Raw genomic sequence first — 127,252 nt, forward strand, 5'->3', positions numbered from 1 at the left:
ACTTCCAAAAAGTGATCCGGTAAGCGGAGTGACGTGTTAACCGGGTGACGTACTAACGAGGTTTGACTGTATTCATAATTTTGTAGGTATTTTTGTTTTGGCATTCCTTTTACTTGTTCTCATACCGGAAGAGGTTCAAAGAGAGGTCCAAAAAGAAATAAAATTCTACGGAGGATTTTAGAGTTAAAGTGACATGAAAAATTATCAACTTTAATTCGGTTTCAATAGTCTTTCCTCTATAAAATTTGATTTTCACGTTCCATTTAGTTATAATTTCATGGAGGTAAGACTAATGAAACTGAATTGAAGTTAATAATTTTCCATAAGCGTGTCACTTTAACTCTAAAATGCTCCGTAGAATTTGAGCAATTTTCAGTTCCGTGAATAGCATAAAATCGTTGACTTTCACGTTCCTTCTAATTATAAGATTTTATGCGATTTACAGTCAAAAAATGCAAGTTGGTTAAATTTGAGAAACCTGTTGATTTTATACCGACCGAAAAGAAATTCACAACGTGACATTTAAATGGAATTTCCCGATACATCGATGGTTGAGGGAAGTAGCAGTTGTTACAGATGGTGTTAAACGTCAACAATTTTGATGTTAGTGTACACAATCTGAGTAAGCTTCATATAAAGTATATTATCATCTCGTATCGAATTCTACAGATTTAAACTGTAATTTGATCAAAACCCATTTATTTTGTTTAGACCAGGGAAAAAAAGTTCAAGAATTTTCCATCAGGTGGCATTTTAGTTATTATTATCGTGTACCGCATGTCCGTTTTAGCATACTTTTAGACACTTCTTCCATCGCTCTATCTTCATTCATTGCAAAGTTATGATCACTTGAAGATCTCATATACAATGACATGCGCAACCTCTTTAAATCATTTTAACACCTGAGAATCGTTTTGGGATGCATGGAAGCAAAAAGGATAAATATTGGAAGAAATAAAGAGCATTTATTTTTGGAAATTTCACATAATTTCGAATAACTCCTAAAATATGGCAGATATAACCATGAAAGTAGCGTAGTGGTATAGCAATACGAATACACAACAAATGATAAGTAGAGTTAGAACGCTACCTAGTGGAAAATTTAGGAACTTTTCATATTATCTTGAAATCTGAGCAAGATAGTCAAAAATTTTTTGACTACAACCAGATCGTAGAAAGGCATTCAGGAAATGAAAAACATATTTAGTTATGAATAATGAATATGAAACACTGAAAAAAGTTGTTACCTAAGTCAAGTGTGGTCAATACTCGGCATTTTGCTGGTTGCGCATGAGTCATTAAGCCGTGCAAGTTATTGTTATGTATGTGCAGTATCATGTTGTAGGTCTGCTTGCTTTCCGCGGAGAGAGGAGTTCGTGGAAATCAAAAATCTCCAACCTCCTAAAAATCGTATAAAACTGCAAAACAAATGATTACCAGTGGCGGATTAAAGTCGGTAGAGACCCCGGGAACAAAAGAAAATATTTGGGCCCTCCCCCTCAAACTAGAAAATAATATAAACTTTAGGTATTCTTTATAAAGTTAGGGTGAGCTTCCGGTACACCACGCCTTTAAACCCATCTCTGATGATTATACCACACCAAAAAAAAAGCTTGCGAGGTCTATTTTTTTTACAATGTGACAAAATCAGACCCTACTTTTCCCTGCAAACTTTTTTCATTTTTACCAAATCAAGAGAGGCCTTCATGGCGAGAGATTTATAGACGCAGAGAGTTTCGTATGGGATAAATGACATTGGGAACAGTATATTAGTTGAAGAACTCCAAAATGCCTGCAAGAAGTGGTTAAGAAAAGTGCATTGATTCTAGTAGGGTGAAATGCTTTAAAAAATGTGATATTTCTCTGAGTACACACATACAAAAATTGAACGAGAAGAAATTAAAGGTCGTCTGTGTTCGAGAAGAACCAACGAGTGTTTCACGTGAATAATAATTTCGTATTTTCCCTGTACTTTATTCGAACATATTGAGGTTTAAAAAAAGTTCTACCATTTAAGTGTCAATATCTTCAAAGAATACCAAGAAATCTTTGACGGAGCACATTTTGGGAACCACTGGTATAAGGTAATGGAAAGGTCGGACGTGCAGCGCCACAAGTGTTGCTGACCTTCGTAGAGCGGCCGTCTCCACATTGCATTTACTCTAATTCGGATGTGACGTCAAATATATTCTTCCGCATTTTTGCATTGAGCAGTGCATCATGGAGGGCAGAGGCACTGCAATAAAGGAAGAGTTGGGGATCGGGGGCTGAAAGTTTCGAGTTGTCCCTTATACACGGAACTCTATCGCTTACGCAGGAGGAGGCAGGGGCGGTGCTTTGCATTGCTTATTCATCAATTTTTGGAGAGGGATTCTGCTGCCTCACAAAACTTATTATAGAGGCTACTACCAAACCAGACATACACCTCGTTCCTATTCCTCTGCGGAACTTCTAACGAATTGGTACATGTTGGAATGTGTGAGTACGTATGGGGAATCTTCCGCGAAGTTTGATTCTGTGTAATGCTTGTTATGCGTAGTGCTGCCATCTGCAATCAATTTTTTATGCACTCCAAATCAAGACTCTAGGCCTGCAGAATTTATGCGGCCTTTTTTGGATGTTCTGTTATGCTTGGAATTTTGTATTTTTAGTTTTAGCAAAGGGATCAGTCCTAAGAGTGTTTACTACAGTATCCACGTGCTGAAAATACGGACCAATGCAAGCAGACGCTGACAAATCCAGATTTAGACTCATTTCACGGGTTTAAGTGCGAACCTAACACAAATCCTAGAAGGAGGTAGCTAAAAAAAATGCGAGACCGGCAATAATCAACAATGCTTAACGAGCAACGCAGAGTACTCCTTTCACTCTATGGGCAATCGATGTCAAAGCTCGTCATTGGAATGAGTTCTGGATAGATCTCAGTGATTTAAAGTCAAGCCAGCTCTGCAAAATACCACTGGCAGGTGAAAAAAAAAGGAGGGGAGGGGGGGGGGGGCTTTGAAAGGGGGCTTGAAGGAAACACAGAAGAGAAGGGGTTCGTTCTACAAAAATGTGGCAGTTGAAAATTCCTAAGGAGACCGCTCGTTTAAGACGAGTGAAGTTGCGGTCAGGGGTGACTGGCACAATCTCAAACCAGTAAAAGAGGAAGGCTTGATGGGGTTTTATTATGATCGTTAAATCAAAGGTGGAAAAACACAAACACGCGCGCATAAACAACGATCCTGCTGAGATTGTCTTCATGCTCTGGCCCGTTCCCTCACTTTCTTACTTACTATTTCCTCTCAGAAAGAGAGGAGTGATAGGAGAATGAGCAGACTCGAGACTCTTCTCCAAACATATTCATGGGTAGATTGAGAGTCTGTTCCTTAAGAACTCCCAACATCTTTTGCTGCTGCAGAGTAGAGATGTGCCAACCGGCACTTCACCGAGTCCCCGTGTGTTCTCTATATAGCTGCCGCTGAGTGGTAGTGACGTCGGTTAATTTGTTTAGGTCACGGGCTTCACGCACACACACACAGAAGATTCCAAGTACAGTGAGAGAGGGTGTGTAAAAAAATAAAATAAAAAATAAAATAATCATCACACGGGGATATTCCAAAAAGGATTCCGACTGACGCGCCGGGGCCAACAAGATGGCTGCTGGGAGACTGCGGATATCGGTGGTTACCTCGTCCAAGATGGTCCGGGCTCTCGTCCTGATTGTCCTGTTGGTCGGATTGCCTTTCAGAGGTGAGGATTTTGTTACTTAATTATTCCCCCCCCCCCCCACACCTGTTCCGTGTGCCAAGTTGGGATTGAATGTTTGTGGAGTTTTCTTGAAGAAGGCTTTCTGCCCTTCCTTACAGCGACCTGAAGGTCACCTTCGTTGAAAAAGCGTGTGTAAAGCAATGTGTTAAATTAAATATAAAATTCAGTTTGTAATTTTAGTGTGCTTAGAATTCGATGGTAGTTTTTTGAGAATGATGGCGAGGAATGGGTCGCACATATCATGTAACCTGTTATCTTTCTGCAGCGTTCGACAATACGCATCTAGATGCGTGATTCATGCATCAAAATTCAATTTGACTCTTTCAAATTTCCTTCATTCGTGCAAATACTCCTTCAAATTTTAGGGTTTTTTTTAAAGTAATTTTTCTATTTATCATTTAAATAAAAATACGCCATCTTTTTACAAAGTTATCTCTCAAAATTTTGGAGTGGAGAGAAATTAGTCTTCAAAATTATTTTTTCGGATAACACTGTCTTTTAAAAATCAGCTGAGTCTGATATGACCGGAGCAATGCCCGTAAAAAATTATACAATTGAAAGAGAAAATTATCATTAATGGAAAAATAATTGTTTTTTTTCCATAGAGACAAATGTGTCTAAAAATGTTTTTATTAATCATTTTTTTCGCTCATTTACGCAAAAAACTCAACTCTAGTATCAAAAATTGGACTTAAAATTTTTTTTTCTTCTTTCTAATAATCATATATTTCACATTCATGAATATTTAAGACGACTTCACCATGTTTCTATCAAATCTCGGCTTTTTTCCATATTAAAATACGCCAAGAACAAAATACAGCGGTCTAATTATGAATGTAATAGTAAATCTATAGGTGCATGCATATATAGCGAATAACTCGAAACAACAAAATTTTTTGACTTAATTTACAAAAATGCTAAAAAATATCTAAATGAAGGAAATAATTTCATAATTATCGAAATAAATAATTTCATAATTGTTGAAAATTAATAGTTATTAAGAAATAATTGCAGAACTACTGACAGAAATAATTTAAGGATTATTTAGAATAATTGTAGAAGTATTAACCATTAAATTTAAGGAGAGAAATACAAAAAAATAATTACATGAATGGAGATTATTAAAATTTTCACTGACTTAAGGTGCTAAACATTTTTGACTTGTAGGAGAAATATTATACCTATTTGATTTAATAATTATTACCAAGACATATCTCACTCATAACTAAATTTGTAATACATATTTTGCCCTGGATTGATTACATTTTCGGACTTCATTTCACCCGGGGCTATATTTAGGGACACACTTCATCTAGAATTACATTTGCCAGCCAGTGGAGTTCTCCGGGGTGGTAGTACGGGACCTGGTCAAACAGAGCCTCTATCTATTGAAGACTTTCATCACAATTTTGGAATTATATTTTCATTTATATATTCTCTGAATTATAATAAACCATTTATTTCATTGACTCTTAATTATCACCAATTTTTAAATTATTCATTTTTTATTGATTTTAATTCATTTTTTTAAATTTCCATCAATTTTTAAATTATTTATTTCATTGATTCTAGATTTTCATAAATTTCTGAAAGCATTCATTTCATCGAGATTTCGAATTTTTCTGCTGCTCCTGATATTATTTATCTCATTGATTCTGGATTTCTAATAGTTCTGATATTATTTCTTTCATCAATTTTTAATTTTTATTCAGTTTTATTCATGTTAATTTTTGTATTTTGGTACTTTTTTCAACGTTTCTTTTTATTAAGTATGTCTTTTTTCGATCCCCACACTCCCATGACTTTTTTTTTCATTCATTTAAATAGGAGCCGCAAGAAATCCACAAAAAATTATATAATACGCAAAATTAATACATCCTCAAAAATACCAAAAAATCGGGCTTCGTCGCTTGCACTCGTTGAGACAGTCCTGTTGTCAGTCATTTTCCGTCCAGGAATCATACGCCAGCTATATTTGACCAACGATTACGTTTTTGGAGAGGGTGGGGACGAGATGCATAAGAGCTGAATAACTTCTTCGATGTCGAAATATGGATGTGAAAACCCCTTATTAAAGTAATTCAAGCATTTATTTATAATATAATGCAATACCGATACACTGCAGTGAAAATACGATGCCCTCTATAACTATAATCACCTATACCAGCGGTTCTTAACCTTTTTTAACTCGCGGAGCCCTTTTTAGTAAAAAAATTCTATGGTGGAGCCCCGTAGGCCCATTTCTTAATTATTCATCAAAGTTGCTGATTTATTTTTACTATTTAAAAATATTTATAATTATTTTTTTTTAATTTTATTGTTTTTTTTAAATTTTTCTCAAGCCGCCGCGGAGCCCGTGGAGAGCGCACAGGAACCCCCAAGGGCTCCGCGGAGCACCGGTTGAGAACCGCTGACCTATACAGTCTGTTCCAAACTGTTTGCGCAGTAGATATCTCGGCAACCGTTGACGTTACGTATATGCTTTCAATTGTAAGAAATTTTCAAATGACGTGCAGTTACTTAAAATCTCAGAATTTGTTTGAAGGGCAATATATAGATAAAAAAAGCATGCCCGAGTGGGTGGTGATAAGATGCTCGTCTCCCATGTGCTAAAACTTCCAGTTATTGAAATATAGATCCTGCTCTCTCAAAAGTCATTTACGAAAAGTTTCATATTTTTAAATGCAATTTATACAAAAATTGCCACGTTTTCAAGACAAATAAATTCAATTGGTCGAATGGTCGACGCGTTTCGGTTCTTCAATGGAGAGCCGTCATCAGGACCTCGTGGACAGAATTCACACGAATGAGTCGTGGAGGGGTGACGTTTACGTCTGGTCGTCCGAAGAGTTCGCCTTTGTATTTGCTGCGTCCGAGTGGTCTTTGGATGCGAATTGGGGAGCCATCTGTTGCAAAGTGTTGAAAGTTTTGTCACGACTGAGGTTAATAAAGCCTGTCCAAGCTGACGAAATAGGTGGCGTGTTTCTTCCATCATTAACGAGGAAATTTTGGCATGTTCTGATGAAGTATCCCTGTTGCTTTTTTAAAAACAAACGCTTTATCAAAATCAATCTTGAAAACGTGGCAATTTTTGTATAAATTAAAACCAGGCAAAGTTTCTCATTTTTGTGATAATATTTAAATGCAATGTTTATCAAGATTTTAAATATATAAAATCACTATATTTTGGCAACTTATCACTGCGTTGGCAAGCTTTCATTGGCTCAGATTTGTTGCATTTTTAGGGATCGTGCGAAAATATAGAATGAACACTCGACGATTTTATTTTTTTTATTCACAATAAATAAAAATCAAATTTTGTAACTATTTCAGGATTTTTACAAATTTGAATTTAATGTACGCTTTGGAATTTGTGATCCACACCCTCAATCATTGGTGATAAATGCTGAAAACTTCAAAGTCAAATATCTACGTTAATATTGCATTTAAAAATATGAAATTTTTCGTGACTTCTAAAAGTCGATATTTCACTAATTGGAACTTTTCGCACACAAGGTCCACGTAAGATAATTTCTCTATTTTTTATGTATACGACCCCCTTGCAAAATTGAAGACCCGAGTAATCGCACGTCATTTGAAAACGTTTGAAAGTATGTTTCTAAAGTCAACGGATACACAGATACGTTGTGTAAAGAATTTGGAACATCCTGTATAACAATCTTAATCCCGTAGTCCCAGTCCACTCTTCATAGTGTTAATATGTTCCATTGGGGCTCGGTCGATTGTAGTCAAACTGCAGAAGAGGCTATGAATTTTTAACTTTTTCCCCCACAAGGGCGATTGCCTTCAGTCTGATTTTCACTATCGTAGGTGTTGGGAGAAAAGGGGGAGATTTGAAAATTTTTAAACATGGTTACTTAAGTAATCAGTTTTCATATGTGAAAATTATGTGCAGTTCGATCGAAAAATCAGAACTATAAAAATGTGTTCACGCGCGTGACGAAAAGAAATGTTTTTACTGACGTCATCTGCCGTTGATATAAAACATTAATTTTTTAAATGATGCATATTGTAAGAATGTGTTTGTTTCTTCTCTTTTTCAAAAATGTTGGGTCATAAAATATTATTTTAATTAAATTTATGATAACTAAAGCTTAATTATAATGAAATTTAATACAATTAAATATCTGTAAATATAATTAAAGGATATTTTGTTATTTGATTTTAGTGAACTAAAATTTATGGTTCACTGAAGAAAATGAATATCATCGCTCTGGAGAGATTTCAGAACAAGACTCTGAGGAGATACACCGGACTACCTTGGTACGTTAGAAACGTTAATATCAGACGTGATTCCGGAGTGGCTGATGTAACGTCATATGCAAAGAAACTGGCAAAGAACTTATTTGATAAATTGAACGATTCTGAATTTCCACACCTTGCGGAGATTTCATCATACGACAGTAGACACAAAGCACGATTAAAAAGACCAAAAAATTTTCTACACATGCCTCGACCTGTGTTGCCAGGTCTATGAACATTTGAAAACTTTTGAAAGAAAAAAAAAACCCCCCTTGGGTCTCAGGTGAACCTACGTCTTCACCCACCTTATTAGAATCTAACTATCATTGCAAAGCGCACTACTGCACAGGAATTGGCAGAGTCATGATGAAGGGGGTTTGATGGATTATAACTATCCATTGGAACCCCGTTTCACCAATTACGGTTTTCGGTTTTCGGTTATGGTTCACTGAGCTGATAATATCAACTAGCAACGGCATTTATGGTTCGCGTGCTGACACGACCGTATTGCACTATTAAAGTTTCGAAGTACTTTTACAAAACTTGAAAAATGACACTAATAAGATCAACAAGGATCCAAATAAATAAATAAAAAAAAAATAAGATCAACAGTTGCAATTGCTCGAACGTAACCAATGTACTTATTGGTTGGATTTTTCAAGTTTTGCAAAAGAGCTTTTGTCAAACTTTTATAGTGTAATCCCGGGCGGTATTACACTATAACAGTTACACAAAATCCCTTTTATAAAACTCAAAAAATCCAACCAATAAAGCCCATAGGTTACATTCGAGCAAATGCAACCGATGCCCTTATTGGTTGCATTTTTCAAGTTTTATTAATGAAGTTTTATGAAACTTTTATAGTGTAATCCCAGCCTAAAAGAGATTGTAAACTTATGTTGCAAAAGATTGGTAAATTTTGCATCTTGTGTCAAAGTAAGTCACGTGAAATTATATTTAATATTGTAGATATATATATATATTGGGAGTGTTTGCGATGTTAGGAATTTATTTTTGAAAATATGTATGATCTGAGAGTAGTAGTAGTATAAAAGATGTTTTAACTTCTGCAAATTGTCGAGAATGTAAATCAATATACTCATATTGTAGTGTAGAAGTGGGAATATTTTAAGTATAAAGGGTTCTATATACGTATATAATATTTAAAAAAAAATAAAACATCACCGATGGTTGTTTTTAAGCAACCATTTTTCCGCTGACTGACCAATATCTCTACCTAAAAGACGAGAGCTCAGTGCTCCGTACTTCGCATCAATGACTACAATTACAACTTTCGTGGTAGTTTCGGTTTCGTTAATTTTGCGTGACAAAGAAAATAGTTTGGTTTTAGTGTCATTTATATCTTCGGCTTTAAATACTACGCTTTAATTTGACTCGTACGAATGTCATTTGTTTCACTTTCTATGGTTTTGTTTATTCGAGAACTCAATTTCTCAATAACTTGCAAAAGAGTTGACTATTTTGAAAAGCTGTGCCCACCTGTAAAGAAGTCGAATGAAATATCGATTAATACGATGCGCCTTCAAGAGCCTAAACCAGTGGTTCCCAACGTGGGCGTTAACGCCCTCTGGGGGGGGGGGTGATGGAATGTTCCAGGGGGTCGGTAGAAGCTATCGAAATAGCATGGGATTCTATGGGTGAGACTGCGTTGGGGGGCGCTGGAAGAAAAAAATTTCTGAATAAGGGGGCGATGGGACATAAACGGTTGGGAAACTATGGTCTAAACCAGTGGTTCACAACCGGGGCCATATGGCCCCCTAGTGGTACTGGGATACTTCAAGGGGGCCACGGAAGAAAATGGAGAAAGGGGCCATGATAGGTGTTTTGGAGGGCTGTGCAGAGAGCTGAGAATAAAAATTAAGGTGTGAAGAAATAAAAAGCTTTTATATTAGTGGCTATGCACTTACAGAATCCAACAAAACCGAGGAGGCCAATCTTCTTTGCAAAACTTTCGTTCAGTATAAATTCACTGAAAAAATCAATTGACTAAGTATAAAGGGATCTTGCTTCCAGATGAGAGTCGAAGACTCCGGTTAAGACAGGGGAGCCACGAGAAAAAAAATATCGTTCAAAGGGGGCCACGGGCAAAAAAAGGTTAAGAAACACTGGTCTAAAACCATTAAAATAAAGTTAAAATGCTATATATTCCATTGCAAATATATTTAGTAATGTTTATTTTTTTATATTTTGAATGTAATAACCTTTTGGACAAATCTTTGCCCGGAAAGCCCGCAGCATGTAGAAATTTTGAGAAAGCATTACTAATTTCTTGTTGATTTTCAAAAAAAGACTTCCCATCACTTTTATTTTCAACGTCATTGCATTTTGTCTGTTGACATTATTTTCCCTGCTCATAGTTTTGAGCTAATTGGAAATATTTTTATGCCATTTCCATTGCCGTGGACGTTCTATTTGTACATCTCTATTTAATGTATTAATTCATTTTGCGATATTTATAAATTTATAATTAAAATAGAGCATCATTTCTTTTCCTCGCACTTACTGGACACGTACTCCATATCCTCAGAAATGAAGATGAATGAAAACATAGCAGGCTATTTTCTTTGTCAGGGGTGGCCACACTTTCTCTGTTCGACCGAGGGGGGGGGGGGGGCAATATAATGGTCAGCTGCAGTGTCGCGGACCACACCAGCGGTGACACTTCGATGTATAAACCGAACCAGTGAAATGACCTGGAAAAAACTAGCAGAAATTTCTCCTCTCCATCATAAGTAATGCGGGGAAACGGGTGATCCCCAGTCACCAAATTTTTACACCTGGGATTTGTATTCCACCACTTCATAAAACTGGCACACATGAATTATTTAACCGGTCGCGTTCCCAGCTGGATGCAATGCAGCAAAAACAAGATGCAAAACAAGAAGCTTACACAGCTTCTTCTGTGTAAATTATTTCATCTAATACATTTATATTTTGAATTTTACAAACACAAAGCTTTCTTTCCCCAATTTTCTGAAAATAACCGCTGTCCTGGTACCCCCTCTACAATAGTAGCTCCACGGCCTGAACTGACGCTCAAGAAATTGATCCAAGCACCGGTAGACTTCAAGAAGTGTTTCATTATTGGGATGAAAAGTTTGCCAAATGCTTGGCTGGGATCGCATTGAATGCTTCTCCGTTTTTTTCACAAATAATCATCTTGTTCGGGAGTGCCTTTTGCAATTATTAGTGTCTGCGTAGCTTATATATACAGTGGACTGTAAAAGTTTTGACGTGCCATGTGAGTTGGCATCCACTCCGAAAACATTTTGTCACAGTGGGCAAGCAGAACACCAAATATGCATTGAGATACAAATACAGAGGCCACGGCAAACAAATTTCCAACTAAAAAAAAAAAATTCCCATAAAAAACTTTATAAGCAATTTGTATGTTCAAAAAGGCAGGTGAGAACATTGTAAATTAATTTCATCCTAGATATAATGAATGTGCCAAGTCAAATTTCACGTCTAGATGTAATGAATGTCAAATGTCAAGTTCAGGAAGTCTGCAGTTAGAACCAAAAAAAATGGCTCAAAATAATAATCACAAATTCAATTTAATACACAGAAAAATTAATTTTTTCCTACTCGGGAAGGGAAGACACACACAAAATCAACTCACGGCCAGCTGTTAGACACTCTTGCTCTGTGTTATGAACAGAACTCCGAGGACATGACTAAAAAACATTTCGGATGAAACTTGTTCAGGGTCTCTTTGTAAGTTCATCAGTTGTCGCATATCATAATAGGAAAAAGGGAGATGTGTGCGGAACACACGACGCTTCGCTTGTTGTTTGAGTGAGGATAATCTGTCTAATAATATTTTAGATCAGGGACTCCTAACCTATGGGTCGCAAGAGCTCGTGAGATGGGTCGTATAAATCCACTTTTAATCTGGTTGTAAATTCATTTGTTGCACCAGTAGTTTCATGTGGCGTCTTAACGGTTTTGGCAGCCAGGGCCCAGACATTTTTGGAGACCTTCTTGAGATAGGATGTTATATGCTTTGTGTTTGGGAAGAAGTCGACGTGATATGATTACACAATGCACAGGAATGCTGAAAATTATCTATACAAAAATAGGAACATATTTAGAAAGCTCAACATGATTCCAGAATTAATGAAAACATTTCCATGATGAATGAAAAATTATTCGAGAATTGATGAGAAAAATTATTCGAGAATTGATGTGAAAAATTATTCGAGAATTGATGAGAAAAATTATTCGAGAATTGATGAGAATAATTATTCAAGAATTGATGGAAAATTATTATAAAATCAATGAAAAATAATTCTAAAATTAATAAAAATAATTCTAAAGTTAATTAAAAATAATTCTAAAATTAATTAAAAATAGGCCCTAGATCACTAGACTACAAACGCAACGAATATCTCAATCTTTCCTTGGAGCTCTTGTGCCCTGAACGACATGGACGGTCTCTTTCCTAAATATATCTTCGCATCAGCCAGCTGTTAAAAACCTTTGTATGGATAGCGGAGGGTGACATCATCCTCGAATTCCAAAAACTGTTGAAAAATAATTTCGAAACCAATGAAAAAAATAATTGCAAATTATAACGACAGAAATAATTCCAGAATTAACGAAAATTAGTTCTAAAACGACTGAAGAATAATCATAAAACTGAATTCATAATAAATGAAAAAATAATTCCAAAATTAGTGGAAATACAGTCTTTGAAAAGGAAATATATTTCCAGAATTACTGCTTTAAATGACCTTACCTTAAAATTATCTGCCCCCCCCCCCCCGCTTCATTCGGGACCCAACGTTCAAGCCTCTTTGGTCCATCTGTTAAGACGCCATAGGAATTTAACTTTCCTGACTGACTGAGATAGATACATTTTCTCAGGGCGTACCGAGTCTATAGACTCCCCTAAGCTTCCCTGTTCGATGCTGCTCCGTACGAGCTGGATGATTTCACTTTTCGTTATTAAGAAATATTCAATATAAGAATTTTTAGATTATTAATAGACTGGTGGTTCGCGAAGTTAATAATGCTGCTGATTTTGGGTTGATCTCGTGGCTGAAAGAATGGTAAAGAACCTGTCATTTTCAAATGAAGGGTTTACCTGCCATCTTAAGAAATCGGGGGGGGGGGGATGAGGTCAAATGACCGATCTTTATGAAATCGCGGTGAGGGAAATCGATTAATTTTCGTTGAAAAACGGTTCGCGTGAGGAGAATCGATCTACACACACATCTGTTCCGTCTATAACGATACGTTTTTACGGTTCCTCGAGTATCGTTATATACTTTAATTATTTAATTATACTGTAATAAGGAGTTTCACTGTGTAATGCGTCTTAAAAAATACTTATAAAAACATTAATAATAAAAAAAGAAAACTGGATTTCAACTACATATAGAAATGTAAATAATGAGGGGGGTGAGTAAAAGTCTATTGCGCGTCTAAAAAACTAATACAGGGTAATTCATGATTCTTTCTGGGGTTTCAGAATGCTATAGTGGGGAAAGTATGACGAGCGTAGCCGTGGGGAGCCTTGCATTGAACATAGAAACAATTCCAGTTTATCGCTCCCCTTTCGGAGGCTTACAAGTTCTGCATGTTTATGTCGTACAGTATAGCCGAACTTGAATACAATAATAAGTGATCGCCTTCCCCTGAGAATAATGCTAATGAACCCCACTTTTAACGACAAGAGAATACAACGACCTCGGATATAACGGTATATTTTGCACCCATTGTTTTTGGTATTTTCGCAAGAAATTCAAAGAATTCAAGCTCGATACATTTCTGACTTTTTTGGCCTGCTCTTCCCTTTAGCTATGGCAACATAAACACAATTTGTTATAGAATTCTCGAACATTCTTTCAGTCTCCATCCTTTGCACAAGTGAACACTGACACAGCTCCTAGAAATGTCGAATTCAATCCAAATGCTTCGCTCACATTTTAGTAGCTACAGCATACTGGAAATATCTCCGGCAATAGCGATCCATACCGTTGCTCAATCCATGCATTTGCCACCTGTTTAAGCTTGTTCTTTTGTTTGGAAGGATTTCTGTAATTCTCTTCAGAACCTCGTTCATAGAATAAGTTACGACCCGCTCTTTGGGAACCTTTGCTCTAAGATTTGAGAATAATAGTTAATAGTTATGCATCAGTAGTACTAGTTATACATCCTTATTATGCACCATCTAAAAAGAATCTTTTGTGGTGGCAGAAGTTTTGTTTTTTTGTTCATTTTTACAGCATGCAGTTGTGAAATAACAATTGGCCCTTTGTAATAGTATCTGATTACACCGTATTTCTCGGAATAAGTGCCGCAGGAGCGTGTATGTGCCGCATTGAGTAAAAAAACAAGAATGGGTGTTTGTGAGCTTTGGAAAGAGCTGCATTTCTTGAGAAGGATAAAATTAAAATTTTATTTAAATACTGTTACTTGCATTCGACAGATATTAAAGAAATGCTCGCTAAGCACCGGAAACTACAACTACAAATACAAATACAAATACAACGCCACAACAGGCAAAATGCCCAACGAGGTGGCTGATAAAAAGATGCCCATAAAAATATGGATGTCATATGTTTCAAAAATACAGCAACCCCATTAAAAATGCAATTAATACAAATTATAAACAATATATACACATGATAAAATATTATACAACGCCCATAAAGAATACTTATGGTTGTCTTATTCTAAGAATGGATAGCTTCTCGATTTACCCCAACATGTTTATCGTATTTCTTTTTAAACGTGTCAATTGTGTTACAATTTACTACCTCCGGGGGTAAGCTATTCCATTTATTAACAACCCTATTAGAGAAAAATTCCCTGCGACACCACAACCTTGCATTGTCCCTCACCAATCGATATTGGTGTCCCCTTGTAAAAGCAGTTGATTGGCGGTGTACTAAAAGTTCATGGTCCATCCTATCACAACAGAATAGAATAAACAAATTCTAAAAAGTAGAAATAATACGAATAATTCAAATTTGAATACTACATGGTGATTTTCATAGTCAATTGGCCCTTGGCAAGGTATAGGGGGATCCGTGGGTTTGTTAAAAAAAAAAAAATTAACTTACTCTTTTTTTCATTATTACGTGCAGAATATTAGTTTATAAAGGGAGTCCGTGGTCTTCATCTTATTGGGAAAGGGGCCCTTCGCATTATTGTCGCGAAGGAAATGCAAAACAGAAAAGGTTAAGAACCCGTCACATAGAGAAGAATGATCAACCTTTCGGTGAGAGCGGGTTGCTGAAATGTCTTTGAAATTGATCACGATAAACTTGATTAATTTGCTAAATATTCGCAAGAAATAATAAAATTATAGATGACAAATTTTTCAATTGAAATTTCAAATCACGAAAATTTTTGGAAAATAAAGATCAGTTGAAGTTTTTGTTGAGACGATGAATTGAGTTGTTAGTGAGCAACTGATCGGTTGTAAAGATATAAACAAGCGGGCCAACGGGGCCTAACAGTCAAACAGAGGCACTTTAATTGTTAGTTTTTTTTGTCGTTCCAAATTTTTATTGCTCTCTTCAACGTCTAATTTAATTTCGTTATTGGTAATTATATATTCTATCACTGAAAGTCAGTTTTTACGGAATGAAAAAAAATTGAAAACGAGGTGCCCAAAATTATTTGTGGCTCGAGCACATGAACTCGCCAAGGTAGTACCGATTAGGATCACAATTTTTCCGGTGAAATTCTCCCCCACCCTATTAGATATTGACTATATTAACTCATAAAGATTCCGAAAGTTTCGATGTTGGAAAGTTCAAATTTTTTATCAAGGTCTGGTAATCATTCAAGTTTACATCATGCTACGTACATGTATTTATTTCCGCGGATCCATCCGTCACGATGGCCGCTATGTGTACCATAGCGGCTGTAAACGGTTAATAAACGATTCAATGTTCATCAAAATTATCTGCATGACATGCACATTCAAAGAGAGCGTAGTCAATTTTTAATTTTATTCATCACATCAACAAAGAAAATCCATCCAAGGGATCGTTGTCGATCCATACCGGTGGATCCAATTACTGTTGAGTTAATTTTCAAACACGAAAAAGTAAAAATAATAATAATAAAATAAATCATAATTAAAAAATAAATAAATAACAAGCAAACAAAAGAAAAGACGCAAGGAAAAGAAATCATCTATGATTATGACAGATACATAGACACAATGTGTTACATTGATTTAAATTAAGATGAGTGATTTTTTGTTCATATAAATAAAGCAAATAATGAATTAAGCAAATAATTAGTGTTAAAATAAATAATGTGTGGCACCAACGGAAGGTGAGATTCAGAAATTTTTGAGTGATGGAGGTAGTGGTTTCCCTTTTTTTTTTTCGGAAGCTCAATTGAAATAGGGGAAAGAAAATATTGAATATACAAATACAAATACAACGCCACAACAGATAAATTGCCCAACGAGGTGGCTGACTTAAGAACATCATGGATCCCCGAGCCATTTTTTGGAGGCCCTACCTACTACTGCTACACCATACCCCCCCCCCCCCCCCCCCCGCGGAACCCCCAACGAATCGGTACATGTGGGAATGTGCGTGTACGTGTAGTGAAACCTGACATGAAGTTTTTTTTGCTTCCCTGTAATGCTTGTTATGTGTAGTGCTGCCATCTCCCACCAGTTTTTCAAACTATGAGTGAAGTGTTATGATTGAATGATTTATCGTTGTAGGACTGTTGCTCTCTGTGGCGAGACTTTTTAACAGGGAGATCGGCTCGCATTTGCGCCTTGAAGTTGGGAACCACAGAAAACCAACTTCAGCCGACCACCACTGTGGGGTTCGAACCCGGATCCTATATTAAAAATATCTTTCAATATCATTTATGGAGAGCAAATATTTTGTTTGAGACTTTTTCAATACAGATAATGAAGTGCAGTCAAGAATGTCAGATGGCTAATATATTTTCCATTGTGGTCTAATGTTTTTCCCAAGTGATGTATGATGAAAGGTTTTATACATCAATTGGACGTGAATATGTTTTATAAATCGGGATGAATTTTGAACGTCGCGACAATATGTCAGACTTTGAATAATTGCTAGGCAACACGTGTGAAGACAATATTCCGTTTCTCTTAAAAACATAATTTCGGAGTTTTTAACGATAGGAAATTGATTTCTATAACGTCAACGAATGGTACAATAGTGTCGCAAACATGAGGTACTAATGAAGTCTTTTCCCACCTTGGAAAATCGAAGTAACTTCGATCTACGGTGTTCTATCACCTTATGCGAGGCGTCATTTGGTTTGTTAACCTGTAGACAACACGAGCAAAGACATTTTCCAATATCTCATTGCGAAGAAGAGAAATTCAATGTATCTAAACAGAATTGGATCTCCATACAACGTCATCGGATGGCATCATACATGCTGTCCCAAATTGTTTGCACTGCAGATATCTCTGCAACTGTTGAATTTGAAAACATACCTTCAATCATTAAAAAAAAACTTAAACGGCCTGCAATTACTTAAAATCTCAAAATTTGTTTGTGGGTTCATATACAAATGAAATAAATTAACTTTTCCCCGTTTAATAAATTAACATACAGTCCCCGTGAGCTAAAATTTCGATCTATTGAAGTGCAGATCCCACTCTGAAAAGTCATTTGCAAATTTTTCATATTTTCACGTGCAATATTTATTGAGATATTGGATATATAAAATCACTATGTTTTGGCAGTTTATCACTGTATTAGAGAGGAAGTTGTCATTGCTCAAAAGTTGACGTTTTTAGGGACTGCGCACAAACAGAATGAACTCGAGCATTTGATTTTTTTACTCAGAATGAATAGCTGTTACATTTTTTTGGCAAATATTTTGACAAATCGAGAATTTTTACAAATTTGAATTTAATTTACTATCATCTTTCGCAGTTTGTGAACCACGCCTTCAATCGTTGGTGAGAAATGCCGAAAACCTCAAAGTCAAATACCCCTGTTAATTTTGCATTTAAAACTGCCGAATTTTTTTTAAATTACTTCTCAGAGCAGTAATTACACTTCAATAATTGGTAGTTTTGGCACTCGGGTTCATTTTTATATTTTTAATGAATGCAACCCTCTCGGGAAATTTAATACGTTTTGACTGACTACATACCATTCGAACACTTTTTGTGACTGAAAGTACGCTTCTGAAGTCAACGATTGCAGAAATATCATCTGCGCAAACTTGGGACCGCCTGTAATGCCTCAAACATTAAGTTGCCAAGTACTAAAATTGACTTACCATGCGGAGGAAATCAATATTCCTCGTCCTCGAGACCCCTACGTGCTATCATCTCATGTTGTGCTGTGTTGTTAGATTTGCTTTAGTGAGTTCTATAAGAATGCAGTGAAAAATAAAAATAAAAGCATGTGAGAAAATTATGATGCAAAAACATGCGCAAATTTTGATTTCTTTCAGTTAACACGACGTACTCACGCTAAAACCTTGTGGCCTTGTCCAGACCATGTGCGTGAAATTTTCATCGCACCCAAACCACAATTTACCGCCACGAAATTTATTGACACGACAGTTCACAGCTAGGAAAATTCACTGACAAAATGACGTAGTGAGTGAATGAGCAGGTGAGTGAGTAAGCAAGCGAGTGATTGATCAAGTGAGCAGTCAGGGAGTTAGTGACTGAGTAAGAGCGAGGATGAATGAGAAAGTGAGTAAAAATGAATGAGCAAGTGAGTAAATGAATGAGCAAGTGAGTAAATGAATGAGCAAGTGAGTAAATGAATGAGCAAGTGAGTAAATGAATGAGCAAGTGAGTAAATGAATGAGCAAGTGAATAAATGACTAAGCAAGTGAGTAAGCAGGTGAGAAAGTGAAGGAGTTAGTGACTAAGCAAAGTAAATGGGTAAGCAGGTGAACAAATGAGTAAGTGATTGAGCAGGTGAATAAGTGATTGAGCAGGTTAATAAGTGAGTGAGCAAGTGAGTTGGTGAATGAGCAACTTAGTAGGTGAATTAACAAGTGAGTGAACAGATGAGCAAGTGAGTGAACAGATGAGCAAGTGAGTGAACAGATGAGCAAATGAGCGAGTGAGTGAGCGAATGAGCAAGCCACTCATATGGTTACTCACTCAGTGAGTGAATGTGTGAACGAGTGAGTGACCGAATGAGATGGTGAATGATCCAGCGAATAAGCTAGTGAGTGAGTGAGTAACCATATAAGTGACCAATGAGACCCTCTAAGGAGAATGTTTCGGTTGTGAATTTTTGCAGCGGTTAATTTTTCTAGATGTTAATTAGTGGTGGATTGTTGTCAGCAAATTTTCCATGAATCTGTCCATATACTGACTACCTTGATCGTTCTAGGTTTTATAACTGGACATTGTTATTATTGCTGCAACAATCAGCTATTGTCAAAATGTTCCTTTCATTGTCTTTGCCAGGGTTGTAAAACCGTGTCGTGTCTTATAACGCACAACAACAACAACAACAAACGCACCTGACAAATAAGATTCCTCTGAACGCAGTCTAGGTTAGATTTCTTTCCTTCACAACTCTTAGCGAAATAATCTCGAGATGGCAAGTTCCTGTTTTAAGATGGGAAAAAAGAGCAAATACACACACACACACACAATGACTCGCAAATATCCAGGCTAAAAGCTAATTATAGAAAATAAGACCAATGCTTCCGCTTACCTTGCTTGCATTTCTATTTATAACACAGACCCGCGTGTGATTGCTCTTCTTGTTCATCCTTCAAAGTACTCGTCTTTTCGGCATTTTGCTCGTTAGCAGCGTTCACGTTTTATGTGGGTAAAGCCCCAGCCCCGTTTATACGCGTTATGTCTTCGTACTACTTAATAGTAGATTGCCCCTTTACAACACCATGATTCGTTATTTGTTTTTGTTCTGTAGGCTATTTATTTCGGCACTCGTTATTTATCCTCGTTGCTCTTGAAGCAGCCATTGAGGTTCACACGATATCTTCATCGCTCACTTCCTGTGTGAAGATGCAAGTGCATTGTTTACTTGCTCTTGTGTTTCATCGCATTTATAAAGAGTCGATCTAATGTAACCCTCGTTACAGCGAATTTATTAAGACGGACCACCGTGAAAGGAGGTTATATCGGATGGTGTGTGTGGTTGGAACAATGTATGCGTTACGATAAATGCGATAAATCGGTTATTATACATAATTACTCGTTGTTATTCATACTTACCAATTGTCTTGGTAAGTTTGATAAATTTATCACTTTTACCGGTGAATACAAATAATACACAAGCGTAGTTGGTAAATTTGATAAATACTAAAAACATTATTGCTTTTACCAGCGATTATGCATAATTAAACAAGAGTCGATTATAAATTTGATAAATACTTGAAATTTATCGCCTTTATCTGTGATTATGTATAATACCCTATTGTAATTGGTGGATTTGATAAATATAAGAAAAATTCCGAATGAGTCTTGTATATGGGATGAATATAGTCGGATCCCAATACAATAAATTTTACGATCGTACCCCCGATATAATGTCGTGACGCAATACATTGTATATAAATTATCATGTACAGTATATCTTATAATACAATTTATCGCATTTACCAACGACGCGACGCTTGGGTTTTATTCATAATCGCCGATAAAAGTGATACAGGAAAATTTATAAAGCTTTCCAAAATTCTTAGTAAGTATGCATAGTAACTGGTTATTATGTATAATTATCACCTTAGCAGTGGGGGAAATTTCCACCATTGCCCGACCTACCTTGATTGGGTGTCCCTGCAAACGAACACAAACAATTTCATATATTACGGTAATTGTAATAAAGTTGGTTATTATGCATACTTACCAAGCATTTTGGAAATTTTTATAAATTTCCATAAATTAATCACTTTTACTCGTGATTATATATAGTACCCAAGATTCGCGTCGTTGGTAAACATGATGAATTGTACTATATGATATACATGATATTTCATACACATGTATTGTATCATTATATCGGGGGTACGGTCGTAAAAAACTATTATATCGGGATCCGCATTATACAGTGCATAATGACAGATAAAGGCGATAGATTTCAAGTATTTATCAAATTTACCAACGACACTTGGTTATTATTCATAATCTCCGGTAATGTTAAATTTATCCAAGATGATTGACAAGTATGCATATAATAACTGATTCATCACATTTACCGTAAGATATATATTGGCGCCCATTAGTAGGGTCGTCCAATCAGGAGGGGGGGGGGCAGCAATGGTAAAAATGACCCATACCGCATTGTCCAAAGAGTAGGGGGGGGGGACCTGCTCTTGTTGCTTCTACTATCTGTCATCGACCTTATTAAGTCCGAGTTGTTCTGAAATATATGTTATGAAATACATCATCATCATCATCATCAACCATTTTCAATCCACTGCTGGATGAAGGTCTTCTCTAAATTTATCCATTGTGCTCTGTCTGATGCTTTAGCCATCCAGTTGACGCCGGCCACTTTTCTGATCTCGTCAATCCATTTTACGTGGGGACGCCTTCTTGGACGTTTAACACCATAACACTACGGGAGTACCAATCTAGAATACTTGTGGTCCATCTGTTGTCCTGTCTTCTTGCAATATGTCCAGTCCATTTAGACATTTTAGACATTTAATTCTTTCCATGATACCATATACCTTTGTATGGTTCCTTATCCAAGTGATTTGTTTTCATTCTGTCCTTGTGATGCCTAGCATACATCTTTCCATGATCCTTTGCGATTGTAGCCTTTGCATCGTCTTTCCATCTTTCACATCTTCCCATGCCTCTTGTGTTTCTGTAGCCTTTGTATCGTCTTGCTTGTGAGTGTCCATGTTTCAGTTCCACAAGTCAGTATTGGTAGCACACACTGGTTAAACACTTTTCTTTTCAGGCATAGTGGCATGTGACTTCAGAATTACACAGTTTTTGCCAAAAGTGCTCCATCAAATCCTGATCCTTCTGTTTATTTCATTAATGATTCGGTTGTCCATGGTAATTTCTTGTCCCAGGTATACATAACTTACTAGTTCTTCTATCTCTGTGTTGCTGAGCAAAATCGTCTTCTTCAACGTGAAGGAGTAGAACATAACTTTTGTCTTTTGCGGATTAATTTTCAAACCAACCCGAATAATTGCATTCGCAAGTTCTTGTATCATTTTTTCTAGTTCGCCTGGATTACTACTGGTAGTAACAATGTCGTCGACTAAACGCAAATGGTCGGGAAATTCCCCCATTTATTTTAATTCCTTTCTCATCCCAATCCAGTTTTCTGAATACTTCTTCTAAAACAGCGGTAAAGAGTTTTGGTGACATAGTATCATCCTTAATCTTTGTTTTTCCTTTATCCAAACGAATCGTTGCAGTTGCTTTGTCATATATTTTCTTGATGCTATTGATGCAAATCTTATCTACCCCTATTACATCTAGAGCTTTAACAACAACAGATGTGAAGACAGTGTCAAACGCTTTCTCAAAACCAATGAAGCCCATACACAATGGTAATTCGTACTTCTTGTATCTCTCTATGAGTTTGGATGTGATCTATTGTACTAAATCCACTTCTAAAGCCTGCTTATTCTTTTGATTGGGCTTCGTCCAATTTGGATGCAAGCCTATAAGTCAGCATTTTGGTGAAGATTTTATAAATTACTGATAAGAGAGTCATTGGTCGATAATTCATTTTCATGATATCCTCTTTTCATCCTTTTTGTAAAGAAGAACCATCATTGCGTTATTCCAATCTTCAGGAACATCCGATTTTGTGAGACAATTTGTGAACAAAGCAGCTAGCATATTAGCAAATTCTTCTCCCGCTTCTTTAATAATGCCTATTTAAATCCCATCTTTACCTGGGCATTTCCATTTTTTTCATATATCTTATAGCCTTGTAGACTTTTCCTTTCAGCACAGGTGCTACTTGCACAAATTCTGCTCCATTTTCTTTTTTTCCTGCTCCCTTTCCTCTGTCCCGATCCTGTTCCTATTTGTATGGAGTATTATAAAAATTCCTCAACAATACTAATAATTTCATTTTCATCTTTTGTGATGGTTCCATCTTTCCTTTATAGTGAAAAAATTTTCTTTCTCCCAACACAGAGTTTTCGTTATACTGATTTTAAGCTCTTATCTTCCAGTGTTTTCTTTACAATATCGCAATTAAACTTCCTGACATCTTCTGTAATCCGCTTTCGTACTGTCTTAGAAAGTTCTGCATATTCCACTTTTGATTTAGGATCATTCTTCTTAATCTGAAATTCTTTCCTGTCTTTCATCAGTTTTTTTTTTGTTTCTTCTGTTATTTTCTTCACCTGTTTGATTTCTTTTTCTCCAGCAACTTCTTTTAGGGTAGTGGTTAAAGTTGTGTTCATGGTGACATCTTGTCCATCTTCAGTGGCGTTATATAGCAAATCAAATCGGTTCTTCAGCTCTAACTGGAATTTATATCGATGTTCTTGAAGCTTTGCCATATTGAGGACCAGTTTTGTATTTTTTTTAATATAAGTTTCGCTCTTTTCATTCTACATCTCACTAGTCGATGACCGCTTCCTCTATTGAATTTGTTGAGAACACCGTCTTGGATCATATGCTTCTTATTAGATAGAATTTAGTCGATCTCGCTTGTTGTTCCAGTTGGGCTTCTCTAGGTCCACTTTCTTTGGGGTTTCTTCTTAAAGAACGAATTCATGATGCATAATTGTTCGCTCTCTGCAAATTCATTGAAGTCCCCATTACTATTTTGATCATAGGCGAAATACGGGGGGGGGGAGGAGGGGCAACGAGAAAGTTGTTGTCCCGTCTCTCCTGATGTCAACAAAAATTCAACGTTTCTAAATGATATTCGAATTCGCAAACGGAGGAAAGTTGGGGAAAAATCAGAGCTAAATGCGAAAAAACCCGTTTTAGCCGCATTTAACGCTGGTTTTTCCCCTAATTTCCTCCATTTTTGCGAATTCGAATATCTTAGTGAATATTGCACTTAGAAACATAGAACATTTTGTGTTGGCATCAGGAGGGACAGAGCAACAACTTTATAATTGGGTTTTGGGGAGCACGGGGACTATATAGAAAATTATTTTTTTTATTTTGATAACGTTATACGCACACCTTGAAACATGAATGACATATCTGAGTTCTGCACGTTATTTGGATACTTTTTATAATTGAAAGTATACCTCTAGGATCCAACGTTTGTCAGTAAAAAAAAATGTCATTACACCCCTTCTTTTTCCCTAATAGGTTGTCAATAAAAATGAAAAATGGAGGTTTGTGAATTCCAACCTAATTTACACGTTTAACAAAATGTACGATAGATATAGTGGGATAAATCGAGCAGCTATCCATACTTATATACTATCCATGCCATATATATAGATAAACACTACGAAATGTATTGCAATAGCCATCTAGTAGTCACATTTTATTTTCGACCATGCATTACCAGACGCAGGCTCAGGTAGATGTGTCAAAGATGCAACAAAGTGGGAATAAAAGTTGCACAGTGACCTTAGATCCCGTATTTTATCAGACAGAATCCTTGTTTTCCATATTATTTTGGCTCATCTTATATATAAATGTGAAAGTATGTATGTATGTATGTATGCTCTTTATACAAATCTACAGTTTTAGGCCGATCGTCGCCAGATTTTGCATATATACCAAACAGAACCGGGATTGAGCCGTAGGCTACTTTAAAAGTTCGTCAGAGCTGGGCAAATGCCCGAAATGGGCGAAAAACTGTCGGGCAACAATGGTTTTGGGGGCCTCAACAATCACTTTCGGAACGTTTACTTTGGTTACCGTGGTTCCCAACAATGTGTTTCAGACGTGTACAATGGTTTGTCACATCTTTAACGCTGCCATCATCACAGTTTATTCCTTTATAATGGTTTGGCTCTTTTCCAATACTCCCAGTAATTCAAGAAAACCCTGGAAGCGCCAGATATTTTTGCTTGCATGTATACAGGGTGTCCTGTAAGTGCTAATGTGGCCTTTATCTCATCAACCACCCATCGTTGAGGTATAGTTTCAATTTAAAAAGTGCTTAAAAGGAGTTTGAATAATATTCGCTGCAGAAGCTGGACATCTGACGTCACTAACAACAGAGAACAACAACTACGACGATAAAACAGGGAATAAAAATGTTCTACGCCAGCTGATGAACTCAATGCTTGCCTCAAATCATCAGCACTCTACTTCACCAAACACCAACTCTGGCCATATCGCTACATTGCAATTTACTGCCATTAGTGAGATGGGTTGGAAGTGAAGGTTCTGTCTATCGGTGGTCGCCTCGAGTTTGTTAGGACATCAACACTCTGGCACGAAGCTAAAAAATTATCATTATCCACCAACATGCGAGTTCAACTGCAAAATGACTCAGCACTGCTATCATTTTCACATCAGTTGATCAAACTTGGCAATGGAAGAATTCCCGTAGACCCAAGCACTGGACTGATAACGTTCCCAAATGGATTTTGCCAGTTATTATATATATAAACTCAGTTCAAGAACTTGCAGACAAAGTCTTCCCAAACATTCAACAAAATCACCGAAACCATGAGTGGCTTTGTGAGAGTGCGATTCTGGTACCCAAAAATGAGTGTGAACAAGATCAACGGAAAAATCCTAAAAATTATTCCGGGAGACTCCACATCTTACAACTCGGTTGACACTGTCACAGACACAGCGCAGACAGTTCTGGATCCTGCAGAATTTCTGAACTCTTTGGATATTCCGGGTGTGCCACCACACAATTTGACCCTCAAAGTCGGAGCACCTGTAATGCTTTTAAGAAATTTGGAGACACCGATACTCTGCTATGGCAACAGACTCTGCGTGAAGAAATTGCACAATTGCATCATTGAAGCAACGATTCTAACTGGATGTTACAAAGAAAAAGAAGTCTTCATTCCACGTATCCCAATCATCACCGAAGAAATGCCATTCACTTTCAAGCGATTACAGTTCCCGATTCGTTTAGCTTTTGCCATGACAATCAACAAAGTGCAAGGCCAGTTGTTAGCAGTGGCAGGTATCAACTTACTTGAGCCCTGTTTTTCACACCTTTTCGTCACCTGTTCGCGTGTTGGTAATAGCAAAAATTTGTACATCTACACACCAGATGGAAAAAGAAAAAATATTGTGTATCCACAAGCGATTGCCTGAAGATTTTAATTGAAATATTTAAATATAAAAGTAATTTTCTCTTACTTGATGCAGAAATTTTTTTGATTAAGAAGTAATTAATAAGCTATACATATATACATTTTTTACGGGGCGGGCAACGTCGCCGGGTATCAGCTAGTTATACAATAATATGATAAGTGAAAAAACAGTTTGCCTATTGCAAGAACTTGGAAAAACAAAAGCAACGAAATTGCAACGACAACCCCTCACGTGCTTTCTGCTAATAAATTGAGTATTAGCTTCTAACGTAAAATTTTCTTGACTTTTCCAGCTGTGATGGGGGCGGCGGGGGTTGGCATAGGTGGTGAAACTTTAGGGAATCAGGTCACTTGAGCCACCCAACAATTTCTTTGAAGCGTGCTCTCAATAATTCATTAACATACAAATCGATGCATGCATCTTTTTTCCCGCGTGCTTTATTGAATCTCTTAAATGCCAGATGTCTGGCATCCCTAGTAACCCTTCATTGTTTTGCCTTATCGGAATCCCTGAGTGGGAGGGGTTTGCCACTCGGTTGTCGTAGAGCAGCTTATATTCCGAAATTTTGAAACTAATGAATAGTATGCCATATAAATTCGAAAAATATAAGATTCTTCACGGGGTTGGGCACCCCATGTCCCCCAAAACCCCATACAACATTATTAAGACAGGAAATCCCAATTCTTATGACACTTGTTTTAATCCAAAATAACTCCGCATTCATAGATATATCGTGTATGTTTGCAATAGCGGTCAAAACGACCGCACCGGTACTTTTAAGGAACATGGAAATTCCGGTAGTTCTAGTGTTAACAGAAAGAGGTGTGTGTGAGAGTGTAAATAATCCTTAGCCAGAAAAAAATTATTTGATAGATTGATATATAGAAGGAAAATTTGACTGTGTTATTAAAACGTGCAATGTCTCCTTGTATTATTTCGTTGTTGCAAACGGTCAGAATTCTACCCAGATTGTTACGGGCAAAAGACGGATTTCACAAATTTATAATGGGCATCGTAAACAATTTTTCTGACTTAAGCAGGCCGGCTATATTTAATGAGCAAATTTTATATTCGATTAAATAACATTTTGTAAGCACTGGCTGGATATTGAGGTTTAACTAGAATTCCGATCCAATTGTATGATAGGGTATTTTTTATCAAAAAAAACTCCGCGAAAGTGAAAGCCCGTCTCTCAAATCTAATGAAAAATGGAGGATATCCTGTAAATTATAATATATATATATATATATATTGGGAAATTGATTTCTCTGATGAGAAAAACAATAGAAAGTAAAAAAAAAAAAATTAAAATTTGGAACAAGAAATTACATTCATGGTCAATGATAGATGACGCTAAAAACAGAAACCAATTTATTTTGGTACGCACAAAACCGAAAGTAAAAAACGCAGCTAAATTTGTCCATTACAACAAACAAAATAATAAAAAAACTACTAATCGATATTTGCCTGCATCAAATTTCTCTATAATTGAGCTCAACTGTCTATCAAAATAATAACTTATAACCTAAATTTGATCAAAAGAAGAGATGAACACATATCTATAATATGCATTAATTCAGAAATAAATATTTCAAGTTGACATCAGAGGACGTCAGTATATAAAAACATCTCTTTTCTTTATTTATTTTCTTTATTTAGGATTACAAGTTACTTAAATAACAGGCATTTCAGAAGTTTAACTTCCCGCCTCCCCATCACCCACAATGACAAAAGTCAAACTGAGGGCAATCGAACTGTTGCGGGAGAGGGGTGGAAAATTCCAACCCTTCCGTTTGAGGGCAATCGACCGCCCTCAAAGTATGAGTTGGAATTTTCAATGAGTTTCCTCAACAGGTCGATTAGGGGCCGTTCAAGTATTACGTCATCATCGATGGGGGCGGGGGGGGGTTTCCGATTTGTTGACCTTTGATGACAAGGCGGGAGGGGGGGGTTTGGATAATGCTTACGTCAGCAACCACTCTTTATGAAAATATGAGTTAGGATTCAGAGGGGCAGAGCTGATGACGAAATTTTGCTGATGGGGGGGGGGGTCAAAAATGGCTAAAAGTTTACTTACGTAATACTTGAACGGCCCCTTACCCTCAGGATTAATAAAGAGTTAGCTTGCAATAATTGAAATCTTGGTGCTGGCAAACGACCCGCCTCTCTGAACTCGTGAGAACATTCAACCAGGGCCGTAACTAGTATTTTTTTTTGGGGGGGGGGTGGAAAACGGGATTCTCCCTCCTCCTCCATTTTAAAATTCAAAGATTTTTTATGTTTTTTTTTTCCTTCCGCTTAAATTTGTTTCCGGGGGCAGTTGCTCCCTTCGCCCTCCCGCCCCTCTCTAGTTTCAGCCTTGCAATCCACCAACAACCCCTGATTTTCTGTCAACGTTTTTATATATTTTTTGCCCTATTCCTTTCATTTTTTGAATGCCTATGATGATTTTCAGATACAAATACACCCTTGTTTCATTGAAAATTACGCTGTTTAATTCTGCCACATTTGGGTATACGTTTCACTTTTAATAAATCTACTTGATTGAGCTTCATTTTATTGATTCTTATGTACAGTCGGCCCTCGGTATTCGCGGTCCCTTCCTCAGATTTTTTGGGAAACACTGCTGAGGTAATAATTCCTCGTATCGGAGCAAGCAAGCGTTATCCTGAGTGAAACAAGCTATCAGTTAATGTTTTTGATCCAAGATGGCGTTTCTCAACCTATGGCCACGTGCACCAGAACCCGTCCAGAAAAAATTGAGAAACGCTGTTTTGAGAGATTAAAGACAAGGTTTTACTTCCGATTAGTCGAGACACTGGTAGATACTGTATAACCAAATCATGAAAATCAGGAATCACTCCTGCACAAAATAATATAGGAAGTGTGGGTGTTATGAAAAAGTCAGGTTTTATGGAATACGAGTTTTCTCTACCTTCATGTATCGCCCCCAAATGGAGCAGTGATAAATAGCTTCAAAAGCCCTATGGTACTATAAATAGAGTCAGTGTCGCTCGGTTATCACCAATATCCCGGCTGCTATAGGAGAATATTTGTTTTTCGACTTCCAGAAATTTACCCAGACTAGTTTTCAAAGTATTTATAAGTTATTGGAAAAGAGTCTAATCACTTGAAACTATGCACACTGTACATCACAAGTGTTGCATTTTATTGTGTTCTGCACATTGTTTAGCAAGCGATTCTTCCCGGTCTCAGATGAGACGCTGTTTTTTCAATGATGGTAATATATACGGGATATTTTAAGTATCATCTGATCTGGGCTGGAATCTATCTTCAAGATGGAAAGTTTAGTAAGATAGAATTGGAAAGATCTATAGAAATAATATGTGTTTTGTGCTCTATGGGCTCACTTTGACTTTTTTAGGGCAGAGAAGCAATATTGCATCTGTGACTGTCGATAAACGGATTATGAAACCTCCACATCATTAACTACAAAAAAATGGTGAAATTTTTAATTATAAAATCATTAAATATTATTTTTGATCAATTTGAATTAGCCATTTTTTTGAGCCCCTTATTCCATATTACCCCCTAAAAACAATTTTTTTCAATGCCTTTTTTGGCTCGAATAATATTTATTTTTTAAATAGTTGCCAATGTAACGACAAGAATTCAAATTTTATGGAAATGCAGCTTTTAGTTTACCATGTTTTCAATTGAAACAATCGAAAAAATAAAAATTGAATTGCATATTATCCGAACTTCCTATATGTATATTTTTTTCCTTATTCTGCTTTTCTATTTTCATTCAGCTTCAGGAGAGCTGAGGTCTTCCGCAGTCGATTCCAAGACGCCTCCGTCCACGAGGGAATGTCGGCAGCATGTCGAAAAAGCCCTAGACCAGTATTTTGATTCGAGTGTCAAAGAAGGGGACCAACAAGAGAAGGCGAGGGAAAGTGCAACGTCATCGGCATCTCAACCACCGGTCTCAAACGAGGACGATGAGGACGACGACGACGACGATGATGATGATGACAACGACCCTCCTTTTGCAACAACCACTGGAAAAAATGTAGCAGAAGACGACGACGATGATGATGATGACGACGAAGAAGATGAAGATGATGATGACGAGGATGATGTGAAAAGTGATAAAAAAGACGGAGGTAAAGGACATGGAAGTGAAACTGGCGGTGATGACGATGACGACGATGATGATGATGAAGATGATGATGATGACGACGACGATGAAGAATTAAAGTCAGGGAAACAGATAAAGGATGAAGAAGATGATGATGACGACGACGACGACGACGATGATGATGATGATGATGACGATGAAGAAGATGAAAATGATGATAAGAATAAAGTAAAGACCGTTGTAGATGCGGACGATGATGATGACGAAGAGGATGAAGATGATGATTCAAATGATGGCAAAGAGTTGAAGAGCTCAAAAATTGGAAAAGACGATGAGGATGATGACGACGAAGACGATGATGACGACGATGATGATGATGAAGAAGCTGAAAACAACGCTAATAAAGAAGACGACGATGACGATGACGACGATGACGATGATGACGATGGTGATGATAAAACCGAAGTTTCAAGAACCAAGGAAAATGAAACGAAACCTCCAACACGTCCTCTTACTGTTACTCCTGAAGTGAGAAGGATGACTGGAAATGCTGTTTCTGCTGCAGTTTTAGAAGCAAGTGATGATGATGATGATGATGATGACGAGGAGGATGACGAAGAAAATGATGATGATAAGGTCGAGACATCTAGTTGGAAGAAACCCATCAAATATTCTGCATATCAGGCAAGCAAATCGGAGAAGGTAAGATACCATGCAAAATGATCTGGTACTATATTCATTTCTAGCCACAATCGACTTATAGCTGGTATCAATTTATAATTAAATAAATATAGCAATAAAGGAAACATTTTTCATAACCAAGCACAACCATAACCCTATACCTAGATATAAATAAATGGTTATTAAAAATAATTCAATCCCAGGATTCTAGTCCACTGAGATATTTAAAATTGAAGTAACATTCCAATGGTTCTGCAGGTGTGGCTCTGATATCCTCAGGCTGCTACTTAACCAATCTACGCATCGTAGTACCTTCATTCCTTACTATGTTCTAAATTTGTAACCAATTTCACCCCTTTGTGAATTTCTCCCCATTTTACTTTCCCGGCTGTTTCCTAAATTTCAGTTTTACATTCTAATTTTTTGTCCTCTTTTATACCCTTTTCTGAATTTTTGTCCTATTCCCCGCATTCCTCTGATTGCGGTTCGGGATGCACTAAAGCAAAATCTATCGTAATGGTCAATTTACTACTGGAAGAGTGCACGTGTACCTAACAGCTTTGAGTACGTATCTAGTGTTGTGCATAAAGCAAAAAAAAAAAAAAAAAACACCAGCCATTTTGTCTGCTTCTGAATTCAGAAGCGAGATGACAACACTTGCAACATCTAACAAGCATTCCACAGAAACAAACTTCACCCTAGTTTCACAATTCAGAACACACGTTCCAACATGTTCCCAAACTTCAGAGGTTCCATAGAGGAATATAGACGAGGTGCATGTGCGGTTTATTAGTAGCAGTGTGGTGCCTAAATAATTTGTGCTGTCATTAATTTTTACGACCTACGAGTGAAACTTAATAATGGAATATATCGTTGTGTGTGGGTCTGACGCTCTCTGTGGCGAGACTTTTTAACGTGGAAATATGCTCACATTCGCGTTTAGAAGTTGGGGCCAAAGAAAACCTACTTCAGCCGACCACCAACTGTAGAGTTCGAACCCGGGCCCCTGTCATGCGAATCTGTCACTATGACTACATGACCGCACAGCGGCTAGATTTTTACATATGAAGTACCGGATCCGTTACGAATTTGGGAAAAACAGCATAAATGAGGGGAAAAAACATTTTTCGATAGTTTATATGCTGGTTTTTTTTTTCCAACTTTTTCCTTCTTTTGAAATCCCAGGCTGCGGTCTCCGGTCCTTATGTGCCACTGGGCGCACGTGCAATTTTTCTCCCTAGTCATTGGATTCAGTCACCCATTTTTGTCAAATGGCTTGTATGTTGCATTGAGTTGATGACTGTCTTCATGGGGAGAACGACGCGAGTGATTCGAAACTTGCTAGCACGGGGCAAGGGGAGCCACCACTATAAATCTTTGCTAACTTTTCCGACACAACTCTGCCTCTTTTGAGGTAACGGAAGTAAGGTGCTTTGCATCAGTCCGGGGCTGTGAGCGGTTCTATCTATCTATCCAACTTTTCCCCCATTTTTGATTCCAATCATCTCACGTGCCAACTTATGATTCCGTGCTGCAACATATCGGAGGATGCCATGGTCTCACTTCGATAACGCATTTGTCCAGTCATAGAAAACCATTATTCTTAAGCGACACACCATTCTTTCACACAGCGTTTTTATTTATTTATTTTTCTTTTGCATTTTTAATGCCCGTCCTCATTAATGTCTATTTAGAGGTTTCTTTGAAAGTCGTACTTACAGACCCGGGCCACAATTTTCATGCTAAACAACCCTGCACAATGTTAGCAAAACGACAACAAGTATTGTCGTGTAACCAAATCTCACCACGGGATTGCTCAGTCATGGTTGGTTCTGAAGACTGAAATCTTTCTTTATTACGAAATCCAAAATTTCCTCAGGGAATTGGATGCATGTGTGAATGCCTACGAGTATACTTACGGACACAGATTGTTCTGGCAAACATTATACATAAATTTCTTTTTTTTTTAGCATGTTATTCCGTTCATTTTAGCAAATATAATTGTACCGTAAAAGTTTGATTTGATCGACACTAATACACCATTTCGTAACTGAACTGAACCTTTAATGATTTGCACAATCGTGCCTATCAGTACACCAGTGGATCGCAAGTACAAATATTAGTGATTAAATTATTGGAGATACACACACAAGACAGGAACAAATGCATAAGGTTTGAACACAAGAAATATACATGCATAATATAGTTTCGAATCCAGATAGATTGAAAAATAAAATAAAATAAATAAATAGAATAAATAAATAGAATGTTACCTGGGCGCATGGGCAGAGATATGGAGCAAACAACAACAGAAAGGGCGTCGAAACTACTGCCCCAAGAAAAATACAATTTTTGATATAACCTCGATAAATCGAAAAAAATGTAGACACATAGAAGGAGAGGGGTTGCTAAACATTAGATAAAAGCTTGATCGGGAGTAGGTATGGCGAAGGTATTTAGAGATATGAGTATGTCTTTGAAGGGCAAAGAATGTGTATTAATTAAGAAGGTGAAAAAGATCATTGTAGCTATTTAGTTGATTGCAATACTGATAAGGTTCATCAGGGTTAAATTTGTGCAATATACCTTTGTTAGTATAAAGTATAAAAGGGTAAAGGCGAAGCCTGGCCATATTCTTACGGACCGCCAAGGGGAGATTGAAGAGAAGGTAAGACTGTAGGGACAGCGAAAATTCAAAATTATCGGTGAAATGAAATAATGTTGAAGCAGACAGTCGAGATTTGTCTTCTTGGAGAGAGATATCAGTAAAATTATTAGTAAGGGATGTTAGAACTACTGGAGTGAGGTAAGGAGTGGGTGTACACCAGATATCAGGTCGACCACAGTTATTCAGAAGGGTCTTGACTGAATTTGCCCAGTTTTTCGAATCTGTGTGCGGGCAGAGTTCAAGAAAGCATATTTTTGGTAGACGATTTTCGTCCATTTTTTGAAGCCTAAGCCAATACGTGATAAGTTGGCTAAACATTTGAATACACCATTTCGTAACATGATGCTTGTATACAGGGAGAACAGCCAACTCCTCATAACTCCTCGAACACCAAATTACTGGTGAATCGTTGATTCGGGGGGGGGGGCATGCTTCCAATTAGTGAAAGTAATAACGTGTGGTCCTCCGATATGTCATTCATATTGCAAGGGGTTGTGAGTTACTAAAATATAAAAATTAACTTCTTATATGAACACTCTATGCTCAAAAACCGAATTAGAAAGTTATTGCCCCACCTCTCCTGAAGCCAACAAAAGAAATTACATGTTTCTAACGAAATGTTCGCTGAGATATTTGAATTCAAAAATTGGAGAAAAATTAGCACAAAAAAAAACCCCCCAGCATAAATGAGGGTGCATTTTCCGATAGTTTATAAACTGTTTTTTTCCCCAACTTTTTCCAATTTGGAACTCCAATATCTCGGCGAATATTGCACTTAGAAATGCAGACTTTCTTTTGTTGGCCTCAGGAGAGATAGGGTAACAACTTTGTAATTAGGTTTTTGGACACCGGGTGTTCGTATGAAAAGCTATTTCTTTTTGTTTTAATAACTATACAACTCCTTGCAATACGAATGACGTATCGGAGGTCCACACGTAATTTAGATATTTTTTCTAATTGGAAGTATGAATCTAGGATCAACGGTTCGCCGGAAATTGGCGGTTTGCGGTTTGAGGAGTTAGTTATGCACCCTGTATGATAAACCACGAGTACAAATCACGTGATAGAATTTCAAAATATAAAATTGCTTGGTGATCGGAAAACATATGATAGAAAGAAGGAGCATCATAGACGGAGATACGGGGGGGGGGACATGGGGGGGTCATTGTCCCCCCCCCCCAAGCTTCAAAAGTAAAAGTGGAGTCGATTGATATCATATATATGTGTATATATGAATTCACATCAACATCATTGCGCCCCCCCAGACTTCCAAGTCTATCTTCGCCTATGAGGAGCATGATCAACAAAATCTAACAACAGGTGTTCTCCCTATAGACCAATTGTACCGGCTTAGATAATTAATATTATCATAATACTGATTATAATCATAGATAATATTTTTTGGCTCGTGTTATAAATATAAGGAGCATTAAACATGAAATTTCACCCAATGTATGTAATATTGTCCAACTAATCTGTGCATTTTTTATCATATCTATTTCGCCAAGGTTACAGGAACACCCAATTCTCCTAGAGCTGGAGTGGCACCGAAACTTTCTGAACGCCCGGTACCGACTGAGCAACCCAAGGCCCAAACGGTTGCGCAACAAGGCCAGGCACAAAAAGTAGCTTCTCAACAGGCCACGGCAGAGGGGACGAAGAAAGTGGGAGACGTAAAGACAAGTATTGAAAATACTGTGCATACCTTCTGTTTATAATTTTAACGGTTATGTTAAAAACTTTGTATTTCACTTCGTTATCCCCGTTTTTTTGAAGGCCAGTTGAAGGATAAAGAGCACGCCAAGTTCGTCAAGGACGACGACGACGACGACGATGATGATGATGACGACGACGACGATGACATAGAAAACATCTACGAGGATGATGACGACGACGAAGACACGGTCAAGAAAGTCTTCAGAAGTCGTGATCACATCGACGCTATCCTCGGACTCGATGAGATCGGCACTGACTATGACCAAGAGGAGGACAAGTTGGCCCAAACTATTTTCCGTGAAATTAAGAAGATATACACCAGCAGTATAAGACCCATGGAAATGCTGTTCAAGTACGCGGATAGTACGACTCGCCTCCTTGGAGGTAAACATGACATTGTTGATAATTATTATCCAAATTGACTGCCACTAAATGAGTGATAAGAAAGTGGAAAGGATTTCTCAGTTAATTAACCAAATGCAATACTTTAATAGATGCTGAAATTTTCAACAAGCCAATGATACTTTTCTTGGGTCCTTGGAGTACCGGGAAGTCTACGATCATCAATTACATACTTGGTCAAGAGAGAACACCAGCTGCTTTGAAGACAGGTTTTTACTTATATATCATGTTTACAACTAAATTAACTGCTTCCGAATCACAATCTGCATTTTTTTGAAAGCATTTATTTAGTTTGATTTGGAGTTTTATTTTCTTTTATGCTGCAAGGATCCGCAATATCCTGCAGTATGAATTCAATTCCGCGTAAACGCCTCTAATGAATGATTATCTTCCCCTCAGGAACAGGAATAACTGACGTTGACTTCACGATAGTTACTTACGGGGACCAAAAGCAGACCATCAGTGGCACAGAGATGGCGGCGGACTGGAGATTTGCGAGTTTACAGAAATTCGGCCAGGGATTCCTAGACCATTTCAAAGCAGTGACAAGACCGCACACACTCTTGAAAAGGGTATATTGATGGTTAATAACATATCCTTTGAAGTATAGAAAAAATTCATCTTCATGTATCAACTGCACTAGGTACGAGTATGACAGTAAAAAATTTCAATATTTTTTTCTCAGGTAAGCCTCGTTGATACCCCGGGGATTCTAGAAAGCAAGAAGAATTCCGACAGGAACTATCCATTCAACGACGCTTTCCAGTGGTTCATAGACCGCGCCGACGCCATATACGTCGTCCTGGACCCGACCAAAGTGGACATCGGAGCCGAACTCGGAACAGTGTTGGACCAGCTGAAAGGTCGGGAAGTGCGATTCATCCTCAACAAGGCTGACAGCATACGTCGAAGTGATTTGATGCGCGTTGTCGGACAGCTCTTCTGGAACCTATCCCCACTGATGAGTGGTACCGAAGCCCCGGTGATATACGCGACATCCCTTACCACGATGCCTTTCAACCCGACGGCACCCGCCAAGTTCCTCGCGGACCAAGAGAGGAACTTCTTCTACGATCTTAGAGACACCATGGACAAGAAAGTAGAGAACCGGATCCTTTACGCCAGGCGACACGCTGTTCGAGTCCGGAACCACGCGAAAATGGTCGACTGCTATTTAGCAACCTACTACAAACACAAGTCGATCTTCAGCAGCAAGAAGAACGTCGCCAAGCAGATCACAGACAATCCCCTGGACTACCACATCTACGACGGCCTCAGTAGTTTGACCAACGTCAGCCGATACGACCTTCCAGACACGGCGACGTACAAGAATTTCTTTAGGCTTCACCCTCTGTACGATTTCAGACCCCTCGCTTCGACCTGCAGTTACTTCAGAGGTTGTCCCATGGACAAGCTGGACAACGCCATATCCAACGAGCTGCCAGAACTCTTCACGAAGTACAAGAAGGCTAAGAACAATTCCCCTCAGCCGGCTAAACACGAACAGAGGTGAACGGATATCATAGGGAATAAATACGTATCAAAAAATAACTCTCAAGACACCTTTAAAAAAAATGAATACTAAGCGTGTTTGTGTGACAATATAAACTGCTACGAGGACGTAAGTCGAGTTTTATAACTAAAATGTTACCATTAATGTCGAGAAATGATGAATGAATGACACAAATGGGTGATTTCTACGCCTATATAAATTTTGTTACATTTCATGTTAATCCTCAATCTCAAATATATTTGTTTATGCCTGAGTCAATTTGGTGTTATCTCCCATCCCCCATCCCCGAAAAGGCTGTTAGTGTTATTATTATTAACAAACACGGTGAAATGTTGTCAGTTAATGCCAAGCAATCGAGACAGTGGAATATCCGAAAACATGCATTCAAGCCGTATTATATGATAGCTCTAGAATTTTGAATGTTGAGACTTTCTAAACACCCTCCACTGTTGATTGAAAATGCAACATCAAATTGAAATCAGGGAGTAATTGCCATGGGGGGCTGGATATTGTCCAATGGCTGTTCCTTCTTTAAATTGATGTTGCATTTTCAATGAACAGCAGTACGAACCGTCATTTTGAAAACAATCACAAGGGTTCAGGACTAAGAAATGATGCCTTTGAACCTTCATGAACAAAGACATTCCTCTCTGAACACTAATAAATGTATTCATGCATACAGCGCGTTCCGTAATGACCTCGATAAACTCTGCAGAGAAAGAGAGCCTAGGTCTTCCAGCAGAGAGCGTAATGTGTTCAAAGGGCGTTTGTACCCAAGGACGGCTCGATCAAATATTCTCACCTGTGTGAAGCAGCTTTTCATCTTTTCGGCGCCCCCTGGCGTATAAGCTGCATCAGTAAAACGATCCATTTAAACGTTGAGATTTGTATGCGAATACAGTTTTTCCTTACTCTTCATTTGGCGTCCTTCCCATGAAGGCTTCCTTTGTGACCAAATGGTTGCACAGCTATAGAGCCACCTCTGTCCGTGCCTCTACATTTCACAGCTTTCGGAGAAAATGTATAACGTGCATGGAATGAATGAGCCCTAAGAAACTGAAAAGAGCTATATGAAAATGTAAGGAACTTTGTGGGCATGTATTCATTATACTAACACAAAGGTACACAAATCGTCCATGTCCACCGTGCATGTCGGGGCACGCTTGCGCACGTCATAGAATGTGTTCAACAGCGTGGTGTCAATATCTACAGAAGTGAACTCTGGATTAGACAACAATTTTTTTTTGGAGTTCGCTAGTTTCTTGCATGGTACCACAAATATGGAGCCGTCTTATAGCATTAGGTCCATACGGGCCCGGCCCGGGTGCCCCAAGTGCATAGGAGACTTTGTGGTAATGAGATTTGATTCGTGACTTTGGAGAGTAAGTATGTGAATTGGTAGATAGCGCTACTTCCACCTACGTAAAAGACCCAGAACATAACTTTTACCGGGTCCCTATGGTGCTGTTAATGCTGCCCTTCACAAAGATAACAGTCAGAATTAAACCAGATCCTTGAACGACCAATCCGGATATGACGTCACTTCCGTATTTTCCTCGACAACTATGGGTAGACAGCTTAGAGGTGTGATGCTTTTGCTCAATTTTTATCTTGAAAGATTGTGGGCTGTTAATATGCGTGTGCGGTCTTTACGGAACACCCTGTATACATACATTTTTACGTAACATTCCCATCAACTGACAACACAATGTTCGTGTTAATTAGAAATGGCTCGCTCTCTCGTTAGGATGTATCGGCTCGCTTTTCTCCGTCGCACGCACCCTTGACTGTAACCACCATTTCAAAAATTGTCGTTGATATGTTGCTTTATCATGTTTAATATATGCGTCATGCTCTTGAGCTTTATTAGAAAATATGTTACGTACAAAGTAAAACATTACACACACACAACAGGATTGAAGTCATAATTTCACTAAAAACGATTGAATCAAAAAACCGGTGATGGTCATGTAGAGAAATGATAAACGTTTTATATTAACGTGGTCAACACAGCATAGGAATTACTATTTCATGTAACAGAAGAAAAAGAATTATCTTGATTCCTCGAATTAATAAATTAAAATCTTTCAGTTACTCGCGGAAATTCCAGATTTATTTGAAAATCAGCGAATGGGTTTTTGGTTGATAATTGGAAGACCGTATGGGTTATTTATTGTATTTATTTTGATTTTTTTTTTTCTGCTGTGATAAGAATAAAAATGGAATCTGGTTTTGAATTTCAATGTATAGTGAAATGAAAATTGGAAAAAAAAAATTAGCAACCTTAATAAATAAATTTTAATTTTTTTTTATTTTCGTCTTTTTGTTTGGACAATTAATTTACTTAATAGTTTTATACGCTAGAATTGCATCATATACAGGGTGTCCCATCAATACCGCCCAAACTCTGCACAACCAGATTTCTCGCTTGTAATACATAAAAAATGCCGAAAAAAACTGTACCTGTACGACCCATAGTTTTCGAGAAAAATGCGAAAGATAAGTATGATGTCATATCCGTTGCAAGGGGGAAAAACTTTACGGGAAACATGAACATCGATATTTGCATAAGAAGATCAAAATATGCATCGAGCATATCAAGGCATTCATGCGCGCGCCGCGCATGCATTTTATGTTTCCAATAAAATTCCCTCGCCCCCCACTTGCACCGGATATTACGTCATACTTTCCTTTCGTACTTTTCTCGAAAACTATGTAGGTCGTACAGGTACAGTTTTTTCGGCATTTTTTATGTATTACAAGCGAGGAATTTGGCTGTGCAGAGTTTGAGCGGTCTTAATGGGCACCCTGTATATATGGGTATAAGTTTAGAATGATTTCGATGGAGCTATCGAAATCATGGAACGGTTGAGCCACCTATTTTGGTGGGCCAAGTTGATTCCAATCAAAGTGGTGGGTGAAGTTATCACGGGCCGAATAAAATAAGGTGAGGTGGGACACGTGTGTAACGTCCAGTGGGCTTTTGTCCGGTAATCCACCGACGGCAAAATTTATCGAAGAGAAATTCACCAGCAGGAATTGAAGAGAAAATTCATCAAAAACAAAATTCCCCAGCGGAAAAATTTCATTGAAGAGAAAATTCAACGACAGGAAAATTCTCGCAAATAGAGTAGTAAGTACACCGACATAAAATTCATTGTGTATGCGTGGCCCTAAAACATTTGTTGCCGAAGTTATGCATGTTTCGGGTTATTCTATGGAGCCATTTGATGTTTGCATGACATAACCAAATGTCTGTTGGTTTGTCTGTTAACATGATCGTTTCCCCCTTTCCCATCCCGAGTCACGTCTTTAGTAAAATATTTTTCGGAAAAGGCTTCCACAGTAATAAATTAGGGTACAAAGAATGATGTAGGTGATGTGGCTTTAGATAGACAAAATACCTATGTGCTGGTCATAGGCGGAGATAGACTTGGAAATCTGGCGGCACGGTCATTATTGCTGGGGGGGGGGGGACGCGCGATGCTGATGATGTCAATTAACATATACATATATATACATTAGATCAGTCCACTCCACTTTTGACGCTCAGGGGCCAATGCCCCCCCCCCCAGTATCTCCGCCCATGGTGCATGTAGGCTTCATTCGTCGTGTTGGACGTCGTGTCTATAGTCAATTTACTTGAACTATCTGCTGCTGTCTTTAGTATAATATTATGTGACCTTCTTCAGTTCACCATTTGGTGAAATTCAATCCAGTTCATTTATCAAAATCATCTTAATTTTTTTTTTCTGTAGCGGCCTTGACTTTGGCCATAGGCAGAGATAGACTTGAAAGTCTGTGGGAGGCACGATGATGATAATGATGACGCTAGTCATATATATGCGTATACATTAGACCCCCCCCCCCGGTATCTCCACCCGCGACCTTGGCGCTCAAAAGATTTCAAGACACTACTCATAACTTACTTCTTGAAACTTGCGTGAATGGATAGTTTGATCCTTCCATATTGTCCATTAATTCTATAATTTTTCTTACTCTGCATCTGCATTCGCATTTTACGTTATTTCACGAGCTGGAACTTCATATTAAAAACTGAAGGAAGGTTACCTGAATCAGCAGGGCCGCGCTTACCAGACACGGGGGGCCCTTTAGCCTCGATTTAGTTCTTCTTGAAAGAAGGGAATCAAAAATATTCAGAAAAGGAAAGTCATGAAAACTCACAATAAATGCAGGAAATAATTCAGCACCCATGAAAATTCAGATAAAATGAAAGAAATATTCTCAGAATTGATGAAAGCTCAGAATTTATTTTTAAAAAATAAGTCCAGACAGGGTGGAAATTCAGAATTTATGAAAGAAATTATTGTTACCGTAAATGTGGGTTCCCCTAAAACGCGGGTCCCGATGCGGTCACACATCCCTAAAGGCGGTTCTGTGAACCAGGCATATATTATGAAAGAGAATATTGGCTTTTAAGCACATTATAGGACGCAAGGGAGGCAGAAGTACTGAGCGAAATTATGACAAACTTTTACTTTAACACTGCAAATTATAGATTTCGCGAAAAAGCTGTAAAAAATCGAGTTCCCGCATTTATTCGTCAAAATTCGCAAAATTTCGCATTTATCGCATCTATTTCGTAAATACGAAATTTACGTATCGCTAATAACACACAACAAATACCACAGAGAGTAATTTTTTCCTCTTAGATTCATTTTCCTAATTATGTGTCAATAATTGCCATGATCGTAAGTCGGTGAATATTCCGCCCTGCCAGTAAAGTTTTTCTCAAACCAAGTGGGCCAACTGCTTGTCGGTCCGTATAAATGAGTCGAAAGCATCCTAATTCATCACGATTACTGTCTTATTCTAATCACTGTCCGCCGATCACAAACCACTTAAAAAATCACTATAAAACAGGGTTTCTCAACCGCCGGGCCGCGGCCCGGTATTAGGCCGTGAAATCATTCATACCGGGCCACGACTGATCTGCCGTTTCATTTTCACCCATTTATTTCCCATTAGTCGTGTATTTGAGAGACCGGGCCTTCCAATTACAAAAATAAATCAAACCGGGCCGCGGGTTTCCAAATGTTGAGAACCACTGCTATAAAATGCTCTCCTTTGTTAACTGAGTCATTAGAGAGTCGATTAATGCTGCCATCTATATCTACCTACGAGGGTGAAAGAATATTTCTACACGTTTTCGTTGGTAGATAGCAGCAGTGTAGCATCTCTGGTTATTTTCCAGCTACATGAACTCCATTTTTTACTACTTTTTCGCGAAATCCCTGTAATTTGAATCTCTATAGTTCAGCTAATTAGTTATCATTTAGTAAAACTACTCATATCTCATATAATAGTAATTTTTCACATTTTTAAAATTCTTTAAAGTATGTCTTATGTATGGCGTCGTTGTTTCTGTAAATTTCGTAGACATTGGTTGAAAATACCGCAGGTTATAAGAAAAAAAAAACACGCGGTGAAAACTGAAATTTTTGTAGAAAACATTTATATTTCCGCGAATATATGTGCTGTTCTCACGAAATTGCAAAAATTATTGTACAAAGTCAGTACAACATCTTGTGTCAAAGTTACAAGTCATTTGCAGCTTTTTCTGATACACGGTTGATTAAAAGCATTTTTTTCTTTTTTGATTTCTTGTCGGCCCCTGAATAAGCTCGTGACTAAACTTTCACTGGAAATGGTGAGTAGCAACATCGGGTCTTTATGATCGAAATTTCAGAGCGATTCGTTTAGTATTTTTCTACAAATTCGAGAAAATGTCTAAACTCAAAAGTGGATCCTTACATTCTAAGTGGATCCAGACTTCTGGCTGTACAGTGATACCTCGGCTAAGGAACGCCTATGCTTAGAAACTTTTCTGCTAACGAAGATTTTCGTCATGTTTTCTCTGCCTTGGCTAAAGAATACGGATACGGCTAACGAACATTCTGGATGCACATGCTAACCTAAGAAAGCCACGTTGTAGACTGAATTTTATCTCTAATGATCATCCGAATTTATGTTATCTGAATGTTATGGAACCCGAATTAACTAATGCCCACTTTGGAGTAATTTTTTTCCAGCTGTCCCCGTACTTCTTTCTGAAAGTTTTTGAATAATTTCATGTAAAATAACAGCTTCAGCTGATAGAAAATGCATTAAAGAAGAGGTGCCCCATGATTTCAGATGGACAATGCGAGGTTATGGTGTCGCAGGGAATTTTTCTCTAATAGGGTTGTCAATAAATGGAATAGCTTTTACCCCCGGAGGTAGTAAATTGTAACACAATTGACACGTTTAAAAAGAAATACGATAAACATGTTGGGGTAAATCGAGAAGCTATCCATTCTTAGAATAAAACAACCATAATTATTCTTTATGGGCGTTGTATAATATTTTATCATGTGTATATATTGTTTGCAATTTTTTTGATTGTGTTTTTAATTGGGTTGCTGTATTTTTGAAATATATGACAACGATTAAGTTAGCCTTGTTGAAAAAACGGGACATTTTCTAAAAGAAATCGGGATGGATGTCTTTTGGAATACGGGTTATATGGCCACTCTAGGAGAATTCATTTTTATCACGCGGATGAATGATAAAATTACGTCATCATCAATTCAATATATACGAAATCGACCTGCTTGCGTCAATACCAGCTTTAGTAGACTAAAGTTGGTGTTGTCCCTTGTGTACATAGTGTAAAATAGAAAGATCTTCAGCATCTACCCGTTAGTTCTCATTTACCCAATTTTGAAGCTGTTTTGTTTTAGCCTTCGATCAGTTTTGTCTTGTTTTTAAAAGTGCTTTAAAAAAACTTATCTTTAAATTTTGGGTCATATTTGGAGCGAATTAAATGGTTTTCCATAAAAGCCTATGAGGAAATCACGTTTACGCTAATGAAGATTTCAGGTAACGAATAAGATTCCGGAACGGATTATCGTCGTTAGCCGAGGTATAGTGTGTGTGTGTGTGTGTGTGTGTGTATCGAATTTCTCTGGATAAAAATTAGTCAAAAAAATCTGCATAGATCGACAAACTTTTATTTGATCCTCGTACACGAAAGCTTTTACACATACAAATGACACTCATATTGGACATGAAATCATCCCGCAGCAAACGCGAGATGAATATAATCCATACATTATAACATTAAAAGAGAATTATCATATACGTAACGCTAAGTATCAAGCGGGAATTCAATCCATTAGTTAGTTATCCATATGGAATATAAGAAAATATTCTGGTGAGCGCTAGCTATGTGTAAAAATTGTTACAAAATAGTAAAAAATGGATGCTTTTACTCACGGAATGATCAAATTATTGGTCCAATACGATACTATTATCATCGGGATTGTACCCGGAATAAAATATTGATTCATAATATATTGATTTTTCATCCATTCCTTTGTGAACGTAACTCACGCATTTAATAATCCATTTCTGAGGATATAAGAAAAGTTTCGCGGTACAAAACACTGTACATTGTCTTATAATACTTTATATTATAAGGTTTTGTACTTGAGAAATATTATAAAGTTATACGCCATTATTTTTGGACTAGAATGATAATTATTCGATTTTTATACCGATGAGATTTATATGAGAGTATATGAGACATGATGGTGATGATGATAAATGATGACATTTATATAGTTTTTGATAACTATTAATCTTTTTTTTAGATTTCATAAAATTATCCGATGATATAAGGCAGTGATGGTTAATAGCAGGCCCGGATCCACTAGCCAGATGACAAAGGGAGAATTTGATCTGTCTCGAAAAATACGGGATGATCCTACGCACCTCCCGACACATTGCTCTGGATCCATTCTTGGTTAATGAGGATAATTAATTATCCACTTGATAATGGTAATTACTGGTTTGTTATGGCATGTAAAGCCTTATTGGCTAGTACATGATATTGGCCAATAGAAAGTGACACCTTAAATTCTATCGTATCTTGCGCCACCTATATCTGTTATACTGAATGGTTGCGTACATAGAAAGACCATGGTAGTATGGATTGCGATTTGTTTTTTCTTGTTTAGTAAATCTTTTATCGATTTCTGTGTTCTTTCCCCCTGATGAAAGACATCTAAAAATGTGGTCGATGGTGGGTAACATCCTTCCTAAAAGAAAAGAGAATATTTACAGGGTGTGTCGAGAACTCTATCCACAAATGAGAGGGCTAACAGTATGCGTTAAGACAAACAATTTTTGGCAATGAAAGTCACAAATGGCTTTTTTGGTCAATGCATATTGAGATGCCAACTTAATTTAATAGCACCAAATAGGAGAACAATGTTCTGAAACAAGAATCAATCAAACCAACTTTTCAGACGTTGTGGGCCAAAGAAACATTTCCATGAAGACCGAGGGCTATTGCCACACACACATATTCAGGTATCGAGATTCATACATTTGTTGGTGGGGGCTCAACGATGCCCAGGGCTCTGAGTTAAGCAAAGGGCCCTATATTTTTAGAGAATTTTATTTGTATATATGTATTCCGAAATTATTTCTTCATTGAATATGAATTATTTTTGTTTTAAATATGAATTTTCGTTGATTCTGAAATATTTTTTTTGTATTTCATATGATTTTTCATTTACTTTGAAATTACTATTTTTTGTTATTATGTATCAAGTCTTATTAATTTTGAAATTATTTTTCCATTAAATATGTATTTTAATTAATTTCAACATTTATTTTTCATTAAATATGAATCTTCAATAAATCTAGAAATATTTTTTGTCAATTATAGTTTTTCATGAATTGCGAAAAACTTTTCATTCCACTAAATCTGGAACAATTTCTTTCAATGATTCTAAAATTATTTCTTTCAAGTAATTATGAAACTCTTTCTAATGAACTATGTACTTATTTCTGATTAATTATGAAATTATTTGACATTAATTCTGAAAGAGCTTCCCTCATTAGTTCTGAAGCGTTTTTTAAACGTAATTTTGAAATTCATTCGCGAATTCTGGGATAAAGGTTTTTTTTTAGCATTTCTTTAAATTTTGTAACTATGTGAGCTTTTTCACCGGTGGGTCACTCCATAAAGTTTCGAGGGCCACTGTGGACCTCTCGAATCATGAATTAAATAATCTTCCCCCTACTGCACTATAACCCTGGGTGTGAGAGGAATAATATCTGCCCTACACATGTGTGACTGGCTTCATTCCTGGGAGTTACTGGAAGGAAGAGATTTTCCTCTCACGCTTCAAGATGTGAACAAGTTTGCTATATTTTGGCGACCTCTAAAGTGTGGTAATATGAACGTATCACAGAAACAAGTTCCTCGCTACTCTGGGTTCCATTGGAAAAATGGTTTGTCTTGACCAGCGTCTCCCAAAGTGCGCAATATCGGCTCCTTGGGGGCGATGGGAAAGTCCGAGTTAGGGGGTAGAAGCTTTGAGTTTAGTATAGGATCGTATGGTTGAGGGCGATGACAGGAAAAAAATTATGAAGAAGGGGGCAATGGGATGAAAAGTTCGGGAAACTATGGTTTTGACGTATACTGTCACTCTTCCCAGTTTGGCAGTAGAACTCTTGTAACACCCTTGATACGAGGGGAATCGTTGAAAATAACATATACACACTGCAGAGATTATACATATCTGTACAAGCCTAGATGAAAATATTCTCATATATATTATGTATATAGTTTGCTAGCGGAAAATCCAATGAGCTTTCACAAAAGCGGCGCATCCAGGAAAAGAGATTTTCCTCCATGAGGCCAAAGCACACATCAAGAACCATCTGCGAAATGACTGTGAATCAAGTTTTGTTAACCTCCTTCTAACAAAGCCCAAAATGGTGCTGAAGCACGAATGTTCCATCTTTGTCTTCTTTTCAGATCTCAGATGCACGTTTAGTCATACACGGGGTGCCAAATACACACATGCACATGCTGGAACAAAACACGAAAAATACATGATGAATGTGCAAGAAATTTGTGATTTTTTTTCTTTTGTCTTCGTTGTGACGAAACTTATGAACGCCCCGAGCTGTAACCGGTTTTCCAGACCTCCATGAGATAGACCGCTGAGTGGAACCTGTAGAATACCACGACCGGTAGCAGGAGGCGGCAGATCAGTCCCCACGGCACCACCCCGAAGAACTGCAGCTGCAGTTGACTGGTCACGTGGTTGTGGTCGGTGAACGATTCGGTCATCCAGAGAACGAGATTCGTGAACGCCAGGAAAGTGACGATTTGCCTGCCGGGTCTCGACTCTTCGTGCTGGCATTTGGACGAGCAGCATTTCTGGCTTATCTTGTGAAAGAACACCGACTGCATCAGGGACTGGGTTATCAACAGTGCGCCGTCTATGAAGACTGCCATGTACCTGGAGTTCATGATGTCTGTTGCCCCGACGACCAGAGAGCAGAAACCCTGGACGTAGACCGCCGCGACTCCGATATTCTGGAGCACGGCGTGCAGGTGATGCTGTTGCTTTCCGTAGTCGGTGCACATTCCGGCGACCCTGCATATTCCGAAGACCGTACCCAGAACGGAGAGTCCTAGGATGCTGCAGTGGACCGTGATCATTATGAATAGCGTCTCCTCTCTGAGATTCTGGTTGTTGCTGAGCACGAAGAACAGTATGAGGACGACTATACCTACGGCCAAGACTAAAAGGCCCAAGAAGAGACCCTTGCTGGAACCCTTGCAATCGACTTTCTGGTCTTCCCCTGACTCCATGGCGTCCATATCCTGTCTTCTAGGTGACCAAGACTTCGACCTCCGTGTGATCCTCCTTCGGCGGTTGCTGAAGCATTCCCAGAGCACGTAGTTGACGACGGCTCCCACGAGGCAGTACTGAACGATGAACGGTACGATGAAAGGCTGGGCTTTCTCCCATATCAGGCCGATCGTGTTGTTCAGGTAACACTGCTGCAGTACGAGAAGGTCTTCCATTTTCTCTTCTTCGTCTTCGATCCAATAGCAACTCGACGACACTGAAAAAGATCACATCAACAGAACTTATCGAGCCACTCAAAAAATAAGATTCATAAAAACAGCATTATTTAGTGCCTGCTGCTAACCAATCGTGACAAAGCTCTCAGACGCGATGCTTCAGATTTCATGATACAAGTGTTAGGGGATGATATAATACAACTAGACATGCAAAAATAGCTCTGTAATCAGATGCGGATGCAGGAGGCGCGACCGAGTGTATACGTTCTCAATATTTTCCCGTATTTTACAGGATAGAACATTTTTTTAAATATTAGTCCGGCTCTTGGTAGGCGCGATTGCCCCTCCCTCCGCGAAACCACGCTGCCTATAATGCATGCTCAGAATTCAGGCGGTGAAGCGTTAGAGGGCGGTACTTTCTGTGTCATGAAATGATAATCACAGCAGCTGCTCAACAGTAACGCAGATTTTACACCGTTAATGTAGTGCCACTATACATTGGCGAAAACACCAGCTACGTCTCGTATGGTGCTGGTACTTACGGAAATCCTGGCAACTAGATCTGCTCGGAATCGACTGGACTGTCATTGTAAATGAAGCTCATCAAATGACCCCAGAAGAGAATGCCGAAATATGAGTAAGATATGAACGTCCTCGCAAAGTAATCCGTTGTCTCGGAAATATTGAAGGTATCACCTACAACCGCATTGTGATGCAATTACTAGATCGCACATGCGCCTTGTGAACATTCTTTTGAGAAACTTCTTAACCGTGGCGGGAATGTATTGTGTACCTGACATGATTTTTTTTTTATAAATGCCCCTTATGTGTTCAAATGCTGCCATCTGCCTTCCAAATTTTTAAATGTTGGTTATTTTTATTTTCATTTATCAACAAAGTGGCAGATTATTATTTTTTTCCCTATTCGTATTATGCTTGAATTTTAAATGAAATGTTGTAAACCCGATTGTGGAGAGACGTTTTTGAAAATCCAATGGGCTGGGACTCTATTGCGTTGGAACTACGAGCGTTACCTGATCTCAGTTCTAGCCATAGGAACTGGATATAGCTCCTTATCACAGACCCTTAGTTCTAGCAACACCTTTAACAAAAATGAATCTCCAACGCATGAATCTTCTTTCAGGCGCTTTATCGTTGAAAAGCATCCTCTATCACAATGATTCTCATCTTTTGTTTGATTATACAAATACAAATACAACGCCACAACAGGCAAACTGCCCAACGAGGTGGCTGACTTAAGAACATCATGGATCCCCGAGCCCCTACCTACTACTGCTACACCACACATGCACCCCCCCCCGCCCGCCCGCCCGCGGAACCCCCCAACGAATCGGTACATGCGGGAATGTGCGTGTACGTGTAGTGCAACCTGACGTTAAGTTTGTTTCTGTGTAATGCTTGTTATGTGTAGTGCTGCCATCTGCCCCCAGTTTTACTAACTATGAGTGAAGTGTTATGGTTGAATGATTTTACCGTTGTAGGACTGTTGCTCTCTGTGGCGAGACTTTTTAACAGGGAGATCGGCTCGCATTTGCGCCTTGAAGTTGGGAACCACAGGAAACCAACTTCAGCCGACCACCACTGTGGGGTTCGAACCCGGATCCTCGCATCACGAGTCCGGCACTATAACCACTCGACCACCACAGCGGCAACCCTTTTCGCGGAGCCCTTTTCAGTATATAATTTCTATGGCGGAGACCCTTAGGCCTCTTTTTTTAATTTATGTATCAAATTTACTGATCTATTTCCTTTTCTTCGAGTGAGCCCCCTGAGAAGTGCATACGGAGCACCGGTTGAAAACCGCTGCTCTTGCACAAAGGTGCTCAACCTTCAGGAGAGTGCGGCCACTTCATTGGTTTGAAAACGTGTCGCGGACCACTTAAGTGATCTAGAACAGCTCCGTGAGTTTACTTAAATGATCTGGAAATGTGCCACGAACCGCGGAATGCTCTTGAATTGTGTCGCGCGTCACTTAAGCAATCTGTAAATGTGCCGACGGCCACTAGAGTGACCTAGGAATACACTGCGGGTTCCATTAACCCATTATATACCAAATCTCTGTTATTTAACTTTTTCACAGGGGGAAAAAACCACAAAAGTGACAGCAAGAATGGAATACGAAAGAAAAACTATTCGGGAAAGAAGTTTTATTAAATCAAAATTAATAATTATATTAATTAATTAATTATTATTTATTAAAAATTTTAGAATATTTTTATTGAGTTAGTAACGTTTATAGCAGTCAGTTCAAAATTTAACAATCGAAACTAAAAAAAGTCTACTGTTTAATTAGGAAACAAGCGTCCCAAAAAAAAGGGACAATGGTAAATATCGGGTTTAGTGGTTTACAGGGTGATTCGGGAATAACTTTAAGAGATGGTATTACACACAAAAACAAACGATTTTCATCAAAGAATGCATGGTCTAAAATGAAATGCAAACGTGCTACAGAGTGCGTTATGTCGTGGATTGTGGCACTCCAAGATCTCCGTCCCACAGCTCGTGTGCTTGTAATTGGCTGATCTACCACCATCTGCGAAATCTCGTCTTCCACACCTGCTGTTCTGGCAGTCCTTGTACGACCTGCATCAGACCGGGAAGCAAGAAAGGATCCCGTTTCGCACAGCTGCCGATGCAATCACGCGAATGTTTTTCGGATCGGGCAACCGGCTGTGGGAAAAACGCTCACAGTACATTCATGCTCTGCCTCTGTGGTATTTCCGTTTGCAGCTCCATTAATGAAATGCATGTCTGTTTTTTCAGTATTACTAAAGTGCGCTATTATCATATACGATACAACTGTTAGAACGGTTGCACGCTGGAATAACTTCACAGGGCCGGAGTCCGCACTTTTTAATCACTGTGACGCAGATTTGCATACGATTTCTTCTTCTTTCCCAGGTTACATTTGCATGTATGGTGTTCTTCCCCCCCCCGATAAATTTCAACAGGAATGGTGTTTTAACGTTTGAGAAGCGGCCATTTCGAAACGCGCTAGCCCCATCTCTTCTGAATCACCCTGTAGAAATGTTCCCCGAACCACTTAAGTGATGTGTAACTGCACCCTGGTCACTGTAATGATTTGTACATTCCGTTGCGGGCACAGCTAAAGTTATGTGGACATGTGCTACGGGTCCCTTAAGTGAACTGCAAATGTGACCGCTAGGGTGGTCCACTGACGATGTTTAAACCAGTGATTCACAACGTGGGCTTTAACGCCCCCTTGGGGGCGATGGAATGTTCTAGGGGGTGGTAGAAGCTACGGGTATAACATATAACATACGATCCTATGGGTTAGATTGTGTTGGGGGCTGACGGGAGAAAAAAAATTAAGGGGCGATGGGACAAAAAGGGTTGGGAAACTATGGTTTAAACTAGAGTCACAATTTTTTGATAGGATTAGTAAAGTTTGGTTTTTTGACCAATCCGGTGCGATCTCCTATCCAAAATTTGAGGCTATAGTTTAAACCGTGTCGGTGAATACCACCCTTAATTAATTTTTGCATATTCAGATTTGAGGTCGTGGGCCACATTTGTCCAGTGAGCTATAGGGCTATAGGTTGATCTAGCATCTAGCCACTTGGATTCGGAGCATGCATTTAGCTGGTACAGTTGTGTTGTATCCTCTTTTAACTGGAATGAATTTTGGAACACCCTGTACATTTATTACTTAAGATCTTGGGGAAACAGTAATAAAATAAGCTCACCAAACACAGCATGTCGCCCATCTGAGAAGAGGGAATGGACAGTAGTGTTGTATCCAGATGGCGGCCACCTTTCGCTGGAATTCGCGTCTGCATGCGTCACGTTCAGCCAACTTTTCGCCGTCTCCCATACGATCAAACGCACCCACACGGCGATGTTCGTGGCCACCAGATGCATGAGTATCAGGTGTCGACACCATCCCAAGTTCTGCACGGCTTTCTAATAATGACGGGCAGGAAAACACATGATTATATTATTTTTTGTCCGATTTTAATTCCTCATTATTACTTGAAACATCGAATACCCTGAGCGTTATATGACAAATGAGCCGAAGAAAATAACCAGTTACCTGTGAGTTGAGAGAAAGGAAATACATCTGCATGATAGTGAACAGTGCGTGCAGGATGGGCTGGACAAAGTTCAACTTGTCGACACATGGAGAATCTTTACCGGTGAAAAGAGTGGCGGTTTCCAACCCGATTGCGATCAGGGTACCGAGTCCGAAAACTATAAAAGGAGTTTGATTACTTGTATATTCATAGATTAGTTGTATATCATACAGTACATACAGAATGTTGATAATACGTTTTTCAATAAAACCACAATAACAAAGAAGAATTAGGCTGAACATATTTCATGGAAAAAAATATGTGATATTGCTAACTCTTTCTTAAAACGTTTGCCAAACGTAGAAAAAACTGCCAAATATGGCTGGAGTTGCTGAAATACTACCGTCATTCAGCAAATAAAGGGCTGCTGCAAATCGCAGTGAATTTAAGCGCATTTTACGGAAGAAAAAAAAAGTTGAACATTTCTGTCACGAATGAGTATGATGAATATAATAATCGTAAAATAATTTATACGCATGTAATGAAAACTTTATTACCTTGATCAAATTATGTTCAAGAGCTCAGTTAAGATTATAAAATTGAGTTAGCCTTGTTGAAAAAACGGGACATTTTCTAAACGAAATCGGGATGGATGTCTTTTGGAATACGGGTTATATGGCCACCCTAGGAGAATCCATTTTTATGACGCGGATGAAGGATAAAATTACGTCATCATCAATTCATTGGGAAAGAAAGTTAAAATATAATGCAGTGGGAATTTTCATAACAGACCCTTTTCGGACCCGAGCATTCATTTCCTGGAATTAAAATTTTTTTTTTGCAATTTTGATACTCAAAAAATGTATGCAAAACAGCTAAAATGTATTAAAAGCATAAATGCTAGCAAATCTTTATTTTTTCAATTTCTTTTTAAATTTTCTTTCCTTTTCTTCTTGTGAAGAAATAGCTCAATTCATTTTTAGCCAAAATGATGCACGATATAATAATCTTCACATACAATTTTCTTCGAGAATTTTATGTAATAAATTGCACTTTCCCCAGAGACACTTTCTCCGGGAAGAAATCTTTAAACCCCCCCCCCCCCCTGAAAGTTTAAGTGCTGCCCTCTGTCGAAGGCCCCCAAAGTTCATATTTATCATATTTCTAACTCAAAACTTACACAATTCAGTTCTTAACTCCCTGAATTCGAAAGAAAAAAAAATTCCACAGTGAGGAAAAAGCAACCCACACATTTGTGGCACCAAGTAGGTTTTAGCGGACGCATCCAGTTAACGGTCACAATTTTTGAATCCCATGAAATAGGTAGAGCTTCAATGCATTTCACTAGCTATTAACGTCAGATTATAACGGTTCCACTGTATCACCAACGGATCTTAATCAAACAAGAGCCATTAAAAATGATATAAAGAGATATTGTATTACACCTTCCATTCAACTTTTCAATCAATGACTTTATTATAATGTCAATTAACCTTTCGTGCTTTGATTACACGGACAAAAAGATCCGGTGATTACAGAAATTATCATTACACACACGCACAATGCATTTATTTTTCCAGCAATATCACGATACACAAGGAGTATGTACTAAGAGAGCAAAATGATAAAAGATAAATTTTGATCACTCATTGTATATTTCAGTGCCAGTTCGAGGATCCATATACCATTTCAGATTAATGCCCTTCATGACATTGATACAAGAACTGGTCATTGTGAAGCCTCATAGATCTTGCGAAGCATCATGGTGTCTCGTTCTAGGGTTACGCAAACATTTATTTATAATATTTATCGTAGCAGTAAATGGTGGTTTGTATTTTCTACATCAGATGCTTCACTTCACCGAGCACATTAATTAAATTGTCAAGTTTGAGACGACATGGGGGGAAGAGCTCGATACCGTTTCCTCGTCACCCACACGTCCTTGCCGCAGCAGCTAATTAGGAATAAGCAATTCATAGTTGCTGTCAGTGTCGTGGACCGTTCAACTGACGGTCGGAATTTTTCGTCGAAGGGTATGATTAGAGATGCCGTCCTTAACCTGTTGCTCGTTATGCTCACTGATGTCTGATTTTTTGAAGTACAGGGTGGCCATAATATAACTTTTCATGTTTGGAGGCACCTGTAGCTAAAACTAATGAACGAAATGAACCAAATTTCAAATACAGCCTGTGGAGAGCGCATAAAATAAATTCCGCAAAAAAAATTAGTATCAAATGCCACTGATAGGGAAGATTTTAGCGCTGCTGTCATGTACGCAATGGGAAATTTGCATATCTATATAGATGATGCAAATTGCCTAGTGCGCACACGTAGCAGCAGCGTTACTTATTCCTTTTAGAAAGGCAAGAGTGTTTCAGTCAGTTAGCAGTTCTTCGATTAACTGTTGGCTCGAGTTCAATATGCACACTACCTTACCTCGATAGTGTAATGCCATGCCCATGTGCTACACGCGATAGTGTAATGCCATGGCTGCTCTTAAGCAACCATGAATTTAGAAAGCTTTTTAACATGCGTAAATGTCCAATGGCTGCTGTAGCACTGAGAGCTATGATGATTCGTGGAAACTGGATCACTGGGAGTTAGAGCAGGCAGAGAACAAAAAAGTAGTACCAGACGATGCACTAATTGAAGTTGCTACTGCGGTATTCGACGACACAGGGACTTGTGATGATCCAAGTGATCTTTTAATAGCTCGTCACACAATATGCCTTGTTCAACCTACTGTATGGAAAATCTTACGGAAAATTTTATTTCTATCTGTGTAAGATAAGTCATGAGCAAACATTAAAAATTACAGATTATGATACGCACCTCACCTACGCACTAACGTTTCTTGCCCGAATGGACATCGACATTGTTCATTGGCCTTGGAAAATATTGTGGAGAGATGAGGCTTCTCATATTTATTTGAATGGGTCAGTTCAGTCAATACTCACAACTGCCGAATTAGAGCATTTGTGAACGTCTCTTCCAGGAACTGTGATTACATTCACCATGTGGTGCTGATTCACAGTCAATTTCAAAACAGAACCACACTTTTTTTGAGATGATAACTCGGACAGCGCCTATTACCTGTACCGTATTCTAAATGACGAAAACTATAGGCAAGTGCTGCAAAATTTTGTCATTCCTGAATTGCAGCAAAGAGAATGTTTGGATCCAATAACTTTTATGCAAGATATGGCACGGCCACATATTCGTTATTCAGTACAGTGCTTTTTACGCCAGAATTTCGGTAATGACAGAGTTATCAGTAAATATTTTCTGCCAGAATTGGCCACCCCATTCCCCGGGCATCACCCAAGACACTTTTGGCTGTGGGGGGGGGGGGGTATCTTAAATCCGTGGTGTGTCATGTCATGGTTTTTACTTTCACGCATCATTATTTTTTTTATCATACATACTTTCACATACTTTTATTTTCCTGGCACATGACGCGAACAAATTTTATCTTATTCTTAGTTGGTCATTTGTTTACCGAATTAGTCCTTGCACCAAAAAAATCAAAATCCAATCCAAATCCGTTGTGTATGCCGGTGGTGTTCAAAACCTGCATATGCGTTGAAACAGAACATGACGGGCTGTTTAGAGAACGTCATACACCGGATGCAATAGGTTGTACAATCAATCAATCAAGATTATTGTTTTGGCCGCTGGCCTTTAACAATTGGTGGCAAGAAAAGAAAAGATATTACATAACACGAAATAATATATGAAACATAAATTGAAATAATTAAGGAGAAAAAAAAGCAAAGCAAAGACAATTTAAACATGAAATGGGGGGGGGGGGATAAACAAAACACACGAAAAATCTATTACAGTTAGGAGTTATTCACAAAGTTCTTAATTTCATTGCAGATACACTAAATTTATCAGCATTAACGCACGTAGCATAGTCGTTGTGAAATGTAAGATATTTTCGAGGTTGAGGGAGTGGAATCACAAAATACAGTACTTCGTATTGCAGTGCATTTATTGTTGTAAGTGTCTCCAGGATTCATACTCTCCAGAAGTGCAATGTATGTAAGTTCTCTCGGGTGAAATCTGGTGCCTTACTCCCTCCAAAATCAGTACATCGCTCTTGGAATCTCATGTGAATAAGGACTCTTCTTATGTGTAGGTCAAGGTTGAAATTTAAGTATTCCTCCAAAGCTGTGTTTGTTTTTAGATTTTTATAGAGAGGGAAACGAACGGAATCAGTTATTCGAGATGAAACGTGATGAACATCTTGATCCTTCAGATTTTAAAATTATAAATGGCAGGTAGGATTTGGCAATTCGATAGTTAGTTTCAAGTTTGAGGAAAAAGAGCATTGTCAAGAATATCCAGCGGAGAACAAACCCAATTATATCTAGAATCTGAGTCTATGCTAAGCCCTTTCGCAAAGACTGAGAAAGCTTATCTTTGGGAGCCTCTTTTTCTAGCGCATTTTGAAAATGAGAAGGCAAAAATTTAAAATATGCTTTTTAATGATGATCCTCAAGTTCGACTGAGTATTTATTCGATTAATTTTTATAAGAGTTGTTGGAAGCGGTGGCCACTGGCGTCATTGCACAATCTACAACGGGGGGGGGGGGGATAAACAAAACATATGAAAAATCCATTACAGTTAGGAGTTATTCACAAGGACATTCATAAGAACTAAGGACGCGCTCGAAGTTATCAGGTATGCTTTTATACAGACAGTACTCATTGACACAGTGCCACACGAGTATCGTCTGTACAAAAGCATACCCGGTAGCTTCAAGCGCGTCCGGGAATCATTTTTATGTCGTTGTAGACTGTGCAATGACGTCAGCGGCCACCACTTCCAACAATTGTAATAATTAATCAAATAAATCTATTTGTAGTTATTATTGTACTTTTTGTCGTTCCAGCGCGACGTCGAAACCTGCATGCGTTTTTCGCGATTTTCACCCTCTCAACGTGGTTTGCGACACCATGTCCCATTTCAGTTTTTGTTCTTCTTGATGCTTACGAACAACCCTCTGAGTTTATCGGTCCATTATCAGAACACCCTGTATATTTCGCCTTGTTTGTTCATTTCTATTGTATTTTTTAAAGCCGGGGTGGGGGCACAAAGGACAGGTCTGTCCCTAGTCAACAATTTATTTTACGTCAGAGTTTTTATATTAATATTTCTGATTCTTAAATGATTGAAAGCAATCTGCCAGGGATATAAACTAGTATGAGTATTGTAATATATATATTTTTTGTTCGACTGAGTTACGACGAAAAATTATGACTACAAAATGTTTTCTTACCTAGAGCACCCACGCGAAAGAATATGCTGATTTCAGGTCCCTTATAAGAACCTTTCCTGAGCACCTTCTTCGATAGCTCAGCCGTTTCCTCGTCCAACTCCTCTAGCTCCTCGACACCTGGGCATTGCTGTAGACAGAGGCTCATGTAAATGCACAGGATGCAAAGAATCGCTCCTCCGAGGAGAAACGTGAACACATAACCCTGGAACGAAACATCAATAGTTTACGGGTGCCGATATTGCTTCATAAATATTTTCAAAATCCACTCAAAAAAAAACAAAAAAACGGTTGTCATACTATAATAATAAAGACAAAATATGTCTTCAAATTGAAAAACAACATGAAAAATGGCTAGTTACGTGGTAATACAGCACCACGATTGTCTTACGTGGTAAAAGAACAGTGGTACATTGTTTGGTAAGACCTCGGTCGTGACTAGAACTGCTGTGGCTGCCACAAGAAGCTTAGCGTACAGGCTGCTTATCATGTGCGTTGTCCCTCTCACTGATTTAGGCCTGGAGAAGACAAAGGAAACATTATGATGACGGTATACTGAACAACACGCCAAATACAACCACGAGGGAATTTTTTCTTTTTTTTCACCAGCCGCATTTAGTAGGAATAAGAAATGGAAATGAAATAAAAAATCTTTATTATGTGCAAAATGTAGGCTTGAAGATCAGCTATTTTTCTACATGCAAAAATTGCCATTATAATTAAACAGATATTGTATTGCACGTGTTTTCCTGTTTTCCTAAAAGAAGCCTTACAACCAACTGAAGAGGAATACAGTAGACTCTCACTAATCCGGCACATATCAGACCAGGGTGTGCCGGATTATAGAAATCGCTGAATTACAGGAAGTTAGTTGAAAAAGCCCATTTAAATAATATAATCTTCTGTGCACAGACATGCATATTTCTCTTTCCTGTGAATCGGAGAAAAACACGCATAAAAACGCCTGATTACTAGACTAGCGCACGGCCGAATAATAGAGTCTGCTGTATTACCCTCGATGACCAATCTCTCTTCCCACCCTACCAGGACTTCTAAGAAAAAGTATCCGAAATATCCAAGAATATTTCATAGCAAAGCTCATCCCCATATTACAACGTGGACATTGGAAAGGTATGGTGATGAAGAGTTAAAAACCAAAGTGTAGAGATGGTTGACTCAATAATCAACTACAGCTTAGTAATCTGTCCGAAGAGGTAAACATCAATAACATGTAAATCATAACGGGATCTAAATCTTATTTTCATAAGATCTAAATCTGGGCTTTATCGTGGATGTTTCAGCTCTCTTATTTGGATTTACGGAGAAGCTCCTGTGTACGTGCTGCAGCAGTATTGAGAAGAGCGTTATCTCTGACAACATTCCTCTTCTTTTGTATTGTATCGAAATTGGTGGCAGCCATCGTCGAGAATTGTATAAGAAAAACTAGAATGAGAGAAAACCTGGTGAAGAGGGGGGAATAAATCCAAAGGGAGTAAAATCTGAGTCAAGTTTGAGCTATCAGCTGCTCCTATTATAGTTTGGCAATAGATGGCAGCACTAACAATTCACGCACAACACTAAATACGCACACAGACTGTTAGGCACACATGTACACTTCCGGCACAACTCATTCGGTAGTAAATTGCACATGGCGATAGACCGGATTTGTGCTCGGTATGAATGAAGGGAAAAAAAAAGCTGCTGTTATTTGGAATTGTGGAGGAGTTCCTGTGCCCGTGTTGCAGTATGAAGACTAGCTTGGACGTGAGGACGTTCAGTTACTCGTTACTACTAATTTGTCGGTTAGAATTCAGTCGAAGTTTATGGTGGATTTTTCTTCTGCTTCTATTTAGACTTTTTGAAAAATATTTCAGTTTCTTCTACCTGGACTTGCCAAAAGACGTTTCAGTTACTTCTATTTTGACTCGTCGGAAGATGTTTCACCTGCTTCTATTTGGACTTTCCAAATGATTTTTCAGTTTCTTCTAGCTTGTCAAAAGATGTTTCATCTGCTTCTATTTATATTTGTCGAAGAATGTTTCAGTTACTTCTATTTGGATTTGTCGAAGGCTGTCCTGTATTTATCCTGAAGTGCGTGCATGAGCGTTGTTGTTAGAAAAAAAGACGGCGTTTCTTTTCCTTTGTACGCCATTGAAATTGGCACCAAGCTTCTTGGAGCAGGGTATAAGACTACACGTGCTCTATGAGTGTTTCAACCCGAATAGCGGTTACATCACATCAGAAAATAGCAGAGCTAAGCCTTCATTTTGAAATAATGTTTGTATATATAAATTCACATTTTATTTCTCATTTCTACTTCTACATATTCCTATTGAACAAAATTGGGAAAAATAAATAAACATCATCGTCAATCATTAGTTCATCATATACAGTATGCTATTTTATCTAATAGATTTCTCGAATTCATTCCTTAAAGATCTTGATCATGCTAATGTAAGTGTAATTTCAAACTGGCTGTAATATTAAACCAGCTGATCCTTTTTACGTCGTTCTGAAAGGGAGTCGCTGGAAAATGCAACTCCAACTGCGTACGTGTGGTGGTGTTTTTTTTAAGGAACGTCATTTGAAACGTTAAATACACCACACCATGAAGAAGAAGAAAAAGCAAATAATAATAAGAAAAACAGGAGCATGCGCATAAGGTTACTTCATCTTCTAAAAGATTGTTTACACATGAGCATTCTTCTTCTTATTTTTTTCATGGACCAGACAGAAGAAAAGTAGCTGGTGACTTCCTTACCAGAATAAAAAAGAACATTTTAAAAAGTCTGCTCTGAATGAAGAAGACATTTAAACACTATATTTTCTTTTCCTCTCAACCTTCCTCTTACAGTCTGTGACAAAGTAGTTATGGCCAAGATTGGGTTGGTACCATTTTGGACACGTCTTAGAGCCGGAAACCTTCCTGATACAAGACTATAATCACACTTTTAAGATAAAATAACTTGATTTAGGCCTCGTAAAATTACGGGCCAAGTGAGACGATGATAACATACATACGTTATCATCGTCGTGTGACGTTAAGTATTGCGTACGGCATTTTTTGTAATTTGTTTTAATTGCAATGTGTCATGCCCGTTGTGTTCAGACTGAACATGTGTTTTATTTGGGTTCCGAATTAGGGACTTTCTACTTGCCACGATATCGTTTTGATTATGGTAATGAAAGGTAATTTGGCCTATTGCTAGGCGCTAGTTTATGGCAATTGGTGTTGATGGCTAGTTTCATTTTCCGATTTGTTAAAATATCGTCCATCTGATTATACAATCATGATGGCTATAAAGAAATTAAATTGTAACATTCACTGAATTTCCGCACTATACCGCTTATTTTCGCCAAGTATTGCATACCTACAGTATTTACGGCCAGTTATTCGATCAAGTTATATCATGTTCTCCTGACAGAACACCTTCACGAGTCTTTTCAAACAGAGACGCCTTGCCAACCTACAGATAACCCAATCAAAAAATAAAATAAACTCTATACCTCCTCAATATTATGAGATATTATTGAGCACGGACCGTGTTTTGAACCGTTTACGTTGAATTTGCACATGCTCATTGTCTACTACCATCCTTTTTTGCACAAAGAGGCAATGTTTTGAATCATGTGTCTCGTATCCTACGATGCAAATGGGGTAGAAGATGGAACGGCGGTGTCTGCGAAATAAGGACCGTTATTTGCTTCACGACAACCAGAAATGTGAGCCACAGTAGATATCTCCAGATCTGTGAAATTATGGTCCGGATGCCATGTATGATAGCGGAGTTCATGAATGGGTGGGGAAGTTTGACGAAGAACGGGAGAACACATGTATCATGGTGACTACTACTGCTTCACCACACACTAACTCTGGCCATATCGCGGCAATGCAATTTGCTGTTGTTATTGAGTTGGGTTGGAAATGAAGGTACCAATCACTGGTTCCTTCTCCCTTTTATCACCGGTTCCTTCTCCCTTTTATCACCGGTTCCTTCTCCCTTTTATCACCGGTTCCTTCACCCTTTGACCGCTGGTTCCTTCACCCTTTGACCGCTGGTTCCTTCTCCCTTTGATCACTGTTCATCCTCTCTTTGATAACCTTTCCCTTTTTTCTTTCTTCGACAACACGTTGGGGTTGCACAAACACATGATTTCCCCTGTTGACAAGATACATAGTCGAGTTCCTGTAGATGGATATATGTTCTCCCGGTGATTATTAACTGATTATATTTGAAAAAAACTTTTAAGTTTTTCAAAACAAAATAAATAACATAAAAACTATAACATGAATGGAATATGAAAGGAAACTATTTGAGAGAAAAAGTTTTATTAAATTAAAACCATTAATTATTTATATTAATTAAGTAATAATTACTTATTGAAAATTTTAGAATATTTTTATCGAATTAGTAACGTTTTTAACACTCAGTTCAAAGTGTAGGTAAAACAATCAGAACTAAAAATTCCACTGCTTAATTATGCAAATGAAAACAAGCGTCCCAAAAAAAGAACAATGGTAAATAATGAGTTATGCAGTTTCACCCATTCAAAAATCTCAGACGTTATAACATTTCTTCTCCGAAGATGATGTCATCAGAGATCATTCACGTCGGCATGTGAGAGGACGTGGGTGCGATTCCTCGTAGAGGCAGTTGAATTTTCTTTCATGCATTCATCTTCGCATCAGACGGTTGTTAAAAACCTTCGTGTAACATTTCTTGTGGTGAAGAAACGAATAACGCACCTTATATACATATTCGTGAGTATCTTGATCCTCTCACAAATTTCCGTCACACGACACACATGACGTGAATTCAAAACGCCGCCTACTTCTGTGCGACGGAGGGGGAGGGAGAAGGGTGAGAACAGAGAGTTTTTGTTGGCCGTTAATTTTCCTAAAACAACCGTCTTTGCGCAATGAAAATTGGGAATGAGTTAAAACCTTCAATGCTATTGGGGTCTCCTGCTATTTGACTAGGACTTCGAGTTCCAAGGGACGCCCGTCAAAGACGTTACTGAAGACACGTATGCCAGAAGACACTGCGCATGTCCAAAATCATCTTAACGCACCCGTTTCAAAAATATCTTTCCAAACGGGCCCTTAATTGAAGATAACGTTGCGACTCCTATAAGAAATACCACTTCGCTATCACGGACCATACATTCTACAGATCTGACAATTAATCACTGCAGTTGGCACATTTCTTGGGGGGGAAGGAGGCAGGAACGCGCACACACACTGCTGATCCAAACGGCACAAAATTACGAATTCACACGTGATCCAAAATGGCACAAAATTACAAACTCACGCGTTTCTAAAACAGTTTTCACTTGAAAAATATTTTGACAAACGGATATACAAAGTTAATACGAATACTTTAAGTCATACCACGTACATTTCTTCCGATGGCGGATGTACGGAAATTGTACAGCCGTTCCTTTCTGCTGCGGCGGAAACAATCTATCGTTTTCCAATGGTGGGACTTTCCTCGGTTTTAAGCCGATTATTACTGTATTTATTTATTTAAAAAAAAAATACATATATTTGGCTTATGATGGCTGAAATAAGACTGGATCATGCACCGGCACGAAACGCCATCGCAACAGCGAGACCGTCTACTTATTGTTGTCACACGGACGGGATAGGCAGGAAATGAATGTAGACCCTCGTAGACGAATGAATGAATGAATGCAATTCACCCCGTTACAAATTAGGAAAAGCCATAAAAAAATGCAGGGTGTGACGTAATGATATATCATTATTGTTATTATTAATATTTGATCTGTAGAATTTATTTTGTGAACATTCGCACCGAGAAAATAAAATTCCATTGTTTCCCCCCATTTGAATAAATATTCTTGGTGTTTTTCTGATGAAAAAGAAGAGTAGCACGAAGTGGGTGCTTTCCAAGGATGTTCAGGAATTGTTGCCAAGAATAGAGTTGGAAGTAACCGTTGTTTTCAGGATTAGAGGGGGGAAGGTACTGATTGTTGACAAGAATATTGTCACCGACGATAGAGATGAGGGTGGTTGGTCATTTATGCCGAGAGTAGGATTGAAAGTAGGCTACTCATTGTTGTCAAGAATATTGTCACTGAGAATAGAGTAGAAGGTGGTCATGTTGTCGAGAGTAAAGTAAAAAATAGTCATTTTCACCAAGAATAAAGTTGGAAGTAGTCATTTTCACCAAGAATAGAGTTGGAAGTAGTCATTTTCACCAAGAATATAGTTGGAAGTAGTCATTTTTTGCCGAGAATAGAGTTTAAGATAGTCATTTTTGCGTAAATTAGGTTTGAAAATAGTCTTTCTTGTTAAGAACAGAAGTGGAAGAGCCATTGGTGCCAAAGCCATTGTTGACAAGAATAAAGTTGGAGGTTGTGATGTTGCTGAGAATATATAGAGCAGGAGGTGTCATGTCGAGAACAGATATCAAAGTAGTCATTGTTGCACAAAAAAAAAATTGTAGATAGTCATTGTTTACAAGAATGGGGAGTTGAGAGTAGTCATGGTCGTCAATAATAGAGTTGGAGATAGTCATTTTTGCCATGCTCTGGAGGCGAGAAAATGTTGCCTACAATATGGTTTGAACGAAACATTTCTACGAGTGATGCCATTGAAAACCATTGTTGTTACCAAAAATATAATAATATTTCAGAGCAATTTTTTTGCTTATCAGATGAAAAAGCAAGTTATTATCTCCAGAAACATCTTTGAAACCCATCGTTTGTTGAATTGTAAGAAAAGCATTGTTGTCAGGAATAGTTCTGAAAAGCTATTGCTTATGAGATCAAGAGAAAAACCATTGTTGCAAGAATATCTTTAAATGTCATTGCTTATGGGATTGAAAGTATACCCCTTCCCCTGAAATTTCTAAATCTTTGGTGATCTTAGTCAAAAACAAATGATTTCCAGAGGTATTTCTGACAACAGTACATTTTGATCCCGGCATAAGCAATAAAATTTTTAAATTATTTCTGATCATAGCAATGTTTTTTTTTCATCTCATCACTCACAGAAATGATTTATTTATATCATATTCTAGATCTAGGTGACAAACATCCTGACACCTACTACATTCCTGCAAAAAACTATTGTTGTCAAAAGCACTTTGAAAAATCATTGTTTGAAAACTTCTATATGAAAATTCACTGTTTCCAGGAATATCTCTCTGAAAAACTATCGATTATGTACGGGATCAAGAGGAAACTATTAATGTGTGTCAGAAATAAGTGTGAAAAAAAATCATTACTCATTTAATGATTATGAATCATAAGAGAACCATTGTTTCCAGAAACACCTCTAAAAATCATTGCTTTATGGGATCAAGACGAAATCATTGTTGGCAGAAAGATCTCTAAAAATTTCGTGTGACATCATAAGAAAAGCATTTTTGACTGAAAGTGGTGGAGAAATTATTACTGGGTCTTGCGATTACCTTAACATCGTCTCTATAAATTTTATAAAACCATTGTTGTCAAAAATATTTATGTATAAACCTGGCCATTGTACCGGTGAAAGACCATTAAACGAATACGACTGAGATTAGTCAATAAAAATACTGTTGTTTTGAAATTTAAAAAAAAACACATTGTTGCAGAAATTTCCTGTTAAAGCATTGTTTCTGGTATTGTTTGATAAAAAATTGCTGCAGAAAGAAATAATTTTTGTCGATAAGAAATGGTAAAACCTACATGACGGGAAAAAATTATAGACACGCTTTGAATTGTTGCCAGAGATGCAACAGAATTCGTTTCTGTCAAGAAATATTACCGTTGAAACCAATTAGTATTGCCAATATTGTGATTGAAACGAACCATTGTTGCCAAGAATGTGAAATGAAATCACTATAGTAGAGAATATGATTTAAGAGTTAATCGTCATTGTCCATCGTAAAGAATACAATTGAAATTAGCCATTACTATGTGTTCATCGACAAGAATGAACTATTATTGACAGGAATGAAATTGAAAGTGAATCATTTTTGATAAACATATGATCGAAATAAATATTGTTATTATGAATAGGATTTAATTGAACCATTATTGGCGAAAATATGTTTGAAATAAACATTCTTATGTATATCAAGAATATGACTGAAACTAACCATTTGTCCAGGATAATTTCATTACCATTACCAAACATATGATCGAGATACAATTGTCGCTCATTAACAATGGGAACACTGTTGCTGTGCATTAACCATTGTTGCTGAGATTTTTCAAAATAATATATCAGCTGGGACGAAATCTATACATATACACCGTTATCGTGAAGCGTACATTCAAAATACCCAAAATACCATCAAGACAAGATACTTGAAAAAACAACAACAACAATCGCATTGCTTTTAAACACATTGTTGACTTTATACAATTTCGTCATCATTGTTGTTTTCCAACGACAATTCCTAGTCATTCAATACATTTTTAGGATATTAATTATCATCTATTCAAAATGGATTGATGAAAAATCTATTTTCATTTATTATGCTCTCAACAATGTCTTTGAAAGAGAATACTCATACCAACAATAACCAAAATTTGTGTACGTTATAGAATTATTTAAATGAACCCAGAGAGAGAGATGAAGGAGGAAAGAAAATCACACACAAGTGGCTCTATCCAAACAATATTATCTAATTCATAGAAACCACTTTAAAAATAGCGGCTTCCTTTAACTGATAAACATATACGATGTTTATTTACTCCCCTTCTTTTTCAACAATGATATAATCTGTTTAAACGATTTTGGCCTTTGGTCTACACACCCAACAGAGCTTATGAAGCCAGTAGTTGAAAACAACATGAAAATGATGATAGAGCAATACGCGTAACTTTTACAACAATCACTTTTTCTTATGCCACGGTACTACAGTATTGACTGTTGTAACACGCTCGCTGTTGACAAGGACATACAGTAGTACTTTTTATTCACGAGAACGTGAGGATTAGCTTTTTATCCCGAGACGAAGACACTCTAGAGACTTCGATTTTATATACAGGGTGTCCCGTAAGTTCAAGCACGGCCACGGCCTATAATCTTATCAGCCGTCCGTCATAGAGGTATGTGATTTCGATTTAAATAATGCTTAATAGGCGCTCAAAAATTATCTTGTACCAGTTTTGTGAGTGAAAATACAGTGTGTAACATAATAAAAAAAATCTAAATTTTCATACGGTCCCCCTGTGCTCTAACATCCAATTAGAAAGTTATTGCCCTGTCTTTTCTGACAGTAACCGAGTAACTTAACTGAGTGACTTAACCGAGTAAAACGGGACTTTTCCGCATTTAATTCTGTTCGTTCCCATTTTCCGTCTCCATTTCCGAATTCGAATATCTCTGTAAATATTGCACTTAGAAACGTGAAATTTTTTGTTGGCATCTGGAAAGACAAGGCAACAACTTTATAATCACATGTTAGAGTACAGAGGGACTATTCTACAAAAATTTAGATTTTTTTTTATCATGTTACACACTGTATTTTCACTCTCAAAACTGGTAGAGGGTAATTTTTGAACGCCTGTTAAGCATTTTTAAAATTGGAATCATACCTCTACGACAGACGGCTGATGAGATGAAGGCCGTGCTAGCAATTACCGGACACCCTGTATAATCTTCATGGAGAAGGGCTGTCGGTTTCGCATGTTAACGTAGAGGTGTTCTGTATTGAAGTAGAATAAAAGAATTTTCCATGTTCGTCGCTCCGTATACCCACCACCGACCGTCACATCGCTGAATTTTTTTAATGCTTTAGTAAATATACCTGTGCATAAACAACTTCATCACTAATATCTTTTTGTATAGGCTATCGGGGCCTAGGCCTTCTGTGTCAACCAGCAGGGTCCCTAATCATTGGAGATTTTTACTTCAGTAGGACCTCTCAAATCCCAGGGCTATATAGTAAGGGCTTTCCTTATTTCTTTGTAAACGCACGTGTCACTTTGGTTCAGATGGGCGTGGTCTCGGAGCTACTTCGTGACGTCACTGCTCAATCACTTTGTAGCAGATAACATCAGAGCATAAAGGCGAACTGTATTGGTCAGGTGTTTTATTTATCTTTTGGTGGATCAACATTATCGTCGGAGACATGGAAAAGAATGGTTGATAGCTTCGAAAAAGTTTTTGAATCTCTTCATGGTGAGCATAAGACACACATTTAACCACCAAAATGGTGTTATTAAAGAGCTGAAAGAGAGACTTACGAAGGAGTTCCCTTATGTACGCCCACAAGCTATCCACATTTATTCCAGGATAAGGGCGTTTATTAGAATTAAATGTTTGAACAGGGATAAAAAAAAAAGTGTATTGGGAAAGAGATGAAAAAAACAACAACTAAGAAATAAATTAAAAATCCAAGAAATAATAAGAAACAGTGTCTTTTGATGTAAGCACTCAAAAAATAATAATAGTAATAACTTACTACCATTCAGAGTGGGCTCTTACTACCCATATCAGGAAGTCTGCACCCAAGTTTGGATCGCGACCCATACGTTAAGAACCCCTGATCCAAGTGAATTTCAAGACATGACGAAAGCGTCAAGAAATGTGGCAGGTACAAGCTGAAAACGGAAACATGATGCTTTATGTATACGTGAGAAATTTGAACTTTTGGAAAGCTAGAACACGAAACACCAGTTCGACTATTCGTGGGGAGAACATGGAAATCCACCTTTTTATATATGATCTTCAGAAATAAAAAAAAATATATTACTCACTTTTTTTTGGATCCAAGCAATGTTCAAAGATATATGTATATCTTTGTTATGATATTATGAAATATGTTCAAAGAACAGAGAACTTTGTTTACTATGTATAACTAGAAATGGTGTGTAAATTATAAATTATGGTTTTAATTAAATTATTTGTTACAATACGTGTATACAGGGTGCATTCTACTGGAGAACTGTTGGCCCTAGAGGTATACTTTCAGTTAGAAAAAGTATCTAAATAACGAGTGGTACGCAAATACGTCATTCGTGTTGCAAACGGTATTGTATAGTTATTAAAATAAAAATGTTAATTTTTCATACGGGCACCCTGTGCTCAGAAATTCAACAACAAAGTTGTCGCCCTGTTCCTCCTGATGCTAACTAAAAAAAATTACGTTTCCAAGTGCATTATTCACTGAGATATTTGAATTCGAAAAACGGAGGAACGTTTGGTTAAAAAAAACCAGCATTAAATACGGGTTAACCGTTTTACCCGCATTTAAGCATTTATACGCCCATTCGCCCTGTTACCTATGCACCCTCTATATTGACTTCATAATTTTGTTCAAAGGAAAATATGAATGAAAGTTCTCAAAGAGGTACATATACTACCGCTTATGAAAACTTGGGAAATAACCAAAATTGAGTCCGCACATAATCCGGAATCATCTAGGTCCCAAGATGTCTGGATGAACTGTAATTCTCGCATTTCTATTATTGTTCTTTTTTCCGCCTTACTTAAATGGTTGCCCCCCTCCCCCCGAGCCAACTAGTATGGTCCAAAATTCTTGAAATTTTTTTATTATGAAATATTAAATATATAATATGAAAATCATATTTTTATTCTCATTCCATTTATTATTTTTATATCTTGCATCACTCACAGAATTTATATTCTACTATTGTCCTACATGCCCGGGGCATGTAGGACATAAAAAAGTGGTAAATAAGCACTACGAAAATACATTGCAAAGGGGAATGAAGTTTTTAAGCGTTATTTTGATGATTTAGGCTTATGACGGCAGAAGAAACATCGTATCAACCGATATTTCACTGTACCCGATTATTTTATAAGAGGGCGTGACTTATCAAAATAATCAAGTATTCTGTAAATTTTTGAAGAATTAATTTTTCGGACAAAAGAAACTATAATAGTTGAAAATATATCACTAAAATGTACACGTTTAAAACTAGAAAGTGCCATTTAAAGTCAAAGATAGATGACAATGAAAAACTAATTTCTCTTGGCACGTTTAATGTCGTGAGGCTCATGAATATATCAGTACATCCTGTTTTGTCGTAAGTAGGCTCAACTTCCTTAAATATTGTTGAAGTGCATATTTTAAAGTACATATTTGAAAAATACAAATGGTTTTTCAGAAGGAAAAAAATATCGATCGCTTACACAATAAAATTGGGGAATATATTATCTATGATTGACAATAGATGGCTCTAGTGAAACCGAAACTAATTTTGATTGGATCGCAAACTATCGAAATTAAAACTTAAAATGGACTTTAATACACTTATTTCAATGATTTAGGTCCACGGGAACAAAATAATTAAAAATTGTTTTAACCAATACTTGACTTTATTGAATTTCACTCTGGTTAATGTTAATTGTAATGAATTTTATCAATTCCAACTCACAATATGTAAATTTTTCCAAAAATGAGCGATATTGCTGAATTAAGCACCGATTTAGAAATTAGAGTTTTGAACTGACAGCAGATGACGTTAGTAAAAACATTTTTCCTGCGACGAGCATTCCAACACATTTTTAATCGTTCTTTCAACTCTTAACTAAACTGCACATAATTTTTATCAGTTTTGATCATTATTTTTCAAATCCCCCCCCCCCCTCCCATCATCTCCAATGGCGAAAATAGGACTGAGGGCAATCGACTTGTTGTAGGAACACGTAGAAATTTCAAAGCCATCCACTATTTTGAGGGCAATCGATCGATCTCCGAGTCAACTAACAGGGTCCAGAATAAAGACTCCGGACCCTTTTCCGATTAGTACTTTTATTTCTCACTTCAATGGCGTCTTAATGGGTGGGCAAACGTGGCCCAGACCCCTGAGTAAACTAATAGGGGCCGCAAATCTTGAAAATTTTTATTCATACTCTCTGATTATTGCTTTTTTCCCTTACTTCAATGGTGTCAAAATGATAGGGTCCCCCAACAAATGTAGGGTCAACCGGGCTACAACCCTGGAGTCCCAGGATTATTTTTAAACTTTCTCTGTTGTCCACGCTGTTAAATTCGCTTTAGAAGGACCTATGGTAAGTCTGTCCTGGTGGCTCACCAAAGATCCCAGCCTAAGGGACCTGCTGCTGAATGTGGAAGCCGTGGTAAACAGGTGGGCTAATGCGGATAGGGGCCCCCTGAGTCAACTAGTAGGATCCTGATCCTTGAAAAATTTTATTCATTCCGATTATTATTTTTATTTCTTAGTTCAATGGTGCCTTAATGGGTGGACCAACGGTACCCGGGTCCTCTCACGGAAAGGAGGAGGATCTCACGTGAAATCTCTACAAGACCCAAGTGGTTAAGAACCACTACTTTATCCTATAGAAATATCCACGAATCGTTAAAGAATGGAGATTGGTTCAAATTTATGCGAAGTGGTTTCTCTAAATGGTTAATGCTCTCACCCAGTGACTTTGCAGAAAGGGGGTCAACAGGGAAAGGGTGCCCCAGAATCAAATAGGAGCTGCCGAATCATGTGGGAACTGATTGCTAGACATTTATCTGGTAAATAATGATGATGTCACACAAAAAAAGATTTTTAACGTATAAAATATTCATATGCAATGGGGCCCAAAAAATACACGGGCTCCGATCCCTCCAATACTTTTGATCAGAAGATAACTGTGGCTGGGGAAAGGGGATTCCTAGAGTAATATAAGCCTTTTATTTAACGAATGATATTTAGGGGATTTTCTAAATTGTAACCGAAACACCATCACCGAAACGGCACCCACGCAGGTTCGCGTGGCAGAACCGGAAGGCAAATAATAATTACAGGACAAGAAAGCAAAGGGCGCCAGAATGGAGAAAATATGACCCACAAAACATCGGTCTTGTACATACATACTCTCAACCCCAAAACACTCCAGTTTAGCCATATACGAAGAGTAGAAGGGGGAGCTAATCACCTCCTAGGAGAACACCAATTAACTCGGGCGCCCCGTATACGTACAGAACCAACATCATCACGCAAAACGAAATTAGCCAATTGAGATCGAGGAGAAGTAATGCACCGCATATGATAATAATGCAGAGCACGTCATTATTATTATACCATGCACGGACATCCAAATCCACAGGTTTTAGGCGCCGCTCGATTTGAATGCTTTGGAGCGGGGGCGTAGGCGGCGGTAGAACAAACAATACATGATGATGATGAGAAAGCGTAATTAAAGATGACTTTTTTTTTTCTTCTGCTGATTCTTATTCTGCGCCATGTATAAGAGGCCCTTACACGAATCGATTCCTATATCCTGACAGAATAAAAGCCATAAAAGTTACGTAAGCATTTGCGTGTGTTTAGGTAAAGCACGTTTTACGGGACAACTCGGCATGCGTTTTAAGTAATTTTCAAATCTGAGATGTAAATGACCCTTTAATGATTCTTGAATACCTGTTACGGCCATGTGGAAATAGCCGTACTGAAGGCTAGGCCTGACTGACACTGTAGCCAGGGCCCGACATAGACTTGAGGGACCTGGGAAAATTAAACATTAAGGCGGTCGCTAAAATTTTTTTTTTAAGAACAGTTTCCCGAACAGTATTTCGTATTTTACGCCCGCTTCTAATCTTTTTTTTTTTGGCCCAATGAGCAATTCTCTGTAATCTTTTATTTTATAAGTGTATAAGTAGCTATTTTACTGTACTGCCCCCTCTGGTATGTTCCGTCAACCTCCGGGATCTACATAGTCCCTCTTGGGAAACACTGGGTTAGTCAGACAGAGAAAGCTGTTTGAATTTAATGTGGACTCCGAATTATTTCGACCTAAATGATTGGCCTTGCATGAGCATTCAGAATCGATGAAAGAGTTAATTTCAGAGTAGATGAAAATTTAGAATTAACTTCAGATGAAGATTCTGAATTAATTTCAGAATGATTTTAGGGATTTCACAGAATGGAGGAAAATTCTAAATTAATTTCATCATTAATTATGATGAGAATTTATAATTAACGAAAGAATTAATATCAGAATGCATTAGAGTGATTTAGAAGTATCTAATCTCGGAAAAGAATATAATACGCAATCAATTTCAAAATGGATTAGAAATGGGAATTAATTTCAAAATGGATGATAATTCGGAATTAATTTCAAAATGGATGATAATTCGGAATTAATTTCGAAAGGGATAAGAATACCGCTCCTGCTGAGGTACTATGTATTATCTATGAAGCTGTGAAAAATTCAAGAAGTCGGGTTCTTAAATACAAGACATCAATTCTCACCAGAAAAGTTGCCAACTATCTGCAAAGTTGCCAATTATAACTAAAATTGGGGGAACATGCTGCTGCAACGAAAGGCAACAACAAAGTTCAGCGAATTTAAAATGCGTTTCACCAATAGAAACGTCGAACATGGCATACGTATGACATATTTTTATTGATAGCCATAATTATTAGAATGTAATCCACGGATATTATCGTCATCCGCGACTCCAACGAAGTTTACAAATTCAAGAAATTTTCGTTTCAGAAGAAAAAAAAAACGAGACATTAGGATAAAAAAAATTCGGGGACGGCCAAAAATTACAGTGAGGTAATACATAAAATAAATCTTGAGCTATGCTTGTTACATTTTATTTACTGGGTGGAGGGGCGGGGGGGCTTGCGACTAGGGTCAAGGATATGTTTTTCGTTGGTCAATATGTTTCATTTGAATTTCGGTACCCTTTAATTATTGAGACCTGGCCTAACTCATTGTTTCTTATGGTGTTCGTCACGGCCCCTAAGGGCCAACCTTTGTCAGAGGCGTCACGGTGAGCTGGAGATATTGATTGTGTGCCTATTTATGCTTCTGAAGTTATTTTATAAGTGGAAATATATCTATGTACGATGGGTTGTCAACCTTTTGAAGACTGTGGGACACTTCATTGGTTTGAAAACGTGTCGCGGGCCACTCAAGTGATCTGTAAATGCACCGCGGATCACTTAAGTGGTGAGGGAATGTGCCGCGGGTCACTTAATGGTGTGAATGAATGACGCGTATCACTTAACGGATCTAGAACAGTGCTTCAGGTCATTAGTTGATCTGTTAATGTGTCGTAGGCATGCCCGCCCCAAAGGGGGGCTGACAGGGCTCTAGCCCTGGGGTCCGGGGCAGTTCTGATCATTTTTTGCTTTTTCATGCTATAAATTAACTACAGAAGGGACCCGTGAAAAGTCTAACTGGGGGCCCGCAAAAGATCCTAGCCTGGGGGCCCACTCCAGGATGTGGGGGCCATGGTCGTAGGTTATTCAAGTGATCTAGAACAATGCTCTAGTCCACTTAATTGATCTACAAATGTGTTGTGGGTCACGTAAATGATCTACAAATGTGTTGTGGGTCACGTAAATGATCTACAAATGTACCGCGGTTCACTAAAGTGGTCCGGAAATGTGTCACTGTTCACTTAAGGAATCTGGTTATGTGCTGCTTATAGTTCGTTTCTAAAAATTTAGATTGAGATCTCGTGGCCCACATTTGGCCCTGAACTGTACTGGGGAGCCGCAGATATACCATGAATTGGGTAAGGCTGCCGTGGATGACAAAAGTTTGGGAACCATTGACCTAAAGCCAGGTTTTTCTAGAAGCAGGTTTCTACAGCGCGAGCAGCGTGAAAACTCTGATTGGTAAAAAAAAAACTGAATTTCAAGTTTTTAACCAATCAGCGTTTTCACGCTGCACACGGCGCAGAAATTCTACTCCTAGGAAAATCCGCCTTAACGTATTAAAAATAACTCACATATATAGAACATCATTTTATACGTATATGCATAGCATTACCTTGAGCTTTCCTTGACCAGTAGATATTCATCGTGGCTCTTGTTGAGAGTAGTATTCTCACTGGGCTGCTCGTCTTGTCCACCGGTCAGTGGATGCGTCTCCGATGGCCTGGGCGGAGGCGACACTGACAGCGGCAGTGGTGGCAGAGGCGGCGGAGGCGTCGGCGGCGAGTCCTCCATCAAGGCTATCGGAGGCGCTGATTCGGGATCCTTGGAATCAGCGTTTTTCTGGTATCCCATAAGCTTGACATTGTCACTGTTTGGCAACTCGTTCACGTTGTCCATCAGTTCTTCATCTGTTACCATAAGCTGGTTTTTAAACAAAGAGAAGCAAATTAATATTAAACCATATAAAATACATTTATTATCAGAATTTCTACGTTTACAGCACCAGATAAGGCAGTCCTGTCCGATCTTTTAGGCACTTAGGAATACCATGACTAGGGCCGCAACTAAATACTTGTATGTTGAAAGCACGATTAAAAGCAGGGGCATCCTTTTCATCCGCGGCCCAGATATGTGGTATTTCTGCCGCTCGCGGACCAGAAATTTGTATATAAAGATTGACCAAATGACCCGTATTTTATAGGATACTCCAATATAACCTTAGCAGTCCTAACTTTTTGTGGAATGCTCCTTCATTTTCTTCCCCCTATTTTTAACAAAGCATAGCTGAATTTTTGAAATCAAGAATTAAGATTATTTTAAAGATTTGTAAATTATATTACGATAATTATGATACTCTATTATAATCAAATATATTAATTTCACATATTTGTCAATTATACACATTTTTTAGGGGAATTACATTTTGACTTGCGGTAACCATCATTTTCCCACGATCGATGGATTGGGCAAAACAGTCAACTTTACTTACTTTGACAACTTTTTTTTTGTGAAATCCCGTAGTTCTAAGGAAAGAAATATGGTTAACACTTAGGTATTCATCGTGTTGTATGTATTGATATTTTTCTACCGGATTAACTTTCACGGACCGGATAGGAACCCCTTGGCGGGCCGCATTTGGGCCCGCTAGGCGAAGCTTGTGCACCCCCGGGTAAAAGAACTAATTCGGTACCAAACCTGCATCTTACCGTCCTTACTTGCTTCCCTGACGGTTACACACTTTTTGCTATAAATCACAGACCTATTAGTACTTTCCATATAATTTTGCCCGTATGTTGGCATATATCGCTGCACCATAGTGTGCACCATAGTGTGCACCATAGTGTGCAGCGGCATACATTTGGGAACCACTGCAATAAAGGAAAGATTTTTTGTATTAGAGAAGGGCCATAAAAAGGATAAATCCATCTACAGCAGCAACAGAATTTTGGCCTGTGTGATTCACTATTCTTCACGAATTACGTTACATAGCAGCCACCCCATATCAGAACTGGAAATTATTTATTTACATATACGAGATAAATGCAGAATACACTCATGTTTTATCGCACTTCCCTGTATATAAATGAATTCTTATTATTGTGACTATATCTTCAACGTGTTTTATTACCGTTCACAGTATTTCCAGTGACACTTGGTGCCAATCACATTGAAGGCAGCGGAGTGAAGGCGCATTCAGTAGTTGAATAGCAATTGGGAATCTTGTATTCCAGAGCTTATCAATTAGCACTTATCCGAAGATCCCCTTCATAAAACAATGGGGGGGGGGGAGAAAGACTTGGAGGAAGACTTACAATCTTCACGGAGCCCAGACCCACGGCCCCGAACAATACGGGACATATATCAATTTTGGAACTGATTTCTCAATCCATTAGTCCTGAATTTTCTTTCGTTCAGAAATTAATTCTAAATTATCATCCACATACTGTTATTATTATTTCTCTGATTAATTAATGAATAATCTGAAATTAAATCTCAGTAAATTGTTTCTCAATTGATTTCGTTCAGTCTGAATGACAGCTTTGAATTCTAAACCATTTAGAAAATTATTTCTGAAATTAATTGCGAACTTTTTTTGATACATTCTGCATTTCATCCAATTTAAAATTTATTCTGAATTTCATCCAGTCTCAAGTTTATTCTGAATTCTCATCAATTACTATATTTTTTTTATTAATTCTTAATTCTCATCCCATTGCTAATTTTTTTTTATAAATTCCAAATTTTCATCCATCACTAATTTTTTTTATATTAATTCTAAATAAATTTGATTCACTCTAAAAGCACAGTAATTCTGAATTAAAATATTTTCTGAGAATAGATAATTCTGAATCGATAATTTTAATTTTGATATCAATTATTTCATCAATTCTAAAATTATGATCGAATTTGCAATTAATTTTGCATCCTCATCCATTCTGAAAGTATTTCTGATATTAAATCTGAAATTTCAATAACTTTGTTTAGTGTGCGGATATTTTTTGTGTTTTTAAGTGACATTGCGTATCTTCTGTAACAATATTTATTTTTCAGTAACCATGTTTTACCACAATGGGGATTTTTCTTTGACTCTCTCACTACAAAAATCTGTCAAATATGAGCTGAAGGGGACCCGCTGAACTCGTTGAGTTACGCCTGCTCACCATATTTAAACTCCAATACCTACTTGGTTATATATATATTGTTAATACAGCACATAAAAAATTTTTCTTCTGAAGTTATAATTTAACATTTTCCCGTCGTGTAAAAAATTAAAAAGAAAAGTACACACTCTTTTTTCCATGATACTTTTTGTAATCCCTCGGATCACAAAAGAATCCTATTCTGATGACTCATTCATCAGAATAGGAATAGGATCATCATTCATACCATACAAAGCCCCAGAAGAAAGCGCTGCATCATTTTTCTCCCTTCCAGGGAGCACAAAAAACTTCCGAAGAATTCCTAGCCTATAAAAACCCTCACATGATGGCTATTGATATGGTTCTACATAATGGTCGTGTTGTACGATGTGTTGAGAACGCTCTAATAGTCCAGGGAATTTCCAAAATGTTTACACTTGTTACAGCACCCCTATTTAGGAATTTAAAATCTCTTGCAACTTTCCTTCCTGATCTCAAGGCGCAATAATCTCAATGAAAATCTCATTCTTGAAGTAAAGATTTCAGTATTGCGAAACCAATATAAATGATTCCATAACATTTTTAAAAACTCCTACTCTCAGTAGTCATCATTATTAAACCATGATTATCATTATTATTGTTGTTTGAAGACAGCTTTCCTAGAAGAAAATTAAAATTTCCGGTTGACCTGGACAACCTTCGTTCATTTACTTTTCGTGCCGCGTACTGACATCCTGTGACAGGATACCATGACTTTTCTAAGACCTTGCCAACCTATTGTACAAGACTCCAGCTTTTTCTTCGACATCTCCTCAAGGATCGACAAGTGGCACTGCCTTAAAATATATAGACAGGAGACTAGTCTCTTTACTGCGTTATCTAACCTTACTTATCTAATCGTACTATCTATACTATATCTAATCCTACTACTTGTATATTTTCCTTCTCAAAAATCTAGATAAACAGGTTAGAACCTCGTAAGTAGTATTAATATAGATACCGTAGCCTACAAAGCTTAACCTAATATACACAATTCTGCAAGATCAATATAAATAAACTAGAATGACTTTGTCTTCTTCTGCAGAAGCAATATAAACAAGTTTACAAAGATACAAACAAACTAGAACCCCTTTTTCTGCAACACAAATGTTAACAAGTCTGCAAAACCAATATAAACAGGCCTGCAAAATCGATATAAACGAACTAGAATATCTTCTCCTACAGGACCAATATAAACACGCCCATAAAATCGATACGAATAAACTAGAATGTCTTCTCCTGCATAAACAAGCCAAGGCCGTAACTGGGGGTGGGGCAACTGCCCCGGGTGGAAAAATTTAGGGAGCGGCAGTTTTAGGTGGGAACAAAGAACCCATAACTAAATTATCGAATTTTAAATTTGTGGAGGCAGCAAAATAAAGTTCGCCGCGGGCGGCAAAAATCCTAGTTACGGCCCTGAACAAGCCATAAAATTTATATGGACGAACTAGAGTGGAATCGCCGGAAAAAATATAACAAGTCTGCAGAATTTATAAAAACAAAACAGAGAACCTCTTCTTCCGCAGGAAAAACATACAAAAAATCTGCAAGGTCCACATAAATAAACTAGAATGTCTTCTTCTACAAGACCAATGTAAACAGGCCTGCAAAACTGATATAAACGAACTAGAATGCCATCTCTTGCAGGATCAATATAAACAAATCTCCAAAAAAAACCGATATAAAAATACAAGAACCTCACGTTTATTCATCGCGACCAGATGATAATTGACACAAAGGACGACAGACATACTCACCCTTCTGTATACCAAAAACATATCGGTCAGGAATCAGTCACCATAGGTTGGTTCACGGACACACGGAGCTCGTTCCATTCCAGGGAACGAAACGAAGAATGACTGAATTGGGATACAAGACCATAAACTCGTACGCACATACATCTGCCCTGCGCGATTGCAGTTTCATAAGAGAGAAGTACATCCATACGTAATAAAAAAAAAAAAAACGAAAACACTGGCGCTATTCTTCTGGCCGGAACACCGCGTGTGTGTGTTTTTTAATCCATTTTATTTGGCTCCTTTCAAGATCCAAACCTACGATAAAAAAATATCCATATAAAATGCGCAGTGTTGCCCCATTCTTCGGAAGTAAATATAACCTCATGATCCAACTTGGGGAAAAAAGAAAGAAAAAAATACTACTGTCATGCTTTTGCTATTGTGCGTCGCAGTGTAACTCATGCATAACGTTTGTGTATGTGTATAGAAGCCAATGGCGGTAAGTGGTCAAATCGTGATGCTTTTTTTTTGTGTTTTGTAAGCCATATAATATATACTGAGCCCAGGACGTAAAAGACACTATAAAGTCAAGGCCAAGTGGATTGACTCTGGCACTGACTGGAAATATATATACGGTAATAGACGTCTCTTTGTGGCAATGAAATCTGACAGCTCAATACGACTCTATACGTAAAGGGGGAATCAATGCTCTGATTGTAATGTAGACTTTTCCGATTTTTTTGATATGATTTCCGGTAAAATAAGGAAAAGATTTTGGGGTTATTTGGAGACGAAATATTGCAATTTTCTTTTATGTTTGTGGATTCCATGAATCCGATGTCGTCTTTGGTCTTTTTTTTTACTATGACCTGTGTTATACGAAGGTGTTATTGGATATAAAGGATCTTTAAATTTCGGTTCGTCGTGACTGGAAGGTGATGTAAAGCCCCCCTTGTTTTAGTACGTCTGAGTGGAGAGTCTGATTGGACAGTCGTGAATCATTTTAAAATAAATTTATAGAGGCAATGGAAGTCTTTTGAAAGAGATTTAAAGAAATTTAAGGTTTGCGTTTTGTGAAAACTAATGGAATTCTAACCTACGCAAATTTGAATCAACAAAGCGTAACATTTTTTTATGAAATAAAGATGAAGGAGTCTGTCCCAATACTTCCGTGATTCGCTACAAAACTTTTGTATCAATAAATACAGTCGAATCTCGTTTTAACGAACACCGTTATAGCGAAAAAAATCTCGTTTCAACGAACACTTTTCTAATCCCCCAGATAAGTTTACATAGGAATAACGCTAAAACCTGAGATTCCTTTATAACTGTTGGATTTCGTTATAGCGGGATTCGACTGTAATACTGAAAATTTAACGACATAGCCTCTCGGTTTGCCTGCAGTTACTATATTTCTTTTTACTGTTAAAAAATGCTCTCACTGATTCAAACTGGAACTAGAGCCGCTTTTTATTTGGTAACATTTTTACACTTGACGGAAAATTCAGCAGACAGCAATTACAACTCATCGTCGGGAATGATTCATCAAAAATAAAATTCATCGAAGCAAAATGCACCGTCAAGGGTACGAAGCAAATAAACCACCAATTCAGCTTGAAGATTCACCTAGTAAGTGAAATTCTGTAATCACTTTGTCGCATACTTCGTATGACGAAATTATTATGTAAAATTAGTTGACTATGTGTTTGCAAACAAGTAATTTATAGAATTTTATCGAAATTTTTTTTTTTTCCAAGAGTAGAATAAAAACCATAATCACTCAATACATTAACATCGGAGACTTGATTGAGAGAGAAACTAATATCTTATTATTTGGTCAAGTATAAATTACTATTTTGCTGTTCAGTTTGTGAAGTAACCCTGAATTTCCCCCCAAAATTTAAACTTCAGTATCTCGGTCAATATTTGTCGTACGGTAATGAAAACTTACATAGTTCTGAAAGAATAAACCTGTAAACCTTTTCAGAATTATAGGACTTCGAGGGTCATATAGATCCTACCTTTGAGGCACGAATGCGAGGCGATCTCCCCGTTAAAAAGTCTCGCTCGCCACAGAGAGCAACAGGCCTACATCGGTACAATTATTCAATCATTACACTTCACCCATAGTTTGAAAAATTGATTGCAGATTGCAGCACATTACACAAACTTAATGTTATTTATAACACATACACGCACATTTTCCAGTATGGCCAAGGTTTTTTCGACACTTGCTAAAATATCTTCATTGAGACAAAGCGACGGGCTTTGATGATTTGGTTGGGGGGGGGGGGGGTGGTCATATAAGTCAGATAATGTAACTATTCGTGTAATTAATTCGTCAGATAAGAATTATTCGTTTACGTGTAAGTGTCATAATATTGATATTTACTTAATTTAAAACATTTTTTCAAATGGAAGTTTTTGTCTACGACCACCAGTTGAGAAGAAAAAGCATGAGCAAGAACTTTCTGTACATGCTGTCAATGCATGTGTGTGGTAAGGCTTTTCTTTTTTCTCTCTCCTTAGCACAACTCCGGTCTATTACCATGGGCAATTTACCCCCGAATAGGTTGTGCCAGAACTGTTAGCGTCTACCTAACAATTTGAGTTCGTATCTAGTATTTTTAGTGAAATTTTAGTGCTGCCATCTATATTTCGACTTGTGAGTGAAGTGTGCGTGTATGGAGAGGCGCTGTGTTTTTTGAACCGTTTTTCCCTATAAAGAATGCGTCTACGTCCGCGTACTTTGTGGTTTACTGAAATTTCCCGTCAACGTGTACAGATGTCACGAAATATTTGATTGTGAGCAAAGCAACACGCACTGGATGAACGTCAAACTTGGGAGCACGGTACATGAAAGAGAGTTGCGCTTTTTTCATTTTTCACAATTGTTGCCGTGGCGCTGCGATCACAACCGGTTGTGCGCGGGGGAGAAGAAGGTAAAAGTCTGGCGTATTTATTTATTGCCCCGTGGTAGGGTCGTCTATACCAAACGGGAAGCCGGTGCGAAAATAATAGCGGAGTCAGGTACGTCTCAAAAGTTTCAGGGCACCGAAAATGTTTGGGGCCCTCTTTGGCCCGATTTTATATATTTTGTGGGGAAAGAGAATCAGCATTTTTATTTCAGAATACACAGCAATGTTGAGAAATATCCAAACAAAAAAACTTCAAACACGCAAATAAATGTATAAATTAACAGCAAAATTGATGAAAATTCATTATGGTAATTTTATATTAATGAGAGGAAACAATTTTCCCGAAACTAATGAAACTTTAGTATTGATGCATTAAAAATAATTGAATGAAATAATTCCAGCACAAATGAAAATTCAGAATTAATGAAAGAAATAATTCCAAATTGATAAGATAAATGATTCACGAATTGATGAACGAAATAATTCCGGAAGTAATGAAAGAAATAATTCCAGAAAATAATGAAAGAAATAAGTCCAGTATTAATGAAGAAATAATTCTTGAATTAATAAAAGAAATAATTCCAGAATTAATACAAGAAATAATTCCAGAATTAATACAAGAAATAATTCCAGAATTAATGAAAAAAAGTTATTCCAGAATTAATGAAAAAAAGTTATTCCAGAATTAATGAAAAAAATAATTCCAGAATTAATGAAAGAAATAATTCCAAAATTGATGAAAAAAATAATTCCAGAATTAATGAAAGAAATAATTCCAAAATTGATGAAAAAAATAATTCCAGAATTAATGAAAGAAATAATTCCAAAATTGATGAAAAAAATAATTCCAGAATTAATGAAAGAAATAATTCCAGAATTAATGAAAGAAATAATTCCAGAATTAATACAAGAAATAATTCCAGAATTAATACAAGAAATAATTCCAGAATTAATAAAAGAAATAATTCCAGAATTAATACAAGAAATAATTCCAGAATTAATACAAGTAATAATGCCAGAATTAATGAAAAAAGTAATTCCAGAATAAATGAAAGAAATAATTCCAGAATTAATACAAGAAATAATTCCAGAATTAATACAAGAAATAATTCCAGAATTAATGAAAAAAATAATTCCAGAATTAATGAAAGAAATAATTCCAGAATTAATACAAGAAATAATTCCAGAATTAATAAAAGAAATAATTCCAGAATTAATACAAGAAATAATTCCAGAATTAATACAAGTAATAATTCCAGAATTAATGAAAAAAGTAATTCCAGAATTAATGAAAGAAATAATTCCAGAATTAATACAAGAAATAATTCCAGAATTAATACAAGTAATAATTCCAGAATTAATACAAGTAATAATTCCAGAATTAATACAAGTAATAATTCCAGAATTAATACAAGTAATAATTCCAGAATTAATACAAGTAATAATTCCAGAATTAATACAAGTAATAATTCCAGAATTAATGAAAAAAGTAATTCCAGAATTAATGAAAGAAATAATTCCAGAATTAATACAAGAAATAATTCCAGAATTAATAAAAGAAATAATTCCAGAATTAATACAAGAAATAATTCCAGAATTAATGAAAAAAATAATTCCAGAATTAATGAAAGAAATAATTCCAGAATTAATACAAGAAATAATTCCAGAATTAATAAAAGAAATAATTCCAGAATTAATACAAGAAATAATTCCAGAATTAATGAAAAAAATAATTCCAGAATTAATGAAAGAAATAATTCCAGAATTAATACAAGAAATAATTCCAGAATTAATAAAAGAAATAATTCCAGAATTAATACAAGAAATAATTCCAAAATTAATACAAGTAATAATTCCAGGATTAATACAAGAAATAATTCCAGAATTAATACAAGTAATAATTCCAGAATTAATACAAGTAATAATTCCAGAATTAATACAAGTAGTAATTCCAGAATTAATGAAAGAAATAATTCCAGAATTAATACAAGAAATAATTCCAGAATTAATAAAAGAAATAATTCCAGAATTAATACAAGAAATAATTCCAGAATTAATACAAGTAATAATTCCAGAATTAATGAAAAAAGTAATTCCAGAATTAATACAAGAAATAATTCCAGAATTAATAAAAGAAATAATTCCAGAATTAATACAAGAAATAATTCCAGAATTAATACAAGTAATAATTCCAGAATTAATGAAAAAAGTAATTCCAGAATTAATGAAAATTTAAAAGGAACGTATAAAAAACTCCAGAACTAATGAAAATTTTGAATTAATGCAAGAAATAATATAAGAATTGGTGAAAGTCTTCAATAATGTACCGTGAGTGCGGGATTCACGAACCGCGGGGCCGGTGGTACTGCACTCGTCGCACACACCCCTAAGATGGGCTCTGCCCCACTGCCAAAGCTAGCAAGCACGTGCAGACGTCCCTTACAAACTCACGAGATCAATACTCAGAACTTTCGCTAACACCCAACATAATTACAGAATAACGACGTGAATTGATCCATCGAAAAAAAACGGAAATTAACAATTACCATCATCATAATTCATCATTCTCGGACAACTCATTTCCGGGAGAAATAGGAAATAACCCGCTTATAACGGCATTTTATTTTTCCGAAATTTTCCAGCTCAACACGTGGAAACATAACACGCGCGTTATTTATTTATAAATAAAAGCAACGCTTAAAAATTAATGAACATCTGTTTCGTTCAAGAAGATACATCATTAATGTCGACAAAAAAAAAAAAAAATCTTTGAAAAAAAAAATGGCTAGTCCTTAAATCCGATATCCTTTTAAGAAACAATCGACCGCTTCAGTGAAGAAGTCACAGTCACCAAAAGTCTTGATCAAGTCAGCCGAAGGGAAAAAAGCGTTTAAAAGAAAACATGTCGTCTGTATAACTTCTGTCCCTCCTTATCTCGAGAAATAAATAAATAAGAAATGGACATTTCTAAAAATATCCATCCATCTATGATGGTCCAATGAGTACAATCTCTCGTTGTTGTTGGAATCGAAAAACTTCCGGTTACTGTATTTCTGAAGGCGCAATAACCTTATCCTTCTTCAGTTCAAGCGAATAGAAATTCCTATCTATGGTCTCTTTTTATGCCCGTCTCAAAGAACAATCAAATCTTTCGAGAAATTCGACGATAGATGGAGCCTTTATTCTCCTCCCTTCCCCCTCACAACCATTGTATTTGTTATTTATTAATGAGGTCTTTTACCTCTTTTTTTCTGAAGATATTGGAGGAGATCCAAAAAAAAAAAAAAAGAGCGTTGAAGATCCCGTGATTTTTCGTTGTGGATGAAAAAAAAAAAGAGTTTTGAAAATGTCCGGTGGGATATCTGCAGAGAATGGACGGTGGATCACAGTGTACTTGGAAGTTCTTGATAATTTCAGCATAGAAATTCGATTGCATTAAATTTATGGAGTGTTAACTAAAGGGATGAATGATAAGCTAAAAGGATGAATGATAAGCTGAAAGGATGAATGATAAGTTAAAAGGTGATAAGTTTTTCCACGGATATAGATGCCGTGTGGCAAGAATATGGAACAGTCTTCCATCAGAACTTGTATGTGCCTCCTACGCAAGATTTGCTTCCACTATTGGGGATTTCGACCTGGCTCCGTATACGAAGTGCTTCCCGTACTGACTATTATTATTTTTTTTTTTCTTCCAGTATAAGTGCATTTCATGCCTTCTGGGGTTATTGTAAATAAATAAATGAATGATAAGCTGAAAGGATGAATGATAAGTTAAAAGGATGAATGATAAGTTAAAAGGATGAATGATAAGAGTAAAAGGATGAATGATAAGTTAAAAGGAGGAATGATAAGTTAAAAGGATGAATGATAATTGCAGAGAGGATGGATGATAAACTAAAATGATGATTGCTGAGATGTTAAAGATAGATACTGAGAAGCTAAATGATAAAAAATTATAAATGTTGTGATGAATGATGAAAATTTGCAAATGTGTAAATGCTGAGATGATGAATGCTGAGGTGATGAATGATAAAAATCTGAGATGATGAATGCTGAGGTGATGAATGATAAACTAAAAGGATAAAGGCTGTGATGATGAATGATAAATGCTGAGATAAGCTGATGTTCATAATGATGTAAGCTAAGTTTATAATGGTAAGCTAAATGGATAAATGATGAGATAATGAATTAAAGATAAGCTAAAAGAATAAATACTGAGATAATGAATTAAAGATAAGCTAAAAGAATAAATACTGAGATAATGAATTAAAGATAAGCTAAAAGAATAAATACTGAGATAATGAATTAAAGATAAGCTAAAAGAATAAATACTGAGATAATAAACTAAAATGATGAATGATAAACTAAAATGATGAATGATAAACTAAAATGATGAATGATAAACTAAAATGATGAATGATAAACTAAAATGATGAATGATAAACTAAAATGATGAATTCTAAATTATAACTATTATGCTAATAGACCGATACTTCCGTGGTCCCTAGACCAGGATTCTTCCTGCCCCCCCCCCCCTCCACAGGGAAATTACAGTGTGTCATCAAGCTCATTTTGCTATACAACAAGATCTGTTAATCGGACGCTGAGTGAGCAATCCTGCTCAAGATGTTTTCTTTAAAAAATTAAATGTCCCTATATCAGTGGTGTGAAAAAATTGCATGTAGAACTGTGCCATACACATCGTCATCATTATGTCTCCTCTCCCGGGGCCCTAGCTTATCTCCAACCTAAATTAAAAATTATACTAGTAGTTCCTACTGGGTGACCATAAACCATATTCTCTACTAATGACCTCACCAGTACCACATCATAAAAACAATATGCAATTAAATCGAAACTTTTTTTTCAAATTAAGGTAGGCAGATCTTCTGCCTCTCATTAAACAAAACATAAAATATCATCCAGGTGGGTTTCAAGCTCCCGAGTCGGTCACAACCATGACCGACCCGGGCCCTTGTTACATCAATACATTCAATTTGTCACCATATACTAATTCCCTTAATTATCAAGTTACAATCAATTCATAAAAAAATAATATTTAAGTTCGTTATGGTATTACCTCCTACATAACGAACAAATTTTTCAATGTCATTAATTCTTCTAATGTCTAAGGTGTAAAAAAAACAACTAATCGATATTATCTCGAGCTCTCTCCTCCCCCAGGGCAGGAGCCCTGTCACTCTCCTCGGAGGGGGGGGGGGGAGTATGCCAGAGCTGGACACAAATCTATTACCTGACATGCCCGAGGCATGTAAAAATTTCGACTTGGCATGTATTTTTTTTTCGATCACATGCCGACGCAGGCATATATTTATAAAAAAGCAAATTTAAAACACAGTGAGATGCAAAAGTGTTCCTACACAGAGGCGTTAAATTCTACGGAACTCTATTTTTGGCAGCCATGGTGCAAATGTGTAATCAACGTATTTTTACCAATTTTCACGGTCCTAATATTTAGCATCCTTGTGTGGTCATGGGCCCTGATATACTGCGAAAACGGAACCTCACTTCAAAACCTCACTTCCATCGCAAAAAATATATCCTGATGGTATTCATGGACGAAGAGAGAAAATATTTGATTGTATGCGCATGAAAAAACTTAAATTATATTTTCCAAAAAATTATACAGTATATGGTTTCATTACTGTATACAGTATATAAAGTATCCGAAAGGGATAAAGAAGTTCAGCGATTGATTCTAAAATTGTAGAAAATATATGTACGCATTTTTCTTCTTTACACAGGAAAAAAATACTACTAGAAATATATTCATCACAAAAATAAAGGGTTCCTGCTGCCACCTATCAAATAAAAACTGAACAATCTATTATAATTTCTTAAGTAAAGTTGGCTGTTGGTTTCGAGCCGTATGCAGCATGGAAACGAACAAAACGTTAAACGAGAACGCGGCAAGTTTACAGATGGCTTAAGTGACCGTGGTACAATTCGGGAGCATTTAAGCGGCCAGTGGCACATTTTTAGATCATTTAAGTGACCCGCGACACAGTTCCAGAACACTTAAGCGATCCGTGGCACATTTAGATATCCCTTGAGTGACGTATCTCGGATCTCTAAATGTGTCATGTAGCATTGTTTCAGAGCACTTAAGCTGTCCCATTGCGGTTCTACATCACTCAAGTTACCCGCGGCACATTCTCTGATTATTTAAGTGATCCGCGACATAATTACGGATCACTTGAGTGATGCGTGGCACAGTTCCAGAGTACTTGGATCCGCGAAATATTTGGAGATCACTAAAGTGGCTCTGTAGGGCATTTATCAATATGGGGGGAATGTTACTTCAGGTGCCCACAAACTATCGAAAGGTTTTCTTGTTTTTGGCGCACCGAGTAAGATGCTGTTAAGAATATTTCATATTTTCATAAAGGGCGATTGATGACGTAAGCATTATCCATCCCCCCCCCTTGTCATCAAAAATCAACAAATCGGAGACCCCACCCTCCCCCATCGGAGCTGACGTAATACTTGAATGTCCCTTTTCAGCTTAAAGCGGTCTCTCTTATTTATGATATCAAAGTATTAAAATAGGAAATACTTTTTAATAAGTGAGAGAAAGAATTTTCCCTTAATTTTTTTCAACCGGTTTCTCAAATTATTTCTCATTTATGCTGGTTCCCGAAAATATTCACTTTACCTCAGTGATCTACAATGAGAAAAACAGGTTGAAAAACACCGAACTAAACTGTATATGGACCAGACTTTTAGTCCAATAGTTGATTTTATCCCATTGACTTAAAGTTCGACACTATAATGAATTCTGAAATATTTTTTTCAAGATGTCCCGGTTTTTATCAGTGAATTCACGTTAGGCCCCCGTTCTAATTAGGGGAATTGTCCCAGTTTCTTATTCACATGATCTAGTCATCATATCCTGGGCCCGCACATGCCCAAGAAGCACCTCCTAGAGATATAAGGCCTCTGCAGTGTTTGCCATAAACGTCATTCAAACTAACCAGCAAGTTTATCACATTTTGAAACACAGCATTCTATTTCGTTTCTTCTTATTTTGGCGCAGAATCTTCCTGATTGGCTCACAAATACCGCATAGTGATTGGATGTGGGGCACAGAAATCGCCAATTCTGAGCCCGATCATTTCTTTTCCTCACAACGATGATACTGGCACAGGGAATTTTTTTCCTGAATATTCCGAGGAGAAAATTTACTACTTACTGACGTCACTAGCAGACTGCGGAGGCATTCTATCTCTAGGAGGTGCTGGCCCAAGTCTGGTCGCGTACCGTATAAATTAGTTATCAATCTATAATAAAGTGAGATGAATTGCAAATTTTTTTTTTAATAACGTGATCATCACGTATTCCCAAGGGATCAGTATGATCCGTCCAGGGAATTTGTAAGTGTTAGTAAACATCCATTCCTGAACCGGGATTCGAACCCAGGCCTGCACAGTGAGAGGCTAGCTCCCTAACCACTCGAATGCCAGGCGGCTTTCTTCCTGACGTCTTTTCCGAAACCAACAGCGCAGAAAGTTTCATTTTGCCGTTTGACTTAATTTTAGATTTATAATAACCACATTCTTTCTCTCCTTTTAAATTTTTCGTGTTTATTTCGAAATTTCGATTAAAAAAATTAACTTTTTTTCAAAATTTTTATGCTAATAAAATCAATTTGTTTTTAATTTTTTTTTTTGTGAATCGAGTGATAATAGTTTTCGGGCATGTAAAATTTAGAATCGGGCATCCATTATTTTTCGAGTTACATGCCCGACCGTGCATGTAAATTTGCGGAGATTTTCGAGCCCTGGCCTATGCATGCTATAACGGGATTAGCTACAAAGGAAATTTGAAAATTCTTTACTAGTTAGTAGAGAGAGGTGAAAAAAACTGAAATGCCTATATAGATATTTAAAATGATAAATCCTTCGAAAATATTATTCAAAATTTTGTGATTATGCATAATAACCGATTTATTATAGTTACCGTAACACATGAACAAACAAATATCTGCAGATACTTCATATACTCTTTATCGTCTGTTAACTAATCCAGAATTTTGAAATTTCCTCTATAACTAATACAATATTATTTCCCAGTACCCGGACTTCTCTCAACAAAAAATCCCTCAAGGACCCCTCTGGGTCCGTGGCTATTTTTTCTGGTACCGTGAAAGGTTTTGAGACATGGGGCTGAAAATATATTGAAAGTATCATTCCTCACCCCCTCCTCAATCCCCTCATTAGGGGTCCCCAACCTGTAAGATCTTTAGTATATAAATTTCCACTAAATCCATAGCGTAAGAAATTTAAAAATAATCGAGGAGGCCCCTGTCAATACCTTATGGGCACCCCGTGTTTCATTCAATGCAAAATGGTCTTTGGTGCTGTTTAAATAGTCCCTTCCCTGTTGTAATGGCAGAAAAAGTAAAGGAATTATAAGGACAATAACGGAATAAATCAGCTGAGAAAGAAAAGGAAGAAGAGTATTTAGTTTGTTTATGGCCCTGAAAGTATCATTTCTCACGGAAAACTGGCAAAATGCCAGAAAAATAAGAGCCATTATCTTTAGGAGAAAAGTCTTTCTTATTCTTATTTCTTGAATTTTTATTTCATCTTATCGCTACTACGAGTACCCTCATCGTTTTTATCAGTAACCGGTGTACAGTGTTCTCCGCCGGTTGTTATATTCTAATAGTCTGAATCAGGGCCCGATGTCCTCATGGTAAAACGGGGCCGTTTGCCCCGGGCCTCCTGATTTTAGGGCCGCCATATTTTAAGTACCAAAAAACTCACTCATTAATCAAACATATATAGCTCTGGTCGTAGGGTCACCATAATTCCAGCTTTGCCTCATGTAAAAGTTGGCATTGGGTTAAATTATAACAGTGGGTGATATTGCAAGCGGAATTTACGATCTTATACGATTTCTAGAAAAATAAGTAGAGGGGAGGGGACAAATAAATTTGAAAAATTTTGCATTCATTCGTTAAAATATCCATTTATAGAAATCGATAATTGAATACAGGGTGGGCGAATAGTCTTGGACACATTTTAAAAATTAATGAAAAATCAATCAATTCACAAAAAAATTGTGATTTGCAATAACATATATATCATGGCCTAGTTTGTTCAGTTCAAATATCAGTCACAGATGGTGCTATAAAATAAGAAAACTCCACAAAACGTATAAAATGTATCGCAAACAGTGTAAAATTATTGATTATGACAATTTGCGTAATTGTCGCAAAATTACCGTATTTCGAAATGAGCACCCTTTCACCCATTTAGCTCGAGCTAAAAAAAGGTGCTCATATTGAAATGTGCAGTTTTACAGTACGTAAAGAGCAAATCTCGTCATCAATATTAAATACACACTGGTTGTGTTGTGTTTTATGCGCTACATCGAATTTTTGGTGATGCATCGCCATCTGTGAGTGAAAATTTGAAATATTTTTCAATTTGATAAAAAAAATTCTAGTCAGGTCATCATAAGTATTTTATTAGACAGCGAAACCTTTCATGTCAATTGATTAATATTTTAAATGTGCCCACCCTGTATTTCTCTAAAATTTAATTTAAAAACTATTTCATAATTATTTATGAATATAATAATTACATTAATAATACGAAAGTCGGTTCAGACTTGAATTTATATCGACTGAAAAAAATATGATCTGCCGCCCCCTCAAAATTTGTCGTTCATGTTGCACACGATTAAATACGAACATGTCTGATTAAGCGCTCTAAAAAAAACCGTCATTATCTCATTGATTTTCTTTTTCTCGTTCAGCGATCAATAATTGCATTTATGATGACCGTTTCACCATGGATACATAATTCATGGTCGGAAATAGAAATCGTTGAAGGTTGTAAGGTCTTCAATTGTTCTTATCAATGAGTCATCTCTGGGACAAATAAGAACAGAGTCGTCTCAAAGCAGGGGTCTTCAACCCACGGCCCGTTTGGGAAATGTGGCCCCTCGAGCTTTTTGCCGTGGCCCATGAACCGTTTTGAGGAAATAGCTATTTAACATAAAAAACGATTGAATTACAATTCAATCGTTTTTTATGTTAAAAGAAATAGTTGAACAGGGCGCTGGGGCCACTGAAATGTACTGCCGTATTTAGAACTACGGAGTGATTCTAAAGTCGTGGGGCCAACTTCAAGAGGTGATAAAAGACACCTAAACAAGCATTTTAGATCATAGGATGTGCGGCCGAATCACTATAGCAAAGGCAGTGGGAGGAGGGGGGGGGGGGTTAGAGAGTGCTCAACAGCACTTCACCAAAAGCAAATATCATATTTTTCCGACGTATTCGCTGCGATATGGGCTATCAACCATTCCAGGGCGCATATGCACCTTCGGATTGGATTGGAGTTTGTTTCTTATTGGTGCGGGACCATCAAGATTATGCTATGCCAAACAATGATCAAGCGGTACAATAACTTGTGGTAGAATTTGTATAACACACAGGTTGACCGTGGGAACGCCCCTCATTACAATACCCTGCACCATCGAATGACTGATTGTAGCAGATCCGTCAGAAAAATATATTTGCTTTTGTAAAATTTGGTTGTTGTGCACTCTCCAAAAATACCCTCCACCGCCTTTGCTATTCAACCGCATATTCTATGACCAAAAATGCTCGTTCAAGTGTCTTATATCACGTATTAAAGTTGAATGAATTTAAAATGAGTGGAACTATGAAATAATTCCCAGATCCAATAGTAATGCTGTGCATTTGATGCATTAAATTGCCGTCGTGATGAATTCGCGAGGCCCGGACCCAAAACACTTTTTGAGATCTATGATAACAGGATCTCAATATAAATGACAAAGATCTCATGATAAAACATATATGATACTATGTATAAAACATATATGATACTATGTATAAAACATATATGATACTATGTATAAAACATATATGATACTATGTATAAAACATATATGATACTATGTATAAAACATATATGATACTATGTATAAAACATATATAGTGTTTCGAGGAATGAAATTTGGGATCACAAAGGTATATATACTATAATTACAGAATTATAAAAAAAAAAAAAATGCTGGAAACCCTCGAATGTGTGAAAAATAATAATTTTAGAACTATGTACTAGGAAAAAATAATTTCATAATTGATGAAAATTTATAATTAATTTAAAAAAATAGTTACAGAATTGCTGAAATAAATAATTGCAGAACAACTGAAAGAAATTATTGAAGAATTACTGAAAAAAAAATGATTTCAGAATTATTTTGAGATGAATTTCAAAAGTAATAATTCATGGAAAAAATTCAGAATCGGTGAAAGAAATACTTTCAAATAGTTTAAGAAAATTTATATTTAAAAAAATAATAATAATTCAGAATTAATGAAAGAAATAATTTGAAAAATATCGGAATCGGTAAAAATATTTATTTAAAAATAAATAAGAGATCGAATTTAATGAAAGAAAAAATTTCAGAGCAAATAAGTGTTCAATAATTTGGGGGAACCCCAGTTTAATAACTGGGAATGATACCACGGTAGGACTTGGTGGCCCGCAATGCCTGAAACTTTGAAGGCCCCTGCCCTAAAAAGGGAATAGTCCTAAACTAGCGGTTCGTAACAGCAGAGGCGTCCGCGGGGGAAGGGAGGGGGGTGGTATAGATGTACTCGCTCCCTCTAAGCCAGTGAATCCCAACGTGGGCGCTAACGCTCTCTGGGGGGGGGGGCGATGGAATGTTCCGGGGGGCGGTAGAAGCTACGGGTATAACATAGGAGCCTATGGGTTAGATTGCGTTGGGGGGCGATGGGAGAAAAAATTTTCTGAAGCCGGAGGCGAGATGGGACAGAAAAGGTTGGGAAACTATGCTCTAAGCCAACCAAAAATTTAATTTTTTTAAAAATATTTTTGCTGAAAAAAATGAAGTATCGGAAGAAAATACTTTTTCTATGTTATTTTAATCAATTAATTTATCGATTTCTGTTAATTTCTGCTTTTTGAACGTTGGGAACTCAAAATTTCTCTGTAAGACATTCCTTGTCCCCTCTCTCCTCCCCCCCCCCGGAACTTTTTTTGTGAGCCCCTCTAAAAGTTGATCCTGCGTACGCCCCTGATAACCAGGGGTTTACAGACCTCTTAGGGTCCTTGGAGAGGTTTCGGCGGGTGTGGGGGGGGGGGTCCACGAGCTGGAATGAGAAAACAATTAACTTATTGTTTCAGCATTAGTTTGTGCTGAATAAAGGCAGTTTTCCTCAAACGTTTGCCTCGCGCGGCTCCCTTGCCCAAGTGGATATCTGTCCGCGGCGTCCCAGAATAGTCTGACAAAGATCCTCTTCATGGTATTAAATAGGCACACACATTAATACAGTTAGCTAACCGCGGGGCCCCTGACAAGGGTTGTCGGCTCTCCCGAAGGAGTCCTGGCACACACTTTGTGAAACGCTGATGTAAGTGGGGAGGATCATATTATTGCCATAAGGGGTCACTAACGACGGAAAACTATGAATGATGGCCACTATATGGAAAGTTGAAGGTTAAGAAACCCGGTCTTAAATCACGGAACCACCCGGACAAGGTCATCACAAATTTACAGGGGGTGAGACATGATAATGAGATCAGATACTGTGATTTTCAAAAAACGAAAATGCACAGCTTGATGTTTCTAGCACGTTCGAGGCAACATAATCCCTAGAGATTAACTACCAGAATACTCAAGGAGGGGAAAATGATGCTGTTGATGGGGATGGGACCCTTCAGAAACTAAGTATTAGTGCCATATAATAAATACCCCCAATAACAGGACCGTGTAAAAGCATGGGGCCCTACCAGGCACGTCCGTCGATGTTCAGTGCCCCCTCAAGGCAGTAACTAGGCTGGGGCAACCGAGGCACTGCCCCCGGGCTTAGAGCTACATGGAGGCTCCCCCCCCCCCCCAACAAAAGTTTACATTTGCTTCGCATAATAATAATAACCCTTTCAAAACGGGAAGGAAAAGTCTGCCCCGGTGCCCCCGAAAAGGCTCCCCCAAAGATGAAGTGATCAGCACCGTGATTTTCAAGGGGAAATATTCATAGCCTTTGTCTGAAATGTTTTGATTTCTCAAGGGCAGTGGCAACGATGCCTTTGATAGACGTGGCCCCATTGAAAACTAAGTACGTATTAGTACCATAATAATGAATACCCTATAAACAGAGGCATAAACTTGCATGGAGCCTACGGACTTTGAGCCCCCCCCCCCCCCCAATATTTCCTATAACCTCATGCATATCAACAGCGCCGTCTAAAAAATGAGAACATCCTGGTACGATCCTCGCAGATGAATGGGAGAGGACCCAAGATAATGACGTCAGACACCTGGCTGTGCCACATCCAGTGGCACTGCCCTTAAGCTGTTATCTTTGGTTGGTGGGACATCGGACAAACTCTTCGTGTGTACCTCTATAGTGAATTTATAGGGAGAAAAAAAAAATAATGATGACAATTGTCTCGGGGCCCCGGGCTGGAGCCTGTCAGCTCTTGTAGGTAGGGCCGTAACTGGGATTTTTTTGGATTTTTGATGTGGTGGGGGCAACATAATTTTGCTCCTACACCATCGTAAAATCAGATGATTTTACAATGGTGTTGCTCCCTCGTGTTCCGGTCCTGCTTGTGAAAGGGGGCCATGTCAGGTACTGCGATTCTTAAGAGAAAGTATGCAAATGCATAGCCTGATTTTTATAGCCGGTTATGAGGCCCAAAGTATAATTTTGCCCTGGGGAGGGGCAAATTAAGCTGTTGATAGGACTCATCGGAAACTAAGCATTAACATAGTGTCAGTAATTTATGCATTTAATCAATAAATCAATTCTATACAGTAAAAAATTTCCGAAAGAGCCCCCGCCCCCCCCCGCCCCCCGATCAAGGGGGGCCACAAGTCAAAACGGCCTTGAAGATGTTGTGGATTCATTATATTCGTATCATGGTATACAGAAAATAATTCATTAAATAATTATTTCTTGCTGAATAATGACAAGACACTCACCATTAGCTCCCAAGTTATCCGTGAAAAACTTATCCGAAACTTATCTTTGTAGGATCATTCCCGTTGATCCCGGTTCGATTCCCGTCGAATGTTACCGGATCTTCTAATAATAATTATTATTATCTATTATTTTCAAGTCACTGCGGAAGTTCTCATTAATGTTACGGGGCGAAAAGTGTTGACATCACTTAGGCGACGGCCGAGATGTTATTAACTTCTTTTTTTTGCTCTCCCGGTTACGCATTCACAGAGACACACAGTACGGGAGAGAGAGAAGGCAATAAATGTTTTCAATTGGCCGCGCAGTTCGAGGGTTACTCGTGCATGCGAGAGAGAGAGAGAAGCAACAGATGTCGCCAAGATAAAGTCGCCAAACGCGGGTGATAGTTTCAGTTCCTCGTCCCGTTATACGGTCGATAGCACGTTATTGTATTCTTTGCATATTCGGCGCCGAAAATTCGTTTTCGCGCCAGTTTTAATGGCGCCGGATTAATATTATTATTATTATTATACATATGGTAGTAGTCCTCAGACTTCAAAATCCTGTATCTCTCTTGTATTTTCCCATTTTTGACTGCTCATCCAATTCATGACCAAAGGGCAATTTTTTTTTACATGTGAGTACTGTAAGTGCTATCGCGCCACCTTGTATAACATCAATCGTCCGTCGTAGAGGTATAGTTTCAATATAAAAAATTGTCAAAAGTCGTTCAAAAATTACCCTGTACCAGTTTTGAGAGTGAAAATACAGTGTGCCACAAAATAAAAAGCCTAAATTTTTATATGCCCCCACTCCTCGTCCTCTAACTTCCAATTAGAAAGCTGTGTCTCTGTCTTTCCTGAAACCAAAATTTTTTTCAAAGGTTCTAAGTGCAATATTCGAATTCAAAATCGGACAAACATTGGGATGGGGCGGAATAAATGAGGGAAAGAAGCGTTGCCCGTTAGCTTTTGCTGTTCTTTCCCAACTTTTCTCCGATTTTTGAATCCAAATCTTAGCGAATATTGCACTTGGAAACATGGAATTTTTTCTGTTGGCCTGAAGAGATACAGGGCAACAATTTTCTAATTGAAAATCGGTGGGCAAGGGAACCGTATAAAAATTTAGATTTTTCTTCTTTGTGACACACCGTATTTTCACTCTCAAAACTGGTATAGGGTAATTTCTGAACGCAATTTGAGCATTTTTTTTAAAATTGGAATCATACCTCTACGGCGGACGGTTGGTGAGATAAAGGTCGTATTAGCACTTACAGGACACCCTATATATGTGATTGGGAATCACTGAACTGGAGCTCGTTACAAAATAATATGCGTACATAACAATGAAATACCAATGAGTTAATTATTGTCTCTTTCAAGTACATGACCCCCCCCCCCCCACAAAGTCTCTTGAACGACCCCTGCTTACGAACCACTGCTTTGATTAGGTAAGTGACCTTTTTTTGGCTCCCTCACGTGAATAGGAGTTTATTTACTGAATAAACAGAATTATAAGTAATGGGGAAAGAGTCAGAGCTGGGCGGGGGGGGGGGTGGGGGCGAAGCCCCCGGATTGCAAAATTTAAGGATGCAAAGTAAAAAAACTTTTTGTTTTTGGTATTAAAATGAAGAACAATAAAGGACACGGACCTCTTTACAAAATAAAATGTGCGTATGCAACAATGAGTTAATTATTTACATTATTACATCACAAACCTTTGTGATGGGGCAATGGAATTTCAGGAGGGAGGGAGAGGGTACCCCTTGTGATAAAATATTTCCTGTTGCGTCCCCGATGGGGGGGACATCAAGATTTCACAAATGCTTTAGTGGGGCGTGGCCTAAAAAAGGTTCGGAACCACTATGCTAATTGGTTACTTAAATAACGTATTTGAGAAGTTTAAAATTTTTTTATGTTAATTTAGCATGTTTTATTTGTAATTAGTGAAAGTTTAATAATTAATTAATATAAATTAATTAACATCATTTAATTAAAATAATTGGCAATTATTATTTCGGGAACCTCATGTGACGTGACAACAAAAAGAAATTGAAATTAAATTAATATAATAAATTATTTTTAAAATATTTATTTCTGTTCGTTGTCATGGAAAAAAATTTTGCAGATTGAACGTCAAAATGAAATTTCCGAAAATTTAACTTTTGAAAAAAAATTATTGTAAACAATTTTATAACAATACAATGACGACACACACGCACTCCCTCATTAGACATTTTAGTTTCCAAAAATGTTAATTTCATACAAATACAACGCCACAACAGGCAAATTGCCTAACGAGGTGGCTGACTTAAGAACATCATGGATCCCCGAGCCATTTTTTTTTTTTTTTTTTTTTTGGAGGCCCTACCTACTACTGCTACACCCCAAATGCACCCCCCCCCGCGGAACCCCCCCCCAACGAACCCCTAACGAAGCGGTACATGCGGGAATGTGCGTGTACGTAAAGTGCAACCTGACGTAAAGTTTTTGTTTCTGTGTAATGCTTGTTATGTGTAGTGCTGTCCCCAGTTTTTCTAACTATGAGTGAAGTGTTATGGTTGAATGATTTACCGTTGTAGGACTGTTGCTCTCTGTGGCGAGACTTTTTAACGGGGGGATCGGCTCGCATTTGCGCCTTGAAGTTGGGAACCACAGAAAACCAACTTCAGCCGACCACCACTGTGGGGTTCGAACCCGGATCCTCGCATCACGAGTCCGCACTATAACCACTCGACCACCACAGCGGCATATTTAAAAATATGTATAAAATTAATTGAAAAAATTTGAAATGAAGTGTCGAATGCAACGTCAGTCAAAAATGAAAACAACAGGGCTGGACAATTATATTCTACTGCCCGACATGCCCGGACATGTGAAAATTTTGAGCGGGAATGAATTTTTCTCGACGACATGCCCGATGCGGCCCCATATACAAAAAACAAAAAATTTAAACACTTCCCCTTTTTTTAAATTTCTTTATCGACGATGGCGCAAGTGGCTATTACACAAATGCGTTAAATTTCGTAATTTTTTTTAGCAGCAATGATGCAAATGTGTAGTCAACATATTTTGATCTGTTTTCACGTTCCTAATATTTAGCAGATTATGGGTTCGCATATAATGCAACTAGGCTCAAAATGGAATCATATACAGTAGAAATTGATAGTGCGGCCGTGTGCTAGTCTCTGCTATCTAATAATCCGGCGTTTTTAGGCGGGATTTTTTCGAGCAATGAAGAGAAAAACATGTCATTGCATGTCTGTGCGTAGAAGTTTCTACTATTTAAATGCGTTTTTTCAATCAACTTCCATTAATTCGGCGATTTCGATTATCCGACGCAAAATTGGCAACTACCCTTGGCAGCAAAATTTAAGGGACGCAAAATTTTTTATGAAAAAACAGAACAGCATTATGGAATTTTCCAATTTTAAATTGGTGAGGTCGGCAAAATCATGTTTGCCCCGGGTGGCAAATATTCCTAGTTACGGCCCTACTTTGAAGGCACGGAAAAAAAAAATTGTTTGTTTTGGTCTCTTCATTGTATTAGTTTTTACAATATACAATATATATAAGTTATTTATTATTCTTAAATATTCAGTATATTCTGGAACAGTGGTGACCGACAGCTGGTCGGCGGGCCACATGCGGCCCATGAGGTGGTTTTGTGCAGCCCGAGACCATGTAAAATTAATACATATTAAATTGATTTTCTCATAATTTAAGCCATCATATTCCGCAACAGATCTGATTAACAGAATATTTGCATTCATTATTTCTAGTGACGATAGTAATTATCTATGTTCTCATCACATTGCCTTTCCATACGCACGTATTACTCTTAAAGTTTGTTATTGACATTTTTACCCCATTTCTTCGCACCACTCGTTGGGCAAGTTTTTTTTTTTTTTTTTTTTGTCGCATCCTTATTTGTAGCTGAATCCAAATTTGGTGTTCTGCTCACAGTGGCGAAACTTTTTCGAAGTTGATGCCAACTCAAAATGACACCGACTAGCAGGCAAGTATTGTCTGGTCTATTTTGTATTGGTACCCCATCACGGGTTTACCCATTATAGTCAATACTATCCATACGACTGCCTTTTGGCAGCTTTAAATTCCAATAACAAAACTCCTCTCGAAGTCTATTGGTGCGTGGATCAGTTCCTTTACTGCCTATTCGACCCGTGTGCATGGGCGGACACACCGGAGGGGGGGGGGGGGGAACGGGGACATCGCCCCCCCTCCCGGCGTCAAAGGTGGAGTTGACTGATCTAATGTATATGTGTATATATGAATTGACATCGTCATCGTGCCCCTTCCCCAGACTTTCAAGTATGTATGGGTATGATCCATGTATGCCCGTGTGCCAAACCAAGAGCTAAAAATAATCACAAAAAATGTTTTATCTGTAAAATTTCAAACCATGGATATGTAATTGAATTGACTAATATGCAAAAGAAAAAGTAATTTTTGATGCACTGCATGTACTAGTTGGAAACCAGAAGAGTAATGGATAATTGGATATGTATCAGTTCATGAAAAAGAGGAGCTTAGGGTAGAATTTTAATGACTAAATTGCCCGGTTTTTCACTATATTACTTATGGAGAGCACGAATCTGAGTTTTCTTGGTAATTTTTAAGGGTGCTGTTTATACACTGGAGTTTCTCCGCTGGTGCGGTCCGCGTCTCTGCAGCTGACCTACCTTTATGTTGATCCTTGAATAGTGAGAAGTTGGTTACCCCTGTTCTAGAAAAAAAGAATTCTGATCTATAATCAAATTATTAACAAAATCCATCAGCTATTTTTATTTTATCAAAAAATATATTGTGCGCCTAAACTTTTTGTACAAGATTAGACAAGATTCGCATGATATTCAAAATTCCAAAGGTGCCCCAGACGCAAAAAATGTGGAATATCTGTAAACAGAACTTCTGAGAGGATTAATTTCGTGGAGAAGCAAAAAATATTAATGCAATACTTTATAATTGTCTGATATTTACATGATAATTGGATAGTCTTCTTTCTCTCAGAGACAATACTAAAAAGACTTCAAAAACAGCTTACAAGGAGGGCATTGTGGGAAAATGCTGCACCTATAGATACTATCTCATCCACCCTCACTTTTTATTCTACTTTACACAGAATCCATGAAGAAAACTCAAGGAAAGAAAGAAATAAGAGGGGGTGAGGGGGCTTAAAGAAGGGAGCATGAATAGAATGTCTGATGGAATAATTGGCTTTTTTTTTGATGGCGGCCATACTTGCTATAGTTACATAATGGGAAGAATTGAATGCTCTCTCAAAAAAGAAAGAGAAATGATCCTTCCGAGAGGCTTTTTTCAGGGATTAACTCTGAATATCATTTGGAAGCTGAACCATATTTCCTTTCTCGTGCGATAATCCGTCTTATTCCATGGTTGGCCATGTTGTAGCATGGTGTGTACAAGTAAAAGGGGGGCCCTTGCACCAACTCTTGAAAGAAATTTAGCCCTATATTGTTGATCCTTTTAACGTGGTGTTGGGTGACTTGAAAGTATTAGTCATTTTATGTGGTGTTAGGGGTGAATACAAATGCGATATTACAATTTTATAGTCTGATGTTTTTTTGTGTGGTGTTATAGAGAGAAGTGATGGCAGTTTATATAGTCTTCAGAATTTGGACTTGAATTGTGGGTTGTTGCCTTTCGAGATGGTTCTATGCTTTTTGTTTGATTGAAACGCTTTAGCAGATGCAAATATCGCTGCGCATTGACGTGTGAAGATCAGTTATTCTGATCAGGGACTGGCTTGGATCGGAGGAGACCCTGGTTGAAGCGGGAACTAGGGCACCTAACTATTAGAGCCCGGAAGTTTAGGCACTAAAAATGGTCGAAATAAGCAGGGGAAAGGCACTAAAAATGCCTAAAATAGGCACTAAAAATACAAAATAAATAAAATATAAAAAATAACTAAAACCAAAGATATTAAGAGTCCAAAAACTGGCTGAAAAATTTGTTGCACTTAATCCGTCTACTGTTTCAATTAGAGTTTATAATAACTGCATTATTATCCGAGTTAAATTGATTTCAATCCCAAAATAAAATGTTAGTAGACCCCCGCTGGATTAGGCCAATTTCAGGGCCACCATTACAATACACGGAGCCAGTAGGAAAAATGATCTGTGGGCTCCCTCGAATTACGAATAATTCTCGTTTATTCGTTGTATTATTTGGAATAATCATTATCACTTCCATAATTGAAACATGGCTACCAAAAAAACAACAAAATTTAATTTCACCCCATATGCGGGACTCCTTCAAGCGTGGGGTCCTGTGTGGCCGCATCTGTCGCACACCCCTGAGGGTGACTCTGGTCAATCTAATCGAATACTAAACATGTATGTTTAATAAATAGCCATGGCTGATTGCAAAAAAGCAAAGCTGATCTTGTTGTTGATTTTGAGTCGCGACTGAAAAAACTTAAGAACCACTGCGGGGGGATCACGTTTTGGGGGAGTCACACTTTGAGAACCACTGCTCTATCAGAGCAGTTATCACTCCGTGTAAAAGAATAGAAGATTGCAAATAAATAGACCAATGTGATTTTTTTCCCAATGATTTCTGTCACTGAATAATTTGCGACATCCATTGCTGCAATAACTTTATCTCAGCGAGTTATAGTTAATAGGAATATCAAGTGAAGTACCATTCACGCAGATGTATGACAGATGGAAGACATTTGCGGTGAATAGATGGATATTTATCGGGTAAGAGAGAAAAAGCATAATGGTGTGTGTGGAAAGAAATACACACATTACGGAAGCCATTTTTCAAGTGGATGTGCGTAATACGAATAACAAATCTGATCGATAACCAGTTTTGCGTGACTTACTGACTGACTTATTGATTCCTATTGATCTGTTTTCTGGCCAAGCTCACTTATGATACGTAACATGGAGTCAATATTTTTCAAATTTCAGGCTCCTAATACCTTGATTTCCGAGGCCAAAATCCTATAAATATTCAATGGGATCCATTATGAGGGTGGGGGGGGGGGGAAGTCGGCGGAATCCAAGGAGACTTGACGCATGATCTGACAAACTCAAAAGTACTTGGAGTGTATCTTGGGGAGGGATTTATATTTTATGGTCGACTTGTAGTCGAACGCATTTGTTACCCCAGTGGGAGTTTATATTACTTATGGAATACCCTTGACGGTGCAGTGTCGCTGTCAAGAATGAGGTGACAAGGCGGCCGCCTAGCACGGCATTTTTTATTTGGCAGATTTTTCATTATTTATTATTTCCCCTCTCGCAAATTTTTACGCATCGAAATAATTTTGAAGGGAAAGCGCGGGGGGGGGGGATGATAAATAAATGCAGGTAAATACAATACTTTTCAGTGTTGAAATGCTATTCAACACACTGTTATTCAATGCTTAATTAATCTCACCACATCTCCTTCCATGCACTGCCAAAAAGTGTCACCTATCACTAGAGAAGCTGGTTTCTGAAAAAAATCAGGTTCCTTCTCTTTTTTGCTGAGGATCTTATCACTTTTTTATCAACATTTTTCCAATTGACTTTCTTTAGTCGAATTCCCCAGCAAAAGCATTGATCACTGGTTCATCTTCCGACCAATGCCTCTTTAAAGCCAACAACATACTAAAAGAATTTCTAGTATGGTACTGTTTGGCTCCTGAAATGTTCTGACCGCCCATTTCTGTACTCTATAGCAGAGGTTTCCATTCATTCAGTCACTCTCAGCCCCTAACGTCTATGTTTTGTAAACTTATTTATCATGAAAAAATTGTACCTTTCTTAGGCATTTTTGACCATAACCAATAAAACTGGTAGAAATAAAATTTCATCAGCAAAAATATGCCTTCTAGGAAATATTGAAAACAATTATACAGTACAGTAATACAACGTTAGTTTATATTACACGTGAGAAAGACATCAATGAAGTGACCCCCCCCCTTCCACCAACCATCAAATAAAACCGTTGCAATTCTTCCATTGAAATTAGCGACCAAATTTTGACTAATTTGCCGCATAGAAAAAAAAAACCAATACGCGACACGATATTAGTTAATATTTTATAAGCAATAATATTAGTTAAATTATGAAGTTTTCATCGAAATTTTAACAGTTGCTATTTATTTGTGTACGGTAAAACGACGTTAGTAAAACTCGCAAAGTGTAGCCATCCTTCGCTTCCCTTTTTTTTTTAATCATGGCGACACTTTGCGAGTTTTACTAACGTTTTTTTGTCACACACAAATAACAACTGTTAGAATTTCGGGACAAACTTGATGATTTACTAATATTAATGCCATAAGCAGAGATAGACTTGGAAGTCTGTTATACTACAGTACTACAATAATACAATATTTCGGTCATTATTGCTGGGGGGGGGGCACGATGATGATGTCAATTCATATATACACATATACATTAGATCTGCCCTCCCCCCCCCCGTATCTCCGCCCATGATTAATACTTAAAAAATATCAATTAATATATATTACTTTTTCCATGCAGCACATTAATCAAAATCCGGTTGTTAATTTTAATCAAAGAATTGTAACAGTTTTATTTGGTAGGTGGCAGAAGGGGTTTTAGTTCATTGATGTTTCTCGCATGTAATATAGGGTGATTCTAAATTTATGGGAAAAACTTTAAGAGGTGATGTAAGATACCTAAAAAAGTATTTTTTTTTTTTTTGAATTTTTGATCACAGAATGTGCGGTCGAATCGCAATAACAAAGGCGGTAGAGGGTTTTTTAAAGAGTGCACAACGGCACTTAACGAAAAACAAATATCATATTTTTCCGACGGATTCGCTGCGATATGTGCCATTAACCATTCGAGGATGCATATGCATGCATCATTAGATTGGAGTTCGTTTGTTTGTTTTCGTTGGTGCAAGGACTATCAAGGTTATGCTGCACCAAACAATGATCAAGCTTTACAATGACTTGTGGTAGAATTTGCGTTACCTAAGTAAGTTGCATCATGGGAAGACCTACCACATTACAATACCCTGCGGTAAAAAATATTTTTAATTTTTGATCGTTTTGGGGAGGGAATCGGTCCCGTTTGTTTTTTCCTACGTACTATGCCTCTGGTCTCAAACGTATGAACTCGGGACTGTTACTTCATTAGAAAATTTCGCAGCAACGTATAAATGAAAAGATAGGGAAAACTTAGCTATGCTACTTATGTATAGGCAACATAACGTGGATAATCACGATTTCAAAAACTAAGAAATGAGAAACTAAGAATATGCAGATAATAATTATCTGCGTATTCTTAGAAATAAGTATTTTTTAAGCATGGTAAGGTACATTAGTATTTCTTAACCTCTTCTTTTCTGTGGCTCTGTTCGGTACGATATTTTTCCATACGAGACCCTCAGTGTAAGAGCTAGACCCCCTTTCTACCTATTAAATTCATTTTTTCAGCAAAAATAATAATTTTATGAGACTGGGCCCATTGGCATGAATGTGACGAATTCAGTGGGCTTTTTTCTTTTCCTGGTTTTACGCAGGGCTGCCTAAATATAATGAGGTCCCCCTTGGACTGGGTGGTTTTCTTGGGAGTCGAGCTATCACCATGGGGCCCTCACAATTGTGGGGCGGATGGGGCTCCAGCTTGAGGGCCCTGGGCGAATCCTTTATCTTTTTTATTTATTTTTCCACACTATAAATTAAATTCACTACAGAGAGGTCAGTAGAAAGTCTGGCCTGGGGGCCCGTTATAGATTCCAGCCGAGGGCCCTGGTGCAGGATGTGGGGGGGGGCATGGCCAATACTAGGATGAAAGTAACGGCTTACACATTTCCATAATTACTCTCCAAAACCAAGTATCGGCCTCATTATTTCGGTTTGCCTATGGAGGCTGCTCCTCATGGTCTCCCGCGAGGCCACTGAGCAATGGCTGGACGGGACGCATGCGTTAAGATGGACGATTCTGCTGAGTTCTGAAAGTAGTCACACTTTTTTCTCAATATTTCACACTTAAAATCTTTATTTCTTCACATCTAAATTTCTTTCAAAGCTTTCTGTGGCAACCTTAACAATTTTCATGTCTTTTCCCACCCCTGATTTTTACCCTTAGCCCCCTTCCCCCAGAATGTCCCAGGAAATCAAGAGGGCAGGCAGTACGACTCCAGATGGAAAACCAGATGGATGATCTGTACGATCTAGGATTCATGCTGAATTTCGATCGTGGCACGGCAAAACTTCTGTGGTCATTCCGCTTGCGTAGCCCTGGCTCAAGAAAATGACCATTAAGATCTTTACTCTATAATTCGGTCGATTTTCGTTTTGTGTGGGGGTATAAAGTGAATGTCCTTTAAATGAATCCGTTGCTATGGGGAGTTTTGTTTTGTGTTTGTAAACTTATAATTTCGTGATGGTCGTATTTTGCGTGATGATGGCGCCTGTTAAGTCTACCTGTGTAAATTTCGACCCAGTGTAAATTTGAATGTAAAGTGAGTGAGAGAGAGAGATGGCGCCCATCGCGGTGGTACCATTCCCTGGGGTTCTCGGCTCCTTAATGGCGGCACCTACTACATTGTGACACTAAAATAAAATAATAATAATAAATAAACCATAAATATGAAAACGTCGTGATTTACAGATGGGCGCGGTCATTTTTCCTCTAGAGGTTATTATTTGTGCGGCAGTTTTGGTCTTTTGAATCATATTAATATGCACGTTTTTGTGTACTTTTGATTAAATTTCTTTTTTTAAATAATTAGCCTAATAATAGGCCTATAATAGGCCTAATTGAAATTTCAAGGCCTAAGAAATGTAAGTCATCCTTAAAAGTGCAGTCATCGTTAGGGCTAGGGGTTGTGTCTTTGCTGTTTGTCTTTCTGTTTTGTTTTAATTTTTTTTTTTTTTTAATATTTCACTATTTTTACGTGAGAGCATATTTTAATGATTTTAATGCATTATTTTGCATATTTCTGCATTTTCAATTAATTTTTTTGCCTTCTCATCTTCTACTAAAAGACTTATGCGAGGTCGAGAAAAAAAGGGAGGATTCTAGTGTTTAGATAGTCTTCAACTTTTTTCTAGTCGCGAGCACTGCCTTTACCCATCAACAGAAGAGCACCAGTACATCAAGTTTGACATAAATCAGGATGATTTTCATCCCCGAATGCAGTTTGTACAAGATTTAGTTCAAGTTATCAGAGAGGATCTTGGTTAAGTGCTCGCGAGTACGAAAGCAGACTCGGGCATGGAGCACTACGGGTGCTTCAGGGAGCACCGTGGTGCTCGCGAGCAACGGGTAGAACATCTATGCATGCGTCCAAGTAATATCAATTCCTTCTCCCCCTTTAATCATGGTAGAGACAGAAGTTTAGGAAGTAGACCTATTGCACGCTAGTCTTGTCCTCGAGGTTTCCCGGTGATCTCTCAAGTTCTCTTTCCACTCTCCTTTTTTCCCCTTAAGACAATAATATTGCAATACATTGCAATAAATTGATTTATAATTTTTTGTTGATCAAATTTATTTATAATTTATTTTATCCCATGTGCTCAAAAAGTGCTGCCATCTGTCCTCGAATCCGGAAGCAACAATTCAGTACGTTGTTTTGCCTGTATGTATTACCACATTGGTACAGAAAAACAAGACGAAATACATACAGTCATTAGGAAGTCAAAAAATTGCAGAGAAATATTTCGTGCCAATGAATTTTGTATCACAATCAACAAAACAGTGAACTGATTACGTTCACCAAGGAAAATATATTTTTTAATTTTTATTAAGCGAAGATTATATTGCACAAATATATCGTGAGAAAATTTGACTATACATTCTCATTTTAGCATTGAACCCTTACAGCAGCAATCGCGAGATATCTTGTCTAACTTGGTCTGCTTTATGTTGGAAATCCCGAAATATCTCTTGGTCTTAAAACGCCCTTATTTCGGCATTGACGAGCCCGGCTAGCCCTCGAGGTAGAATAGCGTTCTCTCTCTCTCTCTTGGGTAAAGCATAAATAACAGAAAACTATGGGTTTTGTTTTTTTTATCATTATTTTCGGTGTTGGGGAGGGGAAGCATTTATCAGTTCACGCCCAATCGAATAAAAATTTCTTCCTGAAAATATAGGTGACAATTTCCAGAAAGTTTTTCAGAAGTTTCCAGAAAGAAAGGCAGAGTAAATTTTCAGTTTGGTAAAGAAACCAAAATATTTGAAAAAAAAAAAAACAACCCATGTCATTAGTTCTGTGAGAGGCCTATACATTTGGCAGTTAGTAAATTGAAGAATTTCAGTTCAAGCTACAACTGATGATTTAAAAAAAATTAATTGCGAATATTAGTGCAATTATAACTATTTTAAATGAGGAACAGTTCCTCCCATAGTGTGTGGCACACCATTTCAATAAATTAACATTACCAGAAATGGAAGAGGAAAATTTTTAGGGCATTTTCCTAGTTTTATTGAGTATACATTTAGTTTTTAGGACATTTTTTATAGGACATTTTCAAGCACTTTTTATATCTTAAAAATCCTAGCCCTAGTCATTACGATCAAATTTAATATACAAATCGACAATTTGATAGCCAAAACCATTTTTCTGGCTGTGTTTGGCGGAATTCTTTTGCCTCTTAAGCAGTTTTCATATTTGAAATCTCGTATTTTCTGTACTTGAAAAAATGTCAAATTGCAACCAAAGCGGTGCCAGTTCAGTTGCCAAGCCGTGCCAATTAAGTGCCAAAGCGGTTTCTTGATAATTTCTGTCACATCATGATAATTTTAGCTCGGAAGGCCTGTATTAAAGCCGATTTTGAATGTTCATCGGGATTCAAACTTAAGCCATTTGAATGGAAAGTTAATAAGCCAAATCATGATTCTCAACATGGGATCATATATGCTTTCCCTCTTTAGGGTACTGGATTATCCAGGGAGTACCATAAACTAAGGAGGGGGCTATAGTGGGAGATTCGGGGGCGTCGGGTAGCTGTGAAAAACAATTACAGGTGTGAAAGAATGAAGCAACCTGATGATGTCAGCAATGAAGCTGACCTGATCCCAGGGTGAAAAACTGCGAAAATTTGTAATCCCCTCCACTAACAAGAGGAAGACTGACAGAGCTTCTATCCCAGGGGACCCAGAAGAAAAAAATACTAATTATATATCGAAAATAATTATGAATGTGAATTATTTAGGACACCCGGTTAAGAAAAGTTGCCCCAAGAAGATGATATGGTCGAAAGGATGATACGAGCTAAAAAAAAAGGGGGGGGGGTTGCTGAGAAAGCCTTTTCACATTGTTATCGACCTTTAAATTCGATTACCGTATATACTCGTGTATAAGCCGAGTTTTTTTGTGGAAAAATTCGTTCCTCAAGTTGGGGTGTCGGCTTATACTCGGGTCAGTTTTTGATGAGAAAATATCGACTCCTGCAATCAGTAGCCATTTCTGTAACAGTGTTCCAGAAACCGGCATTATTGGTATGGGATATGTTCAAACCCCACAGAACCGATAATGTCAAAGCCGAGGCAACGAAATCGAAAACATCATTGGCTTTGATACCAGGTGGGCTAACGTCGATTGTACTATTTGAGGGAATTGTGGATCGAATGGATGAGTTCCGATGATAAAAAACTACAAAAAGTGGTGCCTTGAAGAAACTTGGCACATGGGCCTAGTGTGCCAATGGGTACATGAGGCGTGGAATTCTGTTTCCTCCGAAATTATCATCTGATCCTTCAAAAAGTGTTGCATCAGCAACGTGATGGACGGAACTGAAGATGATATCCTCTTTGAAAGTGACAATGGCGATGAGACAGCCCAGATGAAGATAAAAACGAAGATGCCGTACCCACTATGTTTGATCTGATGGATTACGATGAGCTTGGAGACTTAGAAGAAACGGATTAAAAAGTTTGAATCATTTTCTATTGTAAATTTTTTAATAACGTGATCCTCACGTATTCCCAAGGGATCAGCATGATCTGTCCAGGGAATTTGTTAGTGTTAGTAAACATCCATACCCGCACCGGGATTCGAACTCAGACCTGCATAGTGAGAAGCTAGTTCCCTAACCACTCGACTGCCTGGCGGCATTTCCGGAAGCTATTCATTTTGCATAAAATTATAAAAAAATATAAGAATTTTTTTTTCTCTAAAATGCACGGATTTTTTGGGGTCGGCTTATACACGGGTTTTCAATTTATTGCGGTTTTGGTGGTCCTGAAGTGGGGGAGTCGGCTTATACACGAGTATATACGGTAATCATTTTTAACCACCAGCTAAAAAAAGTACAGTAGACTGGACTATCCGGCCTAATGTGGCGCAAGAGCGGGCCAGATAACAGAAAAGACAGAGAAGCCGGAGTTCTATTTAAATGATAGAACTTCCAACCTCCAATCATACATCAAAAAACAACGTTTTTATAGAAATACCAACTCCTATTCATATTTTCTAATCTCTAAGTACAGGCGAGTACTTAATAAATGTTCGCTATGTACTTCTTGAACTGTACGTTTTAAAAATTTAATACAGAATTAATGGTCCAATATTGGACCTTTTTTTTCGTTTTAGGGCGAATTCTTTCATGACTATCTTGATTGGAGGGAACACGAAATCACTGTACAGTACAAACACATGCCGTACGCTTTGAAAATAAACGCAATAGTAACATATAGAACGTAAGTTTAATTCTTACAGAATCTTACTTTCATTGATAAATGATAACGCAAATGATAACGAAAGGTAGGCCTCACATGAAGGAGTCGAGAAGCTCACAGTTTTTAGTTTTTTAAAAGTTCTTGATATAGATGACTGATTTCTTCTCCCGGTTTAACATTCTTCCGTGACGCCATGCCTCTCCACTTACGCTCTAACCCGCGCAAAAACCGGTTATGAGGTGTGGCTAGCGCAGCGCGGGAAGTTTCAATGGTCGATTTTGGGTAGCCACATCTTAAAACCAGTTTTTGTGCAGCTTGGAATCACGGAGATTTGTTACGTATTAATTTTTAACTAAGCCGGATAGTTCGGAGACCAAATAGTCGAGATCCTACTGTAATAATAAAATCGTTTGATACAGCGATTATAGCTCAGCTCCATAGGAGAACGTGTTGCATGTAACATCCTATGGCTAAAATAAAAATGAATGGGGTTTTTATAAGTTGTCTGAGGCCCGATTTTGATGCATGATTTCTTCCTGCTTGTGTCTGCGAGGGCTTCCATCATCACACACAATGACCTTTTCTCACCAAAAACATAAAAGAAATGTACGTGTGGCACCATGCCCTTCTACATACAACGTGCATGTGTGTATGGACATGAAGAGAGTAATGTAAACGTAAGGCTGTTTAATGAGGACGTCCTTCATTATCGTTCGCAGTAAATTGAAACCATATCAAGAAAATGCTCCAACTTCATGACCGAAGCTGCTTTTTCATTTGGAGTGGACCGTTTCGAGTCCATGCTCGATACGCTCTGATATAATTATGAGCTCACGCTTGAATTATTTCACGAACAAAAACAATGAATAATTAATTTCAAGCTGTAAGTTATATTAGGAATTATGACAGTGAGATGAATTAATTTCAAGCTTATATCCCTCGAATTTCAATATAAGACTAGAAAACAGCAAATGCGTAGTTTCTGAGTAAAGTCATGTTTTCAATATCTATCAACAAAGGATGTTATTGTTATCATTGTATGAACAAAATAATAATAATAATTGAAGCCTGACGAAATTTCTTGAAATTAAAAATTAATTATAATTGAGTGAAATATTTAGTTTAAATTTTCACCACTAGAAGACATCCACAGTAAGAAGCTACCAGCTCATTTAGATCCTAAATTTCTAGTTTAGATCGAGATTTATTTTACTTGAAATTCAAATATTCGCTCTGTAGGCCACAAGATATATCTTTTCATGCTGATCGGGCCTAATTAATTATTGTGAAAAAAATGAACAATTGCTGCAAAAAAAGTTTTTTTGATTATCCGAATAACCGAAACATCGGTTAATCGAAAGCGTTCTAGTCGATAAATTCAAATTTGTGTGCTATCTAGAAGTTCCGCTTGCGGCCGATTGCAGCCGCTAGTGCTTTTAGTGAAAAAAGCAAAGGAGAATTTTTGACTCCTTTTCCCTATACCGTAGGCCTACTTTAATGGGGGCCATTTTCAACTTGTCAAACTAGGCTTGTTCAGTTCTCTGTGTTATTTCTAAGGCATGTGATACAAAATATATACAGTTTTGTGTCTAAAGTCACTGTTTCTGTTTTTATTGCTCCTATGACACTGGTACAATTCTTTTCCGTGATTGATCGATTATCCGAAAAATCAGTTCTCCGAATCCCCCCTCCCCCCAATTGTTTCGGATTATCCAGCGTTTCTCAACCTATGGTCCGCGGACCAATGGTGATCCGCGACGATGTCATAGGTGGTCCGGAGGCAGACTTGACAAAATTATTCATCCGTTGTAGTATTATTATGGGTTCTATAGTTATGGCTACTATCCGATATCAGTAGCATCCATATGGGTTCAAGTAAAATAAAAATCCATACTTAGGCTCACCATATAACATCGAGAAGAATGCAGGAAATTTCGACCCCAAATACGGGATTCCACTCGATTTTGCCAAAAATTGCAATTTATTGATTTAAATGCAATTTGCTAGCCATTACTAAAATTGCAGAAGGGTGTGGAACATGGTCCCCACATCCTGAAGCAGGGCCCCTAGGCCGGAATCTTTTACGGGCCCCCCCCCGACCAGGCTTTCACGGGGACCCCTTTATGATGAATTTATAGCGTGAAAAAACAAAAAAATGATTAAAATCCTCCCGGGGGCCCAGGACTGGAGCTTTGTCAGCCCACCCCATGTTTGGGGGGGGGCATGGTGTGGAAATAAATTGCTGCTACAAGTCACAGTGAACAAAAATGTATTTCTCGAAAAAAAATATCCAAATGATCTGATGACCATATTTCATTGAGACAAATACGGTAAACTGGGATCTCAAATAGTAATCCGTAAAATATGGGATATCATCAATTGTCATCAAAAACATTGTCAAAAGTAGATACAATCACCAATCGTAATTAAAATTATAAAAAAATTGCTGACAGAACGTTAAACCTGACAAATATGTGAGATGAATAACTTTCGCCATAATTATCATAATTTCATTTATACATTTGTGCATTAACCACTTTGGTAAATATTACTAATTCAAATAAGTATAGTTGAAAAAAAAACGGGACAAAACGTATAAAAAAAATTAGACCAACGAATATTACAGGAATGTCCCGTAATACGGGACACAAGTGGTCCGTCAAATGGTTTCACACATTTTACTGGTTCTTGTTTTAAGAAAGGATGAGAAACACTGATGCTCTCTCTACTGCAGTGTTTCTCAACCCCCGGGCAGCGGGCCCTGATATTCATTTTTATTTGGTCGTGTGTTTGACCGGGCCTTCGACTCACAAAAATGTGAATGAAACCGGGCCGCGGGCTTGAAAAGGTTGAGAACCACTGCTCTACTGTAGCAGGAAGATCGCAAGTCAGAATCTTCAATTCGAAATCAGTGACTAACCTAACATGATTTCTGTAAAAAAAAAAAGAAGATGAGATTCTTGTAAAGAGATTCCAGGATCTGGCCAAAAATGTTTAAAATAATAAAATTATTTCAAACTCTTCAAACTGCTTCTGGAAGAGTCAAATGCGTCGTGCGCCGCGCGTTTTGCCGATGTTCTTTTCACTCTCGGGTGTTTTCTTTCCCTTCAAACCGGAGCATGCACACGACAGAGTAGCTGATGCCAAGGCCATATACTCTTGTATATAACTATGTATAATACACTATCTGCCAATAAGTATTTGGACACCTATGCAAATGACGATATCTGCGGTCCTGAGATACGTCACGCCCTCCGCCGGTATAAATCGTGTAGGAAACAACATCGGCATTAGTCGCATGCAAGTTGCCGCGCAGTTCGGAGCTCTCTGATTTCGAGAAAGGTATAATTATCGGGCATCACAAAAATGACCAATCCTTAAGGGACATATCTAGCGAGCTGAAGTACTCAAAATCGACAGTGGCCTATGTGATTAAAAAGTGGAAGGTGAGCTGTGATTGTCGGAATTTGCCCCGAGTCGGCAGACCAACGAAACTGGGAGATAGAGACCGACGGGTGCTGTCCAGAGAAATTCGGAAGAACCGCACCCAACCGATGGCCCTCATCCGCGAGGAGTTTCAACAGGCATCCGGGAGTATTGTTTCAATGAATACCATCCGTAAGGAAGCACATCTGATTGGTTTTCATGGTCTTTGATATAAGCCTTTGATCACAAAGTCCAACCGCGTTGTTCGGTTAATGTGGTGCAAAGCACATCGAAATTGGACCGTAGATCAGTGGAAACGGGTTCTTTGGAGTGACGAATCAAGGTTCGCCCTCTACCGTTCGGATGGCAGGGTCTGGGTCTGGCGTCTGCCTGGAGAACGTCTCCTGCCAGAATGCATTGTGCCAACAGTCAAGTTCGGCGGAGGTGGAATTATGGTCTCGGGGTGTTTCTCCTGGTATGGACTGGGACCCTTGGTCCCCATTCATGGTAAGCTCAACGCCGATGCCTACTGCACTATTTTGGATGACAATGTGCTTCCTACGTTGTGGCAGTTTTACGGGGTGGACCCCTGTTACTTCCAGGACGACAATGCCAGCTGTCATACTGCGAGGTTAACCAAGGCTTGGTGTGGTGCCAATGGGGTTCATCGAATGGACTGGCCTGCCCAGAGCCCAGACCTAAACCGTATCGAGAACCTCTGGGACGAGTTGGATCGCCGAATTAAGGGGTGCCCTACCCGTCCAAAATCGGTGAAGGAACCGACATGTCTTCTCCAAGCCGAGTGGAAGAAAATACCACTAGCCGTCACACAAGGACTTGAGGAAAGTATGCCCCGGAGGGTTCACGCTGTAATTGCCTCTCGTGGAGGCTCTACAAACTATTGATTTTGAATAAAGTTAGTTTTTCTTTTCTATCACAGGTGTCCAAATACTTATTGGTAGATAGTGTATAACCGCCTTTGATCAGGTAGGAAAACACAAACGCGTAGCGTGATTATGTAACAAGTTTCTGTTGGCGCGAAATGGTCTAATTCAGTTCACGTGGCGCAAAAAAACCTATTCCTAGGAAAACCCGACTTTATTGGTGAGTCGATGGAGCGTGTTTCGCAGGGCGATTCACGTTGTACACGGTACAGAAAACCTGCCCCTAGGAAAACCCGGCTTTAGGAGATAGTAGTCAGAGCTGACGAAATTTTGCTGACGGGGGGGTTCAGATTTTCGCTGTCTTTTGCTGACGAGGGGGGAAGGAGGGTCAAAAATGTCGAAACATTTGCTAACATTAGTTACATAGGCGGACATAGACTTGGAAGTCTGGGGGGGGGGGGGACACGGTCATTATTGCTGGAGGAGGGGCAAGATGATGATGATGATGATGTTCATTCATCTAAACCAGTGGTTCTCAACCTTTTTTTGTCCATGGCCCCCTTTCAACCATTTCTTATTCCTATAACCCCCCTCTTGCGAACATGAATAATTTTCTACCCCCCCCCCCCGCTTTTCCATTAGAAGATAGTTATTCAAAAATTATCTAAAATATATAAATATGTTTGAATTTAATTTGATTAATTTTTAATTTATGAAAATAACGAAAGAGCAAATTAACGTAATAGAATACAGTAAAAAAATTAGAATAAATTATTTTCAATCAATGTAAATTCTGCGCTTGAAGACGACACAATGTCATCAAGTTACTGTAAATACAAATACAACGCCACAACAGGCAAAATGCCCAACGAGGTGGATGAGAAAAAGATGCCCATAAAAATATGGATGTCATATATTTCAAAAATGCAGCAACCCAATTAAAAATGCAATTAACGAAAATTATAAACAATATATATATGCATGATAGAATACTATACAATGCCCATAAAGAATATTATGGTTGTCTTAATCTAAGAATGGATAGAGCTTCTCGATTTACCCCAACATGTTTGTCGTATTTTTTTTCAAAACGTGTCAACTGTGTTACAATCTACTACCTCTGGGGGTAAGCTATTCCATTTATTAACAACCCTATTAGAGAAAAATTCCCTGCGACACCACAACCTTGCATTGTCCCTCACCAATCGATATTGGTGTCCCCTTGTAAAAGCAGTCGATTGGCGGTGTACTAAAAGTTCATGGTCCATCCTATCCATCCCATTGAAAATTTTGAATACATCGATCATATCTCCTTGACACCTGTGTTCATCCAATGCAAACATATTCAAAAAATGAAGTCTCTCTTCATAACTCAAGCCCCGTGTGCCAATAAGGACACGCGTAGCTCTTCTCTGCACCCCTTCAACCAAGTGTATGTCCCTCTGTAGGTATGGTCCCCAAAACCTTACAGCATGCTCCAGTCCATGTGAAGGTAAACAACATCTACGTTTTTGCTCTTATACAAAGCCTTAGTCACGTGATCATAGAAGTAAAGGAGGTTATTTACACATGACTTCCCCTTCCTGAACCCATGCTGATTATCCGACAATACATTATTCTCGTCTATCCAATTTACAAACTGCCTTTTGATGATAATTTCCAAAATTTTCGAGAGGGAGCTCTTCAAACTCACTGGACAATAATTTGACACCGCTTCTCTACTACCCTTCTTAAATATCGGAACAACATTAGCAAGTTTCCAATCCCTTGGGACGATACCCTCAGCAACACTACTCCTATATATCTGTGCGACTGGCCCCAACAATTCGTTAGCACATTCCCTGAGGACCCTGGGATTGATATCATCTGATACTGGTGCTTTTCTTGCACATACATTTCTTAGAAGATTTAGGACCTCCACGTCTTCTACTTGAATATCGTTGAGGGTTTTATTACCTCATGCAACACCCGTATATCGAATATCATTATCTCCATTAAAAACCGACGCAAAAAAGTCATTGAAAGCACTACACATGCCTACATTGCTCTCTAACCTAGACCCTCCTATCGAGAGGGGGGCCCCACCGTCCCCTTACATCCATTACTGACGCATCGAAAAAATGATTTTAAGTCAAAGATAATGTTATCTGCAAACCTAGATTCAACTTCCTTTTTACTGCCCCTTATCACTCTCTTCAACACTCTTCTTTTATCAGTAAACAATGATAGGTCACGTCGTCCACTTTTATACTCTCTGAATGCTCTTTTCTTTTCAAGATAAAGGTTACGCTCGCTATCCGTGAACCATAGAGGGTGCGATGTACAAATACGCTTTTTTCGAACAAAGGGTATGACGTCGTGCACAACAGAGGACAGCTTCGTACTAAATTCTTCCCATTGACTTACCACCCCTACTGATTCCAACCGGTCTTTGGAAACTTCCGCTAACCTTCCTCTCAAAACATCAAAATTAGTTCTTCGAAAACAAGGAACCAGTCTTTTGTTATCGACCTTACCCGAAGAAAAGTTACAGTGAAATCTGACGATACGATGATCACTGGAAGAAAACTCTTCCCCCACCGAAACATGTTCAACAAGATCCTCAGAACTAGTAAGAACTAAATCCAAAACAGCAGTACCCCTGGTGGCTTCTGATACATGCTGATACAAAACATTCTCGAACACCAACTTAAGAAAGTCTCTTTCATACTGATCTCTAGATGAAAGGTTCACCTAATCAATACCTGGGTAATTGAAATCCCCTAGTATGAGAACCCTCTTACGCTTACACATGTAGGAAAATTCACCATGGATGAAATTTGTATTATTTCAAATTAGTTTATTTTTGTGTAAATGATTATGGTTTCGTTGAGAAAATGTCAGCTGTAGCTTCCAAAATACGCATTCTTGTAGTGACAAAAATCACAAAAAGTGATAGCAAGCAGTTTTATTAATTTGATTCTCTTCGTGCGGATAAAAGTAGTAATGAGGGAGTAGCCACCCAAATTAATCACAATTGAAAAGTTCAACGTTTCACATCGTTTTCAACAATAATACATGTATCAAGGATGTAGGTTCATGTTGTAGCCCTACTATAAACTTAAAAAAATGAACTAAAATACGTGTGAAAAATATTTAAATATTTGTTTGAAGCATTCATTCCAGAAAAATCATGTGCGCAGTCACAGGGCTTGATTAACCATTAAGCAAAATAAGCACGTGCTTAAGGCATCAGTACAAAAGGGACATCACAAAAAGATATCATATGGTATTTTTTTTAATGCGCGATTTTTTTTTCAACATCGATCATCCGATAGAAGATCCTAAAGCCGGGTTTTCCTAGGAGCAGGTTTCCTGTGCCACGCGCAACGTGATTCACCCAGCGCGACACGCCGTCCACTCACCAGTAAGAAAAGCAGCATGACTGTTTTCCCACAGAGCGCAATACGCCTGACGACAGCGCTTTACGTCCGGCGTGATTGGCCGACTGCTTCTGGAGGAGTCAAATGCGTCGTGCGCCGCGGTTTTGCCGATATTCTCTTCACTCTTCTGTGCTTTCTTTCCCTTCCCTTCAAACCGGAGCATGCAGACGACAGAGTAGCTGATGCCAAAGCCATATACTTTATATAGCCGCGCTGATCTGATGCGTCTCGCTAGGAAAACACAAACGCGTGGCGTGATTATGTAACACGTTTCTGTCGGCGCGAAATAGTCTAAGTCGGTTCACGCTGCACAAAAAAGCCTATTCCTAGGAAAACCCGGCTTGAAATTTTAAGAACACTTGATTGTAATAGTTGAAGATCATTATCACAAGGATGGCACAAAAGATGAGAAACTAATAAAACTAGACAACATTATTTTGCTGAGTTTTTTGATTAGCTTTTCACAATTTTCATAAAGTACGCCCAGGGCTGTCTCTTAACATTATCACACGCCCGCATACAAAGCGATTTTACTGAGAGAGGCACTACAACCTAGCTAAAAATTCCTACCTACCTATTTGCATATTTACTCTTGAAAATCGGAACCAGATCTAATTGTCACTTGGTTGCGAGAAGTGCTCAGGTGGGCCCACGCAGTAAACCAAGTTCTACAGAATAAGGACTTGATTTTTGTGGGTCATTAGTGGATCAACTGTGTAGTTTGATCTATAGAAGTAAAAGTAATGCTACCAGGTGTAAATTACAAACTTGACAATTTTATCTAAAAATAAAAAATACCCAATATATATAACGCTGATTCGTCAGAAATAAGATACCTACTGGCAGGGCCACAACTGGATACTTAGTTAGCCGGGGCAACCACTCATTTAGGCACCCCCCCCCCGTAATGCTGAAGGATAGGTTAAATGGTTAAATCTGCGCCATCTTTTTAATGCGCCGGGGGCACTAGATTCGCCTGCCACCCCCCCCCCAACTACTTGCGGCCCTGCCTATTGGTAATATTATGGCCATTCTAAGATTCAAAGGTTTCTCCTTGGAGTGTTGTTACAGTCTTTATCTCATCAACCGTTCGTCGTAGTGGTATGGCTCTAATTTTAAAAATTCTCAAAATGTGACCAGAAATTACCCTGTACGAGTTTTGGGGATGAAAATACAATGTACACAAAATAAAAAATGAAATTTTTATACGATCCTACCCCTCCCCACGTCCTCTAACTTCCAATTAGACAGTTGTTGCTCTTTCTCTTCTGAGCCCAACAAACAAATTACATGTTTTTAACTCCATTATTTCCTGAGATATTTAAATTCAAAAATCGGAGACCAGTCCGGGCTTAGGAGAATTTCACGGCCCAATGCAAAAAAAAAAAAAAATGCGACCCTCTCTAAAATTTTTTTATGTAGTTGCTCCCCGACTTACAAACTTTTCGAGTTACGAACATAAATTTTGAAATTGTGTTTTCACGAAAAGAACGAATTCTATCACACTCATTTTTTTTCATTATTTCAGGAACACGTTGATAGTCTGGATCGTAATCAAACACGATCCATTGAGAGGGAATGACATTTAAATTAATTTTACAAAATTCATAAATTATTAACAATAATTGGCGCGTGGTCCACCTGCTGACACTTCATCATGGCTCGAATCATACTGAACAGACATAAATTTTTCCCATACTTTTAAAGCGCTTCATCATCATCTCTTTATCAAATATACGTTGCAATTCGATAACTTTGATCATTTCTCGTATTTTTTATTGATGTTTTTGTTTAATTAATGTAAATTAATAGAAGTAAAGGAATGAGGTACTAGAATTGCATGACCCCCACAAGAGTGGAGCTGACAGGCAGGGTCGTCGTAAAAGCATCATAGTCCAAAGGAATTTTTGGGGGCCCTACCTGAAAAATTCTCGAAAAATTTGTAAATTGAATCTGGTAACCCTATCTGGAGACCACATAATCCGTATTTTCACTTATTTGTTCGATCATCCATATTGTCCGAATGTTTTTGTGGAAAGAAATAGTTATTTTTTCTACATAAAATCGATTATTGCAAATTTACAATTTTTGTTACCGAAATTTTCGTCTCATAAAGAAATTTCATGCCAAAAAATGACAAAGAACTCTTTTATCTCTCTTTCATCATCGCATGAGTTGCCTGAAATTTCGAGATTAAATGACAGCACCAACAGTATATAAATCAAGCCTCCGGAGAGAGTATGACGTCAGCGGTCTCCGCCTTGGCAGTGCTGAGAACTGTCTACCCCCATCATCTTTTGTCGGAACATCACGTGACTCGGCGAAAACAAACACGACCCCCCCCCCCTCTGTTATTTTCTTATGGCATAAATATGAGTTTAAAACAATAAATGAAAAAATAATTTCAGCTTGGACGAGATAATTCCAAAATTAATGAAAGTTATAATTTCAGCATTAAAGAAAGATAATTTCACCATTAATGGAAGAAAATATTCTATAATTAATGTAATAAAATTAATGAAAGAGATAATAATAAAATTAATGAAAGAGATAATAATAAAATTAATGAAAGAGATAATAATAAAATTAATGAAAGAGATAATAATAAAATTAATGAAAGAGATAATAATAAAATTAATGAAAGAGATAATAATAAAATTAATGAAAGAGATAATAATAAAATTAATGAAAGAGATAATAATAAAATTAATGAAAGAGATAATAATAAAATTAATGAAAGAGATAATTCCAGAATTAATGAAAGAATATTCAAAAAATAATGGAGGAAAATTCAAGAAATGATTCCGGTATTAAATGAAAATAATTTAATCTTTTTTCACCTTTAGATGAGTTTCTCTATCCTTTTTTTAATCTTTAAAACCCAATATTTAGAGACCGAACTGTACATTTCTATGTGAAAAATTGCCAGGCGGGAAGTTTGTTTTGACCGAGTCACGTCATTTCCTTGCATTTGATGTCACTGCAGTCGCGGTGGCTGGATGCTGCTCCCTCCAGTAATGTATAATCTCTGTCGCCTGCTTCTCTCCAGGTTACTTGTTTTGGGCGTCTCCTTGGGTCCTGAAAAAATTACTGAACTGGCAGTTCGAACTTTCAGTTCTGTTTGTGGGATTAGCTCGTAGGGAACCGACTTCTTCTCTGTCGTCTGCTCATTAAGAGGCTCTTTGTTTTCGACGTCGCCTTATGCTCAAATAAAATAACCGAACTTAAAGTTTAAATTTCCAGTTCAGTTCACGAGCTTTGTTTATAAGGAACTGAGTGGAATAAAGAATATAGTTTTTTTCACTTTGAACTTCATCATCACCACGTGAGTCACTTTTAAATTTGACATTAGATGGCAGCACATTACTATAAAGTGGAGTGTGGGAAAAATTAATTTTTTACGATCTTACCTGTGTCTGCTTGTGTGGAGGTCCTTTGTTTTGTATGTCTCTTTGGGTCTTGAAGAAATTATTGAACTGGAATTTTGATCTTTCAGGTCAGTTTATAAGCTTTATTTATAAGGAGCGTAGCTGAATGAAGAATTTAGTTTTTTATAGCTGAGCTTTTCGTCATCACCACATAAGGTACTTCTAATTTTGAAAGTAGGTAGCAGCACCAACAATATTTTTAAAAATGAATTTCTTAAAGTATTCTAGAGTATTAAATTAATTTTAATTCCCTTAAAATTGTTAGTGCCATTGTGTTTCGCTGCAAATGCAACAAGGCAAAAAAAAACTGCTTTGGCGGACGACGTAACATTTCGAGTCACCCGGTATATACGGATGTTGGCATTGCATACGCAGTGACAAAACTGTTCATGTGAACATAATAATGATTGATTATCAGGATTTCAAGTCCATCGGAAAATATAAATAAGGGGCCATTCAAGTATTACGTAAGCAGATTTTCAGCCATTTTTGGCCCCCTTCTCCCCCCCCCCCCCGTTGTAAGCAAAACACTGATTCCCCCCCCCCCCTCCGTCAGCAGCTTAGAATATTTCATATCTTCAAAAAAGGGGTAGTTGCTGACGTAAGCCACCTTCAACCCCCCCCCCCCCCCACGTCATCAAAAGTGTCAGCAAATCCGAAACCCACTCTTATCAGTTTGTTGACTTGAATTTCGATAAGGTGAAAATCTGATATTTCGTTTAATGACAAGTTACCTTCAGGTGGCTTTTTGGTTCATAATGTGGTCGCTCTCTCGAGGGCGAACGAAGAAACCAGCAAGTTGGCTTAAACACAACACAATATTTCACATAATAGTCTGTACAATATTTAATATACAAGGCGCATAGGTAACGGGGCATATGGCATTTTACTGGCGAACCATTGGTCCTAGAGGCATACTTCCAATTGGAAAAAGTATCCGAATAACGTGTAGTACCCAGATATTTGATTCATGTTGCCAGGGGTTACATAGTTATTAAAATAAAAATATTAACTTTTTATGTGGACACCCTGTGCCCCAAAACCCAATTGGAAAGTTGTTTCCCGGTCTCCAACAAAAACAATTTATCCTTTCTAAGTGCAATATTCACGAGATATTCGAAGAACGTGGGAAAAAAACATCATTAAATGCGAGGAAACCATTCTACCCGCATTTAATGCTGTTTCTTTTCCCGAATTTCGCGAATTTTTCAAATTCGCCTATCTCGGTGAATATTGCACTTAGAAACGTGAAATTATTTTAGTTGTCATCGGAAAAGACAGAGCAACAACTTCTTAATTGGGTTCTTTGGCACACGGGGATGGTATAAAAAGTTTTTTTATTTTATTTTATAGCTATACAACCCCTTACAACATGAATGACATATCTGAGTTGGACACGTGATTTGGATACTTTTTCTAGTTGGGTATGTCTTTAAGACTAACGACTCGCCAGTAAAGTGTCATACGCCCTGTTACTTATTCAGTCTGCATACGCACGTAAAAAAATAGTTTGAGACGAAATACAGTCGACTCCCGTTTTAACGAATACCGTTATAACGGAAAAAAAATATCGTTTTAACGAAAACTTTTCTAATGCCCCAGATAAGTTTGCATAGGAACAATATAAAAATCTGAAATTCTTTTGTAACGAAATTTCTTTATTACTCCGGTCTCTTGGAGTTCATTATAATGGGGTTTGACTATATTCCCACCAAAAAAAAAAAATTTCTGACATTTTTGCAGTAATTGAACTTCGGCAATTTGATCTGAAAACAGTCCTTTTTATAATGATTATAACCTTCTTACTTTTATAAATTTCGGAAGGAAACAAAAGGAAGAAAGGGTGAGGAGAAAAAAAGAAAAATGGCCAAGAGGAGCTCTGTTGTGCGTAAATGCCATGAAATTCCACTTGTGCGCAAGGGGATTCGTGCCTCACTCTCAGTTTTATGACAAAATTTCACATTTATGAGACGTATGACTACGGGCACGATTAATCTCTCTATATATAGCTTTCAATATTAAAATATTTCATTTATACGAAGCGCAATTTCAATTATTTGACACTTTCATTTTGACTCGAACTCCAAATCTTTGGCATTTAGACATCATTTCTATCTATCAAATGCACGAGATTTTTGCAGATTGTGAAAAACGCGTCGCTGAATTGGTTTTGCATGCGTATTATCAACACTAAAAACCACAAATTTTAGGTTGAGTGATACAGAGATACGCATTGAGCCGGTCGGTTATGGACATTTTATAGTGAAGACTTACGTGAGAATTTATTACACGTTTCTGAAAAATCAGCAGATGCCCTGACTCTCAAATAAACGGATTTCAATTGCTTTAAATGTGGTCATACGCCATTTTAGAATTTTCTTTTCTAATGTCCACAACATTGTTCTTGCAGTATAGGAAAATTGCATTGAAATTATTTGGGATGTTGCAGGCCAGCAGCAGGCTTACGTAGTAGGGCAGTTAATAGGAAGCATTACAGTATAGATTAAAAAAAACTTCAAAGATGTGGTGTCAATCTTAGTCCTACTAAGTCCCAATACATTATCTGCTTGGATTGCATATAGACAGTGCCGTCTTAAGGCACGGGCCCACCCGGGCACGGCCCGGGGGCCTCAAGAGAAGAGGGGCCTCACAAAAATTAGATCTTGTTGAAAATTTCGAGAATTTGCCTACTAGGGCCTCACAGAAATCACTTGCCCCGGGGACCCATGATGCTCTTAAGACGGTCCTGCATATAGAAACCAATTAGCAAACCAAATGACGTTAAGACCGTCTTAAATATGTTTAAAATCACGTTTTTCCTGTTAAATTGAAATATGAATGGCATATGAACACTTGCGATTGAGACACAACAACAAATTTATGCAATTACAGTTTCTTAAGTTATACATTTTTAAAAAATGTAATTTCGTGGGTATTTTTCCTCATGTATGATTTGGTCTCTTGGATGGAGTTCGTTATAACTGAATTCGACTTTATTTCTTTTCAGTGGAGGCAATGGGTGTTGGCACACCCCTCCCCAAAAATTCATAAAAAAGTACCCCAGAGCAATCGTTCTTTATTCGATTTTTATAAATATATTCTCCCAACAGACCACTTAGGTTTAGAGGCGTCGCGAGTTCGATACCCGGTTCGTCCTTGTCAGAAAACTTTCCTGACATAGGGGTACAACAAAAAATGACGACTTGACCGCAGCACAAAATTGCTGAGTCCCCCATCGAGGGGTTAGCGCACCAACCTCTCGATGAGTATAAGAAACAAGCCTGCCGTTCGGAATCGGCAATAAATTGTAGGTCCCGGGGTCTAATTAGCCCTCGTGTGCAGAAAATGACCGTGGTGCGACAAAAATGATCAATGATCAGACCACTCAGTGCCGGTTGAAGATAGCTTTGTGATAAACTAGATGGTTATCCGTCTGTAATTGCATGAAAACGATGGGTTTTTTTTACAAGCTTTCATTTTTCCACCCATTTACTTCTTGGATTACATTTACTACCAGCACTCAAAAGAATGTCAATGGATGGTCAACAAATCTTTGTCTGCTTTCTTTATGGCAGCCCTCTTTGAATGAAAAGTCTGCGAACACACACAATTTTCTGTCTTAATAGTTACTCCATTTTGCTTGAACCTCTTCTATAGTTTGTGTCAGGGCCTACTGTCAACCCCAAGTCGTAAACCCACCGAGATTACATGCAGCGCTTTTTTTATTTCCTTCCTCATGTTAATGTTACTTGAATAGCGGAAAAATTGCGAAAAATATATTCTATGCATTTTTTGTTTCAAATTAAATTTTTTTTAGTCAGAGTGACTAAAGAAATTTAATTCCACAAACTTCTTCGTGGCCCCCGTATCAGTAGCCGTGGCTCCCCTTCTGCCAGATTTTCATCCGTGGCCCCCCCTGGAATATCCTAGGGTCCCCCTGAGGCCATATGGCCCCCGGTTGAGAACCACTGATCTAAACCATAGTTTCCCAACCTTTTTTGTCCCATCGCCCCCTTCTTCAGAAATTTTTTTCTCCCATCGCCCCCCAACGCAATCTAACCCATAGGATTCTACCGCCCCCCCTGGAACATTCCATCGCCCCTAGGGGGCGTTAACGCCCACATTGGGAATCACTGATCTAAACATATATACATTAGATCAGCCGGCTTCACCTTTGATGCTGGGGGGGGGTGGGGGAGGAGAAGCATGTGTAACGTTATACTCAAAGCGTATTAAAGACGCTTTGATACGTATTGATACGTTTTGGTTATACTTGAACGGCCGTAATATTCGATATTGTCTTTGAACACTGCCATCTCGTTTATACTATTTACAATGAAAAGATTATAAGCCTTTTCTAAGATGTATTCAGTGCTGCCATCTATAAGAGAGCATTTGCATTTTATAAATTCTCGACATTTCGAGCAGTATGGCACATGACAAGATGATAATCGCTAAACCTGTTTTTAACCATTTTTTTGGCCATGGTTAATTTTGGACCACATCTTCTTGCCCCTGTCTTAATCCTTGGAGGAGGTTTTATCAGGCCAACCTTCCCTCATGCAGGAACGAGAATTTTGTTTGAATTGGTAGGTCTAACTCTCCGGACCCCTGAGCAAAATAAATAAAGTTCAGTGAGCTTTAGGGAGTTTGATACAGGATCGTATCAATCTCATGTCACAGTTCTAAGAGGGCTCCTTACTTAAACTGGCTTAACAGCTTACGTCAGGGGTGCACAAACTTTTGAGTCGACGGACCCTACGGTATTCCTACCACAAACCAGAACATGGCTCCCACTCTGTCCCAAAGAGGGATATAAGCGGTTATAAGCCACGCTAGAGAAAAGGAGGAGGAAAAGAAATCTAAAATAATAATAATAATAATAATAATTAAAAAAATAAAATAAAATAAATAAAATAATAATAATAATAAAATTGCAGTATATTTCTTGCAGGCAAACACGCAGAGGCACCCGCCACACCAAAAAAAAAAAACACATTGCAATGGATATACAGCATCATAAGGCTACCGCTCGCGGGCCAGAAATTGTGTGCATAAATTTATGCGCGTATAGCCCGTATTTTACGGAACGTTCCTATAATTTTCGCCTTCCCAACGTTCTCATTTTAAATGTTTCATTTTTTTCCCGTATTTTCAACAAGGCTTGAATTTTTATTCTGAACTGAACTGAAATCAAGAATAAATATTAAATACTAGCTATAATATCCCGCGCTGCCCGGGTATTATTTCCAGTTATTATTATTATCCGGGGTTATTATCCCCCATAGGCGAAGATAGACTTGGAAGTCTGGGGGGGGGGCAAGGTCATTATTGCAGGGGGAGGCACGATGATGATGTCAATTCATATATACGCATATACATTAGATATGCCCACTCCACTTTTGACGCTGGGGGCAATGCTCCCCCGCCCCGTATCCCCGTCCATGTTATCCCTCCCCCCTAATTTCTGTGGGAAGATTGATAATGTGGCAAACCATTATAAAGGAATAAACTATTATACATAATATTGGCAATATTGAAGAAGTGACAAACCATTGTAAAGGCATATGCGCGTCTGAAATTATAGAAATGCTTCCAAAAAAAAACCTCAATGAAGAAATGGATTTGTAGAATTGGTGAAAGAAATATAATATGTCAAAACTACTCATAGAAATAATTTCAGAATTGGTGAAAAAAAAGTATTTTGCAATTGGTGATCGTCCATAATTAGTGAAAAAATATTCTCAGAATTATCGAAAATTCATATTTGATGAAAAAATAGTTTTAGATTCAATGAAATACTCAAATAAAAGAAATACAGGGCGCCCCTGTTTAACTTGTATTCCTGGGCCTCAATGGGCCCACACGTTAGCCACTGTGTGTATGCAGATGCCACAGTATATGGCTCTCTTTAAGCCTCATGGACATTTTTTTCTGGCTCGCAACGTCTGAAAGTTTGAATACCTCTCCGTAAGTTGATTGTTCATGATCAACTCGGC

At 37.7% G+C, this 127,252-nt stretch overlaps 2 protein-coding genes across 3 annotated transcripts; one reads left to right on the forward strand and one right to left on the reverse strand.

Moving 5' to 3' along the window:
• The first annotated feature begins 3,286 nt into the window (after positions 1-3,286).
• Positions 3,287-39,588, forward strand: LOC149070187 (uncharacterized). The gene is made up of 7 exons (XM_089249250.1): positions 3,287-3,732; positions 29,968-30,998; positions 35,154-35,328; positions 35,422-35,745; positions 35,856-35,972; positions 36,163-36,335; positions 36,449-39,588. Exons 1-7 carry the CDS (start codon positions 3,636-3,638, stop codon positions 37,274-37,276), a joined length of 2,745 nt encoding a protein of 914 aa, XP_089105376.1. The 5' UTR covers positions 3,287-3,635; the 3' UTR covers positions 37,277-39,588.
• Positions 39,589-44,267: 4,679 nt separating this feature from the next.
• On the reverse strand, positions 44,268-95,772 carry LOC149070188 (proton channel OtopLc-like). 2 transcript variants are annotated; one of them, XM_089249492.1, is made up of 7 exons: positions 95,479-95,772; positions 74,240-74,547; positions 57,902-58,028; positions 57,514-57,715; positions 52,249-52,406; positions 51,902-52,118; positions 44,268-48,214 (listed from the first exon to the last, which is right to left on the reverse strand). In XM_089249492.1, the coding sequence occupies exons 1-7, from the start codon at positions 95,479-95,481 to the stop codon at positions 47,247-47,249; spliced, it is 1,983 nt and encodes a 660-aa protein (XP_089105618.1). In that variant the 5' UTR covers positions 95,482-95,772; the 3' UTR covers positions 44,268-47,246. The 2 variants fall into 2 exon arrangements, with proteins under 2 accessions (XP_089105618.1, XP_089105619.1); XM_089249493.1 differs by lacking the exons at positions 74,240-74,547; positions 95,479-95,772 and adding an exon at positions 62,910-63,058.
• Between the last annotated feature and the right edge of the window lie 31,480 nt (positions 95,773-127,252).

Source organism: Pholcus phalangioides, unplaced genomic scaffold (assembly GCF_987345545.1).
Source record: "Pholcus phalangioides strain wild (caught in Gottingen) unplaced genomic scaffold, Ppha-v1.0 ptg000022l_1, whole genome shotgun sequence".
NCBI lineage: Eukaryota > Metazoa > Arthropoda > Arachnida > Araneae > Pholcidae > Pholcus > Pholcus phalangioides.

Bases quoted from the DNA above. Each gene is read 5' to 3' on its own strand.
- LOC149070187 (XM_089249250.1), top strand. From the start codon at position 3,636: ATGGCTGCTGGGAGACTGCGGATATCGGTGGTTACCTCGTCCAAGATG. The intron at 3,733-29,967 runs GTGAGGATTTTG...ATTTTCATTCAG, and splicing joins GGTCGGATTGCCTTTCAGAG to CTTCAGGAGAGCTGAGGTCT. The intron at 35,973-36,162 runs GTTTTTACTTAT...TCTTCCCCTCAG, and splicing joins ACCAGCTGCTTTGAAGACAG to GAACAGGAATAACTGACGTT.
- LOC149070188 (XM_089249492.1), bottom strand. The intron at 58,029-74,239 runs GTAATGCTATGC...TGTCTTCTCCAG, and splicing joins CTGGTCAAGGAAAGCTCAAG to GCCTAAATCAGTGAGAGGGA. The intron at 57,716-57,901 runs GTAAGACAATCG...GTTTCGTTCCAG, and splicing joins TACCACTGTTCTTTTACCAC to GGTTATGTGTTCACGTTTCT.